The sequence below is a fragment of the Leptodactylus fuscus genome, chromosome 2, assembly GCF_031893055.1.
Source record: "Leptodactylus fuscus isolate aLepFus1 chromosome 2, aLepFus1.hap2, whole genome shotgun sequence".
In the NCBI taxonomy this organism is placed as follows: Eukaryota; Metazoa; Chordata; class Amphibia; order Anura; family Leptodactylidae; genus Leptodactylus; species Leptodactylus fuscus.
This window is the reverse complement of record NC_134266.1, coordinates 86,021,871-86,141,567: the sequence shown is the minus strand read 5'-3', so window position 1 is coordinate 86,141,567 and position 119,697 is coordinate 86,021,871. Positions and strand designations below refer to the sequence as shown.

The 119,697-nt window shown below is 41.1% G+C and overlaps 1 protein-coding gene across 1 annotated transcript; it reads left to right on the top strand.

The window, feature by feature from the left end:
* The first annotated feature begins 22,979 nt into the window (after positions 1–22,979).
* Positions 22,980–76,021, top strand: AMPD1 (adenosine monophosphate deaminase 1). Its single transcript, XM_075264142.1, has 15 exons — positions 22,980–23,088; positions 30,982–31,171; positions 31,542–31,698; positions 39,583–39,748; positions 43,742–43,961; positions 44,459–44,588; positions 50,206–50,400; positions 54,924–55,055; positions 58,384–58,547; positions 62,621–62,747; positions 63,298–63,461; positions 70,798–70,918; positions 71,228–71,401; positions 72,667–72,777; positions 74,107–76,021. The coding sequence occupies exons 1-15, from the start codon at positions 23,073–23,075 to the stop codon at positions 74,263–74,265; spliced, it is 2,226 nt and encodes a 741-aa protein (XP_075120243.1). The 5' UTR covers positions 22,980–23,072; the 3' UTR covers positions 74,266–76,021.
* The last annotated feature ends 43,676 nt before the right edge of the window (positions 76,022–119,697 follow it).

The window sequence follows — 119,697 nt, the reverse complement described above, 5'->3', positions numbered from 1 at the left end:
GCACCAAAACTACTAAAAATAAGAGTTTAACATGTGCAAAGTTCATTCATATCACTAAGGCCTACACCTGCATGCTCAAGAAATCCCTTTCTGGATACAGAATGTACTTTCCAAAAAACTGCAAGATGTGAGGAATTCATACATACCAGACATATATATTTACAGGTGCACGTGCTAAAAGCCAAAATCGCATAAATGTACCAATTAATTTTGTACTTGCAAGTTAAATAAGGGCTTACATAAACATTGTAACTCTTAATGAATAATTATAATCTTTCTGCCTAACTAATGTCATAACTAGAGCTGGTTCCAGATTGCTGCTTTATTGCTTACATATTATGGACGCAACCTCTGAAGTTCCTGTGGTTCATCATTACTGGTGTAAGACAGTCATAATTCTATATCTGATGACTAGTGGAAGTCCACGTGTTTCATTTCTACTGTGGGTGCAAAAAACCCCAAAAACACTATTATACCCATTTTAAAGCTGCCAAAAACTGGGATTTTATATGGTTACACTTAATGGGTGAAAATGTATTATCTGACTGATGGAACTTTTCCGCCTGTCAGAAATGTTTTATACGTTCATCTTTAGTAATAATCGTTATAGCTATTATTTTACCATGTAAGGGATATCACTAGAAAGGCAACCGGAATATTTTACTCTATAAAAATCAGGGACGAGCAGGGTCAGTTATAAACTTTAGTGATGACTTTGTGTATGTGTTGTGTAAGAGTTTGGTGCAACTATTTTGGTGTTGCAATCTAGACGATTATAAGTCACAGTTTCAATAATTTCCTGGGTGTGTTCAGAGGTATTTTATATAAAAAAATACCCCTCTGATTAGGCTCAGAGGTGCATTTCATTGTCAAACAGAGGGATAATTAGAGAGCAAAAGTATAGTATGCTGTCTAATTGGAGCGGGAATAAGATGGACAGAAGTTCTCGATATTCCCCCCCCCCCTATTAATCATAGTCTACAGTTGTGCTCCTTCACCCTTCTTCCTCCTTCATGCAGCTCTGAGATGCTGCCTGAGGCAGGAGGGGAGGGTGATGCATATCTCTGGATCTGTTAGGGCTATGAAGATGATCCAAGATCATTTTCATAGATCTAACAGATCCTTAGATATCAGCATTTGTAGTAATGACATATTACATATGTCCTCAGCTATAAAAGAGCCACCATGGACTAATGTATAACATGTGTGGGTGGCAGGTAAAGGATTAATGGAGGTGTTTTTTTTTTTTTTAAATATAAAATATCATAAGGCATACATTGTATTTTGTAGAATTTTCCCATAGCACATCTGCCACTATTCAGTGTTTTCTGTCAACAGATTCTAAAAGCCATCTGAACTTACGTATGAACTCTAAGGAAATTGGGGAGTCTTGGATCTTTACAGGAAAAACTATGAAGCTTTATTTAAAAGCTTCTTTTAACATATTAACCAGTGTAGAACATGGGTCCCAAGTCTACCACTCTGGATAGAGCACCTTCATACTGCCACTCAATTCTTTGGCACTGGTGGAGATATATTAGTGCTGTTCTCCCCTATTTGGCAGTCACACATGCACCATGACTGCCACTCTATTTATTTAGACTACTTCAGATCCTTATTCACATGATCGTGGTTGAGCTCAGCAGTCTTATGGGATAAGTTTAATTTGTTGTACAACCCTTTGATTACTTAAGTCATATATCTGGGCATCAGTTCTTGAAGTGAATGGCCAGTTTCTCTGCTCATTTCTTCCAATGAAATCACATTTGACATATTCTGCCAGATCCAATTTTTTAGGAAAGTTCAAATATTATATCTAGGTACAACATTCATATCATTAGAGATGCAGCTCACTTGCATAGACTTGGATATAAATAACAATATAATCTGCCTACATCCAACTCCAAGGCTGAGCCAAAGGATTTTTTTTATTTTTTATAAATAAACCAAATGCACCCCACTTAAATTACATCAAAGTATGACCAAAGCTTTGCTTATACACTATTATGTGTGTTAAAACAGTATGAGGATGGGAAACCTTTACAGCCATGACATGTACCACCCTAAAGTACCCACTCCATAACCTGAGGATCAAAACTATCCTCTTTGAAACCAAGAAGCTGTTTTGACGTTAACTAAATAATTGGTGTCTGGAAGTTCATTATGTTTTATACAGGTTGTTTCCGGGTACCGCAACCCACGACACCCTATTCCCACTTCGTTCTTGTGTACAGACTATAGGGCTGGGGAGATCACTAGGAGATTTACTCTAGAAATCCTACGGTAGTTGAGACTATAAACAGAGCTTTGCTTCCTGCGCATCATGTACAACAATTAGCTATGGTCATTTTAAACAAGCTAGTGATCTAAAATAGCCTATACATATTGTAGGTTAGCTGTTCATCCAAGTTGTATGGGGTCCTGCTGACGCTCCTAAAATGGCAGATGTTGGTGGAGATGAGGATTGGCCAGTTGGATTTCTGCTGCCCAATCCTTTTATTTATGGGAAGATAAGTCGCTGGCAACAGCTCCTTTCACTCTCCGATTTATTACCCATGCACTGCTCAGCTGAAATTTTACAATATTGGTTGCTCAAATGCTATTTTGTGTGTATGGCTGGCTTAAGGCTTATCACAATGTTTCATTTCTGCAAATTAATTTGACATGGACTAGTCTACTTACCAGTCCACCAAAAATTTTACACTGGGGCTCAATGTGTTTGTGCTTGAATTTGGTGTGCGCTGCACCTCTCTTGCACCTTTTTTTTTCTTTTGCTGTTCTGCCAGATTTATGAAGTGTTTGCACCTTTTTTCTACGTGAGAATTCCCTATCTGATACTTTGTGATTTTGGTGAGACAAGTAGACATGGCTGCTCAGGCGAACATGGATTCTCCGATTTTATTACTTGCTCCTTTTTAAAAAAAGGCAGATAAATAGATGCATAATCACTCCACTCAGAGAGTCACCTACAAAACAGTGCAGACTATAGGACACAATTGCACAATTCTAAGATACAAAACTATGCAATGTTAGCACACTTAACATGTACATTAATTTTATAAATCATATTCAGTTACTTGTGTCAAATCCTAAAATTCATTTCCAACTCAAGTGGATAGCTGCATGAAGAATGCAGAGCAGAGGGAGCGACAGATCTGGTCACACTCTTCTTTGCGATGACGTTCATGGAATTTATCATCATCTTGCGCCCAATTAGTAAATCATGTCAGAAATAGAGATGAGCGAACACTGTTCGGATCAGCCGATCCGAACAGTACGCACCCATAGAAATGAATGGAAGCACCTGTGACGCCGGACGCCGGCAAAGTCAGCATCACAGGTGCTTCCATTCATTTCTATGGGTGCGTGCTGTTCGGATCGGCTGATCCGAACAGTGTTCGCTCATCTCTAGTCAGAAATGGCACACAAAAGGCACACCTGCGCAAAATTTTGACGGAAAGAGGTGCAATCGACAAATACCCTCTCTGAGTTTCTTACAGGCTGTTGTCTGATACCATCATTTACTGTGAAAGAGATGATACATTGTAGGGTACAAGGTTTTAAAATCATATATACAAGAAATGTGCCTTTTTGATGTTAAAAAAATAAACTAGTTACTGAAATGTGTTTTTCTATAGAATGGGATTTTTCTTAGGCTGTATCCATCGTTCTATATACAGTTCCGTCAAGTATTCAGATAGTGTGAGATTTAGCTCCCCTTTGCTTGGCTGACAAGGAAAAGATAAATATTGATGCTTAAGGACATACTATCATAGGAAACAGATGCCAATCCGAATTGGCAGTCCTATATCAAAGACTGATGGAAAGACATACTATGCAAGAAGGGGTTTTCCTAAGCTAAAAATATTGATGACCTTTTGCAAGTACCAACCCACTCCCACCGATCAGCTGTTCTCAGAAAATGTAACAGGAAGACAGCTCTGTGTAGTGTTTGAACTGGTTCACTGCAGCTTCACTCCCATTCAAGTGAATGCAAGGTGATTTGCAGTAACTTGGTCTGACAACTATACAGAAGGGATTTTTCTGCTGCTTTCTCTGTGTTAGCGGCTGAGAACAGCTGATCAATGGGGGTGCCAGATATTACACCCCCACCAATCTGATATTAATGGCCGAGATGCTGAGTGACCACAATAGTCACAGGGTCTTCACTGTATTATACACAGGACAACCGGCAGCAATTACCGCAATCGGTGATCGCAGGTATTAACCCACTGCCACCCTCCTTTTATGTAGCCTGTAATAGAAGTGCTTACATTTTGCAATTCGTTAGCATTGCAATGCATTTAATCAGTGATCCTTAACCCCCCCCCCCCAGAGGGAAGTCTAAAAATTACAATGTTTAACAAAAAAAAAAATATTTGGTACTTTATGCGAACAGGCACCTTCATGCAATTTTGATTTAAATTGAATGTTTTATAAAAATAAAAAAATGTATATTAGTTGCTAAAAGTGGAAACCAAACAAAAAAAATTATATGCACCAAGCCACCTGAAAATAAGAGATCAACATGTGGAGAGTTCATTGAGATCACCAAGACCTAAACCTGGATTCACTTGTCTTCAGAAAATCACGAGAACTGGAATAAGCAAAAATCTGCTTTGAAGCTGGAAATGTTAAAAAAAAAAAAAAAAAGTATCCTGTAAAATGTAGAGATTATACACTGTGGAAAGCAAGTGAACCCTTAAACCATATACATTTTTTTGAAAGTAAACAACCTGAAGACTACAAATGTCTCAATGGGTTACCAATAGCCACATCCACCTTCATGTAACTTTGTGACAACAATATTTTGAAAAAATGCACCAAAACAAATATTTGCACCTAAAAATCATATTCATTCTTACATTCACACACAAAATACATTTAAAACAATAACTCAAGGTGGAAACTATACATATATAAAGGCGTAAACAATATATATATTGGTATGAAAGGATTGGTATAGACTTGGTCTGTCCAATAGTCAAGTCAGCTAGAGGTCACCAATATATTCTGGTTGTCTTAGATTACGCTACTCACTATCCTGAGGCGGTTCCCTTGCATAATACGACATCAAAGAGTATTGTCCGTGAGTTATTCTATATGTTTTCAAGAACAGGCATACCTAAAGAGATACTGACCGACCAAGGCACACTGTTCATGTCAAAGGTGATGGAAGAGCTATGCAAGCTGTTTAAAATTACCCACATACCGACCTCTGTGTATACCCCCAGACAGATGGGTTAGTGGAGCACTTTAATAAGACTCTGAAGCATATGTTTAAAAAGGCGGTAGAAAAAGATGGTCGTGACTGGGATTGCCTGTTGCCATACCTGATGTTCTCTATTAAAGAGGTTCCACAAGCGTCTACAGGTTTTTCCCCTTTTGAATTATTTTATAGTAGACACCCCAGGGGCTTACTTTATATAGCCAAAGAAACCTGGGAAACGGAGGCTTCCCCATACCGAAGTGTCATAGAGCATGTAGCTCAAATGCAGGATTGCATTTCAACAGTCCTGCCAATTGTAAAAGAACATCTGCAAAGAGCACAAGAGACCCAAAGCAGAATTTACAATCCTTCTGCCAGAGTCCAAGAGTTTATCCCAGGGGACAGAGTCCTTATTTTGGTGTCTACTGTGGAGAGCAAGTTCTTAGCGAAATGGCAAGGCCCATATGAAATTGTGGAAAAAGTAGGAAGCCTTTTCAAATCTACCATGTGAACTTGATTAAGCCCTGGAACCAGAGGGAATCCTTGTTGACCTCAAATACAGAGGTGGGTGATTCATTGCCACCAATCCCTCCAGTCTGTGTGAATGAGACCCTCTCAGTGCCCCAGCAACAGGAGGCAAAAGAGTTCCTGCAGAAAAATAGACACAAGTTCTCTGATCTACCAGGGCTTACATAGCTGATAGAGCACCATGTAGAGACACAACCTTTGAGAAAGTTAAACCTCAAACCCTACCGAATAAAAGAGGCATGTAGGGAGGTGGTCTCAGCTGAGGTTAAACACATGCTTGAGTTGGGAGTGATTGAGGAATCCAAAAGTGAGTGGTCTAACCCAATTGTATTGATATCAAAGCCCAATGGTACTTGGAGGTTCTGCAATGACTTTAGAAAATTGAATGAGATTTCAAAGTGCAGGCAGTATTAGACTCTATAAGTGAGGCAGGCCGTACTATCAACCCTGAGAAATGTGCTTTAGGGCTGGAGGAAGCCAAGTACCTGGGCTATGTCATTGGCAAAGGGGTAATAAAGCCCCAAATCAATAAAGTGAAGGCAATACAAAATTGGCCAAGATCACTATCCAAGAAGCAAGTCAGGGCATTTCTTGGCATTACTGGCTACTACCGGAGATTTGTGCCAAACTTTGCCTCTATTGCAGGTCCTCTTACTGACCTGATGAAAGGTGGGAAGTCAGTGATGATCCACTGGACACCAGAGGCAGAGAAGGTGTTCCAGAGGTTAAAGCAAGCTCTATGCCAGCAACCAGTGCTGATAGCCTCTGACTTTAGTAAAGAGTTCCTGGTGCAGACAGATGCCTCAAATTCAGGTCTAGGAGCAGTGCTGCCCCAGGTGGTAAATGGTGAGGAGCATTCAGTAATGTACCTGAGCAGGAAGCTGTCCCCCACTGAGAAAAACTACGGGAATGCATGGCCATTAAGTGGGCGCTGAATGCTCTGAGGTACTACCTCCTGGGCTGAAAATTTGTTAATAACTGACCATGCTGCCCCTTACATGGATGAAAATGAATAAGGACAGAAATGCTAGGGTTACCAGATTGTTCCTATCCTTGCAAAATTTTTCTTTCAGTGTGGAGCATAGAACCGGGAAATTATTGGGAAATGCTGATGCCCTGTCAAGGGTCCATTGTATGATGGCCACCAATGCCCAGCCCTCCGGTCTGGAGAAGAGGGGGGGGGGGATATGTAAGCCGATGGCCGGCCAAGTAATGGAGGGGGTGTACATCTCACCCAGAGTACTAAGGTGGGTGAGATGAGAAAACTCCAGAAAGAATGTTTATCAGTAGGTAATTCTGTCTGCTGAGTGTTATTTCAAAGTTTCGGTTACTGGGCTGGATTTTTAGGAATGGCAGGTAGGTTTGTAGTGGGACCTGTCATTCCACCACCCTCCAGTCCACACTTTGGGGATGTTCCAGCAGCGACTGGAGTGACAGCAGCTGCAGAGAGTCTGCTCGTCAAGGAGGCTTAAGAATTCAGCTCCAGCAGCAGACTGGAGGCAGAGCTTGGCTGGAGAGCCAAAGAAAGAGGTCCTATTTTTGGAGCTGTGTCCTGAGTGATTCTACTGGCTTTTGATTTCTGTTATCCTAGGTGAGGTAACATATTCTTATGTTTAGATAGAGCCTGGCCAGGCAGGTATTTATTTTTGCATTGTTTCCTTTTGTTGCTGCACTACCTTTTTGAGTGAAAATAAACTCTACCTTTGCTTTGGACTAAAAGAAAGTGGACTTTTGTGTCTATGCCACCCCACCCAGCAACCCCAGACTCAAAAAAAAAAAAAAAAAATTATATATATATACACTCACCGGCCACTTTATTAGGTACACCTGTCCAACTGCTCGTTAACACTTAATTTCTAATCAGCCAATCACATGGCGGCAACTCAGTGCATTTAGGCATGTAGACATGGTCAAGACAATCTCCTGCAGTTCAAACCGAGCATCAGTATGGGGAAGAAAGGTGATTTGAGTGCCTTTGAACGTGGCATGGTTGTTGGTGCCAGAAGGGCTGGTCTGAGTATTTCAGAAACTGCTGATCTACTGGGATTTTCACGCACAACCATCTCTAGGGTTTACAGAGAATGGTCCGAAAAAGAAAAAAACATCCAGTGAGCGGCAGTTCTGTAGGCGGAAATGCGTTGTTGATGCCAGAGGTCAGAGGAGAATGGCCAGACTGGTTCGAGCTGATAGAAAGGCAACAGTGACTCAAATAGCCACCCGTTACAACCAAGGTAGCCAGAAGAGCATCTCTGAACGCACAGTACGTCGAACTTTGAGGCAGATGGGCTACAGCAGCAGAAGACCACACCGGGTGCCACTCCTTTCAGCTAAGAACAGGAAACTGAGGCTACAATTTGCACAAGCTCATCGAAATTGGACAATTGAAGATTGGAAAAACGTTTCCTGGTCTGATGAGTCTCGATTTCTGCTGCGACATTCGGATGGTAGGGTCAGAATTTGGCATCAACAACATGAAAGCATGGATCCATCCTGCCTTGTATCAACGGTTCAGGCTGGTGGTGGTGGTGTCATGGTGTGGGGAATATTTTCTTAGCACTCTTTGGGCCCCTTGGTACCAATTGAGCATCGTTGCAACGCCAAAGCCTACCTGAGTATTGTTGCTGACCATGTCCATCCCTTTATGACCACAATGTACCCAACATCTGATGGCTACTTTCAGCAGGATAATGCGCCATGTCATAAAGCTGGAATCATCTCAGACTGGTTTCTTGAACATGACAATGAGTTCACTGTACTCCAATGGCCTCCACAGTCACCAGATCTCAATCCAATAGAGCATCTTTGGGATGTGGTGGAACGGGAGATTCGCATCATGGATGTGCAGCCGACAAATCTGCGGCAACTGTGTGATGCCATCATGTCAATATGGACCAAAATCTCTGAGGAATGCTTCCAGCACCTTGTTGAATCTATGCCACGAAGAATTGAGGCAATTCTGAAGGCAAAAGGGGGTCCAACCCGTTACTAGCATGGTGTACCTAATAAAGTGGCCGGTGAGTGTATATATATATATATATATATATATATATATATATATATATATATATATATATACACACACACACACGCTACATGTACTGCAAACATCAACTACAACAAAAGCTTCGACTATCAAAAACACTTATACATAAGACAAGATTTTGTTATTCACTAATATGTTAAAAATCTATAAGGCACCTAGCATACTATGACACCAAAATCTAACTTTTTTGAAATTACACACAACTTAAATTTTTGATATCTACAACCACCTTCATGCAACTTTGCAGCAAACAGAGATTACAAGCAAAAATTGCACAAAAATTCAAATTTGCCACTAAAGTGCCACCTCAAGCAATCAATTTCTGCAAACAAAATGTACTTTCTAAAAAACTGCAAGATATGAGGAGTTCATACATACCACACATGTATATATTTATTGGTGCAGGTGTTAAAGAAATGTCAAAATCGCATAAAAGTGCCAACCAATTTTGTGCATGCAAATTAAATAGGACTTTACATAAAAATGTTATTTTCTATCCCCCTATAAAAATTGTAGTAAGTTTTAACTTCATCTCTAGCGATATTCATTATTGCTATATTGCTTTTAGCGTGTAACGGATATCACTAGAGACATGTTTTACTCGAGAAAGCTCAGGTATGGACAGGACTGGGATTGGGTGAAGTGTAAACTTTATTCATGACTTTATATGTGTTGTGTAAGTGTTTGGTGCGATTTTTTTTGGCGCTGCAACCTGGGCAAAGGTAAACGTCTGGTTGACAGTGCCTATAAACTTTCTGGTTATGTTCAAAAGGATATTACATAAGAATACCCCACTAGTAAGGCTCAGAGGGGAATTACATTATTTAATATATAACAATCAGAGCGCAAAAGTACAGTATGATCTCTAATAGATAGGAGAGGGGATAACATGGACAAAAGTCCATACTACCCCCCTCCTGGGGTCACATACAGGTTAGGCACAGATGATGATGATTCATCATCTCTGTGCAGTTTGCAGGCTCCTCCTCTTCCTACTGCACTTCTTAACATGCTACCTAAGGTGGGTGGGCACTTTAAAACCCTATTTCTCGGGACTGGATGGCGCTATGATGATGATTTTGGATTAATTTTAAAGAGTAGAATCTCATTTTAAAATGATACCAAGATCTTAATAGCTCTTACAGTTTCTGAGCAAATTGCTGTTAAAAACAGTCAGGAATTGAGATCTGCAATAAGATCTCAATGTTGAATAGCGTTTTCAACAGTGAATTGCTCCGGAACTGAAGATCTTGGTATCATTTTAAAGATGAGATTCTCATTTTTAAAATAAATCCAAAATAATCATGATAGCCAAAACCAGTCCTGAGATATCGTCATTAGTATTAAAGGGGTAGTCCCATCACAAGGATCCTATCTATACTGCTTGTTAATGTGGATGTAAGACTTTTCCTAAATACACTGCTTCAGCAAAACTGCTTTGTTTGTCCACTATCTTACTTTATTCAATTCTTTGTGGCCGCAGCCCTGACCTAGCTGCTCCTGAGTCAAGTGATGTATCTGCCTGCTGTCAGGGGGGAGGGAGGAGGGGCTAAGTGCATGGGAGCGAGCCTGTGTTTCTAGCTATTCCTGTGTCTACACCACATGTGACCTAGCTTGCAGCTCTCAGATAGAGGAGAGGAGCTGCTTTCATTTCTGAACTCGTCTTCTGTTCTCCCAGTTATCAGGCTAGCTAATTCAATTGTGTTCATTATGGCAGAGACAGGCAGTCTCTGTATGTAACACAGAATGGAGTTGCTCCTGTACTTCATAGTCCAATATTGTGCATATAGTGTTTTTTGAGGACCTTTAATGACATCACAGGCCCTTCAGCCACCCCATAGGATCATGCTATGCGGTGGGCAAAGCTACACGCTAATTTGGGGGCAGAGCTAAACGGCAGGTTGCATGTGAAACCCCGCCCGCCAAATGACGCAAGAAACCAGGAACATTTTACAGCAGTGAAGACTGGTGAGTACGCAACGTGGGAATACCCCTTTAAGGATGTATTAGATACATGATTAGCTACAGAACTGCCACCCTGGGAGGACGTATAGATACGTGGTTGGCAGGAAAAGGGTTAAATGTTCCACCTTCTCTTGCATCCTCCCTAAAATTCGTGGACAAACCCTTTCAGAATTGGTATCTGCCCAAAAGTTTAAATAAATTAAATTTTTTATATCCATTGACAAAAAATAACGCCTTGAGTTTGGCAGTGATCCAAATGTTGTGCCTGTTTTGAGGGATTTGAAAGCATTGTGGGTAGATTTGCAGAGGGAGTCTGGGCTTAATCCCTTTTCTACTTAAACTGCCCCAATCTGTAACACTGTGAATATAGATACATTTGTGCAATAATTTCAGAAAGAATGTACACCTAGTCTTTCACTAGAGAACTATATATTCATACAGTATATGAACAAAAGTACTGGTACACCTCAGCAGCTTTCATGATGTCCATAGGCATTAATATGGAGTTGGTCCTCACTATGTTGCTTAAATATCAATAAATGGTCTTCCTTCGATGGCAGAAATGTCTCTCAAAGCCCCTCAAAATGAATATCACTAAGTGGGAGTTCTTGAGATGCCTCTCTAGGTAACCAGGAGCTACAGACAACTTTCCAGCCAATTTCAACAGACATATTGGCAAATTATGACCATCCATCTCTCTCACATCAGAGGGGGTGAAGCATTATGGATCATCATTAAGAAGAGCAATCTTTTGACACCATATGACCATGTTCTAATCTACGAAATCTTTACTAACCCATGAACAGTCCAGTGTTCTATCTTTATTAACTACGTGTCCAAAGGTGTAACCTACATAGTAACATGTTTTTGCTTTTTTAAATTTAACTTTTTATTAATTTTTATAAAGTAATAAAGATATAAAATACCTACAGACAAGTAAAGTACAAAATGCGTATAATATGGTCCTGCATTATAAAAAAAAAAAGTCTGAACATCTGTGGAACTAGAGGGATAATACATAGAAAGATTAACAATAGCAGACGAACCCAGGAAAGAACAAATAGATCCATAGTTACTTAATGTTTCCAGAGATATGATAAAGTAACACTGACCATTAAGAAACTTGAAAACTGAGAACAAATAAAACAATGTAATATAAGAGCAATAGAATGAAATAAAATAAAGCCCATGTACAAAGGAATGGGTTACACAAGACACTCAGATATGTGTTCATACAAGATAAACAACATTAAAAGGGTACAAGAGATATAGGATGTCAAATGTTAGTCTAGAGGCGTGGATCAGGAGGTTTTCTTATAGGTTATCCACAGAATCCATTGTGTGTGAAATCTAGGGAGGTAATTACCTCTTGTTGCAAGTAAATTCTCGATGGTGGATCCCAAATGTATATTTTGGATAAGTTAGGCTATAATGAGACACTGGACATTTTTCCATTGGTGGGCTCTCATAGCTCTTGCTGCTAACATAATCTGGCCCAACACTACTCACATACAAACAGGAAGCCTATCCAGGAGACCTAGGAATATCAGTCTTGGTAAGAAGAGACATAAATTGGAAGACAGCTGACCAAAAAGCTAGAATCACGGAGCACTCCCACCACATACTGTGGCTTGCAAATATTCATACCCCCTTGAACTTTTTCACATTATGCGACTCTACAACCACAAACTTAAATATAATTTATTGTGATTTTAAGTGATAAAGCAACACAAAGTAGCACATAGTTGTGAAGTGGAACATATATGATGCATGGTTTTCAAGAGTTTAAACAAATTTGCAAAAGTACTCAGCCCCCTGTACAATGATACGCCTAAATAAAATCCAGTGCAACCAATTGCCTTCAGAAGTCACTTAATTAGTGATTAGAGTCCAGCTGTGTATGTTCTGTGAAGACCTTGGTGGTTTGTTAGAAAATACTAGTGAACAAACAGCATTATGAAGACCAAGGAACTCACCAGACAGGACAGAGATAAAATTGTAGAGAAATTTTATGTAGGCTTAGGTTATGAAAAACATATTCTAAGCTTTGAGCATCCCAAGGAGCACAGTTCAAACCATCATCCAAAAGTGGAAAAAGTATTCTACAACTGCAAATTTAACAAAACATGGCTGACCACCTAAACTAATATATTGAGCAAGGAGAGCACTGCTCAGAAAAGTAGCCAAGAGGCCCATGGTCACTCTGGAAGAGCTGCAGAAATCCATGACTCAAGTGGGAGAATTTGTCCATAAGACAACTATTATTTCTGCACTCTACATATCTGGCCTTTATGGAAGAGTGACAAGAAGAAAACCATTGTTGAAAGAAAGACATAAGAATTGCTATTTGCCACAAGTCATATAAGGGGACACAGCAAACGTGGAAGATGGTGCTCAGGTTTGGATGAGACCAAAGTTGAGCATTTTGGCCTAAATACAAAGTGCTATGTGTGATTGAAAAATAACACCAACCCCACTGTGAAACATGGTGGTGGCAGAATCATGCTGTGGGGAGGCCTTTCTTCAGTGGGGACAGGGAAGCTGGTCAGAGTTGATGGGAAGATGGATGGAGCTAAATACATGGCAATCCTGAAAGAAAACCTGTTGAAGGCTGCAAAAGACTTTCAACAAGATAATGACCCAAAACATACAGCCAAAGATACAGTGGAATGGTTTAGATAATGTGTTAGAATTAGAGATGAGCGAACAGTGTTCTATCGAACACATGTTCGATCGGATATCAGGCTGTTCGATGTGTTCGATTCGAATCGAACATCACGTGGCAAACTCCAAAAAAATTCGATTCCCCTCCCACCTTCCCTGGCGCTTTTTTTGCACCAATAACAGCGCAGGGGAGGTGGGACAGGAACTACGACACCGGAGACATTGAAAAAAATCGGAAAAAAGTCATTGGCTGCCGAAATCAAGTGACCCCCATTTTAGACGAATAGTGGATTTCATATCCGGGTCATATGAGACTGTGAACTTTGTGACTATGAGACAGGGATAGCTGTACAGGCAGGGATACCTAGGGATAACCTTTATTTATGTGAGAATGTTATTAAAAATAACTTTTTGGGGCTCTATCGGGTGTGTAATTGTGTTTTTTGTGAGATAAACTTTTTCCCATAGGAATGCATTGGCCAGCGCTAATTGGCCGAATTATGAACTCTGGCCAATCAGCGCTGGCTCTGCTGGAGGAGGCGGAGTCTAAGATCGCTCCACATCAGTCTCCATTCTGGTCCGACCTTAGACTCCGCCTCCTCCAGCAGAGCCAGCGCTGATTGGCCGAATTATGTACTCTGGCCAATCAGCGCTGGCCAATGCATTCTATTGGCGTGATGAAGCAGAGCTGAATGTGTGTGCTGAGCTCAACTACGCCGGTGGTGTAGCCAAGAGTTCAGTGCACGGCCAGCTCTGCTATGCCGGAGATTGAACTCCCAACTACGCTGGTGGCGTAGCCGAGAGTTCAGTGCACGGCCAGCTCTGCTATGCCGGAGATTGAGCAGAGTTGGCCGTGCGCTCCGGTGGTGTAGCAGAGCCGAGGGTGCAGAAGGGTTCAAGTGCACCCTCGGCTCTGATGTAGCAGAGCCGAGGGTGCAGAAGGGTTCAAGTGCACCCTTGGCTCTGATGTAGCAGCGCCGAGGGTGCAGAAGGATTCAAGTGCACCCTCGGCTCTGATGTAGCAGAGCCGAGGGTGCAGAAGGGTTCAAGCGCACACTCCATCCGGAGATGTAGCCGTGCTAATGCTGTCAACACTGCTACATCTCAGATCGGACCACAGTGGAGACTGCTGTGGAGTCCACAGCAGTCTCCATTGTGTTCCGATATCAGATGTAGCAGTGTTGACAGCATCAGCACGGCTACATCTCCGGACGGAGTGTGCGCTCTAACCCTTGTGCACACTCAGCTCTGCTACATCAGAGCCGAGGGTGCACTTGAACCCTTCTGCACCCTAGGATCTGCTACACCACCGGAGCGCACGGCCAACTCTGCTCAATCTCCGGCATAGCAGAGCTGGCCGTGCACTGAACTCTTGGCTACACCACCGGAGTAGTTGAGAGTTCAATCTCCAGCATAGCAGAGCTGGCCGTACACTGAAGTCCCGGCTACACCACCGGCGTAGTTGAGCTCAGCACACACATTCAGCTCTGCTTCATCACGCCAATAGAATGCATTGGCCAGCGCTGATTGGCCAATTTACAGAATTCGGCCAATCAACGCTGGCTCTGTCGGAGGAGGCGGTGTCTAAGGTCGGACCTGAATGGAGACTGGTGTGGAGCGATCTTAGACTCCGCCTCCTCCGGCACAGCCAGCGCTGATTGGCCGAATTCTGTAAACTGGCTAATCAGCCCTGGCCAATGCATTCCTATTGGAAAAAGTTAAAATTGCAAGCTGACAGGGATTTCCATGTAATAAAGTGACTTATATGCCCCCAGACATGCTTCCCCTGCTGTCCCAGTGTCATTCCAGAGGTGTTGGCATCATTTCCTGTGGTGTCATAGTGGACTTGGTGACCCTCCAGAGACGGATTTGGGTTTCCCCCTTAACGAGTATATGTTCCCCATAGACTATAATGGGGTTCGAAACCCGTTCGAACAGTCGAACAGTGAGCGACTGTTCGAATCGGATTTCGAACTTCGAACATTTTGGTGTTCGCTCATCTCTAGTTAGAATGGCTCAAAGTCCAGACCTAAATTCCATTTAGCATCTGTGACAAGACATGAAAATTGCTGTTCACAATGGCTCTCCATCCAATCTAGCTGAGCTTGAGCTATTTTGTAAGGAATAATGGGCAAAAATCTCAGTCTTTAGATGCGCAAAGCTGGTAGAGAAATAACCCAAAAGACTTGCAATTGCAGAAAAAGGCGATTCTACAAAGATACAGGGGGCCTGAAAAACTTTTACACGGTGCACTTTTCAGATTTATATTTGGTTGCAACTTTGATAGCCATGTATCATTTTCAAAACAAAAAAGGGGGAGAACACTGAGCGTGCTTATAGTGTAGATGAGTTTACGATGAATGTTGTAAACTAAAATGTACAGAGAAATGGACCAGTTGGTCCCTCACCTTCAGGTTTTGTGCATATGTCACAACACCAAGAAGCATAGAAGGTGAAGGTGACTGCAGAATCCACAGACTAGTCACCTAGGACCAGACAGTAATGGAAGGAAGATGGTTGGAGATGGACGTCTGCACTCTCTGGTCCACAAATTGGAATGTTGACAAGGTAGATAAAATATATGACCTTTATTGGACAAAAACGTACTGCACAACATGTTTTGAGCTCCACAAGCTCTTCTTCAGGTACACAATTACTTAAAATGTACAATAGGAATAGGTACAATGTAATAATACGCATTTAAAATTGGAAATAAGATTAAAAAGTATTTGTTGTAAACATGGGGTCTCAAACTCAATTTACACGGGGGCCGCAGGAGGTAGAGTCTGGGTGAGGCTGGGCCGCATCAGGTTTTCCACAAGCTATGCTTGCCGCAGCAAATTTAGCTCCGCCCAATTTTATGATGTAATCCACCCATTCTTATTCATTTTTCATGTGCCCCCACACAGTATAATCCTCCTACAGTCACCCGTACATTATATGTCCCCACATTATAATGTTCCCTTCCAACTGTCCCACAGTATTAAGTCCCTCTCCTGGTGCCCCAGTTTAAACTGGGGAAACTAGAGGGGACATGAAACTGGGGAAGCTTGAGGGGGACATAAAACAGTGGGGGTAGTTGGAGGGGGGCAATAAATTAATGGCAGCTGAAGTGGGACATTAAACTGGGGGCAACTAGAAGGGGACGTTAAACTCGGGAGGCTAGAAGCAGATATTAAACCATAGGGGTAGCTGGACGGTGACAATAAACTGGAGGCAGACAGGTCCCCCTCCAGCTACTCCCATGGTTTACTGCCCCCTCCAGTTGTCCCCAGTTTAAGTGCCCCCCTTCATCTACCCCCAGTTTCATGTTCCCCTCCATCTGCCCTAATTTCATATCCCCCCTTCATCTGCCCCATTTTCATTTCTCCCCCAGTTTGATATCTCCTTTCATTTGCCCCATTTTATGTCCCCCCTTCATCTGTCCCCAGTTTCATGTCGTTCCTCCATCTGCCCCAGTTTTATGTACCCCCTCCATCTGCCCCAGTTTCATGTTCCCCTCCATCTACCCAAATTTCATATCCCCCTTCATCTGCCCCCATTTTCATGTCCCCCTCTGCCCCCATTTTCATGTACCCCCTCCGCCCCCATTTTCATGTACCCCCTCCATCTGCCCCCATTTTTACACTCCCCCTCATCTCTGCCCCCAGTTTCATGTTCCTCTTCCATCTGTGGCCCCAGTTTCATGTCCCCCCTCCATCTCTGCCCCTAGGTTACTGACACACACACACTCCACTCTGCATCTCACAATCCTCTCAGTACTACATCTCTTCATCTTCCGGCGGGCACACTGAGACACGCCTCCCGAGTCACATGACGTCTGACATCACACACAGGTCCTTGAGTTTTAAACTTCAGTAGTACTAGCTTTCCACTGATCACCCATCACTTTCTATTGCTGTTATAAGAGCGGGGAAGTGATCGGAGGAAAGTTTAAGTAAAACACTGAAGGGACATAGTGGGACATGCAGGGAGCCGCAGTTGGCCCGCGGGCCGCAAGTTTGAGACCCCTGTTGTAAACAATACAGAAATCCATTGAACAGAATAAATAAATCAATGAAACTGTGCATAAAAAGGATTACGGTAGTAGACCCTACTCCAAGGGTTCTGTATATGAATAAAATGCAATATTCCAGGTAGCTTTCCATGTGAATCTGGTGAAACCATACGCTGGATGGGACTACAACTAGTATTGGGAAAAAATATATAAAGAAATAGGAATTAGAATAGAATTTATAGCTTGGATGGGAAAGAGTCCTATAGCCATACACTCGCAATGGACTCCTATTCCTTTATATATTTTTTAGTTGTAGTTCCATCCAGCGAATGGTTTTACCGTATTCACATGGAAAGCTACCTGGACTATTGCATTTTATTTATTTATAAATAATTTTTATTAAAATTTTCAATAAAGGAAATCACAACAAAAGAACATTAAAGAAAATATTTGCTGAGGAAGCAGATTTCAGGCAAACCATCGAAATATCAACAGACCCATAAAAGTATAAATGGCAAAAATAACAACAAAATCAAAAAAGGGGAAGAGAGGGACAGACACACAAAGACGAGAAACATATAGGGAAGGAGAGGAGGGGGGGAGGGGAAGGAAAAAGATCAGAGACCACGAAATAACAATACAAGTCCCAGGGGACCCGGACAGTTTGAAATTTGTCCACAGCATTATTCAGGGAGGCCGTGAGGGACTCCAAACATTTTACATCCTTAAAGGGATCCTATCACTCAGACACGAATGGGGGGGGGGTGCACGGTGTACTATGTATGGGGGAGAGATGTAGGGTGTACTGTGTGTGGAGGAGAGATGTGTGGGGTAAGGTGTACTATGTGTGTGGGACAGAGACCCGCAGAGCCCCAAACACAGTCAGAAGGAAGTGTGAGATCTGCTGATAGTGGAACCACTCCAACACAGGCATGTGCAAAGTAGTAGTAAAATAGTCAAAGGGCCTGAGTTCCAAAGTGAGAGGGTCAATTAGGTCAGCCATATGAAACAAACCCAGACCTCCCCAAGTGTGTACTAAGCGAGGACCTAGCCCCTCCGGGAGGAGCGGATTGTATAGAAAAGAAACCATGGAGGAGCGTGGCGAGGCAAGTGGGAACAGTCTACTGCAGGAGTACCAAATGGATCTGGTAAATTGAATAGGGACGGCCGGGAGGGGGGAAGGGAAGGGGATCACAGGAAAGCGTTAGGATGAACCAGGGCCAGCCACAATTTTTCAATTTCCACCCACCTAGTGAATGCACAGGAGGCAGCCCAAAATGGGATACAGCGCAAGTGGGTAGCCTAGTAATAGTATAGGAGATGTGGGACCCCAAGGCCGCCCTCAGCCTTGCCTGCCTATGCTGGCAACAGCCTTTTTGATATGAAATGACTAAGATGAGGATTACTACAAATAGTGCTCTGTAAGGGCATTTGGCCACTATAGAAATAGGCTTCAGCTTCTCGTTTGTCCTGAGTGGCTTAAGATCTGGACTGATTTAAGGAAAATGGAAGCAGATTCCTCTGTTTAATTCTAGTGTACTATGTGGTGCACTATGGCTGGTATCAGGGCTGCTTACAGTCCACGCTGGTTTTACATCATTTCTCTTTTACAGCTTTATGCTCCTTATAAAACAACTAGCTTTTACCCGCGACTTCCTCTGCAGTGATTTGAGAATTGGGCGGACACAGACGTGTGAAACTGTAAAAGTGCTTTAAAAAGTTTGGTGGGCTAGCAAATGTGATGTGATGTGTTGTATTGTGTATGTCGTGATACAGACAATGTGATGTGTTGTATTGTGTATGTCGTGATACAGACAATGTGATGTGTTGTATTGTGTATGTCGTGATACAGACAATGTGATGTGTTGTATTGTGTATGTAGTGATACAGACAATGTGATGTGTTGTATTGTGATCTGTTATATAGTGGAAAGCTATATGTAAATGTGAGTGAGTAGAGTGAGGGCTACTCCTGAGGTGACAGTAAGGAGTGTGCAGGCAGGTTGAGGCAGGAAATGCCAGGCAGTGTGTGTGAGTCTATAGCTGGGGCTAGGAGTCCTGCTTTTGTGAGTCTCCTGCTAGGAAGCCATGTTGTTTAGTGGCACCAAAAGTAGCCTGTGACTCAATCCTAAGGGAAAACTATGTTTGTGGAAAATTGCACGCAAATCCGTCCAGGCGTTTTAGCGTGATTGAGGAACAAACATCCAAACTCACAAACATCCAAACACACAAACTTTCACACTTATAATATTAGTAGGATATAATGCTGAAATGCATCAAGCTGATCTAGATGGGGTTTATGGTCTAGACTGCAACACTGTCAGCAGTTTGGGTCAGTAACAGGATACAGAATAGATATACTTTTCCATCTGCTTCTATCAAGGTCAGATTCCACTGCAAGGTCAGCATCTTCTTCCCTCCTTATGTTCTCCTGTGTCCAGTTTGACTTTAGGGACATGTAACGTAAAATTTAAAGTATAATTGCCCCTGGGGAAAACTATACGTCCACTAAAGCAAAAGTTTAATTTATTAATTTTTTTCTGAATATTAATTGCAGTAAATTAAATTAGTTATTGGTGTATTGTGGGGTGCCCAAAAGTTGATTTTAGGGCAGTTTGTGAAGAGTTCACCACTGAGGCCTGTGACTAGCTGCAGTGATCCCCTCAGACAAGTGGGACATCACTGCTGACATCAGCCAGAGGACCTGTACACCACAGCAATCACTAGACACAAAGGACCAGGAGTGGTGAGTACATTTTTATTAATTACTGGTTTCACCTATAAATTTTAAAGCAAAAGACACAGACAACCTCTTTAACATGCAGATTCATCCCCCTGCTGTCTTTCTTTATGGTAATATTTGGATGGAGTACGTGAACATTTGAAGCGTATCTACCTTTCAACAAACTTTGCGTAAACCAATAGTACTGTATGTGTACATGAAGGGTAATGCTATATCTGGCTATTATATGAGTTATATTTTGAGATTTTAATACATCTCCTTATTTTAGGTTCCATCTTTCAATTGCATTTCTTTCTGAGATGGTGAATGGAGACTGGCTGCCATACATTTCATACAGTATGTAAAGGAGAATCTGCTCCATAACTGTCATTCATTCAGAAACAAGCCCAGGGACATGCATGGCACATACAGTCCTATGAAAAAGTTTGGGCACCCCTATTAATCTTAATCATTTTTAGTTCTAAATATTTTGGTGTTTATAACAGCCATTTCAGTTTGATATATCTAATAACTGATCGACACAGTAATATTTCAGGATTGAAATGAGGTTTATTGTACTAACAGAAAATGTGCAATATGCATTAAACCAAAATTTGACCGGTGCAAAAGTATGGGCACCTCAACAGAAAAGTGACATTAATATTTAGTAGATCCTCCTTTTGCAAAGATAACAGCCTCTAGTCGCTTCCTGTAGCTTTTAATCAGTTCCTGGATCCTGGATAAAGGTATTTTGGACAAACAATTCAAGTTCAGTTAAGTTAGATGGTCGCCGAGCATGGACAGCCCGCTTCAAATCATCCCACAGATGTTCAATGATATTCAGGTCTGGGGACTGGGATGGCCATTCCAGAACATTGTAATTGTTCCTCTGCATGAATGCCTGAGGATTTGGAGCGGTGTTTGGATCATTGTCTTGCTGAAATATCCATCCCCGGCGTAACTTCAACTTCGTCACTGATTCTTGAACATTATTCTCAAGAATCTGCTGATACTGAGTGGAATCCATGCGACTCTCAACTTTAACAAGATTCCCGATGCCGGCATTGGCCACACAGCCCCAAAGCATGATGGAACCTCCACCAAATTTTACAGTGGGTAGCATGTGTTTTTCTTGGAATGCTGTTTCTTTTTGGACGCCATGTATAACGCCTTTTTTTATAACCAAACAACTCAATTTTTGTTTCCAAAATGAAGCTGCCTTGTCCAAATGTGCTTTTTCATACCTCAGGCAACTCTATTTGTGGCGTACGTGCAGAAACGGCTTCTTTCTCATCACTCTCCCATACAGCTTCTAATTGTGCAAAGTGCGCTGTATAGTTGACCGATGCACAGTGACACCATCTGCAGCAAGATGATGCTGCAGCTCTTTGGAGGTGGTCTGTGGATTGTCCTTGACTGTTCTCACCATTCTTCTTCTCTGCCTTTCTGATATTTTTCTTGGCCTGCCACTTCTGGGCTTAACAAGAACTGTCCCTGTGGTCTTCCATTACCTTACTATGTTCCTCACAGTGGAAACTGACAGGTTAAATCTCTGAGACAACTTTTTGTATCCTTCCCCTGAACAACTATGTTGAACAATCTTTGTTTTCAGATCATTTGAGAGTTGTTTTGAGTAGCCCATGATGCCACTCTTCAGAGGAGATTCAAATAGGAGATCAACTTGCAATTGGCCACCTTAAATACCTTTTCTTATGATTGGATACATCTGGCTATGAAGTTCAAAGCTCACTGAGGTTACAAAACCAATTTTGTGCTTCAGTAAGTCAGTAAAAAGTAGTTAGGGGAATTCAAATCAATAAAATGATAAGGGTGCCCATACTTTTGCACCGGTCAAATTTTGGTTTAATGCATATTGCACATTTTCTGTTAGTACAATAAACCTCATTTCAATCCTGAAATATTACTGTGTCCATCAGTTATTAGATATATCAAACTGAAATGGCTGTTGCAAACACCAAAATATTTAGAACAAAAAATGATTAAGATTAATAGGGGTGCCCAAACTTTTTCATAGGACTGTATAAAGAAATGCTGACCTGTACTGAATGAGTAAATTGCAGATTCAGCATCAAAGTCCACTGGTTTTCCACTGGTCCTGCTTCCAGGACTTTTCTTTCCACATATTTTAGCAGAATGAGGGACAGAGTCCCCAAATGGTCACACCAGTCATTGTTGGCTGTACATGTATAAGCAGAGGTTGTGCTGCTGACAATGATGATAAAGGTAGTCTACCACCATGTTTATCAATATGTAACTAATAGCAATGACGTCTATGGCAAGTTATTAGGTTTTCACTCGTAGCTTTCATGTGACTGAATGAGCTGGCGCCATTTTTCAGATGGGCGTTCCAGAACGCCAGACTACGTGCATGTCGGCAATCAGTTCTTGTTATGGAAAGATAATCTGCCATGCAAAAGGACCCTAAATTGTCGGTATTTTGCCATGCTGATGTGATTGTAAGACAGGGAAATAAGATTGTGGGAGAGAAGTGAGTTCAATGAAATGTGCAACCCTTAGGTACATGTAAGACACTATATAAATAATGGGAAATCGATAATGATTTTCCTTAATACTTAATAGATGATATTAATCATACTGCTTTTTTGTCTAGTGCTTTTTTTGTTTTGAGGTGTTGGGAAGTAATATGTGTATATATATATGTTCTACTACAGAGAATTATATTTCAGCTTTATACATAATTCCTCAAGCCATGGTAGGGAGAGGGTTTCATTACATCTGCTTCTCTGGCAACAACTTCATACCCCCATGCTGGAAATAGCTTCCTATCCTTTTAAAGTGTATAGATCACATTACTGCAAAAGGAGACTGCACACCCATACTAGCAGTCTGACACTCCTAACCAGCACCATCTAGCTGTCTTGTCCACGTTTCCTCCTGCTGAGCTGTGAAGACCCGGTACCAAAATGTCAAAAACATCTAGTAAGTTTTTGTGTGCATACTAAACAATGTCCAATGCATGCTGAAAAAAAAAAAAAAAAAAAAACTAGCTACCTGCGAGCAGAAAACACCAACATGGATCTTCTTTGTGTTACAGTTGTCGGCAGAATTTATCTACCCTAAAGTTATGTTCACATCTGCGCCTGTGTCTCTGTTGCAGACTCCACCACACTGTCCACCTGAAATTTGGCAGAGGAAAATGTCCTCTTAAGAGGACTTCTTCCGCTGCCAGTTTGTTTGAAAACAACAGACCCTAATATAGTCTATCGATCAGGCGACACTAATGTGAACCTAGTGAAAGCAGGTGCAAAATCCGTTATAATCCGCAACCTTTGGCACTCCAGCTGCTGTGAAGCTATAACTCCTAACATGTGCCATTCATTTCCATGGGAGTTCTAAGAACAGCAGAGCAAGTATGCATGCTGGGAGTTGTAGTTGTACAACAGCTGGAGTGCCGAAGGTTGCCTGCCACTGGTGTAGTATATAGAATGAGACTGATGATTTTACAACAGCTTTATATGTATCCATAATTCTAAGTTGGATGGATTATTTGAAATATATGCATGTATGGATACTGAAGAGGTCTTAAGTGTCACCTATCATTAATCTTGTATAGCCAGAACAGAGATTTTTGTATCCGTTTCTTATGTTCATATGTTTGTCTGTAATATGTGCAAAAATAACTCATATTAAAAATAATCTCAAATTTCTACATAAATTTCCAAACATGTACACAGGTATACACAAGTATTCTTAATATACAAGAGGTTACCATTTTTACTGTTTACATACCTTGGAAATGAGTTTATCATATAAGGATTGCGAAGGTGTTATTATAATCAGCGCTTACCAGTAGCAAATTCATGGGAAGTGAAAATCCTGATAAGAATAACAGACTCATCATCTTGTTAACGCTTTCCCGGTAGCAACAGGAGGGTTTTATGCTGCTGTTATTTAAAGTAAAAATAAAAAGGTGTAAAGTAAGTAAAAATAGCCTATATGTTAAGGAGGAATAGTCAATCACAAGTGACGACTGCATTATCATCCTTAAAGGGGTTCTTCAGGAAGTCTGTGATCGCATACTTTCTCTGGGCTTTTTAGACGCTGAACTACCTGTGAATATAGGAGAGGAGGCGGAACCACTCCAGAACCCCTAAGTTTGATGCTTAAAAACCCCGGAGGACCCATTTGATTTCTGTTTTTGTGATCTCTTCATAAAGCTTTGTAGGCACTGAAATTCATTGCTATCACACCTCTTGTAGTCGCTCTTTGTATCCTTGCCTTTGTATCTTTGCCTCTTATTTGATTAGTAATAGAAAATGGAAAGTACTTTTAACATGAAAGAGAAACACTAAATGCAGTATACCACATTTACACTCCACCTTCACACGCTGCAACACAGTAACCCTTAGAGATCACTGCAATATGGCTCACATCTGCTTACAGTCTATGGGTCTGTGTGGTTTCTCTGCTAACCACTTTTTAATGCGTTCGGTATTCTGTTCAGGGGTCCCCAAGTGGACTCCCTAAATGGAATACCGAATACAGATGTGAACCAGGCCTTACAGATGTGAGCCAAGCCTTATAATCACAGTTGCAGATGTCTCTAGTTTCTCTAGTTCTCAATCAAAAATTCAGTTCTCAATCAAAAGTAGCCACATACTCCTCCATAGCGCCCAACTGTCCCCGATTCGATGGGACAGTCCCGATTTTAGACTGCTGTTCTGCTGTCATGGACGGCTTACAGCTTGTCCCGTTATGCCCCTTAAGTGTTATCCTCATTAACAAACTTTGCCAGATCACCACCAGCTCTTATCCCTAGGGTAAAAGCTAAATACTGTACGTCTGTTAGCACCTTCTGACATCAGATGGTCACGAGACTGGATTGCATGTCTTTACTTGCAAGTAAATAAATAATATAAAGAAAATTTTTATCCCGTGCAGTGGAGGAAAATGGAGAGATGTGGTGTGCAGGGTTTACTGTGGGGGCAAATATCTGGGGTGCAGGGTATAATGTGTGTGTGTGGGGGAGATCGGCAATGCAGGATGTACTATGGGGGGAGAGATGTGAGGTGCAGGATGTACTGTATGGGGGGAGATGTGGGGTGCAGGGTGTACTGCCTGGGGAAGATATGTGGGGTGCAGGGTATACTATGTGGGGGGAGAATTGTGGGAAGCAGAGTGTATTGTGGGGTAGAGATGTGGGATGTATGGTGTACTGTGTAGTGGGGAGAGAAGTGGAGTGCAGGATGTACTGTGTATGGGGAGAGATCTGGGGTGCAGGGTGTTCTGTGGGGGAGAGATGTGGGGTGCATGGTGTACTATGTATGGGGAGAGATGTAGGGTGTACTGTGTGTGGAGGAGAGATGTGTGGTGTAAGATGTACTATGTGTGTGGGAGAGCTGAATGGGTTTCAAAACTGACCGCCAGGAAGCCATCCCCTATGCAGTTTCTCCGGAGCTTAGCAAGGAAACCCGGTGGAATGACACAGGGCGGACATGGTGAACACCCCTTAGAATGCCATTGTCATTCTATATGCTATACAGAACCCAATGTGTAAATAGATTCTGACCTTACATGACCACATAATACAGGGGTGGGCAATTAATTTTCCCATGGGGCCACATGAGAAATTGTAACGGTTCTAGAGGGCCAGGCGCGTCGTGGCAAATTTAGCTCCACCTACTCTCTGATGACTCCGCCCATTCTCAATCATTTTTCCATGTGCCCCACAAAGTAAAATCCTCCTACAGTCACCCTAACATTATACACCCCCACATTATAATGTTTTCCTCCATATGTCCCACAGTATTAAGTCCCTCTCCTGGTGCCCCAGTATGAGCCAGTAGAAACTGGGGCAGCTGGAGGGGGACATTAAACTGGGGGCAACTAGAGGCAGACATGTCCCCCTCCAGCTACCCCCCACGGTTTAATATCCTCCTCCAGCTGCCCCAGTTTAATGCCACCCTCCATCTGCCCCCTAGTTTAATGTCCCCCTACATGTGAATTAAGTTTAACTGCCCCCCTACATCTGCCCCTAGTTCCCCCCTCTTGCTCACACATGCTGTCTCTTCTCTCTTATCATCCAGCAGCCCCCATAGCCGGCAGCTTGCAGGAAGCACACAGTCCCGTGTGGCTCCGCCCACTAATGAGTCATAGCCTATCCTGGTGATAGGCTGTGATGACATCATCACAGGTCCTTCAAAAACCTTCCACTAGCTATGCAGGCCGGATAGAAGCAGTCAGAGGGCCGGATGTGGCCCGGGGGCCGTACATTGCCCAGGTCTAACATAATAGTATAGAATATTTCCTAATATATTACCTACAGAAGATTATCCAGAACAATATCAGTAAAGAATTGTCCTACTTTGCAACATTCAGGTAAAATTTGGGACTAAAACTCATATTCAAGCAGACCATTTTATGCAAACAAATATACTCTCTAAAAAACAGTTAGGAATTAATATATGCAGGGCCGTTTTAACACATTGGTGGGCCCAGTACAAAGAGAGAATAGCCAGAAACACCAAAATATGTTGTAATTCTATACTGCATACATGACGACAGCATGGCTTCACAGAAGAGCCTGTGTCTTGAACTGGCCTGCTTGCAATACAGACTTTTCACCAATAAAAAAACATTTGATGTATTATGAAACAAAATAAGGCATAACAGACCCAGGACTATTAAGCAGCTAGAAAAATCCAACACCAGACTGGGGGCAACATTCCTCTCCCAAAACTCCAGCAAATGGTCTGACATTTACAGACTGTTATAATAAGAAGAGGGGATGCTACGCAATGGTAGACATGGCCTTGTCCAATTTTATTGAGGTGTGGGAATTGGGGTTGTATATAAGTTTGATATCACTGTGATCATACCAACCTGCAGAATATAGGTAACATATTTTATTCTGCACATAGAATTACGCAAAAACAGAGCCCATATAAAAATGCTATTGCAAATTACAATTTTTTTACAGCCATAGTAAATGGTACCACTATGCAGTACAAAGAAATATAGAACATTACAAAATGTAATGAACAATGGCATCAGTGATGGGGATAAAATTGTGAATAATTAAGCATGCCAGCCTCATGAATGTTGTTCTATTAGAGCTGTACTGTAATAAACAATAAATAAGTGAATTTTACAATGCTAATAAAATACTATAATGACCATATCCTATCATTTTAATAACACACATGTTCATTGTTTGTCTTTTCTTTTTGTCTTCTTAATTGTATGTCACATATAGGGCTAGTTCACACGGGAAGCAAATTGGCGGATTTTGGTCCTGATTGTGACGCGGGAAGCCGCGTCACAATAGGATCAAAATGCGCCTGCAACGACTGTCGCGGCTTCCCGCTCCGGAGTAGGCCCAAATGAATGAGCCTAGCACAGAGGGTGCTGCCGCGAGGCGGACGCCGGGGCTGCACCAGCCGCGGAATCCGCCTGAAGAAAGGGCAGCTCGCTTCTTTTTTCCGTGAGCGGCAACATACCGGTCACAGAAAAAGTAAGCTAGCGGTCTACATAGACCTCTATTGTTAGGCGGCAGATTATGACGTAGATTCAGCGCCAAAATTCGCCCCCTCTTGCCCTGTGTGAACGAGCCCTTAGGATATATTCACCTTTGTCAGAAATTTGCACATCTGCTGTGTGTGATTGTACCCTACCTGCTTTTGTGCTATATGTGTACGTGTTCTGTTGCTTGTTAAAGTCCATTGGTATTGATCCACCATTTCCACTTGGCCTCAACCCTCTTAAACAAGTTATAGCATGACTTATCAGAATTCAGACCAGAACAATTTACTAACATCTCATATATTCTGACAAAACATCTCCGCTATAAGGAGGAGGAATGTATCTGTGTGAAAGTGAAAATGACAATATACAATTTTTTGCAAAAAGATGAATCCAGCATAAGGATGGGTTAGATGAATAAAATTTAACTTTTATTAAATCTTCATAAAAAATAGTAACATGCTTTTAGCAAGATCCAAATTGCATGGCTAATTTGGATCTTGCTAAAAGCACGTTACTATTTTTTATGAAGATTTAATAAAAGTTAAATTTTATTCATCTAACCCATCCTTATGCTGGATTCATCTTTTTGTGAAAAATTTGTATTTCTGCTGGTTGAAGTCCACCCGCGTTTCCGTGCATTCGGCTGGATGAAAGGGTGAGCTGGATAAACACATTATCATATATATAATATACAACAATGCTCTAACCACAGCATGTGAACAGGAAGCCCCTCTTAATATTAAACACCCATGCCACCAATGCTTCAACTTTATACTGAATGTATCCTAACTAGAGATGAGCGAACACTGTTCGGATCAGCTGATCCGAACAGCACGCACCCATAGAAATGAACGGAAGCACCTGTGACGCTGACTTTTCCGGCGGCCGGCCATTCATTTCTATGGGTGCGTGCTGTTCGGATCGGCTGATCCGAACAGTGTTTGCTCATCTCTAATCCTAACTGAGATAGCATATTACTCTGGTCATGTACGAAACTCATAGGGCTGAATAGGGCTTTCACCTGTTGGCCAAAGTTATGATGACGGCCATCGCCCAGGTGCTCAGCTGATCCTCTCTTCCCTGCCTTCAGAAAGCTTGGGAGCCACTGCTCTATGAGAATTGGAATAAATGGTAGTGCCACACAATACCACAATGGCACATGCAATATCATACATATATTTTTTTTATAGTATTAAAGTTGTTTATAAACCATAAAATATAAAGTTACTAAAATTGAAATGTGCAAAAAATAAAAAGCCTGAGAATTGGGAAGGAAGAGTAAAGGTGGTGCAGAGGTTAAAGGAATGTGCTAAGACCATAATGGCTTTAAATGAAGTAGTCAGACGCTCAACAAGATGAAAGCTGGCTCAAGTTCAGCCCTAGAGAAACTGAGACTAATGAAGCCTGGGAGGTTTATCACTAAGCTTTTGGATGGAAAGACGAAATACAGGAATAATTCTCTTGCTTTACACTTTTAATCCTTTCACAATCACAACTTTTCTTGTTCTAGAATAAAAGTGCTCTACAGATACTAGTATTAAACCTGTAGTTTGACAGACAGTTATAGAATGTAAAATACTTTGTACCGGGGAACATGGTGTAGTACTAAATAGGCCAAGATGGCTTAATGTTAATCTGGTACTTGAAGGGTATCATGATTATCACTATGAGGAACAAGCAGGATGACAAGTCATTCTTGGATAACTGTCTTAACTAGGCCATCAAGTGGGTTTTATGAGAAACGGGTCTGCTTTTCTCCCACAAACAGCGTCACTTGAGTGGGACTGATCTGCAATACCAGACTTTGCCCTTTCACAAGAGTGGTGCTCTTACAGAAAAACAAAAAACCCTGTATTCTTACCTGAACAAACTATTTCTTAATATTTCTCCTCTGTCAGAGAAATTGTTACATTGCACAGATAGGGAATACTTTCCTAAAAAGGCTGTTTATTCACATGTCAGGGTTTTCTGTGCTAGGTATTGTATTAGCTGTATTATCGGCCTTTGGACCTGACCCTATAGACATTATTGCATCTATTCACATGACTGTTCTTAATGGTCCGTGTGATTGATTTGTTACATAATAGAACATGCCATTCCCCGGCTGTGTTCATGGATCCTTCAATAGACTCAAGTCCATGAGGGATCTGTGAAAATGGATCCATAAAAATAGGTGTCCCTTGTGTCTACACTTGGAAGTGAAAAAAGGACATGCACTGAGATTTCCAGCTGAATATCAAAACCGCCAATATCAAAACCTGCAGAAACAAGTGGTAAAATTCATATTTTTGTCGCAGTTCCCCTGTTTGGATGTGAGCCTGAAATTTTCCTTATCAGAACAAACATAACACAAAATTTGGGAAAAGATGGGATTAGATTCTCTATCTTTTGCACTTAAACTGTTTTGGGATACATGTGGGAGTTAGATCATGCCGGTGATTATTATTATTCTTATTGTTTATTTATATATATATAGCACCATTAATTCCATGATGCTTCTGGGGTATTTACCAGGGTCCTTTATGAAGCACAAAAAACAAAAGAAATGCACAAAGCACATCACAAACAACATTCAGGACAATTAAATACAATATGGTATTTTTAGTTAGTGTGAACTACAGCTTAATCCTTTCATGCACTAGGTGTTTTGCACCTTGATGCCTTGTAGTGATGCTTGTATGGCATAATAACATTGGACGATGTAATTGGTGCTGGAGAGGTGGGGGAATTAAAGGGGTTGACTGAGTTTAAAGTTTACAAGAGCTGCAATAGAAGTCAATAAAATAATGAAATGTACTCCCCTTCCCCTCTATCTTCAATGACAGCCTGATGTTTGCAGCGACATCCCATTGTGTAAAGTGACTGCTATTTTATGACATCCCATATTTTGTGTATGTCGTTAATACATCAAACTCATTTGGTGCTGTTCATGTTTCTGTTTCAGAAAATTTGACACAACTTGCCAAACACGTATCCGATCAATGGCAAAGTGTTTAGAATGTGTGAACAGTGCCGAAGAAGTCTGAGTGCTGTACTGAACTCTTTTTATCTATAAAAAACAATGCCAGTATTAGTTTTCACATATATGAGAACTTACTCATATATAGAAAAATATTCTGGAATTAAACAAATCTCAATAAATTCCTGGCTGTTTTATGTTGGACTTGATGGACTTGATGGTCTTTATCCAACCTCATCTACTATGTAACTATGTAACTGTGTGGTTTTGCTGTTTTATTTGTCCAGTTCTGGTCAGTTACAACACCGTGCATCACTGGCCTCCATATTGTCATCTTTACACTTATCCAGATACTTTATGTCCTCATCATTGTTATCCTTATTCTATAGAATTGCCTTCTCCAAAAAGTCTTGCTGACATCCGAAGTCTGGCTGAGAAAGTATTTGCAACAGAAGTTCTTGATGAAGACAGCAAGGAAGAGTTATCTCCCTTTGATGTGGTTGAAAATTGCCCCATTGCACATCATGAGTTGGCAGACCACATGGCTAAGCAGGATACCAAAGAGGCCCAGGATAAAAGGTAGTTGTGCTATTGTCTACAGCAGGGGTAGGGAACCTTCGGCTCTCCAGCTGCTGTGAAACTACAACTCCCAACATGATCCATTCACTTCCATGGGAGTTCCAAGAACATCAGAGCAAGTATGCATGCTGGGACTTGTAGTTTTGCAACAGCTGGAGAGCCAAAGGTTCCCTACCCCTGGTCTACAGGGATATAACTGGGTTATCTGCCTGAATTAGAGAAAACTCTTTATGTTTACGTCCATGTCTATCTACTGCCCCAGAAAAACAACAGGTCAAACCTTCCACCATAAATATTATCCCTTCTTCTATACGTTATGTCTATGACTGTCCAAAAATACAATACAAATTATTGTATTGCTGTTTAATAGGAAGCAGCGTTTACAGCGGCTAAAGACCATTATTGCAAAAGTTCCCGATGAAGGACCAAGGCCTGTCGCTGTGGTAGTAGAAGAAGATTCAACCCCTCTATATAAAATTGTGCCGGATTTCCAAAGAGTAAAAATCACAGGAGACTTTGCATCCGGGGTAAGGGAAACAAATGTAAATAATGTATATGAGATTATGAACATAATGAATTCCAAAGTAGCACCACAACCATCCTCTGTAGAGGTCCATTTCCTTTCTGTATTCTCCTCTGCCTGGATATTACACTAGTGCCAGCCTTCTCTTCCTTTCCAATCCAATTACACATGTGAACAGTGAACTAAACCTACACAATTAAACCTTTAAGGACAAAGCCACTTTTGGCCCTAAGGCTAAGGCCCCACATAACGAGCCCCAGCAAAAAAAAGTTGCGGAAAAGATCCCGACTGATACGCATCAGGTTTTTTCTGCAACATTTTTCAAAGAAAGTCCATAGAGTGTATATCTGCATACTTACTGCCTCTATTGCACCTATATGGAAAAGGCCAGCATTTCCGTAGGTATAATGAATATGCTGTGGAATTTTTTTCTGCAATGTGTGGAAGGGATTAGCCAGAATCCTATCCATTTTGCATTTTTGCAGTGTGGGGCCCCAGCCTAAGACTTTTTTCTTAGTAAATTTCAAAAAACGACAAATTTTATTTATTAATTTTTTTATTATAAAATTTTACACCAATGTAGCTGTTTAAGGGCTTGTATTTTGTGGTGTAAGTTACATTTGTCAATGGCATTTTTTGGGATGCCTATAATTTATTTACTAAATATTATTCATTATTTCTGAGAAGGACGGACTAAAGAACACCAATTTTCTCACCGTTCTTTTCACATTATAAATTTTGCGCTGTTCACACACTATTCTTAATGTGGGCCAAATGTGATTAGATACCATTTTTAAAGATTGTAATAAAATGGAAAACGCTGGAGTTATCCTCAGGTGAAAAGATACAACTTTAATGACAAGCTGAATTTAATTAGAGAACGGAAGTTACGCAATGCATGAAGGAATTCATAAAATCAGCTTAGACTAGTTACAATACGCTCTGAGGAAGGAACAATATGGTTCCGAAACGCGTCTGCGTTTTTTTCTTTTTCACTTTTTTCTATGTTATATATCATCATTTTTTTGTGATTTTATGATGCCCAATTAAAAGTTATATTTTATATTTATCGGGGAGTTGCCGGAGGATCTTTATTTCATCCTGAAGAATTTGACCTGCGGCAGGTTCAAAGCCTGCACAAGACAGCTTGCTATGTGTTTTTTTTTCTAGCAGTGCTATAGCTTGCTAGGAACCTATATTGCTCAGGTGTTTTTCTATGTGGGATGGAGCCATAAATAGGTGAGGATGACCAGGGGCTGGATGGGGGACAATTATTGGGGTGTGCAGTGGACCTTTAAGAAGCAGAATGGGAGAGCACAAGTGAATATACTAGTAGGCTGACACATCAGGACTGAAGGACGAAGAAGGATGCCAATGACAGTGGAGAGGGGGAGGATTGGCACACCAGAGTAAGTGAGTAGCCCAGCAGCTGTGACTGCCAGGAGAAGACGGATGCCTGATGAAGGCGTTATAGTATAAAACCACCTTCAGACAACCTGCCAAGTGCTATTGGAAATGTGGCAAAGGATAACTAGTAACAGGTTATCCAAGTAAGAGAACTCAAAGTTGCATAGCATAGAGTGGCCATGTACTGTCCATAGAGTAAACACAGTTGTAAATTTCCAAGATGATAACATGCATTACATAATTAGTAATCTGAAGCTTTGTATTACCATGACCAGACTATCAATGACAAGTCTACGCTGCTCATCTAGATGGTCTCAGAGGATCTATGTCACTTGGTGTCTCCCTCCTTCACGAATCTGGCTGTGAAATGGGTATTGGTTTACAAATGGATGTCAGCTGTTGACCTGTATAAATATGATATTGCTATTTATTAAGCATACTAGAAATAGACCGCATGACTTCTAGATTATTCTGTATTGCCACCTAATGTGCACTATGACAGGCTATTACTAATGTTGTACTGAACTTTAGTAACCACTGGAAGCCATTACATAAGGGAAGATCAAATACAGTGTTGTAATGACATGATTCGGAATTGTCCTAAAAATCAATAAATTAAATAACTGAAGCTTACTCCTATTTAGGGCCCTTGTTAGGTTTTTACTTGCCATTGTCTATGAAATTTAATTACACCAGCAACACTGTCACTTTTAATGACTTTTTGTTTTTTAACAAAAACAAAAGGCCGTATAATAATTATGTGCACTGAAACCCTTTAAGGACGACGGGTAGTTTGTACATTAATACTGGGTAACTTTTTTAATATTTTCCTTCCCCATCTTCCAAAATTCAGAATTTTTTTTCTGTTGACATAGATATGTGAGGGCTTATCCTTTGTATGACAAGTTGTACTTTCTTTCTGCACCCTTTTGGGGTACATATAATGTTTTGATTAGCTTTTTTTAAAAAATGTTCGGGGTCCGTGTAAAATAATCTTACAATTCTATCTTAATTTTTTTGGAATTTTTTTTAACGACGTTAATTTTGCATTAAAAATGACATGGCTAAATTGTCTGGTTGGTCATTACAATTATGGTGATACCATATTTATATTGGCTTAATTATGTTTAATCGCTTATACAAATAAAATTTGAAAATTAACTATTTTCCTGGGGTCATGATATTTTAATGCCTATATGGAAGGGCTCTTTCTTTACAGGGCAAGTTGTACTTTTTATTGATACCAATGTTTGGTATGTATGACTTTTCAATAAGTTTTTATTGCTATTTTTTGGGAAAAGTGAGAAGACCAAAATACATCAATTTGCTCATTATGTTTTTTTTTTCTCTGCAGCATTCACTGTATGAGATAAATGACGCTATATTGTTTAGTGGGGACTTACATGCACATGAGGATACCTAACATGGTTTTTTTTTTTTTTTTCTTAAATTAACCTGTCCCATAAGGGGACTTGAACCTGGGATCTCTGAACCCCAGTGCAATGTATTGTAATACATAGTATTGCAGCACATCACACATATGCTCACTATCTGTGTAATGGGCATAGGAAGTCAGGAGGTTGTTGCTCGGCCTGCTGACTGCCATGGCGATCCCTCAGTCTCTGCGATCTTATCATGGGGCATCCGAGGGATGATAGAGGTGGGGAGATCTTGCTACTGGAATCCCTGTATGCCACAATCGGTATTGATCACAGCCAGTGTCGGACTGTGGTGTCTAGGGCCCACCAGTGGAATTGTTTCTAGGGGCCCGCCATCAGGACCCCTGCAGACCAGCGGTACCGAGACAGGGCAGCTAAAGGTAATAACATGTCGGGAGCCATGCTGCTCACCCATTATACCATGTGCAACAACACACGCTACACATGCTACACCATGGATGGCAAGTGAACAGCATGGCTCCTAGAATTGTTACCATTACTTGTAGCTGCAGTGTACTGGAAAAGCTGATCTGCAGAGGAGCAACCGATGTGGTGGGTATGAGGTGTAAAATAAAAAAATAAAAAAGCATACTCATGTCCCAGTCACACTGTTGTCCACTACCAGTGTCCATTTAGTCTTGTGCCAGCTCCTTCTTGCTGGCAGTCCTGCACCTTGTGTGACTGTAAAGACCAATTAGGTGCAGGATGAAGGAGAAATGAGGCGCCGCCATGAGACCGAGCAGACACAGGCAGGGGACAACAGGGTGCTGGGGACCAATGAGTATACTTATTTTTTTACACCGCCCTGGTGGCCGCCACAGTTATCACTACTATTTATGGACAACCTTTTTTAAAGGGATGTCAGAGCCAAATTTTTTTATGGCCACTTGACTGGTCCCCCATACAGTGGCCTTTTCACTGGTCCCCTACACTTGTAAGGAGAACTGTGATGGAGCCAATATATTGTGTGGGAGCAGTGATGGGGTTGACATTCTGTGAGGGGGACATTAAACTGTGCAATGTATATTAAAGGGGTTGTCCAAGGTTAATCTATTTTATGGCCTTTGCTCAGGATAGGCCATAAATGCCTGATCAGTAGGGGGCTGACACATGGCCCCATCAGCTGTACAGAGCCACTTCTGGCCCCTGTCCTGTACACAATGCACGCCTGGAAGCAGAAAGTGCCATCTGCTATTTAGTCGCCCAGCACCTTCACTGCAGCTCAGCTCCTACACTGACTTCATTAAGTGCCGAGATGCAGTGACGGGGCCGGCTGATATACAGTAGACTGAGCTTTCTGTTTCTTGCCCCGTTTTATGTACAGGACTGGTGCCAGAAGTGACTCTGTACAGCTGATCGGTCCAAGGGCTGGGTATCGGCCCTGTACAGATCAGGTATCTCTGGCCTATCCTGAGAATAAACCATAAATTATGCCTGGACGACCCCTTTAATATAACCCCTATAACGCGCGGCACTTTAAAGAGGTTGTCCAGTATATATATTTTTCTTTTTTTATAATTAGTCAGGGGGAGGTGAACCCATCCCAGCCACCCCAAAACATACTAAACATACTTGCCTATCCCCAGTGCTCCAGTGTCTTCCTAGCAGGATATGATCCTGCAGCTCTGCTGTCTTCTTGAAATCCTCACAGGCTTTGACGCCCCAGGTCTCTCCCCTTAGGCTGCTGATTGGCCTCATGGGTCACGTGACGTCACAGGTAGTCACATGCAGAGGGAACTTCAGCTGGAAGAAAGGAGAGCTGGATGACCGAACCGCGCTGAGAAACACTGGGGACAGGAGAGAAAGTATAGGGTTTTTTTTTTTCCACCTATAATTAAAAAAAAATGTTATCCTGCACACCCCCTTTAATGTTCCCCAGGCTATTGGTTTCCATCACTGCACTCCCATGGTTTAATGTCCCTCTTAAAGAGGACCTTTCATCACTTGGGGTACATGCAGTTTTATATACCGCTAGAAAGCCGACTGTTGGCTTTCAAGATCAGTGCCCTGGGTGAGGAGCTATCGGTGTCGGTACCGTCAGGGGTGAACCATGGTTTTCTGCTGCCTGAAGCAGACGTCAGATAGCCGCATCCACCCCCCCCCCCGGAGGAGGGGGTGGGGTGGAGGGGGCGGGACCGAGCGGAGGGGGCGGGGCCAAGCCGAGCGATCATCTTTAGCAGGCAGAGAGCAGGCATGGAGAGGACCTGCTCTCTGCCTGAGCGTGAGGGGCGGCCGCTGGAGCAGCGCTGCTCCAGCAACCTCCCCAATCCACCGCTCAATGACGGTGACCCTAAGCCAGTCCAGGACAGCTTGTCCTGGACTGGCTTAGGTCAGCAAAAATGCCACCCTCCCTGGGGCCCTGGCATAGTGCCGCCTGAAGCGGCCGCTTCAGGTCGCCTCATGGGAGGTGCAGCACTGGGTACCGTAGCTCTTCACAGTCAGAAGGGCGTTCATGACAGTCAGTCAGGAACGTCCTTCTTCACAGCAGTGCCTATAGCGCTGTGCTGTGAGAGAAGGGAGGAACGCCCCCTCCTTCTCCTGATAATACTCGTCTATGGATGAGCACTATCAGGAGGAGAGGGGGACGTTCCTCTCCACTCTCACAGCACAGCGCTATAGGCACTGCTGTGAAGAAGGACGTACCTGACTGAGTGTCATGAACGCCCTTCTGACTGTGAAGAGCTTAGGTACCGGCACCAATAGCTCTTCACCAGGGCACAGATCGTGAAAGCCGACAGTCGACAGTGCGCTGAATTCAGCACACTGCTGGCTTTCTAGCGGTATATAAAACCGCATGTGCCCCAACCCATGAAAGGTCCTCTTTAATTTCATCCCCATTTTAAGTGCCCTCTTTCATCTGCCCCCTGTTAAATGCCCCCCTCCATCTCTGCCCCACGTTTCATGTCCCCCCTTCATATCTGCCCCCAGTTTCATCCCCCCTTCAGTATTATATGCTTCACATTGGCCCCTCACACAGTATTAAATGCTCCATTTTGGGCCCCGAAACAGTATTATATGTTCCACTTTGGGCCCAAATACACAGTATTATATGAACAACAGTAGGGCCCCCACACACACAGTATTATATGCACCACAGTAAGGCCCCCAGACTCAGTATTATATCCACCACAGTAGAGCCCCCACACTCAGTATTATATGAACAACAGTAGGGCCCCCCACACACAGTATTATATGCACCACAGTAAGGCCCCCAGACTCAGTATTATATGCACCACAGTAGACCCCCACACAGTATCCCACTCAGCATCATATTCATCACAGTAGGGCCCCCACACCCCGAGAATTATACTTACCTGAAGTTTCACATGACACATCCCATGAAGAGCAGCCGTGCATCCTCCTCCATGTTCTGGCCGCAAGCGCTGATGACGTCAGTCACTGGCAGGCGCTGCGTCGGGGCAGAGGTCACTCTGCAGTCAGTGCAGGCCGCGTTCCGTGATCACAGCTTGCACTGACAGCTTTCAGCGGTATGTGCATTTGCACATACCGCTGAAAGCAACAATCGCTAACTAACGAGGAATCCAGTACAGAATTCCCCATTAGTAAGTGATATAGGCACGTGGGAGGTATGCAGATGCATTGGTCAGGTGCCCAGCCCCTGACCATCCTGATCGGGGACCCTTCCAATGCATCTGCATTGAAAATATGCGCACTAGTAGTCAGGACTCGGGGCCCACCGGGGGATTCACCAGTTCCCTGGTGGGCCAGTCCGACCCTGATCACAGGGTAAATCTGTTGAAGTATCTTCCAACTCCAGCAGTTAGTCCAGAGAACCAAGCTCTTCTGTCAAGCAGTGCGAGTCTCAGAAGACTTATCCTTGGGATATAAGAACATGGGCACAGGTCTGAAAGTTCTTGATATAGGATATAAACATGCAGTTTAGAATATGTAGGAAAGACATAGGGCCTGATCAACCAAAGCGTCAGTGTCCTGCACCTGCTTCTTAGTCATCTTATCCCACTGTTTATCTTTGTCAAAATCAAGCACCCATTCTACGTGTTGTGTTCACGGCTCTGAGAACCATAAGGTACTGTGGCTGGTTTAATAACGGTTTTGTTGCAGAATGTAACAAAACCCAAATCAATAAAAATTCACAAGGGCTCTTATCTTTCACATATGTTCTATTCATGTATGTATGGCATAAAACAATATTTTATAGAATATAGAGACATGTATACACTGACTTTTCAATACAAACTGTATGCACACTAATACATGATAATCTTTACAACTGTGCAACAGTGCCTCCTAGTGTTTAAAGATATTAAAGGCACAACATAATACTGCAGGATTTACAAAGTAGTAACTGTATTTTGTACTGTCAAGATTAAAAAGGTAAGTAATATAAAATTTTAAGAGTTTGTTGTTAGTTACTAAAAAAATATATTGTTTCTAATCTTGTCAGATCATCTATAGTGATATATAACCCTTCACGGTATGTCTTCACACAATTAACCAATATGGCAATATGTTTTACTACTTGGACTAAACTATCTTAATATTGTTAGACATGTGACATGTAATTTCTAAAACCTGGCAAATTCCCATAATTAAAACATAGGGGCAGATCTGTCCATATATACATTCGTTTTTTTGACAGTAAACATGACTGCCACTAAATTTTCATGGCCGATTGTTGGATAAAACGGCAGAAACTAGAAATTTCGGGTGACAAGAGTTGAATGTGTATAGCCAGCTTTTGACAAGGCAGTTTTTTTAAGATGTGCTAGATTTATCACAGTCACTTATGCTGGATGATAAATTTGGGGCATCTGGTCTAAGCTTATATCACCGATTAGTTGACTTAATTGTATGGAAAACGCCAGTATTTCCATAGGTATAATTGACATGCTGCAATTTACATAAACACAATGGTTTTTGAAATCGCAGTATGTCCGCTGTGGATTATTTTCTGCAATGTGTTGATGGGATAAGCAAAATCGCAAAGTCTACGCTACATGGAACCCCATAAATGATGAAATTGTACTTTTAATGTATCTACCATCTATTCTGTATCTCAGGTGTCTATAGATGACTTTGAGCTAGCTGGAAAGGGTCTATTTCGGGCCCTGGCCATAAGAGAAAAGTACATGAGAGCATCATACCAGCAATTTCCAAGAACTGTATCACAATATCTCTGTGAAATTGAAGGTACAACCTGGAAGGAGCAAGATGAGGTACACCCAGGTACGAGAAAATCGGCTTATAAAATGGTAATATATTTCATGTGAGTGTAAAATGACAATTTTGAACAATAAATGCCTAATCATATAGATTATATTGAAGTTCTTTTTCACCTCTACTTTATTAGGTTGCCCTAGTAGTGGATTAAACTTGCAAGCTTGGTCTTTTACTATCACATACTTTTACTGCAGGTTCTACTTTTTTGACTCAAGCTTTATTAACACCTATTGCTTTAACGGGGTTTCCTATGTTTTCACATATTATGAGAACTGCTTTTTTAGCAAGCATCAATGTCTTAAGAAGATCACATTCCCAGTAGCTGTAGAGCAGGCACTCGATTTTTAACCTTTTCACTGCCAAGGGTCTCTGGAAATTTTGCACCTCCAGTACCCAGAGCAATTTTCACAGTTTTGAGATGGACAAATCAAACCTAAATTGCAATATTAAAAAAGCATCCAACACCCCCATACCTATATATTTTCTTAAAGTAGACACCTGCAGCATTGTCAGAATGCCACTTGTTACAGTATACGAACAGGCACCTTCATGCAATTTTGATTTAAAGTGAATGTTTTATGAAAAAATGCAAATAAATGTATATTAGTTGTTAAAAGCGGAAACCAAAATAAAAAATTAAATGCACCAACCTCCTAAAAATTAAGAGTTCAACATGTGCAGAGTTCATACATATCACTATGGCCTGAACCCGCATGCATGTGTCTTCAGAAAATCGCTAGAACTGGAAGGAACAAAAATCTGCTTTGAAGCTGGAAATGTTAAAAAAGTATCATCCTATAAAATGTAGGGATTACACACCATGAAAAGTAAGTGAACCCCTAAACCCTATATATTTTTTGAAAGTAGACAACCTGAAGATTACAAATATCTTAATGGGTCATCGATAGCCACATCCACCTTCATGCAACTTTGCGACCAACACAAATAGTTTTTTGAAAAAATACGCTAAAACACATATTTGCACCTAAAACTCATGTTCAATCTCAGATTCATATACATAATACTTTTAAAATAATAGCTTATGGTGTATACAATGTGTATATATACTATATGTACCGCAAACATCAACTACAACAAGAGTTCGGACTCCCAAAAACACGAATACAGAAGGCAAGCAGGATTTTGCTGTTGTTCACTAATATGTTAAAAAGCTATACTGCACCTACCAAACTGTGACTGTGATACCAAAATCTAACTTTTTTCAGAGTACACAGCATACCGTATATAAAAACACAATTTAATAGTTTATATATACAAGCACCTTCATTCAAGTTTGCGGCAAACAGAGATTGCTAGCAAAAATTGCGCAAAAATTCAAATTTGCCACTAAAGTGCGGCTCACGAAATCCCTTTCTGCAAACATAATGTACTGTACATAAAACTGCAATATGTGAGGAGTTCATACATACCACACATGTATATATTTACAGGGGTGGGTGTTAAAGAATCGCCAAAATCGCAGAAATGCGCCCTCCCATTTTGTGCATGCAAATTAAATAGGACTTTACATAAAAATGTTATTTTCCATCCCCCTATAAAAAATTTTTAGCCAACTATACATTCATCTCTAGTGATAATCGTTATTACTATTATTTTAGTGTGTAACGGATATCACTAGAGATGTATTTTACTGTAGAAAGCTCAGTTATAGACAGGACAGGGATTGGGTGAAATGTAAACTTTATTTGCGACTTTATGTATATGTTGAGTAAGTGTTTGGTGCAATTTTTTTTTTCTGGCGCTGCGACCTGGACAATGGTAAACGTCTGGGTCACAGCGCCAATAAACTTCCTGGTTATGTTCAGGAGGTATAACATAAGAATACCCCACTAGTAAAGCTCAGGGGGGAATTACATTATAACTGTATGTGACAATCAGACACTAATGTATAGTATACTCTCTGATTGGCAGGAGAAGGGTTAATAGGGACAATAGAGTCCCTGCCACCACCCTCCTGCTGTCACATACAAGTTATGCAGAGAGTCAGATTGTTTCTCTCTCTCTCTCTCTCTCTCTCTCTCTCTGCTGAACTGCTCGTGTCCATGTTCCTTTCTTGTTAAAGATCGCAAATTGCTTGCTTAGACAGGAGGGGGGGGGGGACATTTTGGAGCTCTATATCTTTGGACTGCATCAACATATCTTGATGCTTTCAATTGCATTTTAAAGAGGAGAATCGCATCTTTAAAATGATATCAAGAACTCGATGATTGGATGTACAGTTTTGGAGCAATTCACTGTTGAAACGCTGTCAGGAATTGAGATCTGCAGTTGGATCTCAATGCCAGATAGTGTTTTCAACAGTGAATCACTCCAAAACTGTAAGTAAAATCATCAAGTTCCTGGTATCATTTTAAAAATGAGAGTCTCTTCTTTAAAAAGCATTTTAAAGCATCAAGATATGTTGATGCAGTCCAGAGATATCGGCATTAGTAGGGAAGACGTAGTAACTAAGTCCTCCGCTACTGAAGTGCCACCTTGGGAGCACGTATAGCTACGTGCCTGGCAATTAAAGGGTTAAAGCATGCTTCAAGAATGATAGATGCATGCAACTATTTACCTGTACCTATTGCATACATTTGCCAATGACCTCATGCAATGTTTTACAGTATCTATTGAAACAATTATTGCTAACATATTGGCCAAATGTAAGGCAGAAGGACACTTTTTGAAACATAATTTGAGTGTAAAAGGGTTTATTTGAGGACACACAACCTCAAACTATATGCCCTATTATGGCATTAAAGGGTCTCTCTCATTGGCAAAAGTAATTTTTAGAGAAGCACATCCTTGCATAGGCTTTAAAAAGGCTATTCTACACCTACCTTTTGTATGTAAATTGCCTCAATGGTTTTTGAATGAGCCCGTTTTTATTGCTAATTAGCCTCTTAGTGCACCCCAGAAGTCTCATCATGCACCCTCTGCCTATTCTTTCCTATGTATGTGTACAGCACAGGCTGCTGCTGACTTCCTGCTTCCTTTTTGCACACACAGATAGGAGAGAATAGCAGAGACGAGTGCTGCTGGGAACTTCCTGTGCTGGCTGGAAGCTAATTAGCATATGAATAAAAACGGGCTCATTCAAAAACCACTGAGGTGATTTACATACAAATGGTAGGTGTGAAATAGCCTTTCTAAAGGCTATGCATGTATGTGATTAGTTAAAAATGACTTTTGCCAATGATAGAGCCTCTTTAAGATACTACTGACACTCTACCATCTACCATCAGAGAGACTCCCAGCTCATTTGAATCTATATTGGTGGCTTCCTGCATGACATGGATGACCATGCATTTGAGTGGCAGCTGTGTGGTGCTGCATTACCTCTGCAGTTGATGCAATGTTTGTCTAGATTCACCTTTCCTGGCAATAACAGCAGATGAAGGGGGTAAGACAAGTCATTCCCATTGAGACTGATACTATTGGCGTACAAGTTTGGAGATGCTTTTGGCATACGGGTTAAATGTATATCCCACACATGATATGAACAGAGTTATAGACAATATGTGACTGTTGATTTGTAGGGCAGGTACACTGTAACATAGAGGTTTAGTACTATTAAAATAATGAAACAGGCTGTTATGGCTGCAGGTTTAGAACTAATAAGTTTACAGTCTAATGTCATGGTTTCTTTTATGCTATTTTAATATAAAAAACCCAAAACCCCAAATCTCCCCAGTAGGATTTAAAGGAAAATAAAATACTCTATGATGTTGTTAATATTAGGATTTCATAGATTTACTACATTGTAATATCCTGTCCTTACAGTCTTGATTGTGGGGTCATTCTCACTTGGGATTCCAAGAAATAAGTAACGTATATATAGTAAATGGTACATACGTTTTTTTGGGGGTGTCTGGTTTCTAATAACTAGATCTGTATGGAAAGAGCCAAACAGGTAGTATATGTTCACTTTATTTTCCCTAATTCTGGTGACTAGTATAAATCTTGTGTTAATGTTTTTTTTTTTTTTAAATTCAGCCTTTACGTCTCCAATTGCAAAAGGAGAGGACCCTTTCAGGATGGATAATCTACCTGCTGATCTCGGATATAAACTACAGATCAAAGATGGTGTGATTTTCGTCTACCCAGATGATGATGCTCTGGCAAAAGACAAACCAAAAGATCTCAACTACCCAGATGTTCATGCTTTTGTAGATGATATGAACTTCTTAATAACACTTATTGCACAAGGTCCTGTGTAAGTATAACCAGCCCAAGTCATAAGGAGGGAATACAGTTGGGTACCTGCCCTTAGTTGGGTTTCCCCATTTTAGCAACACATCCCCTATCCACAAGATGCAATTTTTTTTGGGCCCCCACCAATCATGATAATGGTGGTGTTTTCTTCCCTATAGAAAAAAGAATTGGGAATGGACAAGCACTCCCCTGTTCATTTAAATGAGTCTCCCAAAGTACAGCATTCAGCTATCTATTGTGGGCCCCTTGAAATGAATGCTGCAGGGGTACATTCCAAATGGGGAATAAAACACTCTCACCATTGTAATTAATGGGAACCCCAGCAATCAGATTCCCACCAATCTGCAACTTATCCCCTATTCTGTGGACCCTAGCCAGACTCTACATAGTTTACATGACTGTTTAATGTATTTCTGTAAGACCCCAGAACACATAGAACAAACACTATAGGGTTCTGGCCTGAAGAGCTTACAATGTAGGCATTTTTTATGTTTGCAGTAAGACTTATACTCATCGGCGGCTGAAGTTTCTATCATCTAAATATAAGGTCCATGAAATGCTAAATGAGCTGGAAGAAATGAAAGAGTTAAAAAACAATCCCCATAGAGATTTTTACAACTGCAGAAAGGTAACATGTTGTCTCTATGTTTCTAAGGCTTTTGAAAGTATTGTCTCCTGCAATTTGTACTATATTTCCCTACGAGCACTATTATTGTATACTATTAAATGATAATACAGCAATGTGCATGCTGCCATAGAAAACCATTTCTTATATATTTAAGGCCTGACAAGACACTGCCTTTATTCTTCTTATCATAAACAAAATAGTATGAACTATATAAGAACTTTGTAATATTTCTTCTTAAAGAAATATCTTTCCTTCTCCACTTATTAGGCTGCTCTCCTCTTCCTTGTTTTCACTCAGACTGTTTTTCTATATAGAATCCATCTCAGTACTCAGTGCACACACAGAAGTCTATGGAGATGGGCGGAGTGAGTGGTACAGTCTTATTTCGAGTGAGTGTCAAAATGACACTCACAGAGAGCAGAATTCAGCAGTTGAAGTTATTTGTCTCTTTTCCAGCAATCTTCTCCCCCTTCACATTTCATAGACTTCTGTGTGAAAAGTAAGTCAATAAATCTTTAATAAGATATATTACAAAGTTTCTTATATTTACCTGCACTATTCATGTATGAAATGCTCTTATACAATTGGAGGTACGCAATAAGGGAGCCTTCACACGGAGTTACACTGCGATCATTCTGATCGTAAAAACATGTTCAGAATGAGCGCGTAAAAAGCAGCTCCCATTGACTTGAATGGGAGCCGGCATACGTGCGCTCCCCATTGAAATCAATGGGAGGCTTTTTTCCCTATTGCTTTCAATGTGATACGCGCGTAATACATTCAAAGCAATAGGGAAAAAAGCCTCCCATTGATTTCAATGGGGAGCGCACGTATGCCGGCTCCCATTCAAGTCAATGGGAGCTGCTTTTTATACGCTCATTCTGAACATGTTTTTACGATCAGAATGATCGCAGTGTAACTCCGTGTGAAGGCTCCCTAAGACTGAGTTAACACTATAGCCATCCTTTATTTTGAAGACATTGTTGCAGCTTTAGCCCAAGATTTTCTTCAATTCACCTAATTACTTCAGCAGAATTAAAGGTGAACTCATAAAGTGATACCAGGATTTTTGATGTTATAGATGTAAGAGATTAGTCCTTATTACACCAAAATACGAAAGAGAATGAAAGCAGATCATACTGTGTAAGCGGCCATATTTCCTGTGGCCGGTAGGCATGCAATCGGCTTTGTCCGAGGCCTAGAAGTTTGAAGCCAGCCCCGGAGGAAGATGCGTGAAGAGGACGTTCCTGAAGAAAATGGAGGCGGCGCTGGAGAGTTTTCTCGCAGCATTGGGGATGCCCCCAGTGCTGTTTGATGGCTTGGGCCTGCCCCCAGTGTTGCGAGAGAACTCATTTGCATACCGTCGAAAACCGTGATTTATACCGAATGGTGGCACCGAGAAGACATCTAAAGGTAGGAGAAAAATAGCCTTTCTTAAGGCTATTCCGAAGTTCTAGTGAGAAAAAATTTAGTTTTAATGATATAATTCCTTTAATCCAGGAAGGCATTCTCTCTTTAGACAAGCGGGGAACACTTTGTCCCTCTTGGCAAGAATACTACTTAGGTTCAGGCATCACCATGTTTTGTCTGTTTTGGCTCTGAAAAAAGATGTCAGATTTCAGATGTCCTGCTTTAGATGTTACATTTTTATAGTCCACACTATTCAAGTTGACAAAAAATAAAAACCGAAGCGCATACACTTTTTTACACTGTACTGTATACTTTGAACCCACCCTATGTAATTTTTTTGTGCCCGTGTTGGAAAACTGCAAACTCCAAAATCTTCCTCACATGAAAATTTAGGACTTGCTGAATGTGGATTTACTATTGATATAATCCATAAAATCAGTTCCGGAATAATATCTGACACTCAATAAAATTTAAACAACACCTGGAAAGGTGTGAAAACCACAACTGAATATACAAATGTCTCACCACTGACACTGCTAAAACACTACTCCAGACTATAATTTATTTCTAAGGACACATCGAACAGACTGCTCTGCTTGAATACATAATGGCGAACCTATGGCACAGGTGCAAGAGGTGGCACTTAGAGCCCTCTCTATGGGCACTCATCTGTAGAACAGATTATATTGTGTGGGGGCCACTGTGGAACAAATTGTACTGTGTGGGGGCCACTTTGCAGCAGATTATACTGTGTGCGGACCTTTGTGGAGCAGATTGTACTGTGTGGGGGTCACTGTGGCGCAAACTGGACTGAGTGGGGCTCTTCACTATTTATATCACACAGTACCTGTTTTATAGCAGAAATGATTAGAGATGAGCGAACAGTGTTCTATCGAACACATGTTCGATCGGATATCAGGGTGTTCGCCATGTTCGAATCGAATCGAACACCACGTGGTAAAGTGCGCCAAAATTCGATTCCCCTCCCACCTTCCCTGGCGCCTTTTTTGCACCAATAACAGCGCAGGGGAGGTGGGACAGGAACTACGACACTGGGGGCATTGAAAAAAATTGGAAAAAGTCATTGGCTGCCGAAATCAGGTGACCTCCATTTTAGACGAATAGTGGATTTCAAATCCGGGTCATATGAGAATGTGAACTTTGTGACTATGAGACAGGGATAGCTGTACAGGCAGGGATAGCTAGGGATAACCTTTATTTAGGGGGGAATGTTATTAAAAATAACTTTTTGGGGCTCTATCGGGTGTGTAATTGTGATTTTTGTGAGATAAACTTTTTCCCATAGGGATGCATTGGCCAGCGCTGATTGGCCGAATTCCGTACTCTGGCCAATCAGTGCTGGCCAATGCATTCTATTAGCTTGATGAAGCAGAGTGTGCACAAGGGTTCAAGCGCACCCTCGGCTCTGATGTAGCAGAGCCGAGGCTGCACAAGGGTTCAAGCGCACCCTCGGCTCTGATGTAGGAGAGCCGAGGGTGCACTTGAACCCTTGTGCACCCTCAGCTCTGCTACATCAGAGCCGAGGGTGCGCTTGAACCCTTGTGCACACTCTGCTTCATCAAGCTAATAGAATGCATTGGCCAGCGCTGATTGGCCAATGTATTCTATTAGCCTGATGAAGTAGAGCTGAATGTGTGTGCTAAGCATAGGAATGCATTGGCCAGCCTTCGGCCAATCAGCGCTGGCTCTGCCGGAGGAGGCGAAGTCTAAGGTCGGACCTGAATGGAGACTGGTGTGGAGCTATCTTAGACTCCGCCTCCTCCAGCAGAGCCAGCGCTGATTGGTCGAGTTCCGTACTCTGGCCAATCAGCACTGGCCAATGCATTTCTATGGGGAAAAGTTAGCTTGCGAAAATCGCAAACTGACAGGGATTTCCATGAAATAAAGTGACTTTTATGCCCCCAGACATGCTTCCCCTGCTGTCCCAGTGTCATTCCAGGGTGTTGGTATCATTTCCTGGGGTGTCATAGTGGACTTGGTGACCCTCCAGACACGAATTTGGGTTTCCCCCTTAACGAGTTTATGTTCCCCATAGACTATAATGGGGTTCGAAACCCATTCGAACACTCGAACAGTGAGCGGCTGTTCGAATCGAATTTCGAACCTCGAACATTTTAGTGTTCGCTCATCTCTAGAAATGATATAATTACAGGTCATAGTCATAATAACATTGCATGGTCACTGTAAAACAGATCTGTACAATGTAAATTGTGAACATTAATTGTTCAAAGTTATACCAAATGCAGTACAAAGTTGTTTTTATTATTGAAAGCTCTGTAAAACCCCATTCACACGACCATATTTTGTGGGTCCATAACTGTCCACAATTGTGGATCCTCACAGTATAAGGGTGCATTCACACGATGTCTTTTGGCTCGTAATTTGGCACGTAGACGCCGCGGGAGCTTTTGCTGGCCGTATACGCTCCCATTGATTTCAATGGGAGCGTGGATTGTATACGCAGCGTTATTTTGCGGCCGTGATTTTGCGGCCGCAAAATCACGGCCGCAAAATGGCGCTGCGTATACGATCCACGCTCCTATTGAAATCAATGGGAAATAGTGCCGCGTATACGATCCACGCTCCTATTGAAATCAATGGAAGCGTATACGGCCCGCAAAAGCTCCCGCGGCGTCTACGTGCCAGATTATGTGCCAAAAGACATTGTGTGAATGCATCCTTAAGGTTAAATTGCTGTGTTGGCACTTTGTGATAAATTTGAGGGTTTGGGGTTGCAGTTTGGGTACTCTGTCTCTAAAAGGTTCGCCATCACTGTACAAGACTGATCTCTTTATCCAATAGTTATATTAATCCCTGTGCCCTTGCTTATTATACTGGTTACCTCTTTGTTGCTACATGGCTTTCTACAATGCTCCATCTACACTCTTTCCTTCAACCTACTTGGACTCCTTACTCAGCCAATGACCTACAAATTTCAACCTTCCTATTTCAGTTTCTTCAGCCCATGAGCAGGACTTCTTCAATGCTACACTCATTTTATGGAATGTACTGCCCAGTCCATAAGACTGACTCCCAAATAACATTATAGTAAATGTGCCTTAAAAATTCACTTTTTTTTTTTTTTTTAAGAAGACCTGTGTCACCTATGTCTATGGCCTATACACAATGTAGTACCAGGTCTGTACAGTTTTATTTATCAACACCATGTTGGTGCTATGTTATTATTCTAACTAAATGTATGCCTATGTGAGTACACTGGTGATCGGCTGCTTTCACCAGAAGAAGCTCCTGCAGTGACAGCAAATTTCTGTTGCGGTAGCTGCCAGATTCTAAGATGGCTTGGCAACAGCAAAACCCCTGTTGAATATTTATGGTAGGCATTTTTAGTAAGAAGCACATTTATTTATTACTTAGGGGGCGTTCACACTACTGTCATTGTCCGATAGGTAGTGTCCGCTGCTAGTGTCTGTTCAAAATCTCGCACGGACATTAGCAGCGAACAATAGCTGTGTCTGTGACACTTTTCATTCATTTAAATGGCGATCTGGTGCGTTCTTTTGCACTCCGTGCCTGTCCTTAACTGTCCGTTTGTAAAGATGTCTGACTTTTCAAGCGGACAGAAAAAACCTACATGTCGGGTTTTGCTGTCCGCTTGAAAAGTCGGACATCTTTACAAATGGACAGTTAAGGACAGGCACGGAGTGTAAAACAACGCACCCGATCACCAGTTAAATGAATGAAAAGTGTCACGGACACAGCTAGTGTCCGCTGCTAATGTCTGTGTGAGATTTTGAACGGACACTACGAGTGGACACTACCTGTCGGACTATGACAGTAGTGTGAAAACTCCCTTATTTCTCTTACTTTATATAGCACCAGGGCTTTACAGTCATTACCATCACTCACTATCCCAAGTCGGTCTCACAATGTATATTTCTTATCAGTATATCTTTTGAATGTGGGAAGAAACCACCAGTACACAGAGTAAACCCATGGAAACACACGAAGAACATGCAAATTCCATGCAAATGTTGTCCTTGGTCAGAATCGAACCTAAGACCCGTTCAGGAGAATCCCGTGTTATCTAAAGAAAATAACCTTCATCGTCATTTCTGAATGTTGAAGACTTTATTTCTAAAGATGCTTTGCAAAAAATGTCTTATAAAATATAAATGACATATTTTTCACTACTGGCTTCTGACTTAATATATTAATGTATTCTTAGGTTGACACTCATATACATGCCGCTGCCTGTATGAACCAAAAGCACCTTCTCCGTTTCATCAAAAAATCTTACAGAGTGGATGCAGATCGTGTGGTATTTAACACCAAAGGTCAACAGTTGACCTTAAAACAAGTCTTCGAGAAGCTGAAACTCCACCCTTACGACTTGACAGTAGATTCTCTAGATGTCCATGCGGTAAGTGCTTCCATTTTTATTTTCAGCTATTGTATGTCTGGACCAATCAACATACAGACTTTTACATGACAGTAAAGTTTTGATATTGATGAACCAAACCGAGGCCCCTACCATTAGTAATATGCTATGGATGCGTATGAAAACAAGAACTGTAAGACAGCAGGAACCATTATTAGAGATATTGTTTTTTTTTTTAATTTTATTTTGCCTTGTTTCATATAAATTTATACTTTTCTTTATAATTTGATACATAAATGGGTTGTCCAGGAATTGGACAGTCTGTTCGGTTGTGTGCTGTGTCTTAGTCCCCTGCAATTTTGTGCCCCATGTGATTACTTTACGCAGTCACTGAACTGGAACCGATGACTTTACATGCGTCAGAGGTCCTTTTTCTTATTTTATTTATTTTTTAATTAAAAAAAATCTCCTACTAAATACTGAAATCTTGCATTGTTTTTATCAGTGTTTAAAGGGTGGTCTCACAATTTCACTATCTGTTTTGTATAAGGAAAATGTTTGTTTTTGTACCGTGTTAACCAGTGGGTAGGAAATATAAAAACAAAAAACTTGAGAGTCTTCAGTAGTTGATACCTTTTTTAATGGCTAACTAATAATGAAGACAGATTACAACGTTTCGAAGCTCTGGGCTTCTTCTTCAGGTATATCTAAAAACAATTTCTGAAGGATGCATATTTATGTACAAAAGGACACTCAGGAATAGAATTCTAGGAGGGAGGGTGGAAGGTTATAGGTTATTGGTACATACAAATAAACAATTCATCAGTTTGCAATGTTCTTATCAGTTCACAGAGTGTCTTTTATGGCTGTTTCAGTTCAGTGATTTCTGTAGGATACCATGAACCCATGTGACAGATTCATCCCTTTCTGCAATGTTTGAAGCAGGGTCATAAACTTGTACTCATAAATCTGTCTCTCTTTCCTGGATTTAAAATTCCCTCTTAAAACCAAAATTTTCATGTCATTGGTGATATTATGATCTTCTTTGCTGAAATGTTTTGACACGGGAAGGTCCATGCTTTGTTCTCTAATTGTATGGCGATGTGAATTAATTCTCATTCTTATTCTCAGCTTCTGACCAGTCTCTCCAACATACAAATTTTCAGTGGAACATTTGGTGCATATTATTAAATACACTACATTAGGTGTGTTACAGGTGAACGTACCTGGAATTTTATATTCCCTGTTAGAATTTGGTATCTCTTTTCGGTGGTCAGTATGTGAGGGCTGGTTTTGCACCTTTTCTGTCTGCATGGAAATGTTCCTGTGTTAGTTGGAGGTGACAGTGAGCTGCTAGTAACCATATTCCTGAGGTTTGGTGGCTGTCTATAACACAGGAGAGGGCGGTCTGGAAATATGGATTTTAGACGGTGGTCTTTTTGCAGTAGTGGATGTAATTTGCGTGTGATTCCTCTAAGCATCTCCAGGTGTGGGTTATACACTCACCGGCCACTTTATTAACCCCTTCCCGCCGATGGCATTCTTTTTCTCCGCTCCCAGAGCCATATGAGGTCTTAATTTTTGCGGGACAAATTTTTCTTCATGATGCTACCATTAATTATTCTATATAATGTACTGGGAAGCAGGAAAAAAATTCAGAATGGGGTGGATTTGAAGAAAAAATGCATTTCTGCGACTTTCTTACGGGCTTTGGTTTTACGGCGTTCACTGTGCAGCCAAAATGACATGTCCCCTATATTCTGTGTTTCGGTACGGTTCCAGGGATACCAAATTTATATGGTTTTATTTACATTTTGACCCCTAAAAAAAATTCCAAAACTGTGTTAAAATTTTTTTTTTCTAAAAGTCACCATATTCCGACGGCCGTAACTTTTTTATACGTAAGTGTACGGGGATGCATAGGGCGTCTTTTTTTGCGGGGCCGGGTGTACTTTTTAGTTCTACCATTTTCGGGAAATGTTATTGCTTTGATCACTTTTTATTCAAATTTTTATCAGAATCAAAACAGTGAAAAAACGGCGGTTTGGCACTTTCGACTATTTTTCCCGCTACGGCGTTTACCGAACAGGAAAAATATTTTTATAGATTTGTAGAGCGGGCGATTTCAGACGCGGGGATACCTAACATGTATATGTTTCACAGTTTTTAACTACTTTTATATGTGTTCTAAGGAAAGGGGGGTGATTTGAACATTTAATTCTTTTTATATTTTTTTATATTTTTTTTTTAACTTTTTTTTTAATTTTTTTTTGCATTTATTAGACCCCCTAGGGGTGTTGAACCCCAGGGGGTCTCATCACTAATGCAATGCATTACAATGCTAATGCATTGCAAAAAAACATCCTTTCTTTTGCAGGCTGCATAGACCAGCCTGCAAAAGAGAGGATTTGCAGACAAGCCTGGGAGCCTGTACAAGGCTCCCGGCTGTCATGGCAACGGGACGTCAGCCCTGGAGCCTGCTCCAGGAGCCGGCGATCCCGGCCAAAATGTCGGCGCCCATGCGCCGCCGGGAATATGGCGCCTCCGGCGCCTTTGATCGCAGCGCCGGAGGAGTTAATGCCTCCGATCGGTCTGGGGACCGATCAGAGGCATTAAAGCCGGTTGTCTACTGCTTAAAGCAGTAGACACCCGGCGGCTATGGCGGCCGCCCGGCTCCCGGGCGGTCGCCATAGTTACAGACCCGACATGCGCCGTACTATTACGGCGCATGTCGGGAAGGGGTTAAGTACACCATGCTAGTAATGGGTTGGACCCCTTTTGCCTTCAGAACTGCCTCAATTCTTCATGGCATAGATTCAACAAGGTGCTGGAAGCATTCCTCAGAGATTTTGGTCCATATTGACATGATGGCATCACACAGTTGCCGCAGATTTGTCGGCTGCACATCCATGATGTGAATCTCTCGTTCCACCACATCCCAAAGATGCTCTATTGGATTGAGATCTGGTGACTGTGGAGGCCATTGGAGTACAGTGAACTCATTGTCATGTTCAAGAAACCAGTCTGAGATGATTCCAGCTTTATGACATGGCGCATTATCCTGCTGAAAGTAGCCATCAGATGTTGGGTACATTGTGGTCATAAAGGGATGGACATGGTCAGCAACAATACTCAGGTAGGCTTTGGCGTTGCAACGATGCTCAATTGGTACCAAGGGGCCCAAAGAGTGCCAAGAAAATATTCCCCACACCATGACACCACCACCACCAGCCTGAACCGTTGATACAAGGCAGGATGGATCCATGCTTTCATGTTGTTGACGCCAAATTCTGACCCTACCACCCGAATGTCGCAGCAGAAATCGAGACTCATCAGACCAGGCAACGTTTTTCCAATCATCAATTGTCCAATTTCGATGAGCTTGTGCAAATTGTAGCCTCAGTTTCCTGTTCTTAGCTGAAAGGAGTGGCACCCGGTGTGGTCTTCTGCTGCTGTAGCCCATCTGCCTCAAAGTTCGACGTACTGTGCGTTCAGAGATGCTCTTCTGGCTACCTTGGTTGTAACGGGTGGCTATTTGAGTCACTGTTGCCTTTCTATCAGCTCGAACCAGTCTGGCCATTCTCCTCTGACCTCTGGCATCAACAACGCATTTCCGCCCACAGAACTGCCGCTCACTGGATGTTTTTTCTTTTTCGGACCATTCTCTGTAAACCCTAGAGATGGTTGTGCGTGAAAATCCCAGTAGATCAGCAGTTTCTGAAATACTCAAACCAGCCCTTCTGGCACCAACAACCATGCCACGTTCAAAGGCACTCAAATCACCTTTCTTCCCCATACTGATGCTCGGTTTGAACTGCAGGAGATTGTCTTGACCATGTCTACATGCCTAAATGCACTGAGTTGCCGCCATGTGATAGGCTGATTAGAAATTAAGTGTTAACGAGTAGTTGGACAGGTGTACCTAATAAAGTGGCCGGTGAGTGTATGTGACAACCAGGGGCACCCGATTGTTTTCATCTTTGGTATTGTATTTTAATAACTCTGATCTTGGTGTTCTCGTGGCCCTGGTGATTTGGTTTTCAATTGTTCTTGGATGGTAACCCTGCCTCAAGAATGTGTTTTTGAGGCCCCCAAGGTGTTTGTCTCTATCTGCAGGGTCTGAACATATGCAATGGTATCTGTTTTGTACAGACACATTTTCAGCTGTCCTCTGTTGTTGTTATTATTATAGGTAGGATTACAATGAAAGGTAACACCTAAATATAGATAACACAGGATTACATAAATGACAGTGGGTAATAGTCACAGTTCACCTCCCATGCCCTTGCTACACATAGACCACAGCACAGGTCACAAAGCATTTTTAGAATTTGAAAATAAAAAACTGATGAAAAGAAAATAATTTGTTTCAGTACCTGGTTTTAGTTAATAGAAAATAATATATAAATGACACAGTTCCTTTAAGAAAAAGATATAGTAGAGTCGTAGTAAACAATATTCTCTATGGTTTTATGGTTTTAAGCGATTTGAAGTTTGCTTTGAGGAGTTTCTTTCTTCTGCTCCATGTAGTATTTAGTGACAGCATCACTTTACATCTTTTCCAGGGAAGGCAAACTTTCCAGCGTTTTGATAAGTTTAATGCCAAATACAACCCAGTTGGTGCCAGCGAATTGCGAGACCTTTACATGAAAACTGAAAACTTTATTGATGGTGAATATTTTGCCACTATCATTAAGGTAAGAACCTATGAATAAGTCAGGTTGATTTTCACCATATGATAGTCTATGACTAGGACACCAAGTGAATCTATAATGAGTGTCTCTATACAAAATTGTATATCAATCTGCTCCGTATCTCCTGCTCTATAACATGCTGCCTACAAATTGTACATCATCTTCCATGTGACAGGTTTCCTTTAATGTAAAAATTACATAGCATGGGAAAAAGACCTATTTTTATCAACTTAAATCAGGCAATATGGAGGAAAAAAAACTCAAGTCATATAATAACAGTGAACAGTGCATAAAAACTGAGGCCAATCATTTTGAATCGGCTAAGCAAAAGAGTCCATAAGCTGTGAAGTAGTTTGGATTTGTATCACTGCATAATATACATGGCTTAAGATACTTTATGGTGTGGAAATAAATATCCAAGCTAGTTATAGTTTGTTCTATATTATGCAGACAGCCTCTATAGTGCCTCAAGGGTCAGAACATATCATACATATTGCCCTTCAAACCTTAACCAATACAGTTTGCTTTTAATTCTTGATAAGCAAAGGTTTAGAACAGTCTTTCTCAAAGTGGGCGATAACGCCCCCTTGTGGGCGCTGGAGGCCTATAGGGGGGCAGTAAAGGGCACAGAGAAGATTGGGGAGCGTTGAAGCGGTTTAGGGGGGCGATGGCTAATTTAAAGGGGTGGTATCATAACAATGATTCTATCTATACTGCTTGTTAATGTGGATTTAAGACTTTTCCTAAATACACTGCTTTAGCAAAACTGCTTTGTTTGTCCACTATCTTACTTTATTCACTTCATTATGGACACTAGCACCTGGCCCCCTGCTCATTGCTGAGGGAGCCACATGATGTAGCTCCCTGCTATGTGGGGGGAGAGAGGGGGGGCTGAGTGCATACCTCCCAACCGTCCCGATTTCCGCGGGACAGTCATGATTTGGGTGACATGTCCTGCGGTCCTGGTTGGAGGGAGGTATGTCCCGATTTCAACTCAGATCTGCGTCCAGAGGACGCAGATCTGAGTTGAACACATTTGCGGCTGAAGCAAGGAGCTGACACAGGTCAGCTCCTCGCTTCAGCCGCATATGTGTTAGCGAGAGAGGCGCGCAGAGAGCGGTGAGGGAGCGGAGGAGAAGGTAAGTTTAATGTGCAGGTGGAACGTGAAACTGGGGGCAGATGAAGGAGAGGACGGCATGACACTGGGGGCAGAGATGGAGAGGACGGCATAACACTGGGGGCAGAGATGGAGAGGACGGCATGACACTGGGGGCAGAGATGGAGAGGATGGCATGACACTGGGGGCAGATGAAGGAGAGGACGGCATGACACTGGAGGCAGATGAAGGAGAGGACGGCATGACACTGGGGGCAGAGATGTGGGGACATGAATCTGGGGGCAGAGATGGAAGGGGGACATAAAACTGGGGGCAGATGAAGGGTGTATATGAAACTGGGGGAGAGATAGAGGGGGACATATAATTTACGAGTGACTGTAGGAGGATTATACTGTGTGCGGGCACATGATAAATTAACGAGTGGGCGGAGTCAACACAAAAGTGGGTGGGGCTAAATTTTCTGCGACGCGCTACGCGTGCCGCACATTTTGTCCCTCTTTCAGTTCTTCAAAAGTTGGGAGGTATGTGAGTGTATGGAGCCAGCCTGTGTCTGCACCACACATACACATCACATACACATCACCTAGCTCCCTGCTGTGAGATAGAGGGGGGTGTGTGGAATAAGTGCTGCTTTCTTATATAAAGCAGTCTAAATCCTACTGGTCTCTCTGTTCACTAGGATAAAGCTTTATTATATAGAGCAGGCTGCTAGTGGGCAGAGGAGCCAGGTCCTTTAGGAAACTCCGTACAAGGTAAATCCAAGTCTACAGGACCTTTTGATGACATCACAGGCCTTTCAGTCATCCCATAGGATCACTGGGGGGGGGGCGCTAGAAAATAATTAATTCTCGAAGTGGGCGGTAGACAAAATAAGTTTGAGAACCTCTGGTTTAGAATGTTATGTTGTTCTTTTGTAACCTTGGCCAGATCTGTGCCTTGCCACAATTCTGTCTCTGAGCTCCTTGGGCAGTTCCTTTGACCTCATGCTTCTCACTTGCTCTGACACGCACTGTGAGCTGTGAGGTCTTATATAGACAGGTGTGTGCCTTTCCTAATCAAGTGCAATCAGTTTAATTAAACATAGTTGGACTCCAATGAAGGAGTAGAACCATCTCAATCAGAACAGAAGGAAATGGACAGCATGTGAGTTACTGTATATATGAGTGTCACAGCAAAGGGTCTGAATACTTATGACTGTGATATTTCAGTTTTTCTTTTTTATTAAATTAGCAAAAATATCTACGTTTCTGTTTTTTTCTGTCAAGTTGGGGTGCTGAGTGTACATTAACATTAATGAGAAATAAAGTTTGTGGATTTTAGAAAAATGGCTGCAATGAAACAAAGAGTGAAAATTTAAAGAAGTCTGAATACTTTCCATACCAACTGTACATACAGCCCACATGCCTGGCCATTGGAGTAGTAGTCTCACTATTATTGTTATTCTTTTTTGCCTTTGTTCTCTTCATACTAAGTCATTGTAAATGTCAGATTGATTCCCATTTGTCATTTCTACATTTGCTAATTAGCCTTCTCCGTGCGCTCCGGAAGTGTCCGTGAGCACCGTCTGCTATTCTCTGTGTGTGAGAGCAGAGAGGCTGATGTGCTGATGACTCATCTCTCTGCTCTGACACACATAAAGAATAGCAGACGGTGATCACAGACACTTCCGGAGTGCACAGAGAAGGCTAATTAGCATATGAATAAAAACGAATAAAAACGGGTTTATTCAAAAAAGGTGATTTACATACAAAAGGTAGGTGTGGAATAGCCTTTCTAAAGGCTATGCAAGTATGTGCTTAGCTAAAAATGATTTTTACCAATGTTAGAGCCCCTTTAATATTGAGGATTCCTCTCCTTAGAACCTACAAGAATAACCATAAGAGGCTACAGAATGCGTCTTTCTCTCTCTGAAGTACCGGACATGCCTGTGCATTACATGAATGACCATTGAGTTCAATGGGCATCATGCAATGCTTCATTACTCCTGTGGTGGTGCACTTTCTACTGTGTTCCTCTGCGTAATACATGTGATTTATTTTTTTTTGGGGGGGGAGAGAAGCTAAACAACCTTTGATTAGTTTATTTTTTGAGGAATCCTCTAGCACGTAGTTCCATAATTTATCCGGTACTCTAGTTATCTATAGGTATATAATATTTACACATCCTATTGATAATCTATAGGTATATAATATATACATATCCTATTGATAACAGGAAGTGGGATCAGACTTGGAGGATGCCAAGTATCAGTATGCTGAGCCTCGCTTGTCAATCTATGGACGTTCTCCAGAAGAATGGACTAAACTGGCTTATTGGTTCAACAAGCACAAGGTTTACAGCCCCAACATGAAATTCATGATCCAAGTTCCAAGAATCTAGTGAGTATTACATCAGATTAGCTCAAATTAAGTCAAATTACAAAAGTGTAAAGCAAAGAATGTTTGTAGGATGGATTGGAAATACATCGAGGGAGATTTATGAAGACCAGCAATTTTTACACACCAATCTTCACATTTCCTCTGCTGGAATGGTGCAATTGCAGTCAAATCTATGCCAGTTTTCTGATGGGGCTGATAGTGGGTGAGGTTGGCTTAAAGAGAAAAAAGTTGTCATTTTTTTTGTGCAAAAATCTGACTTTCACAAAAAATTGCTACTTTTTCTTGCTTTGTATTTCTTGACTTACAAAACATGATACATCTTAGGCCTGGTTCACATCTGCGTTTGGTATTCCATTCGGGGAGTTTGCTTGGGGACCCCCCGAACAGAATACCAAAGTGGTGAGCTTATAAAAGCACACGGACTTCATAGACTATAATGGGACCCGCGTGCTGTCTGCATGAGTCATGCGGAGAGAAAAGTGCTTCATGAACTACTTTCCTCTCTACATGACGTGTGCGGAGACCACACGGAAAATATATGGACCCCATTATAGTCTATGTGGTCCATGTGCATTCATAAGTTCACCGCCAGTCAATGCCTTCAGTATTCCATTCGGGGGGGTCCCCAAGCAGACTCCCCAAACAGAATACTGAACACAGATGAACCAGGCCTTACCTAGTGTTTTCACATGTGGATTTGTATATGTGAATATACAATTTATTAATTGTATTAAATCCTAGAGAGATCATTTATTCCTCTCATCTATGAGGGGTGTTCAGTAATAAGTTCTACCTGAATATGAAAACAAAATTTTCTAAGAAAAGTGAACCTTCTACTTTTCTAGTGTATGTAATTCCCCTTGACTTCAGCACATTTATTCCATTCCAGTGAATGGATGCCCTCAGAATAGAAGGAGAATTCTTGTTGCTGCAGAAACTCTGTTACCACCTCTTTGACTGCATTATCATCAGGATATAATTTCCCACGCAGAAATTTCTTCAGGTTATGAAAGAGAAAGTAATAACTATGAGCCAGGTCTGGACTATAGGGTGGATGGTTAAGCTCCATGAAGCCGCATTCCCCAAAATTGTCCTGAAGCAGTAACACGCCTGCCAACAACTTCCCACGGTGTTTCTCTTTGCTTGAATCACATGATGCCTTCCTTGTTGAAGCCTACGTGTCTCCAGTAATTGTTGTCTTGTGTGGCATGAAGTCTAGTAATAAAACACCTTCTGTATACAAAAAACCTGTCCTTTCAAGCTGACTGCTGCATACATAATTTCTTTGGAGTTGGTGACCCCTTGTGCATGCTTCCATTACGTGCACTCTTGTTTGGTCTCAGGATCATGGTAGTGGACCCAAGTTTCATTACCTAAAACAACCCAAAATTGGAAGTCTCTTGGATTTCCTCTAAGTATGTCTAAATTCTCTTGGTTAAATTGGTGGCAACATGTTTTTTGCTCATGTGTCAACATTTGTGGCACCCAATGGAGCTGACCTTTGATATCATCAAAACATCATGAATAATACTGAATAATATTTAAAACTGCCCCAACTGCAATGCCTATTTTATAAGCTATAACACTGACTTTGACCCAACAATCTTCCAAAATCATGGCGACCACTTTATGGCACATTTTATTCTGAAGATGTCTCAACAGGTCGCCCTGAACAAAGGTAATTTTTGATTGATATCCCACTCTATTTAAACTGTTTGGCCCAAAACTTTTTCTCTATTGCATTAAAACCTATCTGTTTGCAACATCACACCCCATCGAAATAACTCTACCACTGCAGTGGCTACCCTGCCACATGAGGAAATTGATTATGCCAACCCTTGACCATTTATTTATTTAGCTTACTTATGTAGCACCATCATATTCTGCATCATATTTACAGACATTGTCAATCACTGTCCCATATAGGGCTCACAATCCAAATTCCCTATAAGTATGATTTTGGAGTGTGGGAGAAAACCCACGCAAACACATTGATTGACTGGTGTTGTGTATTTGTCTAAATTGACTGCTGTGTATCAGCTATTGGTTGATGCCAGTCCCCCAAGCTACACCCATGTTTCCTCAGTGTTGTAATGTATGAAAGGTAAAAACTTGTGTATGACATGAAGAATTTACCAAAACGGTCTATTGTTCTAGTGAGACCTGGGTCTACAAGGTCTGAATCATATTGTGAGTCACTGAGATGAGTGCACCTCCCAGACATGAGTCTGCGTGTAGATAAAACAGCTGTCAGTGGATTAAATGCTGAACTAAATTGTATTCTTTCTATATCTATGTAGTTTCTGTTCCATTCTGTGTAATTATAAGTAGGACAACTGGTTGACTGCCATGAAGAAAACAATCAGGGTGGGTACAGGGAACGGTTATTATTTTAGCAAGGGAAGAAGGAGGTGCCATGAAAATACCTGATGAAGGTGTGTGAAATGCCCCTTTCCTCAATTAAAGGTTGCAAAACCACATCCATCTCCACTAACCAAAAAAAATACTCCAACAACAAACCAGTTTGCTAATGTGTGATATTAACAAAAAATACATGATCCTATTTTGATTTTACAATAGATTTATGGATGTTACACAGTTATGCTAATAAAGTATACTGCACTGTACCAATCTTTACAATGAAACTACAAATCCTTGGAGTTTTTTTTTTTTTTTACTGCTTTAAAGGGATTCTACCATTAAACTACCTTTTTTTCTAATGAACACATCGGAATAGCCTTAAGAAAGGCTATTCGTCTCCTACCTTTAGACGTGGTCTCCACCGCGCCGTTCCGTAGAAATACCGTTTTTAACCGGTGTGCAAATGAGCTCTCCGCAGCAATGAGGACGGGCCCCAGCGCTGAAATACCGATGAGCGCGTCCCCATTGCTGCCCAGAGCTCTTTCCTACGCCGCCTCCTTCTTCTGCAGCAACTCCACCTCTTCTGGCTTCTCTTGCTCTTGTAGTTCTATACAGGAGCATAGAGAGACCACCCCAAAATGGCCGCCGGCCAGCTCCTGTATTGAACTGCAAGAGCGGCTACCCCAAAATGGCCGCCGGCCGGCTCCTGTATTGAACTGCAAGAGCGGCTACCCCAAAATGGCCGCCGGCCGGTGGCCATTTTTGGGTAGTCGCTCTTGCAGTTCAATACAGGAGCTGGCGGACATTTTGGGGTGGCCTCTCTATGCTCCTGTATAGAACTACAAGAGCAAGAGAAGCCAGAAGAGGCGGAGTTGCTGCAGAAGAAGGAGGCGGCGCAGGAAAGAGCTCTCAGGCCGCAATGGGGATGCGCTCATCTGCCTTTCAGCGCTGGGGCCCGCCCTCATTGCTGCGGAGAGCTCATTCGCATACCGGTTAAAACCGGTATTTCTACGGAACGGCGCGACGGAGACCACGTCTAAAGGTAGGAGACGAATAGCCTTTCTTAAGGGTATTCCGACGTGGTAATTAGAAAAAAAAGTAGTTTAATGGTAGAATCCCTTTAAGCATCTTCATCTTCTGCTTTAATCTACAAGGGAAAACCGTGCAAAATAATCGTCTGAAATATTCTTGGTCAGCGGTGTACCCAGGATGTGAACAACCTCCAGCTGTATATCTCTCATGCAGAGAGCAGAGTGCTGTTTTAGGGGTGTTGTATAATGGGCACCTGTAGTGGCCTCTATGGCTGGCACTGTTGGGTATTTGTGGTTGGTGTTCCAGAAGGGTGGGCTATGTCTAACACCTAAGGAGAACTGTGGCATGGGTCTCTGTAGCCTGCACTTGTAATGTGAGGTGACTCTGGCTATCATTGTTATGGGGCTATCACTGTTATAGCAACAATGATGTTGGCACTATTATGGGAGAACTGTGGCTGTTATGAGGGCACGTTGACTGCCATTAGCATATTTCTGTCATGTAATACTAAATTTTTCCTTACTCTTTACCTGGCTGAAGCCAAGCAGTCCATAGTTGAGGTCTTTTACTGTGGCTTATTGATTTTATCGTACATTTTATCATACTATACACAATATATGTTGAGTTCTGTAAAATAATATCGAACTTTGTGATCTCATTTGCATCATTTATCTTTATAGTGATATATTTAGAGCTCAGAAGTTTGTGCCTCATTTTGGAAAAATGTTGGAAAATATCTTCTTGCCAGTGTTTGAAGCCACAGTCAACCCAAATGCCAACAAGGAGCTCAGCGTGTTCCTCAGACACGTAAGTCCAGTTCTCCAGCACAAAGTACAATAGTGCTTGTTGGATAATTGAATATTAGTGACAATATGTTATGAGTCTGACTATTACATACATACCACACCTAACTATCCTATATTTTAGTCATGTCTTGGTAGAGTTCATATTTGTTGCAAAATTCTGTAGGTATAGGTAACGTCCATGGGAACGGTGGTATATCTAGTTGTTTGAGGATCACAAACTGGAGCATTCCAGGACGCGTTAACCCCTGGCACAGTAGGAAAAATGAGATATTATAAAGCTTCTGAGAGCATACGTGTTGTATAGCAGTACAACCCCATTATCAGCAAACCCCATTTACTTACAGTGGAAAAAATCATCAGCAGAGAATAGATTTGATATGAATTTTACAGTAAACCTACATCAAAAACTGCAATAAAAACCAAATGTGATTATGGCATGTGCATTTTTAAGCTGATTCAAGAGTGTAACACATATATGACACGTGAACCAGGCCTTAAAGTTATATGGACAGTTTCTATGGCCGTGTATTAATTGTACTCCTATTTAATAGATAACTGCCTTTGACAGTGTGGATGATGAGTCTAAACACAGCGGCCATATGTTTTCATCAAAGAGTCCACCTCCCCAGGAATGGACGATTGAGAAGAACCCATCATATACATATTATATCTACTACATGTATGCCAACATCAGAGTGCTGAACAACCTAAGGAGGTATGACACAAGATCACATATTCTTATTATGAATTGTGTTGGGCATAATGTATAAAATAAACAGATCTTCACATTGTCCGATGCAGCAACTAGTATTTCACGCTATAATTTACTGTATTGTCAACAATTCTACACAAAATCTTTCCATTGTAGAATCACCCAAGAAAGATCCAAGCTGTGCAGATTAGATACAGCTCAATAAATATAAGCACTAAATTGGGGGTATTCAGAGACTATTTCAGTTTAGTCTCACAGTACTGAATAGACTTATTACACTGACCTGCTGATGTGCACATTGCCATGAAAAAGAGCATGAAAATGATCCTGTTACTGGAATGAGTGGCCACACCAATAACTGATTAATTTATGTGGGCCAGATAAGAAATGATTGATGATTTTGTGATGTAAGGCTGCATTCACACGTAGTAAAGTGGAGCGTGATCTGGCACGTATACAGTGTGTCAGAGTTTGCGCACTCAAAAAGATCCCATTGATTTCAATGGAAGTTATGAGCGTATACGCCGCGTAATTTTGCACCCGTAATTTTGCGGCCGCAAAATTACGCGCGCAAAATTACGCGGCGTATACGCTCGGAACTCCCATTGAAATCAATGGGATCTTTTTGAGCGCGCAAAATGCTGACACGCGTATACGTGCCAGCTTGCGCTCCATTTTACATCGTGTGAACTCACCCTTAATGTGTAATTGCTTTGAATCTGGAACATAGTACTTGCAATCCCACGATCTGCCAGATGGTGTCGCCTTTCATTAACACACATTTTTTTGTGTGTGCAAAATTGAAAAGAATAACAACTGAAAAAGTAAAGTTAAAGTTGCAACTATACCCTTATGCCATTTATTTCAGATGCTACTGTTATAATGTTATTCTGTGTAAAATGACTAGAAATAGATATTTTTTTATTGATATATATCTATATATTTTAAGTAATGGGTTATACTTTTATTATGTTACATACAGTACATACAGTACAAAAAGATGTCTGAGTAATTTCTTACTGATGACTAAAGTTTAATCTTCTGGCATTGTGCATGCACTTAGATGTTTGGAATGCAGTAAAATGCTATATTATACCACTTCTTAAGGGACAAACTGTTTTGCATATGAATCTTTTATAATCTTTTACTTAATTTTTAAGATAAGATAATCCTTTAATAGACCCACAATGGGGAAATTCAGTGTGTTACAGCAGCACGGATAATACAGTAATATATTTCAAGAAAGAACACATACAAGCTCATAGCAGATAGGAAAGATACTAGGAGTCATGATAACAAGAAGAAAAGAAAGACTCATCATCACTTACATACAGTTATGGCTGAAAGTGTTAGTACCCCTGAAATTTTTCCAGTATATTAGGTATTTCTCCCCAAAACTATTGCAGTTATGCATGTTTTGTTATTCAATATTTATTTCATTTGTGTGTATTGGAAAAACACAAAAAAGTGAGAAAAAGGCAAAGTGGACATAATTTCACACAAACTCTAAAAATTGGTCAGACAAAAATGTTGGCACCTTTTCAAAATTGTGGGTAAATAACTTTGTTTCAAGCATGTGATGCTTGGTCAAACTTACATGTGACAAGTAACAGGTGTGGGCGATATAAAAATTACAGCTGACACCAGATATATAGTGTTGGCCAAAAGTATTGGCACCCCTGCAATTCTGTCTGATAATACTCATTTTCTTCCAGACAATGATTGCAAGCACAAACTCTTTGGTATAAATATCTTCATTTATTTTGCTTGCAATGAAAAAACACAAAAGAGAATGAAAAAAAAGTCAAATCATTGAACATTTTACACAAAAATCCAAAAATGGGCCGAACAAAAGTATTGGCACCCTCAGCCTAATACTTGGTAGCACAACCTTTAGACAAAATAACTGCGAACAACCAGGTTGACACTGTTGTACCCTCGGACTGCAGGGCAGCTTGAACTTGTTAGGATGTTAGTCAAGGTTCTTTATCCACCATCCGCACAATCTTGCGTTGAAATCTCTCGTCAATTTTTCTTTTCCGTCCACATCTAGGGAGGTTAGCCACAGTGCCATGGGCTTTAAACTTCTTGATGACACTGTGCACGGTAGAAACAGGAACATTCAGGTCTTTGGAGATGGATTTGTAGCCTTGAGATTGATCATGCTTCCTCACAATTTTACTTCTCAAGTCCTCAGACAGTTCTTTGGTCTTCTTTCTTTTCTCCATGCTCAATGTGGTACACACAAGGACACAGGACAGAGATTGAGTCAACTTTAATCCATTTCAACTGGCTGCAAGTGTGATTTAGTTATTGCCACCACCTGTTAGGTGCCTCAGGTAAGTAACAGGTGCTGTTAATTACACAAATTAGAGAAGCATCACATGATTTTTCAAACAGTGCCAATACTTTTGTCCACCCCCTTTTTTTATGTTTGGTGTGGAATTATATCCAATTTGGCTTTTTGACAATTCTTTTTGTGGTTTTCCATTGAAGACAAATTAAATGAAGATAATAATACCAAAGAATTTGTGATTGCAATCATTTTCTGGAAGAAAACGAGTATTATCTGACAGAATTGCAGGGGTGCCAATACTTTTGGCCAACACTGTAAAGGAGAGAAGTTGACTCAATCTTTGCATTGTGTGTCTGTGTGTGCCACAATAAGCATGGAGAACAGAAAGGGGAAATAGATAAAAACTGAAGATTTGAGAACCAAAATTGAGGAAAAATATCAACAATCTCAAGGTTACAAGTCCATCACCAGAGATCTTTATGTTTTGCAACATAATGAAGAAGTTTACAACCAAAGGCACTGTAGCTAATCTCTCTGGATGTGGACAGAAGAGAAAAATAGTTGAAAGGTTGCAACGCAGGATAGTCTGGATGGTGGATAAGCAGCACAATCTAGTTCCAAAGTAATTCAAGCTGTTCTGCAGGCTCAGGGAGCATCAGTGTCAGCACAAACTATCTATCAACATTTGAATTTAAAGAAACCCTATGGCAGGAGACCCAGGAGGACCCCACTGCTTACCTAATGTACGTGAGTAAGCCAAAATAGTTCTGGGTAAACATTGTCTGGACAGATGAAAGCACGATAGAGCTTTTTTTGTAAAGCACAACATTCTACTGTTTACTGAAAATAGAATGAGGCCTACAAAGAAAAGAACACAGTACCAACAGTCAAATGTAGTGGAGGTCCAAAGATATTTGGGGGTTGATTTTCTGGCACTGGGTGCCTTGACTGTGTGAAATCTGAAGATCACCTTAAGGATTTTGGGTCTCAATTTAGGGCCCAGTGTCAGAAAGCTGGGTTTGCGTCCTGTCATGAGTTTTCCGGCATGTCAATGACCCCAAACATACTTCAAAAAGTATTCTGAAGTAGTGGAAAATAAAGAGCTAGAGAGTTTTGAAATGACCAACATTGAGTCTAGATCTAATTACCATTGAACGCCTGTGAAAAGATCTTAAAGTGCAGTTGGGAGAACGCACCCTCCAAATATGAGAGACTCGATGCAATTTGCAAAAGAAGAGTTGTAAGAAGCTTGTTGACAGTAATAAGGAGAGGGCGCCAATAATTTTGTCCAACCCATTTATGGAGTTTTACATTAACTTTTTTTTGTGTGTGTTCCAATACACATAAAGGAAATAAACATGTATATAACAAAACATGTGTAAATGCAATAATTTTCTACGTGAAATACTTCATTTTCCTGCAGAAAGTTCATGACTGTATGGCCATGACTGTAAGTGAAATGTTATGTTCAGTATTTACTTGTTTTAGTTTATTGGCTTAAATCAATATTTGGTCCATTATTGTGAAATTATGGTGTCTCAAGAAAATGTTGTATTTACTGGTTTATTATGTAGTTTGAGTATATTTTTGTAGCAAACTAATATAAGAGTACGCTCTATAATCAATTCCACCCTAATGCTAAATTTACACTGTGTGAACTGCATCCATGTATAAATAAATTTAGGGTGGAACTGCTCTTCAATTCTTAGTTCTCTGCCTGCTCACAGCGAACCCTGGAATTAGTCCAGTAATATCTAAAAACCACCGTGAAACCTCAGTGATGGTTACTCTATGACGGAATACAGGACTGTTTACTACAAATTATAATCCCATTTATATAGTGCTAGCACATTCTTTGGTTCAGTAAAGAAACAACAACAGTTTATAAGCCTCCATGTACATGACCCGTGCATACTGTAGCACTTGTGTCCTCCATGCTGTTTTCTTACGGACCTGTACAAGCACATGTAGTCTATCTTGTACTCCTGCAATTGTTAATGTATACCTCAAAACCAATTAATAGCAGGTAAGCTGTTCCTATCATCGAACGGTCTATCAAGGTAAGGGTGTGTATACGCATGCCAAAGAAAAACTGATAGTTTTCTATTGGATGTATTCTTGTTTAAGCCACCTCATTTGCGACACCGCACATTGGCAGATCCAAAAATGGTCCCTGCATGTTTTTCTATTTGGCTCCATCAAAGGTCACACAGCGAGTTTGGCTGTAACTCCCACTGCACACAAATGAAAGGAGTCGCATTGCAACCCCAAGGGTGCCAGGACCGCAACACCTAGACACAAAAAATATGAGCACTGCTCAACTTTTTTGGATGGTTGCAGCACCTTCAGGGTCGTAACACAACAGGGATTACAATACATTTTATTAAATTTAATTTGATAAACCAACAAGACATCAATACATCAATCCCTCTACACCAAGCCCTGTATCCAGTGGCGTAACTAGGAATGGCAGGGCCCCGTGGCGAACTTTTGACATGGGTCACCCTCCCAAACGACACCAAAGACCTCGACCGAACCCCTCCTCCGCATTCCTGCGTGCTCTATTATATCCCTTAGTGGCCCCTGCACACAGTATTATGTCCCTCAGTGGCCCTTGCACACAGTATTATGTCCCTCAGTGGCCCCTGCACACAGTATTATGTGCCTCAGTGGCCCCTGTACACAGTATTATACCCCATAGTGGCCCCTGCACATAGTATTATGTCCCTTAGTGGCCCCTGCACACAGTATTATGTCCCTCAGTGGCCCCTGCACATAGTATTATGTCCCTCAGTGGCCCCTGTACACAGTATTATACCCCATAGTGGCCCCTGAACACAGTATTATGTCCCTTAGTGGCCCCTGCACACAGTATTATGTCCCTTAGTGGCTCCTGCACACAGTATTATGTGCCTCAGTGGCCCCTGCACACAGTATTATGTCCCTTAGTGACCCCTGCACTCAGTATTATGCTCCACTGTGGACACCCATAAACAATTATTATACTCTGGGGTCTGAAAAGACCCCAGAGTATAATAATCGGAGACCCGGGGGAATAAACACATAAAAATCTACTGTTACTTACCTGTTCTCCGGCGACTACGCTGTCGGCCTCCGCTGTAGTCCTTCTTCAATGACGACGGACGTCACATGACCTGGGACGCAGGCCGGGTTCACGTGATGTCAGAGGAGTCAGATAACTAGGCCTGAAGCCTGCCCGGATCGTGGAGAGGTAAGCAACAGTGTTTATTATGTTTCTTACCTCTCCCAGGCCTCCGATCATTATACTTGGGGGTCCGCAAAGACCCTCGAGTATAATAATAGTCTTTGTGGGGCCCGCGGTATCACTTACCGATCCCAGCCTAGCCAGGAGCGGTAAAAAAGTAGGGCCCATTACTGGCTGGAGTAACTCTAGCCAGTAATGGCCTATTAAAAAAAAAAAAAAATGCAGCGGTATCAGCTGTCACCGGGCCCCTAATGTCCCGGGCCTCGTGGCAGCTGCCTCTGCTGCTTCCACGGTAGTTACGCCACTGCCTATATCAATCCCTCTACAGCAGACTCCGCATATTGTATCCCAATGCTGAATGACAGGACTAAAAAAAAAAAAGCAGCAGGCCCCATAGCAGTTGATTTGCCCATACAGTAGTAAACAAGAAACTGTGCCACATTACATTTTGTGAAATTTTATGGATTTTGCAAAAAGAAATCCTCAGTACTGGGTAAACAAGCCTTGGTTTAAAAATAGGAATTGGAGGTGGTCTTACATTTCAGATTCCTCTTCAAATTCTGACCCTGTGGAATCTGCAGTGGTAAGTTGAAGCAGACCTTTGCTTACCACAATGGGTTTGCCTTAGATACAATGCACCGTGGATTCTGCAGCTGAATCAGCCAATGACAACTTATGGATTTGAACGGAAATCTGTGAAAAATCCTTCTGACAACATCTCGATTTCCCATCCATTTTGGCATAACCAGCTATAAACATATACAGCTAAGACAGATAATTGGAAGCCATTTTGTTTAAGCCCTTCTATCTTCTGACCCACATTGTATGCAATTATATTTTTGTTCTATCCATCTTAACTCCAGTCCTCAATCTCTTTCAGCTAGAATGTGATTCAGGGCTTGCCAGCAGCTTCTACACATTCCACCCTATGGGAAAATGACTATTAAGCAATAATAGCAGACTTATCTGGATTTGACTTGACATCATTATTACCTTTGCCATTGTATTTGAGTGATTATCAATAGCTCAAATCTCTCTATCTACAATAGACATATAACTAAGAAGATTAGGAGGATTCATTCTCCTGTAAACTAATAATTACTATGTTGTGTATGAGATATAGACTAGAAGCCTTTCAGTAGTGCGGCACCAGCTATGACTATTGGCTTGTAAACCTTGGGTTTTTCATAAGTCAACATCTCATGATGTTCAAATAGTTACACGATACTACAGATAGAGTATACTATTTATCTGTCAAGGTGTAGTTTCACTAAATCCTAGGGAGAATATAAACCAAATTACCATATTCTGTCCATTATATCATTTATGTTTCTCTCCTTTCTCTCTCACTTACTCATAGTAGCAGGATCATTGGGGACATTATACAGAAGTGCAGACGTGAATAAACACTTGGGGTGAGATAGAAACTTCCGATTTAGCTCCAGCAAGCTCTGTGCCGGCATCTCTGCTATCTCAGTTCCTGGTCCCCCTTTCCCTCTTCCAATAAGATGTATTACATGGTTTCTTATATTGTATGTATTACCGAGTTTCTTATATTACTTCTACCATTGATTTGTGCAAAGTTTGTTGCTAGTGGCCATTTAAATTGCCATCATTCATTTACTATGAATCTTATCTAGTATTTGTCAAAGATGCTGAATAAATTTAGGAAAACTCGGAATACTGCATTCTTTTCCTTTCTACTACTAGCAAAGAACAGTCACAAAATAACACATAATAAGTCAATTTAAGTAGGAGGATGCCTAATAATAAGTATATTATATAATATATTCATGAGAAGGCTTGTTTTGTTCCAGGGAGAGGGGATTGAACACTTTCCTATTCCGCCCTCACTGCGGGGAGGCTGGAGCTATCACTCATCTACTAGCAGCATTCATGACAGCGGACAATATTTCTCATGGATTGAACTTGAAAAAGGTAAATGTGTGAATTTTACACTTCAGACGGCTGAGCATCAATAGTTGCCCTGTTGCCTAGACATCCTAGGCATACCTCACCATTGCATTGTGGAGGTGCTGATGGGGACAGAATGACTCTCACAATTGCACAACCATTACAGTTGTTACAGGTTTCAACTATATTGTTAGGGCACTTTGCATTAGCTACTACCAGCCCGATGTAATAGTACATCACGGGGTAGGAAGTGGTTAAGTTCCAATTTGCCTTTTATTTTGCAGAAATGTATGATTGTTGTTTTGTACAACTTACAAAACTTGTGTTTTACAGAGTCCTGTGCTGCAATACCTGTACTTTTTGACAAAAATCCCTATTGCCATGTCACCTTTAAGTAACAACAGTCTGTTTCTGGAATATGCCAAAAACCCATTGCTGGATTTCCATGAAAAGGGTCTGGTAGTATCCTTATCCACAGATGATCCCATGCAGTTCCATTACACCAAGGTAAAAACATGCTGACTTCTGTATATTTTAATATGGTTGAATTTAATTCTACTCATATTCATTGTATAGATAATAAAATGTGTCCCACACTCTGAACTCAATTCTGCCTAATGGTTGTGGAGTCTTTGTCATACTACTTGGGGTAAAGCCATTGCTCACTGTGATCTGATGTTGTGGGTTGTAAAATCTTATACAAAAGTAAGGTTTTCCCACACCTTTAGGTTTTCCTGTCTAGAATTCTGTTCTGATCATTTCTGTAGTCCCTCAGTGCAGTGTGTTTCTGGGCCAGACAGACAGACCTGTAGAAACTGAGTGTTAAAGGGGCAACAAATTTTTCAAAAATGGTTAGTAAGTGCTATTAATAAGTTAATAAGTGCAACCAAATACCTTTAACAGTGTTTTGAATGATTCGTGGGTTTCTCTGGGAGCTCCTGGAATTCTGCATTTGTTTACATAGGTAGCTTCCTGTTTTCCTACAACTATCATGATGTATTGCACTTCACTTAGAGAGAGCTCTCACTCCTTCCCTCTCTCACACTCTCTATAATTGGCATAGCATTCTTATTTCAGATTTTCTGGTGACGTTCTGTTTCCCCATTTCCAGAAACATAATGTCACCTATACTACCCCCCCCCCCCCCCCACACACACACACACACACACCACCACAACCACCACATCATACTTACCTGCTTTCCTGTCCGGATCTCCTGAGCATGGGAGATCACTTCCTTATGCAGAGCTGGCATCTCCTTTACTTGACGTCAGCCAGCACCTGCACAATAAAGCCGGAGTGCTGGCATACGCTATAGCCGACATTCAGGCTCTATTGCATAGGCGTGGGAGGCCGGCTTCTCCTCTTCTTGACTGCTGCCGACTGCCCATGTAGAAATGATCTCCTGTGCGCAGAAGACAGGTAAGTATAATGGGGTGGGGGGTTAGTATTGGTGACATTCCGCTTCCGGAAATGGGGAAACGGAACATCACCAGAAAATCTGAAATTGAGTATGCTATTCCATACTCTTTACATTTTACATATAATGTTAGGAATGGATATTGGTATTCATTTCTGACTTCCTATTAATAATGGATTCCACTGCTAGTCATGGCAACTGAATTTGTTCTAACGCTCAGACTACTACATCCTCACAGTGGCAACATGCTTGGTAGAAGTAGTCTGAGTCTGTAATTTGACATCACCATTATGTAAATGAATGAAGCAGGCACATCTGTTGATGTCCATGACTAACATCTTGTTGTTCACAGGAGCCTCTGATGGAAGAATACGCCATTGCCGCACAGGTTTTCAAGCTCAGTACCTGTGACATGTGTGAAATTGCAAGAAATAGTGTGTTGCAGTGTGGAATGTCTCATGAGGTATGGAATCTATGATTTCTTACAATAGGGCATATTTACTTAGTGTACGGCTAGTAGCGCTGTGTAGGTCATACCTTTAAAAAACAGAGAGATAAGATTCCTGGAAGTGCCTCCATTGGCTCCTTACTTCTAACTTTTGGTGGTAGCCTTTATTTTCTTCTTACATTTCTCTGTAAAAAAAATAAAAATAAAAAATAAAAATTGTGCAAAGGTGTATAAGGCCTATATATAATAGACACTTTGAAGACAATGTAGAAAATAGCATAATAAGCTTAATAATTGACATTGAAATTGCAAGTAATTAGAAAATTACTCCTTTCACTTTTGTGGATTAAATAGAGTTATATTCTTTTTACCACAATTATAAGGTCTTATCTGGGAATAAATAATAATGACCACAATGTGACCTCTCGTTGCCAATTTATTAATTATAATTAATTGTACAGGTTGGACACATGTTCAGCTTATGGCAATGCCGTTTTTCAAGTGAATACCAGGTGTTGATCGTGAGGGTGGTTCTACAAGGTGTCTGCCGTGGCACCTACACTCCTGGCTCGGGTCGCAAATAGTTTGACTTAAGTGAGATACTGATTGATTATGGGATAGTTCTCATTAACAATAAGACAACACATAATAACTAGTAAAACTGCACAGCCAGCAACAAGGAAAAGCCCATATTCTGTCAGTGAAAGTTTTGACATCTCTGACCCAGAGAGTGACAACAGTGCCATAAAAGATATCATGTAGCACCACTCTAAAGGAAGACAACCTATAATGGACAGATGGTACTGTCCTGGTTTTGTGCTAAACTGACCCTGTGCCCTTATCTTAGGCCCAGTTCACATCTGCATTCGGGTTTCCGGTCAGGGAGTCCACTTGGGGACACCCTGAACGGAAACCTATATGCATAGAAAAGCGGTTACCTAGGAAAACATGCGGACCCCATAGACTATAATGGTTGTTTTATAACGCTTGTTTTCCGGAGGAAACATATGGAGAGAAAAGTCCTGCAAGCAGCACTTTTCTCTCTGCATGTTTCGTGTGGAAATCGAACAGAAACCACATGGACCCCATTGTAGTCCATGGGGTCTGCATATTTTCCCAGGTAACCGCTTTTTAATACGTATAGGTTTCCGTTTGGAGGGTCCCCAAAGGGACCTCCGAACAGAATCCCGAATACAGATGTGCATCGGGCCTTAAAGTCTAACTTTATTAGCTCTGTTTCAGCGCACAATGAATTCTAAGCAGGTGATGCAAAATAACATTTACACAAACTGGTGCACATTATATTTTCCTTATATTTACAATTCAATTGCTTGGTTTGTATAGGAGAAGGCACATTTTCTTGGGAAAGACTATCAAGTGGAAGGACCACAAGGCAATGATATCCGCAAGACTAATGTGGCTCAGATAAGGATGGCTTACAGATACGAGACCTGGTGTTATGAGCTCCACCTGATTCTTCAAGCTTTAAAAACTGCTGAGTAAAGAATATTTGATGTAGTCTACAGAATATGTACACATTTGATAACCTTATGGGTCATCGCTGAGGAAACTTGAGTAATGGCCATGTTAAAGGCATATACATAATTTATATACTCTGAAAGTTTACATTCTAATTTTGAAATGCTGCTGAAAAGTAAATTTCCTGATTATAACAAATAAGAAACCTCCTACGTGTCCCTCTTTTGAAGGGTCAGTAACAATTTTGACCCACATCCTTGTGTTCCTATTTGCTTCTTAAACGGCCCTTCATTGAATAGATCTATAATATTTCTCTAGCAATTGCATATCTGTCTCCTATCTAACACTTAGATAAAATATGGCTTATGCTTTTTTGATGTTTAGGTGTTTTTAGTTTTTTATGTTGAATATATATATATATATATATATATATATATATATATATATATATATATATATATATATACACTCACCAGCCACTTTATTAGGTACACCATGCTAGTAACGGGTTGGACCCCCTTTTGCCTTCAGAACTGCCTCAATTCTTCGTGGCATAGATTCAACAAGGTGCTGGAAGCATTCCTCAGAGATTTTGGTCCATATTGACATGATGGCATCACACAGTTGCTGCAGATTTGTCGGCTGCACATCCATGATGCAAATCTCCCGTTCCACCACATCCCAAAGATGCTCTATTGGATTGAGATCTGGTGACTGTGGAGGCCATTGGAGTACAGTGAACTCATTGTCATGTTCAAGAAACCAGTCTGAGATGATTCCAGCTTTATGACATGGCGCATTATCCTGCTGAAAGTAGACATCAGATGTTGGGTACATTGTGGTCATAAAGGGATGGACATGGTCAGCAACAATACTCAGGTAGGCTTTGGCGTTGCAACGATGCTCAATTGGTACCAAGGGGCCCAAAGAGTGCCAAGAAAATATTCCCCACACCATGACACTACCACCACCAGCCTGAACCGTTGATACAAGGCAGGATAGATCCATGCTTTCATGTTGTTGACGCCAAATTCTGACCCTACCATCCGAATGTCGCAGCAGAAATCGAGACTCATCAGACCAGGCAACATTTTTCCAATCTTCAATTGTCCAATTTCGATGAGCTTGTGCAAATTGTAGCCTCAGTTTCCTGTTCTTAGCTGAAAGGAGTGGCACCCGGTGTGGTCTTCTGCTGCTGTAGCCCATCTGCCTCAAAGTTCGACGTACTGTGCGTTCAGAGATGCTCTTCTGGCTACCTTGGTTGTAACGGGTGGCTATTTGAGTCACTGTTGTCTTTCTATCAGCTCGAACCAGTCTGGCCATTCTCCTCTGACCTCTGGCATCAACAACGCATTTCCGCCCACAGAACTGCCGCTCACTGGATGTTTTTTCTTTTTCGGACCATTCTCTGTAAACCCTAGAGATGGTTGTGCGTGAAAATCCCAGTAGATCAGCAGTTTCTGAAATACTCAGACCAGCCCTTCTGGCACCAACAACCATGCCACGTTCAAAGGCACTCAAATCACCTTTCTTCCCCATACTGATGCTCGGTTTGAACTGCAGGAGATTGTCTTGACCATGTCTACATGCCTAAATGCACTGAGTTGCCGCCATGTGATTGGCTGATTAGAAATTAAGTGTTAACGAGCAGTTGGACAGGTGTACCTAATAAAGTGGCCGGTGAGTGTATATATATATATATATAGTTAGTATATATTTCTGTGTTCATTACCATATAAAGTGTCACTGATGTCCTCAGCAGTAAAATGAATACATCATATGTAGTCTCAATCGTCTTTCCTTTCTTCTACCCATTTCCTTCCATATAACTGCACCCCATTACTATAAATGGAATCTTGAACAGAAGAATAGGATGTAGGGTCAAGAAACAGAGAGCAAAACAGACACTGAAATTACATAGTGAAGAAGGGTATTTACAGGTCATACTTATGACTGATGGTTGAGGAAGAAAATATAACAACTTTCTCTTAATAGCTGTACTGTTTTTGGAATTTAAGCCACTGCATGAGTGAGTGTCTAGACATACTGATATTGTGCAATTGCTGAATAAAGTGGTGGCTATTTTCTGCAAAGGATCAATCACATCAGCAGTTCTCACATCCTCATCCTAGGTGCCATTTTAACATATACTTAAAGGGATCCTATCATTAAAACTCATTTTTTTCAGGGTACCACGTAGGTAAAGCCTTAAGAAAGGCTATTTGTCTCCTACCTTTAGATGTCTTCTCCAGGCCGCCGTTCGGTATATAATCTGGTTTTCGTCGGTATGCAAATGAGTACTGTAAGCGGCCATTTTCTTGTGGCCGGCAGGCATGCGCAGTCGGCTGCCCGAGGCCTAGAAGTTTAAAGCCAATGCCAGAACAAGACGCGAAGAAGACCCGTTCCTGAAGAAAATGGAGGCGGCACTGGAGAGTTCTCTCGCAGCATTGGGGACGCCCCCAGTGCTTTTTGAGCGCTGGGCACCGCCCCCAGTGCTGTGAGAGAACTCTTTTGCATACCGACGAAAACCAGATTATATACCGGTATAGGTATAATTGACATGCATCACTTTTTTCACAAGGTGTGGATGGGATTTACCATGTGGGTCCCCGGCCTAAATCTCCTGCATACATGAGACGTTTCCTGTAAGTAACAAAATATTACTGCACTGCATTCACTGTAATGTTACCAGGAGCACCCCCCCCCCCCCCTACCCCCTAACCCCTGGTAGGTTCACCAATGTCTACATACATATAAATTTAACAAACACCATGCTGGCTGCCACTAGTGAGAGCATGAGATCTTACTGCATACTGCCTTATCATTGAGTTCAATGTATATCTGTACATAGTAAGCTCTGAAACTACCCCTCTGGAGTTGTAATACAATGATGGGAAACTTGTAGCTTGTGGTGTCAGAAGCAGAAAAGACACAAACAATATATCATATTGTGTATGTTAAAGCAGTGACTCTGCCCACAAGTACGTAGGTGACACTTATAGCTATTTAGCTCTCGCTTAAATGTGGTTGTTGCAGTTATACCAAACCCCCTTGTCTATGCCTTGCCCATGAGCCGTGTCTGATATTACAGATCAGTCCCATTCAATTGAATTGCAAAGTCAGACACAACCACTGACAAAAGCCGATGAGTGCAAACAAAATGTATACCTATCTCAAACAACCCTTTTAAGATACATTCACAAGGTGCAATTTGCTGTAATGATTTTTGGAGTTATTTTCATCTCTTTCTTATAGGGGATGCTTTACATTATACATATAGCTCACAGTAAACATGTCTTGTCTTGTACATAAATCCTGAGTATAATTGGAGGATTCGTCATAAGATTTTCAGTTAGGTGTGTGCAGCCTTTCTCATGGCCACACCCCATTTATTATACATATATCTAATTTCCCTTTGCCTCTTTGAGGTCACCAGTTGCTTATATTTAACTCACAATTGGAAGTTGTGCTCAGACATGTTCCTCATGATTAAACCTCACATCCACACCCTGGTCTTCTTGATATGAGACTTGGTTCACCAAGTGATTAACCTTTATTTCCATTAAATGGTGTGTTGTGATACTTTATATACATATACAGTAGCAAGAATATCTATAAATTGTCTCTTAGAAACAGTGGACGCTTATATATGCTACCACCGCGTTCCACTGCATATATGACACTGATCAATGACATCAGAATTATCAATGGATCACAGATCAAAAAATAAAACAAAAGGTAACCTTTAAACTGCTACTGTCCACAAGCTATGACAATTCTTCAGGAATTAAACACAACCTAAGACAATTTGAAACGGGAATTTTAATAAATGCTAAAGAAATGAGTGAGACCCAAAGTGTGTTATGTACCATATATACTTTTAGATTTTTCATCACACCTTTTGGACGTGTTTTCACACAAGGACCATAGGCCATGACCCCCTCAGCTACCTCTGCTCAGTATTTTATGTTGTCAAATTATATTGTCATAGTCAATCTGGTCTGTACCGTCCAATGCGTCATTGCTGTGCCAAAGAGGTGTAAGTATGTTCTTAAAACTATCCTAACACCAATATCCCACACCTTCTGCCACACCACCGCCAAACCAGCAATTAAGGCTTCAAAATAAAAACATGCCGTGTGCAATCTGCACGCACTGAGCCTTTATGTCTTTTCTCAGGGAATAAGATATAGAATAGCTATGTTGTAATCAGGTCAAAAGAAAAGACAGCACACAGGCGGGCCTGAACTCACACAGGTGATCTTTTGGGACTTTTAGCTGTGTTGTTTACAAAATACGTTAGAAATGCTTTGGACAGCTATTACAGGATAATAAATCAGAAATGATGACTAACTTTCCATACCTGACATTCATTTTTTTAAAATTGCATTTAGCCTTAAGGCTAAGGCCTCACATAGTGGGCCACAGCAAAAAAAGCACGGCGGAAACGTGTTGTAATTTCATAGAAAGTTCGCAGCGGATTCCTCTGCAGACTTTCGGCTTCAATTACACCTATAGGGAAACCTCCAGCACCCTGCGATTTCCAAAACCACTGCACATATTTTTCTGCAGTTCGTAGATGGGTTTCTGCTGTGTCCAAACTATGACATTTACTCCAGGTGGGGTCATGGCCTAAATGGTTTTTTTCTAAGCTAAATAATTGATGATGGTTTTAGGAAGAAAACAGCCATGTAATTCTGATCATGTACAACCCCTTTAGGGTGAGTATTCTAGCAGTAAATAATTTGGTTATCCCCACATGTGATGGGCAAGTATACAAATCACCTATAAAGTCCCCATTGTGACCATTTCTTTGTTCTTGGTTTACTGCTGCAATCTTAATAATATAATCCAATTGTATTAAAAAATTGATAACTATCTTAAAAATCCAAAGTTTTCAATCTACAAATGTTTTATGAATTACCACCAACACAAGGTTATGCTTTTTTTTTTTATCCTACACATATTTCTTGTCTAAAAATAACTTGGTCCTTTTGTGAAGACTTAAGGCTTTCTGGATTTTTTCGCAATGCAAGTGAGCATGTGATAATTTGTAATGAGAAGTTTCCCTGATACCTGGCAAGAATCTACAAATACCTGTCCTCCTCCAAACAAAACAATAAGCCCAGGACTAAATCTATGTCTACACATGTACACGTGCTGCCATGGTATGCCTTAGGCACTCTGGGCTGGGATCATAATAAATACTTATGCCACTCAAGAGCTGCAGGTACTCAAAAATATGTAAGAAGATTGTCTGCTCATATCATCGAAAGGTATCTTTACATAAGGAGAAAGTGAATACCATTTTAAATCTGTTTATCATATATCCCAATAACACTATGGGGCAGATTACAGACATAATTTATGCTAAAAACTGTCCTACATGCACTTTACTACATTTAATACTTGTTTTAGGCTAGGGCCCCATGTAAGCGGCAACACATTGTGGTTTTACCTGCGGACACTCTGCTTCAATTATATGCTGAGAAGGAATACGCAGTTCTCCAATTCAGTTCTCGTGGGGTATGTAGGCATCAGATTATGATGCGGCCCCTGATGAACACCATAATTGGTGCCAAACTATCAAGGTCCTACATTTGTAAGTGGCGTTTTTGCCCACAGTGGGTGTTGCTACCCTTGAACTATTTAAGGAGCGACAGTAACGCAGCACAGTGCTACCTTTGTCACTGCAGGGAAGTCATGTAGGTTTTGACTCCATTGTGAAGTGTTTGTTTTTTAACTTGTTCTGCCACTGCGGATAGTTATTTGGTGATATAGCTATTGAACATTTATTTGACTATAGATGTCAGAAAGTATAGTTCAGAAAGTCCCATGATGAGTGGTGCGTTACTGTACCAGGAAACGCATAGGGACATTTAAAGAGGACCTTTCACCATATCCGGGCACAGGCAGTGTTATATACTGCCGGAAAGCTGACAGTGCGCTGAATTCAGCGCACTGTCGGCTTTCCCAATCTGTGCCCGGTGTGAAAAGCTTACGGTCCGGTACCGTAGCTCTTCTATGGTCAGAAGGGCGTTTCTGACCATTAGCCAGAGACATCCTTCTGCCTCGCGGCGCCTATCACGCTGTGCTGTGGAGTGGGGAGGAGCGCCCCCTCCCTCTGCTCACACAGCTCGTCCATAGACGAGCATTATCAGGAGAAGGAGGGGGCGTTCCTCCCCGCTCCACAGTACAGCGCGATAGGCGCCGCGAGGCAGAAGGACGTTCCTGGCTAATGGTCAGAAACGCCCTTCTAACCATAGAAGAGCTACGGTACCGGACCGTAAGCTCTTCACACCGGGCACAGATCGGGAAAGCCGACAGTGCGCTGAATTCAGCGCACTGTCAGCTTTCCGGCAGTATATAACACTGCATGTGCCCAGATATGGTGAAAGGTCCTCTTTAAGATCACACTTGGGTCAGTTTGGTACTTCCGTTGTAAGGGTGGGAGTTATTTTGGAGTTTGAGGGACAGCATTGGAGGGTGAATGTAGGGACATCTGTTCTCCCTTTTGAGATGCACCCTCACCATGAGACTTTCGTTAACATATACTGGTAAGATTGTTTCATTTTTTATCTACGTCATGATCTACTGTGGTGACAAGTGTTCTATAAGGTATCTCTGCAGGGATCTGCTTATTTTAAGCATTATTATTAAACGTTAAGTTTTAAATATTGCAACAGTGCCTTTTCATAGATTAGATACACAGATCAGCACACAGTATCACACATCAGAGGACTAGATACACAGCTCAGCATACACCATCACACATCAGAGGATTAGATACACAGCCAGCACGCATCAAAGGATTAGATACACAGCTCACCATACAGTATCGCACATCAGAGGATTAGATACACTGCTCAATATACACCATCACACATCAGAGAATTAGATACACAGCTCAGCAAACACTATCAGACATCAGAGGATTAGATACACAGCTTACCATACACTATCACACATCAGAGGATTAGATACACAGCTTAGTACACAGTATCACACATCAGAGGAATAGATATACAGCTCAGAATACACCATCACACATCAGTGAATTAGATACACAGCTCAGCACACAGTATCACACACCAGATGATTAGATACACAGCTCAGCACACAGCATCACACATCAGGGGATTGCATACACAGCTCAGGACACACTATCACACATCAGAGGATTAGATATACAACTCAGCACACAGTATCACAAACATAAAAGGATTAGATACACAGGTCAGCATACATCAGAGGATTAGATATACAGCTCAGCACACAGTATCACATATCAGAGGATTAGATACCACAGCTCAGCAAACAGTATCACACATCAGAGGATTAGATACCACAGCTTAGCAAACAGTATCACACATCAGCGAATTAGATACATATCTCAGCACACACCATCACACATCAGAGAATTAGACACACAGCTGATCACACAGTATCACACATCAGAGGATTACATACTTACAGTGTTGGCCAAAAGTATTGGCACCCTTGCAGTTCTGTCAGATAATACTCATTTTCTTCCAGAAAATGATTGCAAGCACAAACTCCTTGGTATTAATATCTTCATTTATTTTGCTTGCAATGAAAAAACACAAAAGAGAATGAAAAAAAAGTCAAATCATTGATCATTTTACACAAAACTCCAAAAATGGGCCGGATAAAAGTATTGGCACCCTCAGCCTAATACTTGGTAGCACAACCTTTAGGCAAAATAACTGCGAACAACCGCTTCCGGTAACCATCAATGAGTTTCTTACAATGCTCTGCTGGAATTTTAGACCATTCTTCTTTGGCAAACTGCTCCAGGTCCCTGAGATTTGAAGGGTGCCTTCTCCAAACTGCCATTTTGAGATCTCTCCACAGGTGTTCTATGGGATTCAGGTCTGGACTCATTGCTGGCCACTTTAGAAGTCTCCAGTGCTTTCTCTCAAACCATTTTCTAGTGCTTTTTGAAGTGTGTTTTGGGTCATTGTCCTGCTGGAAGACCCATGACTTCTGAGGGAGACCCAGCTTTCTCACACTGGGCCCTACATTTTGCTGCAAAATTTGTTGTTGTCTTCAGACTTCATAATGCAATGCACACGGTCAAGCATTCCAGTGCCAGAGGCAGCAAAGCAACCCCAAAACATCAGGGAACCTCCGCCATGTTTGACTGTAGGGACCGTGTTCTTTCCTTTGAAGGCCTCTTTTTTTTCCCCTGTAAACTCTATGTTGATGCCTTTTCCCAAAAAGCTCTACTTTTGTCTCATCTGACCAGAAAACATTCTTCCAAAACGTTTTTGGCTTTCTCAGGTAAGTTTTGGCAAACTCCAGCCTGGCTTTTTTAGGTCTCTGGGTAAGAAGTGGGGTCTTCCTGGGTATCCTACCATACAGTCCCTTTTCATTCAGACGCCGACGGATAGTATGGGTTGACACTGTTGTACCCTCGGACTGCAGGGCAGCTTGAACTTGTTTGGATGTTAGTCGAGGTTCTTTATCTACCATCCGCACAATCTTGCGTTGAAATCTCTTGTCAATTTTTCTTTTCCGTCCACATCTAGGGAGGTTAGCCACAATGCCATGCGCTTTAAACTTCTTGATGACACTGCGCACGGTAGACACAGGAACATTCAGGTCTTTGGAGATGGACTTGTAGCCTTGAGATTGCTCATGCTTCCTCACAATTTTGCTTCTCAAGTCCTCAGGCAGTTCTTTGGTTTTCTTTATTTTCTCCATGCTCAATGTGGTACACACAAGGACACAGGACAGAGGATGAGTCAACTTTAATCTATTTCAACTGGCTGCAAGTGTGATTTAGTTATTGCCACCACCTGTTAGGTGCCTCAGGTAAGTAACAGGTGCTGTTAATTACACAAATTATAGAAGCATCACATGATTTTCAAACAGTGCCAATACTTTTGTCCACCTCCTTTTTTATGTTTGGTGTTGAATTATATCCAATTTGGCTTTTTGACAATTCTTTTTGTGGTTTTCCATTGAAGACAAATTGAATGAAGATAATAATACAAAAGAATTTGTGATTGCAATCATTTTCTGGAAGAAAATGAGTATTATCTGACAGAATTGCAGGGGTGCCAATACTTTTGGCCAACACTGTAGCTCAGCACACAGTATCACACATCAGAGCTTTACTCCAGGTTTCAATAACAGCCCAGCCATTTTTCTTCACTGCGGTAGGTCAGCTTTATAAAGGGGCAAGACACTGTTGATGATACTGTTAGACAAAGTCACATACACACAGCTTTACTCCAGGTATGCACACCAACCGATTGCAGGTTTTTCATTGATATCCAAACTGAGAGACACATGATCACTGACACTTACTGACACACACACAAAACAACATGCAAAATAAACCAGTACAAAACTGGACAATTCTTATGGGGCCACTACACAAAAAAAAATGTATCTGTGTGAAGTCGGGTCCTCCTGTTAGTTATGTATAAATTATATAAACTTTGTACTCCATGTACAAAGATAGATAACTTACTGACTATTGTATTTTATTTTTTTTTAGAGTCTGATGAAGGTCAGCTTTTGCACAAAACGTTACTCACTGTACATATTTTTTACCTGTTAGTGAATGAAACCACATTTCACATTTTAAATTATGTATATGAAGGCTTTATATTTTTGGATATTATAGGTTGGGACCATGCTTTGTTTTATACACTTAAGATTTCCCTCCACACCTCTTAGAGCAGATTTATAAAAAAGTTACAGGTCTCAGAATATGATGAAGATTTGGATTTTTTTTTTTTCTAATGTACTGTAGATTGTGAGCCCCATATAGGGATCACAATGTACTTTTTTTCCCCTATCAGTATGTCTTTGTAGAATGGGAGGAAATCCACACAAACACGGGGAGATCATACAAACTCCTTTCAGATGTTGTTCCTTGTGGGATTCATACCCAGGACTCCAGCGCTGCAAGGCTACAGTGCTAACCACTGAGCCACCGTGTTACCCCTCAGTTTTGGATTTTTTAAAGAAATTTAAACTTAAAAAAATAGAATACAGGTGACATTTCATTTTGGTTGCACAGTGAATGCAGCTAAAATGAGGCCTGTAAGAAATTCGCACAAATGCAGTTTTTCTTCAATTCCATTTAGAATTTTTTAACAGCTTTCCAGGACATCGTATGGAAATTTAGATGATACCACTATGAAATAATTTTTTTTTCCGCAAAAATGAAGCCCTCATACGGCGTGGAAGGCGTGGAGCAGGAGTTCTGGAAAAGATGATATGGCCCCCAAAGGGCCCTGAGATCATCAATGTCTGGGATTACATAAAAGGTGTATTCACATGAACAAAACCATAACTTTATTTAGATTTGTAGATGTAGACAATCAAAAGTTAAACATTTTTGCAACAATAAATAATTAAAAATTCTGTGGATTTTCCACCTTCCATTGACTGCGTTGGTTTTTGCAGCCGAAATACGCCTGAAGGAAGCTTTTTTCCGCTAGCGGAAAAAAAAACTAGCGGAACCCATGGAACTCTATGGGGAGGTATTTTTTCCACATGGATTCTGACATGGATTCAGCGCCTAAATCCTCGCCAAAAAAACTCTGTGTGAATGGATCTTTTTACTTCCAATAAATTACTAAGGAACAATATAATACAATACAAAATATACAATATTATAACATTTCACTATACAATAAGCTGTATTCAAATGAAAAAAAAATGCTGATCTTTTATTTGGTCATGAAATGAAAGTCTATTACAAAATATTACAGTCTAACTTTCTTTACATTTTCGTAGCATTTTTGGCAGTGAGTGCAGTTTTGTATCAGAAATTCCCATCACGTTCACAGAAAGTTCTAAGAGGCCCAATGGAACGACATCACATTTAAACAATTCCCATTGGAAGAGTGAGGACATGTTCCATTTTATTGTAATCTTTGCAATAACTAATAAGATCGTGTGGTTTAGGGATAAAAAAAAGTGTGTTTTCTAACTATGCCAAGAGCGATTGTGGGTGTATACGAGTGTTTGCTGGCATGCTGGGAACTCTTTGTGTTGATGCCTGGAGATGATGTTAGTAGGGGTTGGGTTATTTGTATAAAAAGCACATTGTGTCTAATTATTGATCATTTTTTTATCATTACTTTTTATTAAACATTTTGGTGATTCCTCTTTAAAAATGATAGATTCTCAGTAAATATTATAGCGGTGGTCGTAGTAATCTTACTACGTAGAGCATTACATAATGAAGGACTTTTTCTGTCCAGTGACTATTACATTCAGGAAATAAGAACTGGCTAAGACTGACATACTGTGTCTTACCACAAATATTACAAAGTGGTTTTATTTTTAGAGCTCACTGCTTTCTCTTTAGTTGTTTATGACATCAATAAATGAATCACCAACGTGACATTACATTATGGTTAATGGCAAAATAACACCTTTGGACTTGGGTCATAGAAGTTTCCTTCTGCTGGGCTTTTTATAATTATTTATGTTTCCTGTCTAGGAAATACAATACACAGACAGAAGGCCTCACACGCACGCACAGAATATATTTAACTCTTATGGTATCGGTGTAAACAATGATTTGTCATTATATCATCATATGCTTAAATATGGAAAAGTATAAGAATTCATGAAACAGATTGGAAAGTATTAAATTACTTAAATGTAAGGCCAACTGTCTAAATTTCACAGCAGACAAGTCCATTCATTCTGTGTAGTGGCCAAGCTGAGTCTATGCAGGTCTTTTGCCATTCAAATGAATGGGAATTGATCTGCTGATACCCAGCCTGGCCACTACACAGAATAGTCTGCTTTTAGGTCTGTACTTTGTGTGTATTCCAGTGCCAGTAGCGACTGGAACAGCAGACCATTGGGGGTTGCTGAATTCTTATTGACCTAAAGATACATCATACATATATTTAGTCGGGAAAACCCCATTAAATGAAAATGTTAGATAGCTAAAATAGTATCTATTAATTCTGTTAGTCATCAGGGTCCACTCTAGAGGGTGGTGTCATCAATGATAATTTGCTCAATTTGAAATTTGAAGTTATATTTGTGTCTTTGCGAATAATGCTTTTTAAGTCCAAAATCAGTTCTTCATCAGATATACGAACAATTGTGTCACAGAACCTGACAAAGAACCCAGTTCTTGTTTGAAACACATTTCCTAAGGCAAAAAAACCCTACTGGCTTCAAACTCTGATAATTTTGATAATTTTAGGGATCCACAGATGACAATGGATTGTAGTCACAGTTCACCTTTTCACACTCCCTGCATTGTAGCCTTGAGCAGTCCAACAACACCCTGCCATAGAAGTTATTGAATCATATCCAGACACTAGTTACCTAAGGCTCACGTGGCTTCTGTAAAGCTTCTATCTGGACATCTTGTAACAGAGTAAGACAACAGATAAGGCAAGTTGGCCACACTATTAATGTGTACAGTATATAAAGATAAGAAAAATAAAATAAGCTATAGTAGAAAATATAAAAACAATAGAAGGAAAAATATGCTTTAGACTCTATGTTTAAAGCATGCCTCCAGTTATAAACAACTTTTCATAAACAAATAGTACAAGTGAAAATAAGAAACTTTGTAATATATCTTATTAAGGATATCTTATTGCATGTTTACATCAGATTCATCTCTGTGTTCAGTAAAACAGAGTTTTATGGAGAAGGGGGGGAGTGGGAGGCTGCTGTTGTCGGGTTAATTGATTTATTGCCTCACTCTCTGCACTGGTAGTCTCTTATCTACAACCTAGCAGTGCTAGACAAGCAGAGAGTAGCAGCAGCAATTATTTTAAACTAATATTTAGAAAGCAACTCAGCCTAAAAAGTAGACAAGAAAACATATTTCTTTACTAAGATATATTACCAAGTTTCATGTATTAACCAGTACTATTCATTTATGAAAAGTTTTTCATAAATGGAGGTATACTTTAATTGGTGAAAAAGAAAGAGACACCAACCATACAATCATCAGGGTCAAATTATTAGTAGAGGTGCAATTGCCCCAGGGTCTCTAGTATTCTGCCTACAACCTGTAAGACCTGGCCATAATGAATACCTAAAAAGGTTGTGCACAGTAAAAGAATGAGCTGTTTTTCTCTGTAAACAGTGTTAATCATGTCATTGAGTGATGATAGCTAATCACTTGGCTTGGTCCTTTGGCAAATCCACAGAGATTAATGGAGAGCCAGTATACTTGCATGACTGCTATCTCATCCAGACAAGGGTAAACTGCTGCTTCATCCAGGGTAAAAAGAACAACTGCCCTTGTAAACTGTGGGAGTCCAAATTGTTGGATCTTCACCAATTAGAAATAACCCCTCTAAGTTCCGACATGTTTGATGTGACTTACCCTAATGTTTTAGCTGCCATATAAGTTTCCATAATGTACTACTCTCATGAAGCAGAAGACCTGCAGAATACTGAATTAGACATAAATGTAGAAGAACCAACTCTATTAACTGCAATATTTGTGGACTACATAGTTCCATTACGAAGGGCTTTGAATGGCTTAGATTGATTTAAGGGAACATACCAATTTTAGTACGTAGGAAGAACATTCTTTTCAAGCAGCCTACAACATGTTGGCTCTTTTACAAACTGTTACAGAGAAAATTCTAATAAACAGGTTGTAATTCCCAATTAAAAACCAAGCTGTCAAATGAGTCTCTCTCCCACTATGACCATGAAGTAAAACACGTTGCGAATATGCAGCATTTTAGATATGGCTATAGTACCTGCAAAGTGGATAGGATTCAGAAATACTGCCGCGTTTTTTCTAAATCGTAGCATGTCAATTATACCTAAGTAAACACAGATGAAGCCTAGAGGCGAAACGCACGTTGGGGTTCTGTCTCATCCAGTTGGGTTTATATTTGGGATCAGTATCCAGTTACATTGCTGGGATGTGTGTTTGGGCATTATATATGGCTGAATCTCTTCTTGTCTTTCTATGTATGTTAATTCTTATTAGTAGCACTTTAAGGTGCTATGCATTTGTACATGCTGTGATTGATATAGCCAATAATCTGCAATAATATCATTTTTTGCTCTTAGTTCCCCCCTCCCGTTTTGCTCTGTCATTATATCCCATTATTTCCCACCCGTGTATTTTTCCTGCTGGTAATTTCTGTGCTTTTGTGTTCTCACCATTTTTATGATATATGTCAATATGTGTTATATATTTAAAGGGATTCTATCATTAGAATCCCGTTTTAAGCTAAACCCACGTCGGAATAATCTTAAGAAAGGCTATTCTTCCCCTACCTTTAGATGTTTTCTCTGCACTGCCATTCCTTAGTAGAGATGAGCGAGTAGTATTTGATCGAATACCCCCTTGCATAGTTATTGGTATAAAAAAAAAGTGCCAGGGAAGGTGGGAGGGGTATCGAATTTTTACTGCGTTTACCGCGTGGTATTCGACCGATTACACCAATAACTATGTAGGGGAGGCATTCAATTGAAAACTACTCGCTCATCTCTATTCCTTAGATATCCCGGTTTTCATCCTTATGCTAATTAGTTTTCTCGCAGCACTGGGAGCGTCCCCTGTGCTGTAAGAAAATTATCCAGCGCCACCTTCTTCTTGTTCAGTGCCTCCACCTCTTCTTTCTCATTCGGCCACAGGAAAATGGCGGTGGACATGTGCAATTGGTGTTATTTGAAGAAAATGTGACAGAACAAGGAAGAAGAGGCGGAGGAGGCGAACAGAAGAAGGCGGCGCTGGATAGTTTTCTCGCAGCACAGGGGACGCCCCCAGTGCTGCAAGAAAACTAATTAGCATATGGACAGAAACTGGGATATCTAAGGAACAGCGGCGCAGAGAAGACATCTAAAGGTAGGGGAAGAATAGCCTTTCTTAAGGCTATTCCGACGTGAGTTTAGCTTAAAAAGGGATTCTAATGATAGAATTAATCCCTTTAATAAACATGTATGATTTTTATATTTTTGTAGACATGTTTTTCTGATTAGTCATATAGTTACATGATCCACACATTTTTATGTTTTGTTTTTTTTTTGAAAATCGTATTGTGTTTTTCACTATGACCATGAAGCAAACACTTTGGGTCGGGAACTCATGTTTTGAATACGCAGCATTTTGGATGTGACGAAAATGGCACGGCAAAAAAAAAAAATGCTGCATATTACAGTAGCTGCAAAGCAAATGGGATTCAGAAATTCTGTAATTTCAAAAACTGTTGCATTTTTGTAAATCGCAGCATGTCAATTATACATACTGAAATGCTGAAGTTTTCCATATAGGTATGATAAAGACAAAAACTCCACAAAGGAAAATGCTGCGAAATCTGCTGAGGTCTTTTATGCAGAGTTTTTTGGCTGCAGCTCCAACCCCACATTGTGAAAATACAGTACCTGAAAAGTGGATGAGATTCTGGCTAATCATTGCAGAAAATCACATTGCAGAAAAAAATCTTCAGCAGAAAAGCTATGTTTTCATACACACTTGTGTTTTTGAGAATTGCATGTCAATTATACCTGTGGAAACCTATTAGGTATAATAGGTGCAGAAAGTCCACAGAGGAAAACTGCAAAACTGCAATGAAAAACACAGCAGAAAAAACACAATGTGTTTCTACCATGTTTTTTCTGCAGCGTTTTTTTTTTGTTTTTTTTTTTGTTTGCTGTACTTCACTATGAGCCTTAAAGGTGCTGTCTAATGTCTGTGATTTAGAAGGAACTAATGCATTATATGACTGGCTGCTGGATCCAGAGTTACAATGCTATTTTACTGTAAGCAGCTTTACTTGTGGGATAATAATTCAGTTTTAGGGCTTGTTTATGACTATATAAATAATTCGTCATCACCTTTTAATGCTTGTTACTATAGGTGTATGATGTATATAATATGTGACATTTCCTTATTCATAACGCAGTGTCATTTTATATTGACTGTCTTGCAGAAAAAAGGTTAGGGGGTGTTCACACTTCCTTTGTTAGTGTCCATTCTTAGCTTCCATCAGAAAATGTTAACAATGGACATTAACAGATCTGTCAAAAATGTATTTATTTTGCTTACTTATATAGCGCCATCATATTCTGCAGCACTGTTTACAGACATTGCCAATCACTGTCCCATATAGGGCTCATCATCTACATTCCCTATCAGTATGTATTTGGAGTGTGGGAGGAAACTGGAGTGCCTGGGGGAAAACTACTCAAAAATGGGGAGAACATACAAACTTCTTGTAGATGTTGTTCTTGGCAGGACTTGAACCCAGGACTCCAGCGCTGCAAGGCATCTGTTAGAATACATTTTTAGCAAAATTGTCACACACCTGTTATGTTGGTGGAGATAATAACACAAGGCAGAGGGCTTTTAGCTCTGTTCAAAATAACGGACTTATGATGAATGTGAAGTGCCCGTTATTTATTTATTTTTTAACGGTAATGTCTACGGATAAAGGATGTTTGAATGGTAACAGACAGTTGTCTGAAAATACTATCTGTATTTTCTGTCCATTTTTTCTGAAAATGCTCAGTAAGCAGAACATAAAAATACCCAAAAAACAGACTGTATAATAACAGACATTAATAACTGATGATAATGTGTCCTTTTTAAACAGATCCATTAAAAAAACAGACACATTAAAATCAATTGGTGTCCATTTCCCTTCAGTTTTTTTTTCTTAACAGACCCTATCATAACAAACTTCCAAAAGTAGTGTAAACCTATCCTTATAGTCTTATCATCTTTCTCAAAATTTGAAACTTCAGCTATACAGATCACATAAAGTATATACGGTATAAATTGATGGATATATTTTCAATCAATACCACCAACAGCAACCCATTACAATGGATCAAGACTTGACTGGCAGGTATGATTGTATATTTGTAAGTAGTATTCACTCATATGATGCTCGCTTTCATCAAAATGAGATTTTCCATGTCAAACATTAATATTCTAAATAACCCGAGTGCACAATACAAACATCAGGATTACAGATAGAGATGAGTGAGAAGTATTCGATCGAGTAGGTATTCGATAGAATACTACGGTATTCGAAATACTCGTATTTGATCAAATACTATCGCTATTCGAAGTAAAGATTCGATTCAGAACCAGCGTTGATTTGCTGAATGCTATAGGATTCGGCAAATCAACGCTGGTTCTGCAGCAAGCTCGTCCTTGCTAAATGGGAGAGCTGGCAGCTTGCTGTTACGAGGAAGCTGACTTTTTCTCATAGGAATGCATTGACCAGCGTTGATTGGCCGAATGCTATACAGTGTACAGCATTCGGCCAATCAATGCTGGTTCTGCAGGAGGCTCGTCTGTGAGAAGGCGTAGTCTAAGATCGGACCACAATGGAGACTGCTGTAGTCCGATCTTAGACTCCGCCTCCACTCTCCTCCTGCTACTCGTGGACATGGTGACTCTCCTTTAGTCAAATAATAGTTTCCCCTGAAATTAGCATTTTTTCCATAGACTATAATGGGATTCGATATTCGATCGAGTAGTCGAATATTGAGGCTGTACTCGAAACGAATATCGAATCTCGAATATTTCACTACTCGCTCATCTCTAATAGCAGATGCTATGGGGCCCAAGAACTAAAGGGACCATTTCCCCTGAGTCCTAATGTAAAATTAGTGGTAACTATAGATGATGGAAGGGTGTGTAGAAAATTATTTTAGTGAGACATCATAATGCCTGCATGTGACATGATTATAATTACTTTCTTCATATGCCGTGATGTTAAACACAGTGATTTTGTATGTGCGCATTATCCTCTGCCATTATGTCATAGTGGATATTATCATTGTGACTTCACTGTATATATTATCGCTGTGCTTTATCCCAGTACTGTAACTGTATTTATCATCCCTATGCTGTGAAAATACTGTATGCATTAACCATGCACTGTGATATAACTATATGTATTATCCATATACAGGGTACTGTAATATCACAGTGTGGATTAGCTCAGTACTGCAACAACGCTGTGTTTATAATTAGAGATGAGCGAACGCCGTTCGATTGAATAGGTATTCGATTGAATATCAGGCCGTTCGAGCTATTCGTTCCCAATCGAAATCCACGCGACATACGCAGTAAAAATTTGTGTCCACTCCCTCCTTCCCTGGTGTGTATTTTGCACCAACAGTTGTGCAAGGGAGGTGGGACAGCAACTACGACAACGGAGGCATCGAAAACCCATTGGCTGCCGAAAACATGTGACTTCCCATTCATAAGAACAGCCGCCGCCATATTCGTCAGATTTGCGGTCAAAGATAGGGAGAGAAACATATCTGCTGAGGGCTAGATAGGTATTAGCTTCAGATAGGCAGGGAAAAACCGAAGAACAACAAGAGCTCTTCTCAGAGCTATACACTGCAGGGACAGGAGTCCAGCTTTCCACGGACGGTGGAAAACAGGGATACAGAACAGTTACTTGTTGCTATATACGTGCAAACCAGCTTTTGTTAGGGGTGTCCCCCCACAAAATAGCAGGAATCCACAGCAGTTACTTCTTGCTATATAAATTCCAACCAGCTTTTATTAGGGGTGCCCCCCCCCCCAAGAAAAAAGAAATAATCGCAGGAATCCACAGCAGTTACTTCTTGCTATATACGTGAAAACCAGCTTTTATTAGGGGTGTCCCCCACAAAATAGCAGGAATACAGAGCAGTTAGTTCCGGCTATATACACATGCAAACAGCTTTTACAGGGGTGTCCCCCCACAAAATAGCAGGAATACAGAGCAGTTAGTTCCGGCTGTATACACATGCAAACAGCTTTTACAGGGGTGTCCACCCAAAAAATAGCAGGAATACAGAGCAGTGAGAACCAGCTATATACGTGCAAACCAGCTTTTCTTAGAGGTGTCCCCCCACAAAATAGCAGGAATACAGAGCAGTTAGTTCTTGCTCTATATACATGCAAACCAGCTTTTCAGGCTGTGTAACCCCAAAACAGGAATACACAGCAATTAGTTCCGGCTATATACGCTCAATCCAGATATCCAGGGTGTGTACCCCCAAAACCTAGGTGGTATACACAGAAATTCAGTCAGGCTATGTACGCTCAATCCAGTTTTTCACGGTATGTAACCCCAAAACCTACCTGTGAGACACAGAAATTCAGTTAGGCTATGTACGCTGAATCCAATTTTTAAGGGTCTACCCCCCAAAGCTAAGTGGGAGACAGTCGTTCATTCAGTCAGGCCATGTATGGTCAAACCTCTTTTTAATGCTGTAGCCCCCGAAGCTAAGTGGGAGACACAGCAATTCAGTCATGCTACAGTATTGGCACCCCTGCAATTCTGTCAGATAATACTACTTTTCTTCCAGAAAATGATTGCAATCACAAATTCTTTGGTATTATTATCTTCATTTAATGTGTCTTCCATGGAAAACCACAAAAAGAATTGTCAAAAAGCCAAATTGGATATAATTCCACACTAAACATAAAAAAGGGGGTGGACAAAAGTATTGGCACTGTTTGAAAAATCATGTGATGCTTCTCTAATTTGTGTAATTAACAGCACCTGTTACTTACCTGAGGCACCTAACAGGTGGTGGCAATAATTAAATAACACTTGCAGCCAGTTGAAATGGATTAAAGTTGACTCAACCTCTGTCCTGTGTCCTTGTGTGTACCACATTGAGCATGGAGAAAAGAAAGAAGACCAAAGAACTGTATGAGGACTTGAGAAGCAAAATTGTGAGGAAGCATGAGCAATCTCAAGGCTACAAGTCCATCTCCAAAGACCTGTGTCTACTGTGCGCAGTGTCATCAAGAAGTTTAAAGCCCATGACACTGTGGCTAACCTCCCTAGATGTGGACGGAAAAGAAAAATTGACGAGAGATTTCAACGCAAGATTGTGCGGATGGTGGATAAAGAACCTCGACTAACATCCAAACAAGTTCAAGCTGCCCTGCAGTCTCAGAGTACAACAGTGTCAACCCGTACTATATGTCGGTGTCTGAATGAAAAGGGACTGTATGGTAGGATACCCAGGAAGACCCCACTTCTTACCCAGAGTCATAAAAAAGCCAGGCTGGAGTTTGCCAAAATTACCTGAGAAACCCAAAAACGTTTTGGAAGAATGTTCTCTGGTCAGATGAGACAAAAGTAGAGCTTTTTGGGGAAAGGCATCAACATAGAGTTTACAGGAAAAAAAAAGAGGCCTTCAAAGAAAAGAACACGGTCCCTACAGTCAAACATGGCGGAGGTTCCCTGATGTTTGGGGGTTGCTTTGCTTCCTCTGGCACTGGACTGCTTGACCGTGTGCATGGCATTATGAAGTGTGAAGACTACCAACAAATTTTGCAGCATAATGTAGGGCCCAGTGTGAGAAAGCTGGGTCTCCCTCAGAAGTCATGGGTCTTCCAGCAGGACAATGACCCAAAACACACTTCAAAAAGCACTAGAAAATGGTTTGAGAGAAAGCACTGGAGACTTCTAAAGTGGCCAGCAATGAGTCCAGACCTGAATCCCATAGAACACCTGTGGAGAGATCTCTTGATGGCAGTTTGGAGAAGGCCCCCTTCAAATCTCAGGGACCTGGAGCAGTTTGCCAAAGAAAAATGGTCTAAAATTCCAGCAGAGCATTGTAAGAAACTCATTGATGGTTACCGGAAGCGGTTGTTCGCAGTTATTTTGTCTAAAGGTTGTGCTACCAAGTATTAGGCTGAGGGTGCCAATACTTTTGTCCGGCCCATTTTTGGAGTTTTGTGTAAAATGATCAATGATTTGACTTTTTTTTCATTCTCTTTTGTGTTTTTTCATTGCAAGCAAAATAAATGAAGATATTAATACCAAAGAGTTTGTGCTTGCAATCATTTTCTGGAAGAACATGAGTATTATCTGACAGAATTGCAGGGGTGCCAATACTTTTGGCCAACACTGTATTATCGGTGTACTGTGATATCACGGTGTGCATTATCCCATAATGGTAACATTACTATGTGTATTATCCCTGTACTGTGATATCACTGTGTGCATTATTCCTATACTGTAACATCATTGTGTATATTATCGGTGTACTGTGATATCACGGTGTGCATTATCCCAGTATGGTAACATCATTGTGTGTATTATCCCTGTACTGTGATATAACTGAGTTCCATTTCACACAGTTTGGTACCCCAAGGTCCTACACAAAATAGTGTCCGCCAGTCCCTTGTGTACACCCCTGATATATACAAAAATAGAGTTCTTTTTATTGATCTTATTTACAAAGTTACCGTACTTGATTTTTTAGATGTGCATATTATTAACAATTAAAAGTGTACGCATCCTTTAATATCTCTCTACAACTACCTCCTAGACTATATAATGTAAAAGAAGTTGGACATTATACAACCTATATGTGCTGCTCAGTGGGATGATAACACAGTGGGATGATAACAGTATCAACTAGGACCGCCCTGGACAGAAGAGCTAACTGTCATCTTGTTGTAGACTTGATAGTTTGTCACTAACAAAGCTCCCTTCATGTATCAGACAATACCAGTTTCTTTGTTCTGTTGTAATGTTGGCTCTGTGACTTTGGGGACCGACCAGCTTGGTCTGACTTAACTTTTATCGACAGATACAACATTTAAGGGCACTTCTAGTTTGCCTTTGAAGGAAGACTTCAACCACTTCTGCTTTCAGAATAGCGTATGTGCACATCAGCTGTTGTGGTGAACACACAGGAATACATCAGGGCTGGCTCTTCCCTTGCCAAAGGGGAAGGTGTGAGACGTTTAGTTCTCTACTTTGGTTGTGTCAGGGTACTCGGTGTGAGTCAGTTGAGAAAGAATGTAATGGTGCAGCCAAGGGCACACGTTAATTCGATGTGATTTGTAAGCTGGCTGCAGGCTGGCACAGATGGTACAAGAACATTGTAAAATAAAAAGACGTCAGCGCTTTGCCTCCCACCAGTACATATGACAGTATTGTGAAATCTTGTAACGAAATGTTGACAGCAGTGGCAAAAATGTCCGCTTCATTTATGAAAGGTTGAAAGTGGCATTTTACGTCATTTGTCTATTTTAAAGATCAATGACTTTGGAATCTGTGAACGCCATCCAGACTTCATGTTTAGTAGGTATTTGTAAGGGAAGAATGATGAGGATGAGGATGGACGAAGTAGGTGACTTAAGTACTACAAATTAGGAGATTTCTGAAAATTTAACATTGATTCCCTATGCTTAGAGCAGACTATAAATGTTTGATCAAACCCCATTAACACAAACATCTCACCAGTACGGCCAACGGTGAGTGGTGCAATATTGGTCATCAGCAGTGTCCCGGGGGTCAGACCCATCCAATAAAAAAAAACCTTGTGCTATAATTTTACTATTAATTATTCATAAATTTGGGAATGGGTGTGAGGTTATCTAAGAGCATGTTGAACGTAGCCAATGGGAAAAGGAGATGAGCTTCAAGCAGCCAATGGGAAAACAGAGCACACAAATACAACCCGTAAGTTGGGAGCGGTGTAATAATGATATATATACTGTATATATATACATAAAGCAGAAGCCAGGAGACTCCATGTATGCCACTGGGCATGTCCACAGCAGTAATAATGAATAGGTGGATTTAGTAAAACAAATCAGTCAGATATGAATCAGCATGGCGAGCAAATGAAAATGAAGCCTATTAAAACAGGGAAAGTTTCATGTGCAAGTGTTTTAGGCTGCTGAGATTATTTTTTCCTACAGATGTAGCCACCATTTAATCATTCAGAAACTTAGATATCATAAGTACATTGAAGTACCCTATTGGTACTTCGGGTGACTGAAATCCTTATAGTAGGCCTAGTAGTAATCCTATAAACTTTAACAGAGTGTACTTGCGGCTTTTTTTGTGTTTTTGTCTATACTGCAGTCATGACAGTGTATATGCACATATGACTCGTATTGTGGTGCATCTATTGGGCTATCTAAAGACATGATTGTACTCAGTGTCCTGTACAATGTGTTGTGGCTGGTTTGAAACTGAGTTTCCTGATGACAGACTCCCTTTAATAAGAATTTCACCATGGCTGGCTTGGGAAGCTTCACTAGGCCCCAGGCTGCAATGGCAGACAAATAGTACTCCAAAATCCCATCATGGAGCCAATCTGGGATTGGAGGGATCCTCGTTCTTTTGATTAACCTTTTAGATGCCACAACTGTTATTGACTATTGCATCTGAAGGATTAACTGTCTATGACCGGAGTTGTGAAAACAGGCAGTACCGGTCATGTGTGATATGGGTTCAGCTCCTGCTTCTGACTTCTGCCACACATGTATAGTGTATGTCAGTATATGAATGTTATATGCTGGGGAAATGATTGCTTTAGTGATCTGCATTTTCTCTGCATTGACCTGTTTACATTGGTCAATTCCTTGCATCGACCGGTCCTCTACATTGACCTGATGGTGCACTTCCTCAAAAATGTCAGCCGGTCTAATAGGACCTTTAGACTTCATAACACAATGTTTTGTTTTTATTAACTTTGTTGTAAAAAACCCATATGAACTTACTATGACTAGCTGTATGAGAGGAAATGCTTATCTGTAGACCAGCACAGTTTTTGGAAATTATTACTGTTATCCTTATACTGTAACGTATGATTTTTTTGGCCTTAATTCAGAATCTTTTCCAAGAATTCACGTCGGGTTTAAAGCCAAATACACACAGAGAGGTTAGAACTTATTGCATACAGACATTATTGGGAAATTTATGCCATTTTTTTTTTTTTTTTTTACCAGTAAATGATTCTGAATCAGCTAACTAGAAATGGAATGTTCCTTTTACAAAACAAAGCTGAACAATTATCACAAGACGCAATGCCTCCGTATTGACAGACTGTGCCATATCATATATATATATATATATATATATATATATATATATATATATATATATATATATATATATAATACAAGGAGGTACAGATGGTAAAGCAAATGTAACTGAGGTGTTGCACAAACGAAATCCATTCATTTTTTTTTTTATGGGACTCAAAAAGTACATTAATCTGTATTTCTTTTCTAGATCTGGTTTGATATTCTTTCTAATAAAGCGAATGCATGAATATTAAATGGATAGAAATGCTCTTTAAACTTTCTCTGAACATACAGGAAGTAGATTATGGAAAAATGATTCATAAATGGATTATATAGCTATCAATGGCTCGTGGAAACCCTATTTTTACTAATCTTATCTTTGAAGTCAGGGTTGTCTCCTTTTCATATACTGTAGTTGAGCTTATGATGGTCATAAACATTGGCCCAGGAACTCCCCTACTAAATAGAGCACAGGGACTGTACAAGTAAGTAGTTCATGCTTTTGTATACTCAGCCCATATTACATACAGCTATGGCCAAAAGTTTTAAAACTGACTCAAATGTTGGTTTTTAGAAAGTCAGCTTTGGTCAGATATTTCTGAAGTACAGTTATAAGTACTTCATAAGTTTTTAAACTTTGAATGGCAAATATATCAAGTTTATTTACAGTGTCAAACCAAATTTTTCAAGACTTCTGAGATTCACCCTGGCATTCTAGATATCAGCTTCTGGGCCGAATCCTGACTGATGACATCTAGAGATGAGTGAACAGTAAAATGTTCGATATTCATTTCGAGTAGCCCCTCAATATTCGACTACTCGAATCGAATATCGAACCCTATTATAGTCTATGGGGGGAAAATGCTCATTTCAGGGGTAGGCAACGTTCGATCAAATTATACTTACGGACATGCGCAGTCGGCTCTGCCCAGGCCCGATGCCTGGCAGAGTGAATGAAGAGCCGGAAGACGCCGCAGGGAAGCTGCACGGAGAAGACTTCTAAAGGTAGGAGAAGAACCAGCTTTGATTGGCTGACTGTATAGCATTCGGCCAATCAATGCTGGTTCTGCACTGAACTTTTACATTCGAACAGCAAGTGGTACTCAATCGAGTACGAGTATTTCGAATACCGTAGTATTTGATCGAATACCTACTCGATCGAGTACTACTCGCTCATCTCTAATGACATCCTATTCTTACCTAATTAGTTTATCACAACTTCTGGAGGTTTTTTGATTTGTTTGTTCTCCCACTTATTGATGCTTGATCACAAGTTCTCAATTGATATCTAGTGATCTTCTGGCCATGGGCCAAAAATTTCAATGGCTTGTTCACCAAGACACCTACTACTTTTACCTTGTGACATGGTTATGCCCACTACTTTGGGTGAAAAGCAACCCCATACATGAATGGTACTCATGATCCTTTACTGTTGGCATGACACAGGACTCATATGACCACTCACCTTTTCTTCTCCAGACAATCATTCTTCCTGATGTTCCAAACAGTATGAAAAGGGATTCATGAGAGGAAAAATGTTACCCCAGTTTTCCGCAGCTCAATCCCTGCATTTCCTGAAGAATGTCAATTTTCTTGAGAGCAAGAAGAATCAGGCATGATGCATTTTAGGCTTGATTATTTGTTCCTATGGAAAGTAATGGTAATTCTGGGTGAATGAAATTCTAATAATAAATAACATTATGAACGCTGAAATTATCTTAATGGAGTCTAATTCGGAGACTACTCCAAATTGTGCTGTAATTCAACTATGGGATTGTCAAAAATCTACAATGCCGGAAATATATCTCATATATCTCACTCTTAGGCCCTAGGGTAATGGGAGCCTGTTGGGACAGTGGGACAGTCCTGCAGCGGGACAGTCCAGTCCGGGCTGCTCCATTTGCATACAATAAGCAATGAGCCCTCCGCTACCTGCTTCACCATTCTTCCCCAGGAGCCTGCAGCTTCTTGAAGACTCTAGACTGCGACAGCAGGAAAGGTGAGTGTATTTTTTAATTTTATTTTTGTGTGGTAGGAGAGGTACATTAAACTGTGGGGACAACTGCAGAACTATGAAGATGACCTTGGATTCTTTCAAAGATGAGAATGTTATCTTTACAATGATACCAAGATCATCACGATAGCCCTTACAGATCTGGAACGATTTGCTGGTGAAAATGATGTTCTGTATTGACATCCCAATGCACATTTCAATTCCCGGTGGCGTTTTAATGGAAAATTGCTCCAAATCCGTAAAGTGCTAAAGTTTACATTTTTTCACTGTCCACGTCCTGCCCATATCTGATTTTTATAGAGTAAAATACACCAACCACCTCTATAGCGATATCTGTTACACGCTAAAATAATAGCAATAACAATTACTACTAGAGATGAACGTGTAAAACATTTCTGACAGGTGGAAAAATTCCATCAGTCACATAACACATTTTCGCCCAGTGATATCACCATATGAAATCGCAGTTTTTGGCAGCTTTCAGATGGGTATAATAGTGAGTAGTGTTGGGGTAGGGGGGTCACTCTGAACTGTGCCCACCATGTGTTAAAATGGCCCTGGGTGGGAGTCTGACAACTGGGACACACACAGATCATCAGAATAGGAGTCAAGTGTCAGTAAGTATGCAGACTGCAGCTTCATTCACACTCAGTCCCATAGACTTTTAATGAAGCAGCATTGCATATGCACGGCCACCCCTCCATTTAAACTGGGAACACAGGAATAAATATCCATAAGGCTGGTGATCCTTTCCACATAATATACATTACATGACTACTTAACACTGTATTTGTTTATTGACCCATTGACAATGTCTTTAGAGTAATTCTAAGAACAACTTCTCATACAATATTAGCAATATAGCGTTTGTCAGAAGGCTGTATGCAGTATGTCTACTTACATATCCTTTAGCATAAAGTTATACACTATGCACAATAGTGTTGCTTTTTCATATCTTGTATGCAAAAGGTCATGTCACTATTCCAGGATGTGTGGTCTATTAATTTTAGACATTGTTTCCCTCGATAATGAACACTTTATAGACACTGTGTAATATCCTGAAACTTTATTTTTCCACTATATCCATAAAAGGCCTCTTTATTAATTCATCCATGTTTAAAAGCAATTACAATAATTTAAAAATACCCCAAAATTCTGGTGTCCTCTGTTTGGTTTTGTTATCATATAAAACAGAATATAGCATTGATGAGTATGTGCACTATTACCTGCACAAATCACTTTGCTTGTAGGCCATAAAGTCCTATGATGCTTCCATATTGGGCATGGGGACATTCTAAGGTGTCAGACTATTATGACTAATCCAGCGATAATTTGACATCAGACTGTTTTAGTTTTCAAAGTGTTTTCGTTATTTCTCACTCTCTCTGTTGTTGTTGTTGTGGCATGGGTATCTGTGTGCCACTTTTGGGCGTTGCTCTCTATATCTGCTGGATGAGCATCAAACAATAGTAAAGATATAGGTTATCAAAACAACCTGAATCTGAAGTACTATTAATAACTTTCCTCCCAAGATTTCCTGTTTTATGTAGTCAGCATCTAGAGATGAACTAGAAATCCCCTTTATCAACTTCAGTAGTTAACCATTTCATACACAGAACAGACCTGGATGTATTTATGGTCTTGATGGTTTACTCATTATGGCTTTATATGATCAGTGGCTCATCACTGGGAAACATCAGAACAAACATAAAACTTCTCAACATGCCATAATGTCTAGACACAACCCTTAGTAGCTTGTTTAAGGGTAAGCATGCTGTCTCATTGTTGGTGTGACCATTGTTACTTACAGCCCTATGAATCACTATTTCTAAGCTAGAAATCTATTGTTAATATGCAGATGCAAAAACCATATCTATGACAAACTTGGATGCAGAAACCCTGGAGATCAGCTGTGATCAGTAGGAAAAGCTACAACAGGCACTGCAGAGGCCCTCACCTATCACACCTTTATTTGATGACCTAAATTATGGGGAATATGCAAATCTGTTTCCCAGGATGTAATTAGGAAGACAGTGCCTCTGTACGCTGCCTCTTAGGATAGCCCCCTTAATATCATGCATGACTTTTTCAATAAGCCTAATAACATGATGCAGGATTTTTATTATTGTTTATTTATATAGCACCATTAATTCCATGGTGCTTTACATTTGGGGGTTTACATACAATACACAAAATATACAGGTAGATATAATACTAACAGTGATCGGCTGGCACAGTGGGGTAGAGAGCCCTGCCCGCGAGGGCTTACAATCTATGAGGGAAGGGAAGGGGGGTAGAGACAGAAGGAGAGGGGGAGACTGTACAGATGTCAGTGGGGTGATAGTGTTATTGGAGGTTGTAGGCCTTCCTGAATAGGTGAGTCTTCAGGGCCTTCTTTAAGCCTGTGATTGTGGGAGTCAGTCTTATGTGTCTTGGTAAGGAGTTCCAGAGTATAGGGGATGCACGGGAGAAATCTTGGAGATGGCTGTGTGAGGAGCAGATGAGAGCAGTGCGGAGTAGGAGGTCATTGGAGGATCTGAGGTTACATGTGGGCAGGTAGTGGGAGATTAGTTCAGAGATATATGGAGGGGACAGGTTGTGGATGGCTTTGTATGTTAATGTTAGTAGCTTGAACTCAATTCGCTGGGCTATGGGTAGCCAGTGGAGGGACTGGCAGAGGGGAGCAGCCGATGAAGATCGGGGGTAAAAGTGAATTAAACGAGCAGCACAGTTTAAGGTGGACTGGAGGGACGCGAGGCTGTTAGCTGGGAGTCCATGCAGAAGGGTGTTGCAGTAATCTAGGCGGGATATTATGAGGGTCTGGACGAGCATCTTAGTCGTTTCAAGGGTGAGGAAGGAGCGGATTCGGTGGATGTTCTTGAGTTGGAGGCGGCAGAAAGTGTTGAGGGTTTGAACGTGTGACTTGAAGGATAGGTTTGGGGTCCAGTGTTACTCCAAGGCATCAGGCCTGTGGGACAGGGGTAAGTGTGGATGTGTTGACTTTGATTGATGGGTCAGGTGGAGGGACCAATACGGGGTGGGGCGAAGATGATGAACTCTGTTTTCTCCATATTGAGTTTGAGAAAGCGGGAAGAAAGGAAGGAGGCTACAGCCGCTAAACAATATGGAATTCTGGCCAGCAGAGAGGTAATGTCTGGAACAGAGATGTCTATTTGGGTGTCATCAGCATAGCAATGGTACTGGAAACCATGAGATTCTATGAGTTGGCCCAGGCCAAGGATGTAGATGGAGAACAGGAGGGGTCCTAGGACAGAGCCTTGGGGGATGCCTATGGAGAGAGGGCGTGGTGAGGAGGTGGTGTGCGAGTGGGAGACGCTGAATGTGCGGTTGGCGAGGTATGAGGAGATTATTGCTAAACCAGTATATCCATTTACCCTTGTAAACTAAATTGACATTTTTACCTGGAGAGCATCAGCAAGTAGGCTAGTAGACTGGGCTTTTATTCTTATAATCTTTCACTATTTATTTCTTTTGGGGAGAACCTGTCATCTTTAGAGTGTGGGGCCAGGACCCCGTGGAATTATATTGGATGCATTATTGCCAAATCCGCTATGTGTCGGAGATATCATAGTAGCTAGTCTCCACCCACCAGCTCAGGGAGAACGTAACATTAGAGATAATGGCTGGAGAGGGGAAAACTGCTAAAATATGCAAAAGCTATAAAATGTCCAGAAATAGCATTACTCCAAATGTACACACATAGTACTTCTGATTTATGCAAAACTTGTTGAAAAGTTAGGTTTAAGTGAATAAGTGGTAGCATGGCTATAAATAATGCTTTTTGTGCATTTGTTACATATGCATGTGGCAGCCATTTTGGATGCTCATGTATTAATAAAAAATAAGTCCATATGTTAAAAGTTGCTCAAGTTCATTTTTATTAAAATTTTACTCAAGGCAGGGTATGTGTTAAAATAAAAAAAATGACTCCTAGTCCCCTCATAAATGCTCACTATTACAGGACTGCTCCTCTAGTACTTACCACTTGTCTTCTCAGCTTGTCCTGTAATGACGATGCGTCATACTACATGTGCATGTGAATGCTACAAACAATCGCAATAAACGAGACCAACAAGTACTGCTAGAACAGCAGGTAAGTATATTTTTAACCCATTCCCAGTCTTAATGGATTTTGCTACCTTATTGAAAAAAATTTACAAAAAAAAAAAATTAGAGGCCTGCCGTCCTGTTCCTGAGACTCCAAGGTAGTCACTGATTTCTTAAGTAGAATACAAAGTAGATAAAAAAAAATAACAGGTTGTATTTCCTTTAATGGCTACCTCTAGTTTGGAGTTATTAATAATGGTAATAACAGTTATTTCTTAAACGTTGGTAAGAATGGAGCTACTCTCCATGTGACTCTATAAAAGTTGAGAAGTGTTAGATGGAAAAAGTTCAGATTCCATGTTGTCATTCAACAGACAGTCACACACAAAAAAACTTTCAACATCACAAAGTGAAGGTTTTGCAATGTTCCAGCACTATTGTAAGGATTTTGAGGAACTGATAATACATTTGCTGTAAAATTTTTCTGAAATGTCATAATGACATATCAGATGACTTGATCAGTGGCGGTCCAGTTACAGAGGATAACAGATTGCCAACACTTTATCTCCCACGTCCAAGTCATCCTGTCCCTTTATTTCACAAATCATTTGGGGTCTCAGAAGTTTGCCCCCCGGCAGTCAAAACTCGGATGCCATCTTTTTAAAAGAATACCTATTAAAGGAGTTGCCTCATGAGGACATCCTTCAAAACATTCAGCCTGTCCAGTACTCAGCCAATTGCCACTGTTCTGGATTCAGAAACCCCTGGGGACCAGCCGTGATTCCCGGGGGGGGGGGGGGGATGGGGGCCTAATAGTACCTGCACAGCTGAGAGAGCCCTATGCCAGTTAGATTTGCCTGAAGTGCCGACTTCGGCAAAGGTGCCAGGGGTTGCTGTTCCCTGAAATAAGACACATCTAGTTCAAAGTGAAAAAAATTGAAGCAGCATTATTATCTCAGATATTATCTAGAGCAGGGGTGCTCACACTTTTTCAGCGTGTGAGCTACTTTGTTAGCTGACCAAGGCAAAATATCTACTAGGGCGGGGCTGAGGGCGGGCCTGCGGTCAGGACCGGGCGGGCTTATGGGCGGGCGTGTCTGTAGGCGGGGCCAAGCATGTGGGTGGGGCCGAACGGATCGTGAGAGCAGGAGACAGCAGCGTTCTGTGGCTGCCCAGGGATCCCCGCTGTCTGCTTGCTCACAGTGCAGGCTGGGAGTTATCTCTAGACACTGGCAGGCTGGGGCTGCTGCTGCCCCACCTGCCAGTGTCAGGAGATGACTCTCAGCCTGCACTGTGAGCAAGCAGACACCGGGGATCCCTGCATCCCGCAATCGACCCATACGTCCTTTGCGATCTACCAGTAGATCGCAATCGACATATTGGGCACCCCTGATCTAGAGTGTGCTTCAGATATGTCAGTTCATCCGAAATCGATTCCCATAAATTGTTTCAAGAACAGTCAGTACATAGGCTCAATGTGAGTGAGGTTATATTATAGTTAAAGGTGTTTTCCGGGCAAAAAATATTTTTTTTTAAAATGTCTGTTAGTGCTATTAATGGGTTAGTAAATGCACCCATACACCTTTAACCATGTTTTGAGTGATTTCTGGGTGTCTCTGGGATCTCCTAGATTTGTTTATATGGTTCAGCTTCCTGCTATGCAACTTCCACACTAACCCCTCTCACCTTATTCCCCCCTCCTTCCTCTCTCCCTCCAATATACATCCTCCCTGACTCTCTAGGTATCCAGCCCTCTACTAGCCCTTCCCTACCTATTCAGCTCAGCCCCCTTATATAATTACCTTCCAGGCTACTTCCTCTGGGAAGGCCCCTCTTTCTTTTGTGCAGGCGTACGCTCTTCTCCCTGCACTGCTCTGTTCTCTACAGTGATGATCCACCTCTACTGTGCATACGTGGGAACTGCGCAAAAGAGGTGGATCATTGGCACCAGTGCACAGAGCAACGCTTGGAGAAGATCGTGCGCCTACAGAGTCAATAAAGAAGGAGGAGCTATCCCGCAGGAAGAAGCCTGGGGTGGATGGGGGGGAGGGAAGTACTAGTGACGAAAATGGGGAAATGAATCATCACAGGATAATCAGAAAATGTCCCTGGGGTGGTCACATGACCACCCAAGGGATATGGGTAACTATACATTTTTGAGTATGTTATATAGAAAGTAGGAGGAGGGAGGTTGCTTAGATTAGTGTAGGGCTTTCCATTTACTCCGGACAACCACTTTAAGTATAGTAAAGACATTTGGATGTGCTTTTCAGTAACAACAAATTACTCACTATCTAAAGGGACCTCCACCAATCACAAAATCTGGGGAGTTGTCGCTGCTGCTCCATTCTTTTCAATGGGTACTGATAGAGCTAGAGATAGAGCCTGTCTCCAACAGTTCCCACTAAAGTGAGCGGAGTCACAGAGTGCATTTCCGACCTGCTGCTCCATTGAAACTGGAGTATAATTGAAACTGGAGTTCATGTGATTGGTGGTGAAAACCCTACCAAACAGAAAGTTATGCCCTAACACATGGTTAGGGGGGATCTTGTTACTAGAATAGCCCTTTAGTCATCAGAATGAACAATTTTGCCACAGTCTAAGATTATTTTACCCACCAAAGACTATTGTCAGATAAGTGCTTCGCGTGAAACAGGAAAACGGCATCATAAATATTTCACTGGCCATTCTTTCCTGGCAGCTGTCTGCGTCACTAGTCTCTCAGCAGCTTTCTGTTAACCACTATAAATTACATTACAGTTGCTTTATGAGCCATGTCATCAGCTGTCCTCCAACCACAGATGTGTATGATGCATTTCTTCCTCAAAGCGCCTGATCAAGCAGAACTCATTTCAATGTGTTGTGTGTTTTCTAAAGCTTTATTTAACTAAATTGATCTTCAAACAAGACAGTTATTGTTTACTCACTAATTTACCGACTGTAGTGTAGAAAACATATGAGAAAGCTACAAATAAAGATGACCTCACATGGCTGAAAACCATGTTTTATGCTGCAAATTCTGCTGAACTTCCTTTACATGCCCCAATACCTTTAAGCCACTCAAAAAAACGCTGCAAAATCTGCAACAAAATGCAGCTTTATGTCAAACTTGGGCTCCAGTTATAAAGCTTGCACTAAAGCATCCCATAAACATTAGATATATGCTGCAAATTGGTAGATATATGTTGATGTAGGCCAAAATCTATAGGTTCAGCCCATCGTCTAATGCAGCGGTAGGCAACCTTCGGCACGCGTTTCATTGTAAAACTACAATTACCAACATGCATACTTGCTCTGCTGTTCTTGGACCTCTCATGGAAGTGAATGGAACATGTCGGGAGTTGTAGTTTCACAACGGCTGGAGTGCCAAAAGTTACTGACCCATGTTCTAATGTGTATGGGGTCCTTCCCAACTTCCCCCACCATTGGCAAGTGTCAGGGAAGACAAGTGCAATCTCACCGAAAAGGGCCACTTGTAGTAGAAAGTTGATGTATTAATGTGTGATAAGTGTTACAATGCTTTGTGCCATTTTGCACATATGTAAATGGGGGTGACTCCTGATCTGGGGTTTAGCTGTTGCTAGACAGCCTTTATCTTAAGCCAGGGTTTGGGCTGGTTTTCAGTTAGTCTTGAGTTAGCCTCTTAGGGCTTGTTCACATGTGCGCCTGGGTCTCTGTTATGCAGGTTTCCGTTTCCTGCACGAAACAGGACAGGAGACGGAAACCTGCCGGCATGTTTCAAACCCATTCATTTGAATGGGTTTGAAAAGTGTCCGGCCGTGAGCGCGGTGAGCGTTTTGTGCTCTCCGTGGCGAAACTGTTTTTTTTAACCGGACACAGAGTCGGACATGCAGGACTTTGTGTCCGGTTAAAAAACAAATGGACAGCATAAAACGCTCACAGGCGCTCACAGCCGGACACTGTCTGACAGGTTTCTGTCTTATGTCGGCAGAAGATGGAAAGCTAATACGGAGACCTGAACGCTGGTGTGAACCCAGCGTTAGCTGAAGGCTGTAGTTTGTGGGAGAACACCATCTATTCTTCAGATTAGTGATAGTGAGGCCACAACAGACAGTCCTACATCACTGGATCCCTTTTGCTTGCAGAAAAAACTTCTTGTATTTGCTCTTAATGCAATATCTCCACTGGTGCATCAGTAAGGAGATCTGGTATTTATTAGAGATGAGCGAGTACTGTTCGGATCAGCCGATCCGAACAGCACGCATGCATTGAAATGAATGGAAGCACCTGGTACTTCCGCTTTGACGCCAGCCGCTTAACCCCCCGCGTGCCAGCTACGTCCATTCATTTCAATGTGTGCGTGCTGTTCGGATCGGCTGATCCGAACAGAACTCGCTCATCTCTAGTATTTATGATCAAAACATACTCTGCCTTATGCCATTAATGGCTGGTAAGAACTAAGTCCCAGGGGTCACCCAAGACTGGCAATGTGGAAAGGGTCAGAGGGTCATAGCCACTGTGCTCACAGGAGGCGAGGGAGGCGTTCCTCACCACTCAGCATCAGCGCTGGGCGGCAAGACCCCCTCTCACAGTGCAGCACAAAAGATACTACTGTGAGGAAGGGAGTTCCTGTCTAACTGTCAGAAATTACCTTCTGACAGTGAAGATCTACAGTACTAGCACCGATAGCTCTTCACCGGGGGCACATAATGTGAAAGCCGCATGTGCCCCAGGAGGCGAAAGTTCCTCTTTAAGAAATAAGCCTCTGCCAGAAGGTTCCTTCCCTCTTCCATTCAAAACACATTTTTCAGTCAGGTGAGCGGATTGACAATGTGTATAGGGTAGTCTAGGAAGATGGCTGTCAGCCAAAGAAAACTTCCAGTAACGGTGATATCATGTGTATGGCCGGCTTCAGGTTTTAGAGATTCTACACTTTTTAACCAACTTGCCTATCATGCTTTCTCTGAGAATGTTGTCATTCTAGACAACAACGACGTTAGAGGATGTACAACATAAAAAAATGTAAACAATCTCCTTTTTTCCTTTGATACAATTTTGTTTCAAACTGCATTAAAAAATGTGAAAAACACACAAGGACCAATTTACTAAGACAGTCAGGCCTAGTTCACATCTGTGTTCAGTATTTTGTTTGGGGAGTCTGCTTGGGGACCCCGAATGGAATACCGAACGCATTGCACACTGTCTCCATAGACTTTAATGGGGTCTATGTGTTTTCCGCACAGTGTCCACACGGAACATGTGGAGAGAGAAGTACTTCATAAACTACTTTTCTCTCTGCACGACTCATACGGACATCGCATGGAAAACACATGGACCCCATTATAGTCTATGGGGTCCGTGTGCTTTCATTGCTCCCGAACAGAATGCTGAACGCCGCTGTGAACCAGGCCTCATATAATGAGTCAGTTTTAAAGAATGGCTGAGCCAGAGGGAGATGCCTCTTAATTTTGGTGCACCTGGATTGGCCCATGCACCAGAAATTGAAATGTACATCAGCCATGCCATGTTCTCTTTAGTAAATGTGGTGCAAATGGGAAAAAAGTCACAAATTTCAGCATAAATACAATTATTTTAAGTTTTGACAAATTTTGTTTATCAGTAAGAGAACTCGCAGTAGTAATAGGGCATGTTCACATGGTGGAAACCAAATTCTGCTGTGTGACCTTCCACACGGCTAACCGCAACGGTATGCCGATGCAGTCCAACGACATTCCGTTGCGGCATTCCGCTCCTGATTAGGCCCGAATGAATGGGCCTAAACAGGAGTGTGTCTCAAGCCACGTACGCCGTGGCTGACGGAAGCCGTGGCAAGATAGGTCACTTCTTTTTTCCACTACTAGCTAGCGGAAAAAAGAAATAAAGAAATTAGTAGCTCCCATTGAAGTCAATGGGAGCCATCTTTGCAGGCGGATTTTGGGGCAGATTCCATGTCAACATCTGCCTGCAAAGAACTCTGTGTGAACAGACCCTTAGCCTGTTCTATTAGCTAAGACATGCCCGAGGGCCGACACAATTGGTGGACAAAATTTGAAGGGTTTGGGAGAAAGTCAAGCAAAGTATTTTCTACAAGCCTGTTTACTTCAGAAACCAAACAGAAAATCCCACAGACTGACAAGTAACGTAGGCAGGTTCATCTTCTGGCAACTTTTTATGCCTTGTACATATACCAAAGGTTGCATGTCAATGAGATGTTGGGCAAATTTGAAACCATACCCACCTCAGTTGTGAAAAAGGTGGCAACTCTAATCATTGAAAGTCCAAGTTATTGCAGACAGAGAATTTATAGCGTAGAACAAAATGTCACAGATTCAAGGTTTTTGTTGTTTTTTTCACTAGCTTAAAACAACCATCTTGTTTGCATGGAACTAGTTCTTTATTATTGCAGACCATTTAATGTGTTCAGTGCTCTGGCTGTGCCCGTGCAGACATATGTTGTGTTTCTCTAGTGAGGGAGGAAACTGGTGTTCTTGTCTTCTTTTACTATATATCCCATCTGTGGCATGGTAGAGTGACTGGTATCAAAGCAAACACTTGTCTCTATACTTCTGTTTATCGCACTGCTATTTGACTCTATATGGGTGGCTTCTTGTTTGCCTTCATTATTCATTTCACAATAAATTCTTATTCTGTACACATTTGTAAATCAATTGAATAGATGTTGTTTTGTTAAGGAAATAGTTATATGACAAGGCCACTTATCAGATACTGGTACCAGAACACATCAGATAAATGCTTAAGGTGGCCATACACATTAGACCTGTATCAACTGAACCTGACTATGTTGAGAGTCTTCAGTAGTTGATACCTTTTTTAATGGCTAACTAATAATGATGACAGATTACAAGCTTTCGAAGCTCAAAGGTATCAACTACTGAAGACTCTCAAGTTTTTTGTTTTTTTTTATATTTCATACCCACTGGCTAACATGATACAAAAGCCAACGTTTCGCTTATACTTTGATAGTTTCAGTCGACCATCAATCCCTCCCAGCAGATGTCATTGTAGATGACAATTGGGGCACTTGGGTCTCAACTGCCCAGTCCTTTCGCTCTTAGGGAGATAAGCCTTTGACAGAGGAGTTTGGCAACAACTTTCTCCCATCTACCTATTTAGTACATATGCACTGCTCAGCCGAGTCAAGCGTGCGTGTTCATAAGGCAGTCAGGGCCAAACAAGTGATTGGTTGTCAGGTCTATAGCCAGTTTAGGCTGGAATGACACAATTATTAAAAATTGGTGGAAAAACTGTAGCCCCGAATTATTTAAGGAAATAAATTCCAAGCAAGTTTTCGGTGATCTTAACATTTCTATACTGAGAGGTACTCTGAACTTTTTCCATCAGGAAATGTTGGATTGAAATCACCACTTTCTTGAGATTTTTCATCTCCATGAAGCAACAGCCTTATATCCTTATAATATTTTTTAGAATAGCATGAAATGGTAATCTCAATCTGTCCTGAATTAACTATGTGATTAACTGCTTATGTAGTTAGACAACTGCTAAATGCAAAAAACAGGGGGCCTGTTGTGTTCCATGTGATCATAAGAGTCAAGCCCCATGTTGCGAAAACGCAACATTTTTGCTGCTATGAAAACGCTGTGGCAGAAGACACTGCATTTTACAGTACCTGCAACAGTACCTGGGATTCTGGCTGATCAAAAAACATATTGCTATATAAGGACATAGATTGTAAGGACATAGATTGTAAGCCCTTGTGGGCAGGGCCCTCTACCCCACTGTGCCAGTCGGTCATTGTTAGTATTATATCTACCTGTATATTCTGTGTATTGCAGGCATGTCAAACATGCGTCCTGAGGGCCGCATGCGGCCCTTTACAGGCATATCTGCGGCCCTCACAAAAGTCTCAAACTTTGTCTCTAAACTTTAGAGACAAAGTTTGAGACTTTTGTGCGGGCCGCAGATGTACAAAACTCACAATCAGCACTTCCGGCTCTTCATTTATTGGCCCATATCCCTGCATATGACCTGCTTACGTGATCAGCGGCTGCTGTTCACGTAAGTAGGTCATATGCAGGGTTATGCAGCGCCGCACCTCTCACGAAGGGAACGCTTCAGGCGGCGCTATGCCGGGGCCCCGGGGGGGATGGCACTTTTTAACCTAAGCCAGTCCAGGACAAACTGTCCTGGGCTGGCTTAGTGTCACCATCTCAACAGGGAAAGTGAGCGGTGGATTGGGGCGATTATGATGATGGGGGGGTTGGAGTGCTGGGGAAGGGTTGGGGTGCTGGGGGAGGGGGGCTCTTTGATGTCTGTCTGGCCCTTCCTTGGGCTTGAGGACTGTTTTTTTCCCCACCCACCTTGTAATTCTTTCACTTGCAGGTTAATTGGAGCATTACAGTCTGTAGCGCTCCTATTAACCCCCAAGTGCAAGAATTACAAGTGGGTGGGAAAAAACAGTCCTCAGGCCCAAAGAAGGGCCAGACATCCAGAAGCCCCCCTCCCCCAGCAACCCCCTCCCCCCCCAGCACTCCAACCCTTCCCCAGCACTCCAACACAATAATGGTGTCTGCCAGCTTTAACTGAGGTGCCACTTTACCGGCAATCGCAGGCACCCGGAGCAAGATTCAGGGCCTGCGTGCATTTTTATGGCAGGCGGGAGCCTTGCGAGGCTCCAGCCTGTCATTCTATACTTTCTATTGTAGGCTACTCTATGTAGCCTGCAATAGAAATGCCGGATTTTTGCGATGCATGGTATTAGTGATCAGTCCCCTAGGCCCTAGCCATTAGCTGCTATGTGCGGCCCTCGCAACAACCTCTTGTTACTCATGTGGCCCTCGGGATACCCTGAGTTTGACATGCCTGGTGTATTGTATGTAACCCCCAAATGTAAAGCACCATGGAATTAATGGCGCTATATAAATAAACAATAATAATAATAATAATGATGATGATAATAATAATAATAATATACAAAAACCTGTCACAGAAAAAGGCCACACTTACCCAATAACAGATGATCCATAGTTGTACAGGATCCAAGCAGGCCCCATTGCAAGATATAAAAAGCACATTTGCAAAATGCTAATGAAATATCCACTCACACACCTACAATCCATGAGGGGGTGGATGGCAGCACTACAAATGCACACAAATGAAACTAACACAGCACTGTCACATGATATTGTGAGACGCACAGTGCCAAAGAACAGAACCTTAATACATGCACCTCAACAGTAATAGCACCCTGCAAAATTAAGGGGCCTAGCCACATCCTGCAAAAAAGATTATATAATTATGAGGCGTTAGTCAATATTTTGGCCAAAATACGCAAGCTCGCAAACCAACGTCAAGGTTCCTCAGGCATTGCGAGTCTCTATCCAAAAAATTCAATAAACATATTGCAAAAAAAAAAAAAGGAAACAATTTACAAAAACATATTACAGAAAAAGGTCACATGTCTTTGGTTTGCGAGCCACATCATAGGATTGACAAACAGAACACTGGATTAAAATGTGACCCTTGTACCACATCTAATTCCCTGGATACAGAGGGGGTGGCGAGTAACGTTCCTTGGAACATTTATTCTATACACTTATTGAGTAGTCCCAGAGTTTTGTGCTTTATTCTAGTAAATTGCAAACTATGGGGCACATTCGCTTTACTTTTTACTAGGCAATGCATAGATTTTTAATATATCTTTGTCTTGGACTGGCATTGTAGTATATTCATGAAGACTATTGTTACTCACACCAGCGTTCATGGCCCAGAGCTGGCGGAAATTGTGCTTCATATATGACAAGGGACACACCTTCTCATAACTGAGGTGCACCTCCACCAGGCTGTGGGTCCAGCTGATATCTTTGTGGACTAACTAATGCTCTCTGTGTACAGTATGTAGAATTCCCTATAATCATAGAAGGCCATGTGCTCTTACTAATACAGTATTGTTTCTGTTTATATATCAACACCACTGTCCTAGTACACACATTTCTGTCCCGTACATCAGTGACCTGCGGCACATTCCAGTAATTGTCACATTGTGAACATGAGGACATGGTGAATCCATTCATTCACGTTTTCCTCACAGGATCAATTGACGCCATGAAATCATACGCACGTCTACCCACAATATATCAAGTACTCTGTGCTGTTATATTGTATATTTGATCTGACAGAAACACATTTATAACATCATGTCCCCAAAAATGTGAACCACACACCTTGCCTACATTTTGAAAAGTAGCGTGATTGGGTGAAAAAGAGTAAAAAGTTAAAAATGTTTTATAAATCTCCCATTATATATTCACTTTTACTGTATCTAAAAGTAAAATAAAATCGACTGCAGCAGAATAGGTTTGTGCTGCACATTTGCTTAGAGACACCATAGCATATATGATATAAACAGGGCGCTGCAAAGAGACTCAGGAACACAATAGAAAGCGCCTACAATGCTGGCTATTTCCAGTATAAAGAATGTCCCATTGACAGTTAACAGGAAAGGGACCTCTTATGCACTAAAATACAATCAGATACAGTATGTGGTGACACAGAATTAGAAACAAAAGCTATGGTGCCCCTTAGATAGTCCTTAGCCAACAGATATTCCTATCGACCTGGCTTGGCTGGGTAAATATATTTTCTATGGGAGAGGGTATAACATCTTCCAGCGCTGAAATTCCACACCAAATTCCTCATCATTTTCCTCCATGTGAAAGGACCCTTAGAGACCATTGACACGGAGGAAAATGGTGAGGAATTTGGTGTGGAAATTTCCATGCTGAAAAAAAAGCCTCCCATTGATCTCAATGAGTTCTGCTAGCTTTTTTTTCCACTAGTGTAATTTTCTGCTAGTGGAAAAAAAATCTAGCAGCACCCATTGAAGTCAATGGGAGGCTTTTTTTCAGCGTGGAAAATTCCACGCCAAATTCCTCACCATTTTCCTCCGTAGGAATGGTCTCTAAGGGTCCTTTCACACGGAGGAAAATGAGGAATTTGGTGTGGAATTTCAGCGCTGAAAAAAAGCCTCCATTAACTTCAATGGGTTCCTGCTACAGTGGTCTTCTGAAATGCAAATGAGAATGAAAAGAAAGTATGCTTTGTATGTAGATATCACACTACAACCCTAAGTGATCTGCTTGTTACAATCACAAAAGTGCTCACATGACATCCTCAAAATCATTAGAGGAAGTCTAAAAACAGCTACATATTAGACAGCTAGTGACAAAAAAGTTCCCCTTGTTTTCTCATAAAAATGCGCATTCAGCCAATAGTGCAAGTTTAGTCAATAAGGAAGAAGTGAATATTCTGCTGCTTGATACATTTATAAGACACTTATCTCCCTAAGGTGTTAAAGATCCAACATGTCTAATTCTTGATTTCCATTGGTTGAATAAAAAGTGTATTGCAACGTTACTTATCACTTACAGAGCTGTAACAAGTGTGATGGTTACACTGTTCAAATGAGGCAAAAAAGCTTAACGTCACATTATACTGACAATTATTGTATCACAAGTTTTTTTGTTTATTAACCCCTTCCTGAGCACTTAATTTTTGTGGGACAAATTGTACTTAGTAATAGTACTATATAATGTTCCATACAATATACTGGGAAGCTGGAATAAATACAGAAAAGGGTGGAATTAGAGAAAAAATGTGTCTGAAATTAGGGAAAAACTGGGTTTTTATAGCATTCACTTTGTGGCCAAAATGAGGTTACCTATATTCTGCAGATCTGCATAATTATGGGAATACCAAATTTATATAGTTTTGATTATGTTTTAACACCTTTGTCATAAAATGTTTCCATTTCTGTATATGGAATAAGATGTATTTTTGCGGGGCCTGGAGTCTTCTTCGTACCATTGTGGAGAAAGAATGAAGTTTTAATCAGTTTTTATTGAAATTTGTTTGGGAGGGTAAACAGCAAATAACATAGCGGTCAATACTTTTGATTTTTTTTTTTTTTTTTCAGCTATGGTGTTCACTGTATGGGGAAAATCTTTGTTATAGGTTTTGCATATGTGGGAATGTGTTAATGTTTTACTTTGTTTAATTACTTTTATATGTGTTCTAGGACAAGGGGGTGATCTGAATTTTTGGTTCTTTTTCAAACATTTCATCAAACCCCTTAGGTGTCTTGAACCCCAGGGGACTGAACTCTAATACAATACACTGCATTGCTAATTCATAGATTTCTATTACAGGCTGCTAGCCATGGTAATATCCACTAGCTGTCTCCTAATAAGCACATAACTGGAGATTGGGGCTAGCAAGAGGCAAACTGCCACACACTCCTGGGAGGTGCATTTGCTTGAAAGTCACTAAGTATGTCATATGGTACAAGCATGTGTCTGCCGAGAGAAAATGAAAGGAGTAGAGCTGTATAGTGGTGAATAAAGAAGCTGAGAACAGAATCCATAAGTAATGCCCTTTTCTTTCTCAGGCCCTTGTTAACCAAGCAGCGCTTACCCAGGTCTATGATTAAACTCTAAACAGGCCCTCTCTTGGGAATCACTTAGACTTTATTTCAGAAGTTTGTGATTCATTTGCTTAGGTCCTACTCACAAAACATCTTGAATACTTTTCCTTATGCTCACAGCTCCATCTTTGTGTCAGGAGCTGTTCTCCCCCCAATCTGTGCCCTTAAGAGCCCTTACTATTTCATAGGACTGACTGGAAATCTCTACAGAGATAGGACTTAGCCTTGAGAAACCCTACAAAGCCACCCTCCTAAAATGATAAAACTCAGTCCATTGCTTCTCATGAATGAACTATGTAGGCCACACTACAAGCCTTAGGACAACCATACTTCATACAAATAATAGCTTAGACTAGTTCATCCACAGCCCCACAATAGAACTTAGCTACAGTCTTTCTCTGGTATAAGTCCAGCACAATCCACCCCTCCTTGGTTCCCTTTAGACTGAAGATCTTCTCCACAGCCCTGGAAGACTCTTCTAGAACCAACCCCATATCAGGATGGCAGTCAGCCAGTACCACATCAGTGGTGACCTCCACAAAGGACCTCATGAAACTTCTTCTCTGCCTCACTAAATGAAGAAGCCAAACCCCTACTAATCTTAGAGACTCTCTCCAATGCACCAGACAACCCTCCACATAGTTTCTTCTAGTCCCTGCATCACATCTCCCAGTCTCCAACTCACCACTACTCCTCAAGTGGATCTGTTCTATGTCTAATTTTGGCCATACCCATTTCCATCAGATGTAATGGCTGATCTCTTCCAATGATTAGGTGTGTTAATGGCATGAGCAGTCAACTGACTAAAGTCTGTCAAATGCAAATTGATCATGCTGAATATCAATGTTTAGCATGATCGCCCGCCTACTATTGGCTGATTCTTATTTAACTTTCTTGGACTCAAGTTTAGTTGTTCATGTTGATGGTGGGATTATTCCTGCAAACAATCCCATCATCATTCAGATGGCCATTCAAAATCTAATGTATATATTTGGCCCTTGGCCATCAGCAGCTACTCTTTGCACCACATGTAGATCTCGTACACTCTCTGACAATGATGTGAAAGCTCTACTTTTCATATTATGTTTGACTTCCGCATGGTGACAAAATGCAATGCGATTTTTATGAAAGTTCTGTACGTATTTCCCCATGTAGCTAACAGTCAAGGAGCCATTTCCAGGGCTAACAATAGCAGTATGTCATGGTGGCATCACATGGCATTACAACCTGCAAAGTAAACAAAATGTGTATAGTCATATACATGTATGTAAATGCAGAGGCAAACCATTGATCAGTCTCTCAGTGAACATGCTGTAAGAACATAAGGTTCACCCTCCTACAGATTTACAGAAATGACAATGCCTCTGAAATCATCGTTCCAAAAAGTTTCTTGATAATAGTGAATTCTATAAAAAGTAACATAATGAGGAAGGGGGCAGCACATGGATTGTGATCTCATATCTCAGAATTTCTTTCCACGTGGGGGGAGGAGTGGATGACAACATCTGGAGTAGTACAAGCTTCCACCCCACATACACACTGCTATGTCAGTAGTCTCCACCCAGCACATTTCACTAACATGCCCCTGCACATCCACACTGACTAATGAGCCATCTACAGGGATTGTAGTCAGCACAGGACATTCACACTGCACTCATCACACTGGCTGCATCACAGTATTGAGAAACTGCAGAGTGGATTATTATATCTTCCAGTAATGTGGATTTTATACTGAAGCTGCCAGGACACTGGTAAGTAGTGCTCTGCTGCTGACATTTAAGGTCTCATACCTGTTTATAGTAGAATAGGTATGTGTTTTACAACTACAATAACGTCTGTACCTTCTCATTGTGTTGTTTCGGGACATGTAGTACTACATTGGTTTGGACACACTTTATCGATTACCTTTGGGAACTGCACAAATATAACTTTCCTATTGTGTTTTCTTCTAATATCCTTCTGGGAAGAATTTTAAAACCCACCACCTGCTTTCTACTGACAAGTCCTAAAGTATGTGTGGAGAATTTGATACTCAATGTAGCCCTGGGGTTCATCAGATTGCTCCAATACAGGTTTTTAGATGATAGCATATTTTAGAGAGCTGAAATGTATGTGATATTGGGAAATCACTATTTGTAAGCTAAAACCAGAAGTGAAATAACAAACAAATGGTATATTTGCTACATTGCAATTCTAGACAATATGTACATACTGTACGAACATTATCTGATCACCTTTCTGCAATTGGACAAATATAAGGCAGGGGCAATATGGGACAACTGTGCTGCAGAACTTCCAGCAGGGACTTGGTGTGTTCCTCTGCAGGCAGGAGGTGGTGCAAGGGTTAAATTGCCTGCAATATATATATATTTTCATTGTGTGACCCGGAGCAACTGATTAATACATTTGTAATACAGTTGGATGACATTTCTCTTATTCCCTTATGTATTGCTCAATTGACATACAAGTTACACTCGATGGTATAATTCCATATAGTTTTGTATTAATGAGCCTGTATGGTGGCACAGGGAGTTCTTATGGTAGGCTCTACATATGGTATCTCCTATATTTAGCTATAGAACATGCTACTAGAAATTGTTATGCTCTGCACACAGTAGGACATACAGTGCGAGATTATATATGGCACATTACCGTATATTAGCTACATCTTGTCACTAGATAAGCTAACAACATGCTATTCAGTGCACACTTATCAGCCCAAAATGTATTTGGTCATTTGGGCTTTCGGCCAGTGGACTAGTTTGGAAAGTGAAAGACACTCGTATAACTTCCAGGACGGAAGCCATTTACAGAAATTATTTTATAGAGTCACATTGCAGTAAAAGGATAAAAATAAGATATTAAAGTAAATCTCATATTGATTATTATACAGCTACAATATTCGAATGTGTTTCCCAACCGAAGTGATGATTCATATGTGGCTTCGAATTCGATCTTAATCTTTGACTGACATGGGTATCACTGATCCTGCCTATGTATATATAGTATATATACAGTTACATTCTATAGCGACCAATTATTCCCCTCTCCAGATGTGACAGATCTTTTCTATGATCTTCACAGTGGTAGACCTATAGATGGTCTATATGTACATATATACAGACCTATACACATGGACTGAATGAAGAAATGTTT

What these genes read in the sequence shown, in the direction of transcription:
- AMPD1 (XM_075264142.1), top strand. An exon ending in GTGCTGAACAACCTAAGGAG is followed by an intron (nt 63,462 to 70,797) that starts GTATGACACAAG and finishes GTTTTGTTCCAG; the next exon opens with GGAGAGGGGATTGAACACTT. An exon ending in ATGGATTGAACTTGAAAAAG is followed by an intron (nt 70,919 to 71,227) that starts GTAAATGTGTGA and finishes TGTGTTTTACAG; the next exon opens with AGTCCTGTGCTGCAATACCT.